The sequence below is a fragment of the Pinus tabuliformis genome, chromosome 5_2 (genome assembly GCF_031772625.1).
Source record: "Pinus tabuliformis cultivar Carrire ecotype Pingquan chromosome 5_2, CPIR1, whole genome shotgun sequence".
NCBI lineage: Eukaryota > Viridiplantae > Streptophyta > Pinopsida > Pinales > Pinaceae > Pinus > Pinus tabuliformis.
The window spans coordinates 270,764,611-270,908,789 of NC_142306.1; the positions used below are offsets into that span (position 1 = coordinate 270,764,611).

The 144,179-nt window shown below is 38.8% G+C and overlaps 1 protein-coding gene across 2 annotated transcripts; it reads right to left on the reverse strand.

The window, feature by feature from the left end:
• Positions 1-5,584: 5,584 nt before the first annotated feature.
• LOC149158568 (uncharacterized) lies at positions 5,585-99,548 on the reverse strand. Of its 2 annotated transcripts, none has more exons than XM_089437769.1 (4): positions 99,298-99,548; positions 55,979-56,051; positions 6,373-6,530; positions 5,585-6,057 (listed from the first exon to the last, which is right to left on the reverse strand). In XM_089437769.1, exons 2-4 carry the CDS (start codon positions 56,018-56,020, stop codon positions 5,937-5,939), a joined length of 321 nt encoding a protein of 106 aa, XP_089293895.1. In that variant the 5' UTR covers positions 56,021-56,051; positions 99,298-99,548; the 3' UTR covers positions 5,585-5,936. The 2 variants fall into 2 exon arrangements, with proteins under 2 accessions (XP_089293895.1, XP_089293894.1); XM_089437768.1 differs by having other exon boundaries at positions 6,373-6,534; positions 99,298-99,538.
• Positions 99,549-144,179: the final 44,631 nt, after the last annotated feature.

Genomic DNA, 144,179 nt, shown 5'->3' on the forward strand with positions numbered 1-144,179 from the left:
TAGATATCAAGCCATGGAGTATATTGAGCATAGTGATAGTGATCCAGTGAGGAAGTAAGTCACAAAATGTGAGCCATAGATTCGAGGCTCCACATAAAATATGATCCATGATTATGTGAACCGCGGGGATAAGGAGCGGACCATAAAAAGAATGTGATCACAGAAGAGCGAGTCATAAAAGATACAATGCGGGCCTCAGAGATGTGAATGCTATACATGCCATTTCATAATAAGATCCACAGAAATATGTCCACGAATCATTATAGCAAGCGGTCCATAGGGAAGGGAATACAATGCATGCCTCAGAAAATATACGAACCACTGTATATAGATCGAGCCACAGAAGGGTAAATACGACCCACAGTCATGTATGCGGGCCATTCTGTAGAAATGCCATCCATTGAGCATTATCACACCAATCCAAGGAAACGCAGGCTCAAATCTGGTACTGCGTTTAAAATAAAATTTCCACTTGAGTGAGGACAGTGTTAGCATTAATTTGCGCCTTTAGAATATTTAGACATATATAGTTCGGATCACAAGATCGGATCTTAGGGTCACCCACAACACGTTTTTCACGGTTTTTGTCCTTCTATTCATACTAGACCAAGTGCATATAAGAGTGCACGAAACAATCTTTTCCTTGAGATGGGATCCTCAACAAAGGGTATAGGTTTCAGACCCTTTGGATGTTGCAGACTACAGATGTAATGATCTTCTTTGAGTGGAGTGGTGTCAGCTACAACGGTGATGAGTCTTCTTCAAGAATGCCAACAGAAATGTGATCTTTAGATTACCAACCTTAGTTTTTACCATGTTGAGAAATCAGGTTGACTGTATATTAGGATAGATCTCTCTTTTTCGATAATTACTTGTGAATGTTGTTGGATTCTTATTAATGTTTATTATGTTCTCTTCATCAAACAATTACCAAATGTATAAAACATGAAGATCACAAGAAACAAAGAACACAAGATATAGGATCCAAGCTAGGGCGAAAACCCCATAAAGGGGAAAATCCAGAAAACATATCTTCTTATAGAAGCAAATCAAAATGAGATATCTAAGACACATGACAATAAAAAGACTCCAACCCTCACCCTTAGTATGCCAAGTCAAACCCTCCTTCCTTTAGCAAATCCATCAACAGCAAAAGACCAGCAACATGTACAGCATCAAGAGCAATCTTTTCAACAAGAGGTGTCATGACAGAACTATCACATATCCAAGCTCAAGAAAAAAAAACCTTCCTTTACACATGCAAACTTCTGACTTTGGCCTCCCTTGACTTCACTCTTCTTCTTGATTTATTTAAGATCAGATCATGCAAATTTCTTATCCTCAAATGAGCTCAATTCAGCCTCTATTTATATTGTCGAGAGGAGTTTGAATAGATGTTTCTTTTGGGGTAGGGCTGACTTGACAAGCAGGGTCGACATGACATCTTGAGGTGACTTTGACTCAAATTACAACTTAAAAAAAAATATCCAAGCTATAAATAAGTCTTTGAGTTTAACCAATACAAATAATAATAAGCATGAAGAACATGCTAGAATTAAATAATATTTTGCCTTGAGCATGAACCCTGTGCTTTGAAAAATAAGTATTTATTTTTCTTTTGTTTTTACATGAAATATACAATGACAAACGTACAAATGATAATTATGGAGACCGAACCTAGCTACCTTTTTCAACAAAAACCCCACTTGTGCTAGAGGAAAGCCTATCTAAAGTGAAGGGAAATCCTATTGAGGTGACATTGAGTAGGATTTCTCAAAGATTACCCTATGTTTGCATTGTTGCTTGGGACTTGAACATCTCATGTACAAATTTAGAAGGTAACACTTAGGCTGAGCACATACTTCTTGAAGTCATGGTTTTCAATTTTGTTGAGTTAAAAAAATAAACAACCTAGAAAATCAAAGTAGCTACCTACTTTGGTTTGTGAAAGTTCTTGTTTTTTATGTAAAATGATTAATGTGCTTTAATTTAAGAAATAAGTTCATCTCATTAAGTTCCTGCAATTTGAAACCTCTTTGCCCTCTGCTATCTAGCCTATTAAGCACATTCTTTTCTTGAAATTCAAATACTTAATGTACTTTTTTTTAAAAGACTCCTTATATCATTAGGGTCTTGTAATCAAGAATGTCATTTTTTCCCTTTGTCATTTGTCCTCTTGGGCAAATGTTTCCCGAGGTCATTACATCGACACCAACCTACTCATTTGAAATTGAAATTCAAAAACTAAAGCATTTACATCTTTTTGGATAGAAGTCAAGTACCAAAGTGTGATTTTGAAGCAATAAAAAAAAAAAAACAAAACAAAAACACACAACTTTTTCTTGTTCATTTCTTACGCTCAATAATATATTTTTCATTTTCCCCTAAGCCTCTTGAGCATATATTTCTCATAATCATGGCTCGTAGGTTGTTTTATCTATTTGAAAATTGGCCACTTCAACCATGTACTTTGATTTTATAAGTGCTTGTTTCTGAATTCAATTATTCAATCTTTTTTTTAAATCCTCCCATTATTGGTTCTTATAATTAGGAATATATTTTCCCTTTGCCCTCAGGCCTCCTAAGTACATACTTTTTAATTTCATGGATTTCAGGGACTTTTAACTATTTGTAAATGGGCCGCTTATAAATAGTATCAGTGAGATCTTGGGCTTATGAATGTTTGTTTTCATAGCCAATTACTTGGTGTAATTTTTATATTATTATTTAAATTCATGTTGTCGTTGTTTCTAAATTCAATTATTTAGTGTTGGTTTTCTTAACTTTTCTTGTCATTAGGTTCTTGCAATCAAGAATATTTTCTCTCTCTAACTCACAAGCATGTGCTTCTTGAAGTCATGATTTTTAAGTTGTTCTAAATGTTAAAAAAATGAATCACTTCAAAATTCAAAATGGTTGTGTTTTTTTTATTCTCAAAGCTAAAACATCTATAAATAGTTTGGTATCTATTGTATTTCATAACAGCTCTAAAGCTGAAAATTCATGGAGTTAAGATCGAGGAAATATTTAGTCAAAGAGGTGAGTTTTTTTGTTTTGAATTAAAACTCAATTCACGGAAATTTCAACGGTAATTGGGCCCACAAGCAACCACCAACGCCCTCCAAGAAATATTCCCTCAATCCAAGCATAACAAGATTCTATCATGTTTCCTCTATCTCAAGATAGAGCATTCTACATCGTATTGCAGCGCTTTGTAATTTTATATCAAATAAATTCTAGTGATTGAATTTAGTATTCTCCCTAGTACGAAAAATGAACTTTGGTTATGACCTTAAAATAGATCATCATGAAAGTGTATCGAGTTTGTATCCATTCTAATATTGATTTAGTGTTGTATGCACTATGGTAAATATCTTGTAATGATCTCAATAGAAAGATATGTACCACATGTTTCCTTTGTTGTCAATCCACTTATCAGAGACATGGATGTGAGGGCCCAACATGTCCAACACCTAGGAAACATTCCTTGTGTTGAATGCATGTCCCACATATGTCAAATCAATATTCCACGGGGACGCGTCCCCTAGGGTCGAGTGCATGCACCCCTCACACCCCACGCACCCAGGACGGGGAGTCTACTAGGGGTGTGTTTCCCCACACACTTTTTGGGGAGTCTTGGGGAGACGCAAGGGGGTGCGTTTCCCCAGTATGGGGGACGAGACTCCCCAAAAGGGGTGCGTTTGGGCATCTCCCCTCAAAGCTTCAGTATCAAGTATATAGTATATAGTAATATACTAGTATGTTTTGCTTTCAATTTAGATTCTAGAACGATGAATGATAATTTAATTTTAAAATCAATGTAGATTGTAGAATGATGAACGATGAATGATATGGATCAATGTATTTGAATATTTCATTATTGAATCTCATGGTATAGATGAATAATGAGTATGTCATATGAATGATGAGGATGGATCAATGTATGTCATTATTTAATTCAATTATGAATTTAATTTTATGTGTGGATCAAATTTCAATGTATTGGTATCCATATTACTATTAGTCTATTTAATATTTACGCTTTCATTATTGAACAATGAATATGAACTTGAATTTTATATATATATATATATATATATATATAAAATTAAAAATTATATACCCCGACATCCCCCCGCATCCCCGAAATTTCTCTAAAATTTGAGGGTACTCCCACACATCCCCCCTATGCGTCTCCCCGCACCCGCGTCTTGGTGGAACATTGTGTCAAACACATAAGGCCCACATGTGCAACACGTAAGGTACTAAAAGCACAAATTAAAACAATTCTAGGGCTTTTAAAACATATAAACATGAGTTTGAGCAAGGAGTTCATTCATCATTTGATGAAGGAAGCAAATATTGTGCAAAGTTAAATTATCTCTCAAAATTTTTAATGTTTGGTGCAAGGTAACTTCGAGTTTTTTTTTAAGTTTGTTATTTCTTAGTTTTGCTCCAATTGAGTGTTCCTCCACCAAAACCATCGATTAATGAAGGGTTGTTGCCCATTGGCATTCCATTGATAGTATAATAGCTATTACTACCTTGTTTCATTTTCAAATTTTCATCTGACAATGAATCAGAAAATGTGTTTTTCATTTATGAGTTTATGGTTTAATTATCTATATTAGTTTCTAATTTTATCCTTCTACCTTTGATCTTATGATGTAGTTCTACTTTCTCAATGTTCATTATGTCACTTTATATATTTCATTTTTATAATTTCTTCAATTAATATGCATCCTACATACCATGTTTTAGGGAGTCTACATACCCATCTTGCACACTCACTCCAATCCTCGTGTCCCTATATTGCCAAGTCATGTGACTTACGTTACCACTTTTGGGCTTCAACATTATTTGATTAATTGTTTTGTGTTGAAGTAAAATACCTTTCAATGGTGTTAGCACTTTTCGATATCAACATCATCATTTAGAATATATTGGTTGCACTTGGGTATAATATATTTTAATGCGTTACCACCTTCAAGAGTAAACATCATTGATTAGTATTCACTTTTATTTATAATTATGTGTTATGATGGACACCTTGAGTGTGTAGAGATATGGATTACTGACCAAATGCATATGCAATTTGAAAGCGTGGAAAGCGACAAAGATGAGTAGCACCACCAGTGCGTACTTCAATTGCATAGGAGATTTCTTGATAAGTATGGTTCATCCCCTCAATCAAGGCTTCCAATATGACGGATGATCACCCACTACCCAATCTGTGAGGAGGTTGTATTCCATGCTAACAGATTTGTTTTCCGATAAATGTAAATGTTTATGAAGTTATGGTTGCAACATGTGAGGGAGGCACTTCGTAAGCATTTGTACGAACTTTTGACATCTCAAACAACTCACTAATTTAATGGATGATTCAATATCCCAAAAAACAAGCAAGCCAGCACACAAATGTCATCAATACTTCAAAACTTTCAAAAATGTGTGCCCCGCAAAACATTCCAACCCAAAAGTTTAGTAGTACAGGGTGCCTTCTAATTGCACTAACTCTTGGAAAGGAAACTAGAAATGGCCACATGTTACTGTCAATGGTTAATGCTCGCTAAGCTCAATGATAGAAAAAGAAGGAAACGAAAGCAAACAAAAATGTAATCACGCTTCAACTTATTAGAAGCGTCAAAAATATGTATTACAAGAACTGAGAACAAGATATTTATATGATAACATCTCACCACATGGGGGTGTTGTTTCTACAAAAGAATTATCTCGGTCATGGGAAAAAATATATATTTCATTAAATCAACCATCCTAGAAACAAACTTCTACAACAATACAGCCCTTTCCCTTGCCTGCTAGCTCTGGCGCCAAACTTTAACTTGAAGAAAATTATTTCACCAACACCTTCTACCTCTGTTTGCGACAAGAAACCATATCTTTCCAGTGTGCCCAATTATTGTTTGGAGTCAGACTTATTCGTCCAACTCCACATGAGGCACAAGGGTAGGAGATACTTCCAATACCTTGAGCTGGCATGGAACATCATTGAACTTGGCCACAAATGCTGCTGCAGCCCAAATGAGTTGTTCATCACTGTAGGCAGAAAAAAGACTTCTAAATAAACTACAGGTTAACTCAAAGAAAGGGCAATTGGGAATCCTTTTTAAACAACTGTAACTGGTCAGATGCATATGCTTATTCTATACAATAGCAACATCGATGACTACCCATATCCAAAGAAACAAATGTAATAGCTTGTCCTCCAAAACTACAGCTTATAAACTAGTGCACATTTGGCCACATAATCGTCATCATCTTTTGATCAGTGTGCCTAGCTAGCATTCACTTTCATAGCACATACCTAACATGCTCAATATTTAAATTTAAAAATAGACTGACAGTACGGACCTCTTTCTACAGCGCAAAGTTGCAATCCCAGTCTCCACTTTGAAATCAATTAGATCTATCAACAATGCTCCTCCAATTAGCCCATATAAGTTCGTCAATGCGTCTTCCAGGACTTTTAGAAGTGCATCCTTTGACCCTCTCAAGACCGGAGAATTAAACTGCCTAACAGAAGGCAGAAAATTCAAAATCAGCATAAAGAAATGACTTGACCAAAATACGGGTTGTTGAGCAAGACAAAGGCAACAGATACATTTATCTTCAAGAAGAATTCTACTGAAAAGTTGAAAACCTATCTAAAGAAATGCTACCTGCCATACCTGCAACAACAATAACGTCTATATATCATATGTTCAATGCAGGGAAAGAATCACCGTGACAAAAAACCTGGCTAGGAGGTTTAACGTCTAAGCAATTATTATGAAAGATTGTAAGGTTTGATGACAAAGAAAATGGAGGCAAAACAGGATCGCTTTTAAATTTCTAACACGGTAGATCAACAACTCTATGAAAAGCCATGGAACAATCAAGATCGATAAAGATAAATCACCATAAGATATATGGATTGCAAATAATCAGATAGTAATACAAGCAGAATGCCCTTTTGTCATTAAAATGCTTAGCAATTAATACAGATCAATGCGTCTCAAAATATAAAAATTTAATAATGATAATAGTAAATAATAATCTAATTTTAAGATCACAGACTCACAGCCAAGCCAGACACCAAATTGGTGTATGAAACCCTTGTTTGAGGGACAATGGTTCCAACTCTGCGCAGTGATTTTACTGCTAAAATCTACACAGGTGTGCATACTGCATACTCTACCCCTCTGAATTTGAAGCTATGACCTCTTAGGCATTCCATAAATGTTTAAAGACAATAAATTGTCAATGGATATTTGACCAAGTCTATGTTTTAAAACTAGGCCGGTTTGACTCAGAATCGGTCTGGTTGACCGAGCCACACCCCTGCCCAGACCGACTAGGTCAATTATCCAATTCGGCAGCTGGACCGTTACCAAACCGGCCAAGTTGGTCACCAATTCAGTAACAGACCAGCCGGACAGACCGAGCCCAACTTAAACTGGTCAGTCTCGGTGACAGGAAAAAAACGCAGGCTGAGTGGACTTGAAATCACATTTTTTTTTTGTTTAAACTACTTTGTAACCCCTCTACCCCTCCCCATACCTATAAAGGTGACCCAACCCCCTCATATTTCCTCATATCTATCTCATTGCATTTGTGTCAGCAATTGTGAGGAGTTTGTAAGCAGTTGGAGTTGGTCTTTGGAGCAGCGTTGAGGAGGTTCTTGGGCAATCTTTGGAGCAGCATTGGAAGTTGTTTTTTGGAGCAACATTTGTCATTAAAGTGTTGGTTTTTGGAGCAGCGTTGGTTATGTGTTTTTGTTTTGATCTCTATATATTACATATATTGGATAGTGCATTGGGTGCCATTTTGATATAATAGATATATTCATGAGCACACTTTGATCATATGTGGTCTTCTCTCTATTATTCTAATGCTTCGAGTTTGGAAACATGAATGAAAATCTTTAAAAATATAATTTTTCATAGATATATATATATATATATATATTGTTATTTTTACAAAGACCGAGTCATTGAAATCAATTAGGCCGAGTTGATACAGAGTTCAAGTCCAAGTCCAAGTCAACCCTCAGCCTGTTTTGAGCCCGAGTCCAAGTCAACCCTCGGCCTATTCTGAGTCCGAGACCGAGTTTTAAAACTATGGACCAAGTTAAATGCATGTCTTACAATCCTGCTATGACAATTAACCAATGTTCCACAGGGACGCGTCCCCCCACCTGGAAAACGCGTCCCTGCGCTTCCTTGGGCTCTGAGGACATGGGAACATCTAGGGGACGTTTCCCCACTTCCCCAAAAAATAAGAACATGAGGAAGGAGGGACTTTCCTCCCAATGGAGGAAACGTTTCCTGTGTTTCCTAAAAAAATCGAGGTCAAATCATAAAAAAAAAAGTCAAATCCCTAAACTTTTTTTATAAAATGTTATAAATATACTATGAATCGATTGGGTGGGGAGGAACCAGTTTACCTCTAGAAGAGAGGAGAAGTTAGTTGTTGTGCATAGTGCCCTACGTCTTGACCATAGGAAGACACCTGAGTATTTGAAGGGAGCAACAACTCAATGGGATGTTGATCTAGAGGATCTTGCACAGGTAGATATGGAGGGACTTGATGAGACACATATGGGGTTGGTCGGTGTGCCACTTAGCATGTTTGAGAATACAAGCGATTCTTATTCATATGGTGACATGGTTGAACTTGATTTATTCATGTAGCAGATGGATGCAGAGACTAGCAGGGCATTACCTTGAGCAATTATGCTCATTTGCCATTTGATATGTTCTTATGTTATCTGCTTTTTTGTTTCAGACTTCAGTAGTAGACTTTAGTTTATTTTGAACCTTGATATATGATATATTAGACTTGACACTATAAAATTTTGAATCTTGACGTATCAGACTTGACATTTATTTCAATATTCAGTCAGTTTGAACTTCAATATGGTTTAAACTTTTATTTTCATTGTACAATGTTATAGTTACATGTATGATTGTATGATGCTTTTCGTTTTAAATTTGTTTCAGTGATATGATTCATCGATTTATCCTCCAAGATGTAAGTGCTATATAATGATAAAGACAGTTAAATTATAAAATTTCAAAGATATATTTATAATTTTTTAGTTTTTTACTATTTTTGTCGAGGTCCCTTGTGTTAAAGACCCCGACGTCCCCCACGTTTCCTAAAAATTGGTGGGGAGATTTTGCATAGGACGCTCCTGCGTTTCCCCGCTCCCCCGTCCCCATGTCTCGGAAACTTGGTGGAACTATGTAATTAATTAGGTTGGAATCATGTAACTGACAACTACGCAACACCAAATCAATAAGCACACAGTGAATTGTCATCAAACTTGGACAACAATTACTTTCTAGTGTTAGATCAAGTCTACCATCTATAGATGATCAAATAGCAATATGCCATAAGGAATCTCTATTTAGCCATTTTGGTGTCAAGCTAACTGGTGTAGGTTTTTGATAAGTGGCAATTCAACCACTACCACTAAAGCAAGGCATACTATCTCCCAAGGTTTCACAGGAATATGGTGATCCAAATTCGAACATCAAGTGTGAATAGCACAACTACAGAAACAACTGCAACATACACAATCAACTAGTTATTGAAAGATAACGTTTAAGCACACAAACATAAGTGGGGCTACATATGCAACATACAAAACGGGTACTTGAATATGAGCCAAAAATCAACTCTGAATCTCATTAAATAAAGATGTTATGAATATTATTTATTTTTTTAAATAATATTAATAAATAATAATCATAATAATCAATGTTGCAAAAATCGCGATTGGGATTAAATCGGCGAGGGGAAAAAATCAGCAAAAAAAAAAAAAAAATCGGGAAAAAACTGTGAAAATCAGGAAAAAAATCAGCAAATACAAAAATATTCATTTTTTTCAATTTTTTACTATCAATAGCATCTACAACATAAAATAAATGCATTGACACATAAATATGATAAAGGAACTAATATATAAGATGTGTAATATCATTTATAGTGCTACATCACACATAATAGTGAATCATGTCCTGAATAGTAAGTCCTGAGTCCCAACTCAGCCTCAAAATATCAACAAAAAATATAATAATGTATCTCATATCATGAGTCATAATGTCATATACAATGAAATGAACCAAATAACTAATACTATTGATTTCCTCTGCCTCTCTTGCAAGAAAATGCAATAGCTTTCCCTCTAGATGTAGATGGCGGTGGAGTTGGCAGTGGACTCTATTGTGCTCTAGAAGCTGAAGAACTAGGAGCTACAGGAGGTAGACCACGTCCTCTATTGGTGACAGGGGTAGCCTAGGTAGGTGGTGTCACCTCCTCCTCCTGTTGCTCCTCTTCTCCTCCTCCTCCTCCTCTACCCCCTCCACTACCTCCTGCTCTAACCAATCAGCGGCAGACTCCATGAGAGGCCTCTCGGCCTCAACCCTCCATGCAGCAATGGTGTCAATCTCATCCAATGAGATGGCCTCCATATCAGGTGTCCTCTCAAGTTGCCTCACCCACAATCGAAGATTGTAGTAGACGTAGACCATGTCATTAAGTCGCTGGGACTCCAACTTGTATAAGGGTCATAAAATAATAATTATAAAAAAATAATATTTAGTGACATCAAAAAATTAATAGGAAATTTGGAATATTTTAAGTTTTAACCTGTTGCGCTTCTTGTTGTATATTTTTTCAAATACACTCCAGTTGCACTCGCATCCTGAGGAGCTACATGTTTAGCTGAGCCCTCAAATGGCAAGCCTTCGCAGATTGGGTACTCTGCCACCATAGCTTCTCCACCATACATCTACAACAAAATTACAAATAAGATAAACATAAAAAAAAAATGAGATTTGAAAGTTGTAGCAAAGTATCAAGTTATGAACTTGAAGAGAATGAAATTTGAAACAAACTAAAAAATACCTGGCATTTTAATCTTCCTATCAACCACAGTCATGTCAATGCTAAATGTGCCACCTGCCATCCTGTATATCTCCATTTCTTTGGAGATTTCTGCACGTTCTACTGGAGATGGCACCATCCTCTTAACACAGGTGAAGAATCCATCCATGACCTCCGCATCAAATAAGAACCCACAGGGGTAAGCAAATGCGGGGTTCAGGTAGATCCCTGCAGCATGAATGGGATGACGAAGTGTGTTGTTCCATCGTTCATCGATCACTTCCCATATGAGGAGTTGTTTCTGAAACCCCTCATCTCCCTTATCATTATAGTAAGTCCGAATGGATTCTTTGGCCTTGTCCATGGCCTCATACAAGTAGCCCATTGCGGGCTTGTCACCATCAACTAATCAAAAAACCTTTACCAAAGGTTCAGTAATGTTGCACACCTCTTGCAGTCCCGCCCAGAAGCTTTCCTGGTATGAAACTAACCTGCATATGGCCTCTCCCTCTGGGTTGCAGCTAAATGTCAAAGCATGCCACTGATCTGAAAGAAACATTCTCTTGACATCCCACAAACCGTGTAATGGCGGGGCACACCAACTCCTTGTTGTTGGTGAATGTTCTCATTAAATGAAGCACAAATGCATGATTATATACAAATTTTGTAATGTTTTTTTATGAGTCAACAATATCTTTGACAAAAGGGTTTTTCCTATGTCCTCGAACATCAAATCAATGCATTGTAGCACAAGGTGTCTAAAATAAAGTAGGATGCCTCTCCATAAGCATCTTGCCAGCAGCAACATAATTTACAGCATTGTCCATTATGACTTGGACAACATGTTATGGACCCACCTCCAAAATAAACACATCCAACAAATCACATAATAATCATGCATCTTTGATATTGCAGATGCATCAACAGATTTCATAAACATTGTCCTCTTGGGAAAATTAATCAAGAACTTTATAAGGCTTCTACCCTTTTGATCGGTCCAACCATCTGCCACCATAGTGCATTATGTGTGCCCATGATGCCCTAAACTCCTCCAATCTCTTGGTGCAGTCAACCTTTTCATTTTGAAGAATGTGGCCTCTAAAGTCATCATAAGAAGGGACTTTGTACCCTGGGCCAACAATTGCAATAGTATCAACAACAACATTGAAAGGAATATCACTCCAAAAAAGAAACTTTCCCAACAACTTGTCAGCGTTTTCTTTTTCCTTTTTTTTAATAATTGAAGAGATAGATGGTTGTGAACCAGACATGGTTCTAAGAATAAAATATGATGAGACAACTACAGGTTTGGTTTCAAATATTGATGCTGAAGTAGAACCAGTGCCACTCTCGTATTCACCTCCTAACACTCTATTCCCTGTTAGTTGACTCTTCAAAGCTGACTTGGACAGTTTGGTTTACTCTATTTCTTCCTGTTGACCACTCGAGTGGCACCTGATGATTATATGAAGACTCCACGCCCAAGGATGATCCAAAAGACAGTTGTACCATCACATATCATCAGTCAACAGAGTTTTTTAACTCTACTTCTATCTTCTTATCATCTTTCTTGTACCCAATTCCACATGCTACGGGGAATTGTAATAAGTGATACTAGTAATGATGAGTTTCTTGAGTCTGTAAAAGGCCTAAGATGTTGGGACTCAATTAGCAAACGAGTACACTTTGGAGTGTTTTTTTTATCTGGTTAATTATCCCTTCTTTTTCACAGTAATTTTCTGGGTTTTTTCACTCACTTCTTACCCCAAAGTCAGGGTGACAGTTTGAAGGTTGAGCCCCTAACACATCTTAGTGTCTAGAGTCGATGTATATTATCATACTAGATCACACAAAATAAATCGTGGAATTTGGTTAGGTCTAGGTAGTCATTTTTTTATTTTTTAGATTTTTCGCAAGTCAAAATTTGCAAATAAAATTGTATTTAAATTGTAATAAGTGTAGTGTAGAGAAGTTATATGGGGTATGAGTAATCAAAATTACACCTCCCACCCTCAACTTTCTACTATAACACACTTTGAGGAGTTAATAATGTGTCTTGGACCCTCAAAACCCACTTTTCCTATGTTTAGTGGGAAATTAAGCAATTAATTAAACCATAAATTAAATAAATGGAGAAAAATAAATATCCACACATGCTAAATGTTGTGGAAATGAGGTGAAAAATTATGGGGGAGTTAAAGTGAAGTCCCAAGGTGATGTGGACTCCTAAAATCAAGGAAAGGACGTGCTCAAATAAAATCGAATTTCTAACATTAAATGAGAAAGTTGCTTACTTGGAAATTCGAATTTGTGAAGTTAATGCACATCTGAGAGGATTTGGGAGAATATTTGGTGGAGATTTTTGTGGAAAATTGTTCCCACATGTGTTACCACCCATATACACTTGTCATTCCATCATAAAATTCAAATTTGGCACATAAGGGAAGAAAAAAATGATGTCCACTTGCTAGAATTCGATTTTTACACTTGGCATTGGAGCTCCATTCAACAAATTCGAATTTCTCTTTGGGATTGTCACCTCATGCCACTTGTTTAATCACTTCTACATTGTGATTGACTCTCATAGTTCTATATAATAGAGCCTTGAGCTCTCATTTGTACCATGTAATACGAGCTATTGTGCTTGAGGAGACTCTACGGGATTGTATTCACTACTTGCAATATAATATAATAGTCTTTAGAGTAAAGCGTGATGGTGTTCTTCTCCTTACATGTGTGGTAAATTCTTAACTTGTCGTTATGCTTCTATTTATTTCCTCATGTCATTATTTATTTCATGCTTGTTTCAATATATGTTAATATGCAGCTATCTCATATTAGCATAAGAATTAATTATTTTCTTAAGGAAAATAAAGCTTCTAGTGGATAATAGATGTATCTCTAGGAATTCTTTCCACTGCACTTATTTAATTTCACGTCAATTTAATGATTTGTGGTGAAGTTTTGTAGATGAATCATTATTTGCTCAAGTTTTTCAAGCATGAGGGGAAATTCTCAGAGGAATCAACCCATTCTTGAAAAATATTCAAGGAGAACTCGTATGTTTTGAATTCCATAGTCTCATCTATATTTTTTTTTTCTCAGTAAATCTATTCTATTATTTACATTAACAGAGAACAATTACAACATTACTTGACAAAAAGAACCAGCTGCCTGGAGGTGATGGCAGCATGGAACAGCGGAGTTCACAGTCTGAGAGGACGAACCAGACCAAAAGGCTATCCCACGCAGGGATGCCAGAGGAGCCAGTAATCTAATCCCACGCAGGGGAGCCAAAATAATTTCCCAACCACAAAGAAAAAAGTCCCAGAACCTGAACACAGACAATTTCTCAACAGCATTGACACAGACAATTACACCACAGCTTTGACAATAGTACATAGCCAAAAACATCAGAAGTGACCAAAAGCCCTCACTATCGGGCCGCAGAAACCTGAGAAGAAGCCGCAGTTAGCCTTCAGGAGCCTCCTCCACAACCCTGCACCACCCGAATTCCGCCAAGTCCTGAGCCTCCTCCGTAGCTGTCGGGACGGGCTCCATCTTGACGTCCTCGTTCTGGCTGATCAGCGTCTCCCTAGCGCTCGTGGAACCAGCAATTGGCCTTTCCGATACATTCACGGGATCTGCAGAGGGTGTCTCCATGGCTCTCGCGGAGCCAGCAGTTGGCATCGTCTCCCGTTGAGCACTGGAATCGCCCTCATCTTGGGCCTCCTCAATGAAGAGCACCGAAACATGGGCGTTGATCCGGGGACGGTTCAGAGAACTGTTGAATGTGAATATTGTTGAGCCAAAGGAGGGCGAGGAAGAGGACCCAGGAGCGCTGGCATCCAGAAATTGGCTGGACCGAAGGAAGCTTGCTCCTTCAGTGCGAGGGCAATGGCAATGGCAGTGATGGGAAGAGTCTTCGTCGACTGAAGGGCGCGAGGACCCACCTCGGGAGGTGCCTCGACGGCTGAGCATTCGCTGTCGAGGCCGGACCATGACTGCAGGGCCAAACAGAGTCTCTTTGCCTAAAGCCGAAATGGAGCTCAAAGCAGAATTGGATCCCAAAATAGCCAAGGAAAGACCAGACACAGGCGGGGGAGTAGACCAAACAGACGGGCAAGGATCCTGCAAGAAGGCAGAAAGACAAATGCTTGGAGCGACCAGCAGCGCCAGAGGCGGCAGAAAAAAACGGAACAGAGCCTGAATCCGCGTTGTGAATCCCATGCTGCAACCATATATAATGCACCCACCTTTGCCTCGAGGCGCTCCCGCCATTACTGTGGCATTCATGGGAGCCGAGGAGCCTAGCCCAGCTTCACGTGCGAAGGTGAACGGAGCATTAATGCTCCTCTGTTGTATGCTTTTATTTCCGATCCCGTGCCGCTGAGAATGTCCCTTCCCCCATGTGAATACAGCACTTCTGTGCATGGCGGGCAGGTGGCCTTTGGTGATCGCCCGTCCCATCTCCTCAAGCACCCGCATTCGGGGTAGTCTCATCTATATATTATTTGTCTTGCAAGAGATATTTTCAAGTTTCTTAAAGCTTTTATTTCTTGCATCAAAATATCAAACTTGAAAAAATTTAATTTTTACGTATTGTACTTCATTTATCAATATCTAGCTATTTCAAAAAACTAAGTAATTGCTAGTCAACAAGGAGAGCTTGCTCATACTCTTTGGCCTAGCCTCTTGTAGATTATTTTTGTAACATACTTTGTTGTCATTTTGGTCTAACATTTGAGTTATTTTCGTCCTTTTGAACAAGATATTTTCCATGCTTTGATTTGTAGACTTATTCATCTTGACAGCATTTATAATATCTTGTGCTAACAATTTAGTGTTTCACTTTTTAGGGTTATTTTGGTTTTCCATTTGAAAGCATTTCACTTCATTTTAAGCAAAATATAATTTCATTTCTTAAAGAGCAAATATTTGGAAGGCACTGGTTGTTTATGTATTCCATGCTCATCTTATGATGGTTATTGCTCATATCAATTTTTTGCTTATAAATCTTAAAAAGATAATCTATTTAACTCTAACAATTCTCCTAGAAACTCACATCCTTTTTAAATTAACTTTTCATTAGAGACCACCCCCCTTAGCTAACCTAGGAAATAGCTCAAATGGAGAGAGTCAGGATTAGTGTGACAGCCCCTTCTCTGAGTTCCCTGCCACCAACCACACCTTGTGGGGTTTAAGGCTTTTCTCACTAAATTGTAGGTAGGTGTAGGCGGCAGGGTCCAATGATCTGAGGCCTCTTCAAATGATTTCCGGATTTGTATTGGTGCAAAGCCCTACCTCATGTCCAGGGATTTGTGCAAGGTGATACTTCAATCTGTATACCCCCCTGCCATATGATGCCTACACAACTTGCAAGTCAAGTTTGATCTGTCAAACCCTCCATCAGATTCAACAGATTCCCACGAAGGGTCCAATTTCCTTGGCATGTTTGTAATTTTGTTGAACTCTTGAGTTTTAATGTAAGATGAAGTTTGAAGTTGAGCCTAGGGCACAAGAAGAATTGCAAGTTAAAAAAAAATATACACACAACACATTGAATTTTTGACAAAAAAGAAGAACCTAGTCTCAATGCAACAAATAATGGGAAAAATGCACATTCAAACTCAAGCAAAAATGATGCAAAAAAATAGAGCACAAGAAGAAATTAAACTTATAAATCTAACAATCAAGTTTTTGCATTTTTGACCAAAATGAACCCTCTCCACTCTATGCAACAAAAGTGAAAAAGAATAAAAAAAACACAATCAAATCCACTCAAAAATCATTGAAAATCAATGGGTTATAGAAACCCAGCAAAAACAAGAAAAAACCAAAAAAAATGGCCAAATTTGGTGCCCATACTTGGAAACCACGCTTTGATGAAGAAATTTGGTCTAAACTCGAATTTTTCTTGCTTGAGATGCTAAAAGCTTTCGCTTTTCTTCTCTCCTGCCCTTGTAGATGACTTCCTCTCCTCCTCAGCGCTCAAACGTGCCCACTATCTGAAAAAAATGACAAAAAAAAACAAAAATCGACTCTTAAAACCTGTTGTTTCCGCCACTCACGATTTTTATTAGTTGGATCGCGATTTTTTCGTAAAAATAGCGATTTTTTAAAATAAAAAAAATCGTCGAAAAAATCACGATGTTCACAACAATGATAATAATAGTTAATTAAATAATAATTAGTTAATAAAGAGACATGTCTCTAAGGACATGACCATTCATGAAGGGGCACATGCCTAGTTATATAAGCAGGCTTTCATTTGTAACAATCACATCCTTTGTAACAATCACATCCCATATCTTCTGTACATTTTTATATAATATATGTGTGCTATAATGGATATTTACATATTTCCAATCTTCTGAGTATCATGCTACGTTGATGAACTTTGTTCATAACATTAAAATAAAATAAAATAAGAAGTAAATGCATATATTATAGAAAAAAATTAAAATAGGAAAAAAAAAAGTAATAAATAATTCAAAAAACAAAAAACAAAAAAAAGAGTGAGAAAAGAAAAACTAAAACCAAAAGTTAAAAAATATAAATTAAAAAGGTTATATATATTTTTAAAAAGTTAAAAAAAATTGTATATAATTAAAAAAATAAAACAAAAGCCCACGTCCTGTGTTCACGACCACCGCGACGACTGCCAACAACAAATCATCGTCGCCTTCTGCAAATCGGCCCCAACCCGTCCACCGCGGATCACCCCTGCTCATCCCCGTTTGTCCTTGTTCACTGTCAGCGATAGCAGAGCAGTCGTTATCCATATTGTCGTTTGCCTTCGTACATACGTCGATGTACCAACCCTCGTCACTATTCCAATAATAGCTACCAATTGAATTCGTCAACAACATAAAACATATGAATTAGCAACCCTCATACAAGACTCAATCTCGTCGGGAAGCTGCTGAAATTATTATTCCCAAAAGTTTTTTGTTGTGGACAGGCATGACCGTTTAAATAGCCACTGTTCATCTATCATTAATTTTATATATGGCTAACCAAGAATTATAAGCTTAACAATATGAAGGTTATAATAGTTAATATAAAACATAATTATAATAGTTAATATAAATCATAACATTGGTATCAGAGTTGTTCGATCCTTTGGTTGCTCAACCGTTGCACAAAGCCAGTCTAATCTGGTCTTTGGCCATCAACCTATAGTCAAATTTGTTATATTCGTGATTCAAGTGTTTCACTACACAGTTTTGGAGATTCTCCATCTTGTCGTCAGGCCCTTGGCCATTAGAAAAAAAAAAGGAAAAACAAAGTTTATAAAAAGAAAAAAGCAAAAAATTATATAAAAAAAATAGTTATATAAAAGATAACATATGAAAAAAATTACAAATAAAAAAGATTATATAAAAAAAGGAACAACCATTTCCACACACAATGTGTGATCCATAATCGTAAATCCCTGATTACCTATTGTACAATTCATATTACTATTGTATAATACAATTACAGTCACTAGCAAACATACATTTGGTAATTGTCAAATTATTGTGGTTTGTATATCCATATATCATAAATAAAAACATAATAAATTTTTATTTTACAAATTCAATCATTTGCTTCATCGTGTACCCAGTTGTTATCTCAATCACATCGATATCGTTTGATTCAGTCAACCACTTCCATTGACATTGTCAAAACGGCATTGTTTGTACAACTTCAAGGCCATACGATTAATAAATTGCTTGCACACAGTGCGAATGCGATCAAATGAATTTAAAAAGAAAAAAGAAAAAAGTCCATATAGTCATCATTGCTACAATGTATATTAATTATCAGTGCCATACATAGTTGAACCATACGGCTAACCCTTCGCATTTTAGAGTCCGTACAAATTCCGCACAATTTCGAAATTAAATTTGGAGAGTCCAAACGGGGCATTAATTTTGCATGTGACCCATCGTATAGTCACATTTAGCAAATTCTTTAAATTTAATTAAAGTGGAGGTTATATTAAGAGAAAAAGAAAGAGTATATTCCAATTGATATTAAAGGTGGTTCTTCTAAAGTATATCAAAATAATAATAATAATAATAATAATAGTTGTAGAAGTAAATTAAACATTTCTATTTTTTTGTACAAGTTGTAGAAGAGAAAAAAAAAGAAAAGAAGGGTCATATCTTTAGAAAATAAAACAACAGGGAGATTATTTAAGTTGAGAAAAAAGAAGAGGTTGAAGTGAGAAGAACTAAAGGAAAATTCCAATTCAAATTATAAAAGGAGTTATAATTAAAAGAGATTGAAGAATGAATAAAATTTTGAAAACTCTAAACTCATACTCAAAAAAAAAGTAAAATGGAGATTAGTAGTGGAAGATTTTTTGAAACCTCACCCAGCTATGCTCGAGTGCTATCTAGAATTAAGGGGACTCTTGCAAGAAAATATATTATTATTTCTATCTCTCTCGCCCAAGAAAAAAATTATATAAACCCTAACCTTGCTAACCAATTGGTGATTCTTGACCCAATTGTAATTGAAAAATTAGACCACTAGGATAAAAAAACAATGTGACATAACTGATTTACAATTAAACATTAGGGATTATACATTTATATTACAATTCTCAGTTTGAACCCTATGGAGCAATCAAGGTGACATTATTTTGGGTTCACCCTGGATGGAAACTCTAGGGTCCTTCATCCTAAATACGAAGAAGTTTTCAACATTTTCCTACAAAAAGAAAAACATAACACTACAGGACATTATATTGAAATCAGATTTAGTAGCACCATAAGACATACAAGAAATCTCAAAAGTAATTTTTCAAGAAGGTAAAAAAGCGATACAAAATATGCAAAGGGAAGTTTACAAAACATCCGCTGACAAAAATGAAGAAGTTTCTTGGCTTAAGGATCATAGTGAAAAATTTATGACGCAAATTAAGAAGTTTAAGAAGGACAAGAAGTTGTTGGAAAACAAGGTACAACAGCTTATCAGGAAGGAAGCATTGAAATCTTCAAATGTAGAAATTCAAGTTGAAGAAAAAGGAACGAAAACTGATCCAGTGAATACAACAACTCAAAAAGATGACTAGCCAATTGAAGTAAAAACATATTTCAATGTTGCAGTTCAGACGATGAAAAATCCAAATGAAGATTTTGTAACAAACTCAACAACATTGTTATTTGAAGTAAATCAAGAAATTGCCACACGCACAAGAAGGGAAGACCAAACCACAATAACTCCTTATCGACATCTGAATCACAAGAGCAATCAACTCAACCAGTCTGAATATCTGTATCGCTCAGAACAAAAACAGTGAACTTATGTTCCGAAGACTACTAATGTCAGTGCAATTCACTCTTGTGATAAAAAATTCACACGAAGTATCCAATGACCGCAAGATTCCACAGAAGATTAATTTAGGATGGTATGATCCCTCTTCAGTTCGATAATTTTACTTATCACTCCAAGAATCCTATCATCTTGTATCAACGAAGATGACAACTCCAAGAATTCGTAAAGATGTGAACATATTACAAAACAAGAAACAGATGACACGCCTTGTCAACAATAAGCTTTGAGGTCAAAGTGTTTTGAAGAGGAAGGCAATGTTATGAATATAATTTATATAAAAACTAATATAAAGATAAATAAATAATAGTCATAATAATAGACAAGGAAGATGCTCCATAGGTCCCTAGAGATGTTCAGAGATTGCTCGAGATCCACCTATTAGACGAGGAAGATGCACCTAGTTCACCAGCCCCACAGATGTACCATGCACTTGGCAGATGACACAGGACTTGTATGTTGATGTGACATCACTTACATCATCATCTGAGCCCTTACAGATGGTCTGCAGGCATCTTCGACTTACTTGGAGACCCATGAGGTCACTTGTGTGCCCTCACTGCCATTGGGAGCACCAAAGTTTTATTATGTAGAGAACAAGGGGCCAACCCTTCGTCCATTACTTTTGGAAGTCCAACTCATCATTCTAGCACTTATCGGATTCATGAGGCCTCTTAGAGAGTACAACGACATGCATTATTGATTATTCGACCCCTTGGGAGGCTTATTATTTTATTTATGAGTTAGTTTGGTGGGCTTGTCACCAATAGATAGTTATTTGCACATTATTTTAGTTGATGGGCTAATGTAGGCTCAAATTAGGTAATTCAAACTCCTAATGAGTGTATAAACAGGAGAAACATGAATTCGTTTGTATCATCACTTTGGATTGGATCATTCTCTCTCTTGAAAATTTCACATTTCTTTCTTGGAGGACAAATTGGCGCATGGATGAATTTTGATGTTTGGATTGGATTTTCTTATCTTGGAGCTTCCTTATTGGCAAATGCATTGATGGTTGGATATATTCTCTTACATGTAAGTACAACTTTGATGCTATTTTCTTTTACTTTGTCACATACATTGATCATGGGATTTTCGCTATTTTAGGGCTAATTGTTGCATGAATTTACTGCTTCATTGTGAAATTATGTTTCTATATAGCATATCCCTATGTATGGACCATGTTTGTTGAACGAATTATCCAAGAGATCGAAGTTATCTTGATAAGCCATCTTCATCTGCAAGTGAAGTATAAACGCTTTAAGGTCACTTTCTTTTTCTACCCTAACATTGAACAAAGCTGCCCTTAGAGACTCCTTGAGCCAAAAACGAGATCCTTCTTCATAATTCTTCCTGGCTCCATATACCCAAGAGGAATTAGGCACTAGTCCACCATAAAGTGATCGCCTTAAACCTTTTTCTTTACCTTTTTCCCCCTTTCTTCTAGGTCTAGCCACGCTAGGCCACCTAGGGCATCACTTTCCCAACAAAGTAGCCACAGAAAAAGTTCGATCTCCTAGTCTTTACTACATTGGTTTGTCCTCAAGGTCTCCTCCAAATTTGAAGAAATTCAAACGGTGTGATTGTGAAATATCCCAAGCCCTAGCTCTGAGATCAAACTTTGCCTTAGTGTTCCCTAGGCTAGTACCTCATATGATCAATTTGACACCTTTAAGTGGAAATTCTTGTTTTGATCCTTTCCCTTTCCATGTCTAGGTTAAGATCATCATCGATTGCTAAACTCCCTCCCCTTAACCTAGGTTGGGTCCACTTGGTCCCGTATGGTCCCATACCTTTGAAAAGTTAATTCTTCAAAAACCACTTGGGAAACCAAGTTTAATAAGGATTTTAGGGATTGGGAAACTCCTTTACGAGACATATTCCTTAAACCTAGCCCTTAAATCCTCACCTCCTTCTCCTGGAAAGCTTTGTACCTTGCTTGAAGAGCAAGCAAGCTCCATGCTTAACCTCCGTCTAGGAAAAGGAACATCAAGGTCACTTTTCATCCATTTGTTGATTCATCCTTCACGAGTGACTTTCCATATACCGGGTCTCCTCCCATCAGTGAAAGTCCGTAAAGAGTAGGGAGTCTTAGTTGAGGTGACAGTGGGCTAAGTCTCCATTGTTGCCCTTAGTCTAGCAGTTGTCCCTTTAAGAGTCCCTTTTAGGCCCCCTACTAGTTTAAGTGGTAACAGGTTGTAAGCTCAACCATTGATCTTCTCTCTTCATGGGAATACTTACACCGAACAACCTTCTCATAATTTGAGATAGTTGCGGAGAGATCATCTGGATCAAGAGGAACAACATCCTTACAAGGTCTGGAGAATTTCCATGCACATTATTCCCAAATACGACCAATCCACCTACTAAGAAGTTGGAACCCTTCAACGACGATATCATACATACTGCCCTTTACTTCCTTGCTCCACTTGGCATCAATGATTGGTTCAAACTTTAAAAGCAAATTTTGGTTCATTGTTAATGAGAAAAGCAATGCAAAATCATCATACTCTGAACATATAACCCCAATGTAATTGAGAATGGAGTAATGTCGTTGATAATCTAAAGCTTCACGCTGACCAATTTCATGTGGTATTGGGAGAGAAACTAACTGGCTATGGCTTGAAAATCTTTGGAAGTATAATGACAGTTCTTTGAGCATTGTTGCAAGCGTAAGATGAAGATCTAGAAATGTCGGTATCACCGGATCCTTCTTGAATATCTTGATGAGGCGATTTATTTTAACTTCTTTAAATATTGCGTCCCCCTCCTTTTCCGATGATGTTGCTGAAGCATGTCTTCAATGTTGTTCACTCGAAAAAGCTCCACCTATATATTGAGCAGAATGGCCCATCTTGTACTTGAAAATATCTACAGGTCATCCAAGTCCTCCCTCATTGAATCAATATCTTGCCATTGGGTACTAACTTGAGTGAAAGTCCTTTTGTACCAAGAGAAATCATTGTGTATACTATTAATAATCAAAACAACAAATGAGCTAGCAAATCCATAGCAAAAATCATTGAATAGCCAATGGAGCCTAAGTTCAACCAATATTAAACCATTTACCAAGGTTCCATTTCACTATACTTGACATTTTCTCCCTTAGGATGAACGTTAATCCCACATGCATGAAGTAATGTGCCTTCTTCGTGTTAATATGCATCAACACTCATGTCATATTTCAACACGTTGAGCACATATTATATACTCCTGCTTCCTTAACCGTGGACGCCTCCCTTAGTTTAGCACCTTGTTTGTGCGTTATTGTTGGTGGACTTGATATAAAAGATGAGACTTGGGGTTGTTTCTAACGCCCAACAGACATTTTTTTTAATAAAAAGACCCCGGTATTTCACTAAAAGAGCCTTATTGGCATAAAAAACCAAATGCGCTTATATAAACGCAATTTTTGCCAAAAAAAAATTAAAACAAAACTATATATAATTTTGATATAGAATATCATAGGTTAAAATAACAGTGCTATCTTTCAGCGCCCCTTTTTTATGCATTCCATGTATTTCACCTAAAAGACCTCCATTATTCTTGCCTAGCAAGAATTGGAAACAACAGTTCCTTTTCTTCAAGATGATGGAGTGCACTAGAGTGCCTTTAACAAGAGCTTATACTTCCTTCAATGAGAGCTTGATCATTCTTAAGATGATGAGGTCTTCTTCTTCTTTCCTTGTGTCCTTTTGCAAATGATTCCCCTTAACAAGCAATCCCTTCTTATGTCAACAAGATGATCTTCAAGCTCTCTTTTCCTTCTTCACCTTAGCTCCGATACCATGTTGGAAAATCTAGTAGGACACAAGTTTATGATCTTATATTATCTTCTTTATATTCTTAGTTAAGTTCTCTTCATTAGACAGTTGTCAAGAGCATAAACAATAAAAACAATGGACACAAATATAGGCTCCAAGCCAGGGCAAAACCCCTCCAAGGGGATAACCCAAAAGAACTTCTTCTCTTCTTATAGAATTTGATGAAATGAGAAAATCAAGACCCCAAACCAAAGTCAAGATTTCCTCCAAGCACCGAGTCAGCCCTCCAACAAAGCCCTTGCAATAAGTCAGAGTCTTCCAAAGTCAACAAGAGTCAATGTCCTTCAAATCATCCCTAGTCGAGCACTTGGCCCTGCAATTCGTATCTGCAACTCTCTGAATCTACAGCAACACAAAAACCCTAATTCACTTCACATGTGTGAGAAGAAAAGTCCAAATTTTAGCCTCTTTCCTTCGCTAGGGTTTTCTCCTTGTCTTCTTGCTTCTTTGCTCTAGATTTCTTCTTGTTCTTTTGCAAATCGAACTTGTTTGTGATCGCAGACCAAATGTATTCCAAATGAAGTCGAAACTGCTTCTATATATACACATTTGTGGAGGTCGAATAGCCTCTTCTAGGCCGACTTGTCACTAGCAGGGTTGACATGTGCTTGGAGGTCTTTTTTGACTTTCTTGACACAAAAATAAATTATTTTTCATCTTACTACTTGCCCAAATGGGTCTTATACAAATGATATTGACTCTTTTGACTCATGAAAAACCCTAGAAGCATGAAGAACATGCTTAACCTAGATGACCAATCAAAAGAAGCATGAAACCCATGCTTGAAAATAATATTTTTCTTTCTTCTTTTACTTGTTACATAAGATATACATAAAGACATGAGTACAATGACAATTATGAAAGCCGAAACTAGTTACATTTTCCAACAGGTTGAGAGAGGCTATCAAAGTGTCCAAGAGAGAGCTTCACTAACTATACAGCACAAACCATCTTCAACAATATCCCACATTGCCTAAAAGAAATTGAAAGGAAGACCATCAATGCCTAGGGTTTCTTCATAGAATTAACGGAAGTGAATAGTTCATCCTAAGAAAAGTCGCCCTCCAACTATTCCCTATTAAACAAGATAACCTTGATGTAGATGAAAACTTTTGGTAAATTGTGTGTTGTCAATGATATGCCCTAGGTAACCTTTTTAGGAATGACCTCCCAAGTCACCCATCTAGCCTCACTAACTTCATTAGAAAGAAGACAATGAGAGAAAATATTTTTGTAATATAGCCCACACACATCCCTTATCCTTGCTAAGTCCTCTTGCAAGGAGTCATCTTCTCTCCACAACGCAAAAACCTACTTAGAGAAAGATTTGCACTTCAAAAAATCAAAATAAAACTTTGAGCCCATATCCATTTCATCAATCCATTGAAGGTGGGCACAAACTCTAGCCCCCTAGAAATATACTCTTTGTGGACTACCAACTCTTAATGAGAAACCTCGTCAAGAAGTGCAGTGTTATGGAGTCTTCCTCCAGGAATATGCGAACTTCATCCAACTACCATTAAAGCTCCTTGAACTCCCTCCATTTCCTTGCAATCAAATCTTCCTGATACCATCCTACAGACAGTAGTGTCCCACCAAATAAGCCAACGTCTTTGCCACAAGACCAACAAGAAAGGTTCCAAATTCTATGAACTAGCACTTTAAAGTCAACAAAATCAAGATGCAAGGTGTTCAGTTTAAATAGAGATGGAGGGGAATCATATTTCTAAGCTATAAAGAAATGGTAGTTTGAATGTGTCAATGATTTGAACTTGTAGTATCCATCACAACATCCATCAACAAAGTTTCCCAAAGAAAACAAGCCCATCCCGACATCCATCAAATTGATACAATTTGCATGTAAGTTGTCCTTACACTACCTAAAGTTGCCCCAAGTGCACCCAACACATTATGTTGTGCTCTGCTTCTTCCGATTAGGGTCAAACATATGTAAAGCACCCTTACATCAGGTCCAAGCATGTTTTTCTACCCCGAAGATGACAATGCAACAACATTCCTATCCCCTATCCACTCCACCATGTTAAAGTCACCAATGATGATCCATTTCGCATTAGGAACTAATAAAGCCATCCAATCACAAAGAACACATCTATCATCGCTAGAGTTAGGAGCTTAGACTGAATAAAGTCCTAGAACCTATCCTACAGCAAAATCGTAGGAACCTATCCACACACATCAAGTTAATAAGTACTCAATATAAGAATCGCTCTAAGGCATCCATTAGGGAGTGATGAAGCCATCCAATAGCCTTCATTTCCTAAAATACTATACATCCCATTTAGCACAATATCACTTACCATGCCACAATTATATGGGGTCGTATATAGGCAAGGAAGCTCGAATGGGCAAGACTTCATCAAATGAACATTGAATGGGTCAGAGTTGTTCCCAATAACAAAACCTTGCATAACAGGGGATGACTAGAACTACACCACTACTCTCTTAATTGTGAGTCGAACCCCAATATGGGACCTTCCAAAAATTACTCATCCAACATCTTAACCACATCAAACTTGATCCAACTCTCATGAACTATCAGTTAGCGTAATTGCTGAGATGGATGAAGAGTTGGTCGATTATTCCTTCGGCCCGTTAGAATTTGTGCCTATTTGGAAGGAATCTCCACATAAGCAACCCGAAATGGAGCAGCCGCTGCCAAATGGACCGTCGGAGTAGGATATTTTCTCCCCGATATCAAATAGGTGTGAAGATTTTTGTGAACCCCCATCCAGGGATTAGTATCGATGGACTTTATATCGTTAGATGAGGAAACCTCTCTAGGGTTTCAAGGATATGGAGTGACAGAAAGTCAGATATGGGAATTTTCTCAAGCGTTCTTGGACAATGTATCAATGGCCTCCCCTACGGCTCATCATTTTGTTGAGCAATGTATAAACCCCAATTCATCTCCCAGGCAAGATCTTGACGCACCCTCTGGGGCTGTAGTGGATGGGTTTGCTAGTCAACACTATGGACATGGGACATCAGCAGGACAAATCGTAGTAGGCGAAGGAGGTCAATCATCAGGAGAAGGTTCTGGTCAGGTCACTGGGGTTTTAGATAGCTTGGGCAAAAGGAATAGCGGTAAGGGCATGCCTCCATCCTCTAGTTTTTTAAGGGATTGTGGTGGGAGATTATCCGTCAAGTTAGGAGGACAATAGGCACAGTAGTGAGAAAAACCTAGAACCATCCTCCCCTGCTCATGTGGAAGGAGGAACTCAAAAGAAACAGGTGAAGAAGACGAAGAGTACCAAGGTTAAAGAGGGGACGTCTGCTTGTGCTAGGTGAGGGCATAAAATTTGATGAGATTATGGATATGGCAGACAGGGTGCTTGGGGGTAGATTCTGCGGGCGGAATTATTCATCTACTCGCCTTAAGAAGTGGATTCAAGAGGTTTGGGGACAGGTTTTAGATGTCCTTCCTTCTGCATACACGATGACCAGAGGTTGGTTTGCCTTTCCTTTTCATAAGGTCAAGAATGTGACATGGGTTCTCTCCAAATATTGGCACATAGAAATGGCTCCTATAATAGTGAAGAGATGGTCGCCCCTTTTCGATCCAAAGCAGGAACAGTTAGGGGCAGCACCAATTTGGGTTCGATTGCCTAGATTACCCCTTCAATTCTGGTCGAAGGATATCCTCAGGAAGATTGGGGACGATTTAGGGAACTTCCTGGATTACAACAAGACTTACCACAGTCTGGTAGAATGGCATATGCGTGAATATTGGTGCATCTTGATACCAGGGAAGCGCTGGTTGAAAGTTTGATGCTTCAATGGTGAGGTTTTTCCAGGATGTAGAAGTTGGATTATGAAGGAGTGCCATTCCGATGTCAGCGATGTCATGAGGTGGGCCACAATTTTAAGGACTGTCCCATGCTCTCCAAGGGCAAATCTGGAGAAGGTGTGCCAGAAGGGGGTTCTCATGAACATGATGAAAATGTGATAGTGGGAGCCTCGACGCCCATCCCTTAGCAAAAAATGGATCTACAAATAGGAGCAAGGGAAGTGGGCAAATATGGAGGGAAGCGCTCATCGCTGCAAAACCGGTCTGCCCCCCTAGATATTTGCTCAAGTGCATCTGCATCAATGCCCCCCCCCCTCGGGTACCTCTCTTTCCCTTCATGCATTACTCCTACTTGTATTGCAATACCCTCTATGTACTCTCATGTGTCAATGCCTTCTATTTGTGATGGGGTTATGGTATCTTTATACGAATCAAGTGCTATATCTTGTCCTACTGTCTCGGTGCATGTATGTTGTCCGACACCCTCCCCATTTATTCGTTCCGCCTCTCTATCCCAAGTTGCCTCATCTGAGGATGAATCGCATGGATCATATAAGGGTCATATGTACAACCTGCATTCATTAGGAAAATTACGTGCAAAGTCGGGTGGGGGTTTGGGTCATATCTCGCCCTCTAAATGCCCCTAAGAATTCTCGGGGCAGACAATCTCATGTCTCTAAAGCTATTCAGAAAGCCAATTTGGATATCGTTGAAGGTAGACACTTATCTTTATAAGGGGTTCTTAGAGCAAGGAATGTCTCTGTCAACACCCCTCGATGAAGTGGATGTCGTCCAATTGTCGCGAGATGGCTAGCTCTGCTAAAAAGTTAGCCCTCAAGCGACTTTTTGAATCAGAGAAGTTGGATGTGGTCTTGCTCAAGAAAACATTGGGTAATAGTAAGGAGGTGGTATCCATGCTAGAAGTTATAATCAAGGATTGGTCATTTTTTGCCGTAGAATCGAGAGGCAAATCTGGGGTACTAGCTTTAGGTATCAACCGCAGGACGATAAACCTCCTAAACATTTGGGGAAGAGGAGGTCTGATTGTTGTTGATATAGTTTCTGAAGATCTAGGATTGGAGTTTAGGATGGAAAACATTTATGGACCATACCAGAATCGTGTAGCCTTTTGGGAAGAAATCATGGCGCTATCTTTCATGCAGGCGAACAACATAATCATGGGGGGTGACCTTAATTTTTCCATTGGTATTTCCGAGATATGGGGCGAACATGCTCATGTGGTTTCGCTCTCAGATATTTTTGAACATTTGTTGGAGTCTCATGGGCTCATTGATATTAAAGTAGCGTGTTACAAACCAACTTGGAGGAATCGAAGGGTTGGCGAAGCTATGATAGCTAGGAGACTAGAAAGATTTTTTATTCGTGAAAGTATGGACAATATATCCTCTATCAGACAGTGGGTAGGCACGAGCGGTATATCTGATCACTTTCCGATATTCCTGGAGGTAGCTGGTATTTTCCTAAAGCCACATGCTCCCTCTAAATTTAATGCTACTTGACTGAAAGTTGAGGAATATCAAGCAATTGTTAAGGAAATCTGGCAGTCTTGTACTCACAATGGGAATCGATCTGTTGTTGAAGTTATGCTGATAACCTTATAATACTAAAGAAAAGACTATAGAATGGGTAAAATATAAAAGGAGGATGGATGAGGAGACACTTAGAAGAATTGAGGAGGGATTGGAAAGCTTAGAGGAGTCCGGCAGCGGTGGATATGATACTTTGGAATCAAAACTTCACATTATTCAGCTAGAGGCAGAGAAGCATAGGTTGTTAGAAGAAAAGGAGGAACCCTAGCGCTTACGGAGTCGGGCTATATGGCTTCAGGTTGGGGATGAAAATTCAAAAAAATCAGCAATTTGCTAGGGGTCGAAGAGTAATAAACACTATTTGGTCCCTAGAAAGTGCGTCTGGAGATAAAGCACAAACTTTCAAGGAATTGGGCTGCATGGGCACTCAGCACTTTCAGTCTTTGTTCCAGGCTCCGAGAGAAGCATCTTTGGCTGAGATAATTAGGGTTGCTAGACTATTTCCTCGATTTGTCGATGAAGAAGCAAACAATGAATTGTATAAGCCAGCCACTATGGGAGATCTTGAAGAAGTTCTAAAGTGGTTTAAAAGGGACAATAGTGCCAGTCCGGATGGGTGGCCAATCGAGTTTATTCTTGCATTTTATGATCATATTCGTCAAGATCTCTTGAAAGTAGTCGAGGAATGCAGAACGATAGGTAGAATGTATGAGGCATTCAATGCCACTTTCATTGCACTCATTCCAAAATCAGATAATCCTAGGAGTTTTAATGACTTCAAACCTATCTCGTTGTGTAACTGCATATATAAAATCATTGGAAAAATTATTGCCAATTGTATTAAGCCTATTCTATCGCAGCACATCTCCAAGTAACAGTTTGCTTTTCTTGAGAATCAACAAATCCACGAAGCCATGAGTGTTGCCCAGGAGGCACTCCACTCCTTAAAGGTGAAGAAGCTGAAAGGTATGATTCTAAAAATCGATTTATCAAAGGCTTATGATAGGACTCATTTGGGATTTCAAAATGCTTTTATAAACTGGATCATGTGTTGTATAACATTTGATCCTTTCAGTGTGCTCATAAATGCTTCTGCTACCAATTTTTTCCATGCTGAGCGAGGCCTTCGCCAGGGATGCCCCCTATCACCAATTTTATTTTATTAGTTATGGAAGGCCTTAGCAGACTTATATCAGAAGAAAGAATTCAAGGTCGGTTGAAGAGTGTGCAGATTGCTGAAAACATTAAATTGACTCATCTATTATTCGTTGTTGATGTTCTCATATTCCTGAATGGGGCCATTAGTGACACAACTGCATTTGATAAAATACTGAAATTATTTAGTAAAGCTACGGGCATGGAAACAAATCAAGACAAATCTACACTAACATCTACAGGATGCTACCAAAATGAAGTGGTATATGCATAGGTTCATTTCCCTTATTGTCGTTCGGAAATTGAGGAGGGTTTAAAATACTTGGGATTCAGACTCAAGCCAAATGATTACAAAGCAGCAGACTAGATGTCGCTATTGGCAAAAATTGAGAGTCAGATAAATATATGGTGTCATCGATGGTTATCACGAGCGGGAAGACTGCTCCTTATGATGGATTCCAAAGGGTATCCTTCACAAAATCCACCGAATTTGTTGTGGTTTTTATGGCGAGGCAAGAAGGAAGGAAGAACTTTTGCCTAGGTAAAATGAGATCAAATTGCTCTCCCTAAGAAATGGGGAGGATGGGGGATGAAAAAATTATATTATTTTTCACAAGCCCTGGCCACTAAATTAGGATGGCACTTGATATCCTCGGAAAGTCTATGGACTGAAGTTGTCAGAAGGAAGTACATTGATCCACTCTCTTTAGAGGATTGGATCCGGCTACTGAAGAGGAACAAATCAAACATCTCAACGATATGGAGGGCAGTACAAAATTCCTTTGGTTTCATCAGTTTTGGTTTAGCTTGGCATGTGGGATCAGGTTGAAGGTTCAGATTGGAATTGATCCATAGTCCGCAAGTGAAAATGTGCACCTCCTTCCACCAGAGCTTATTGTAACTCTGTCAGAATTGGGAAAACAGACATTAGACCAAGTTGTTGATAGGAACAATTCTACTATATTTGGGTAAAAATGGCTATCGGCACAAGAGATTCATCTACCAGCACAATGGCATCAGGTTTGGCTCCACTACACAAATGCCCTATCTGCATCACATATTAGAATTCTTGATCATGAGGATGAACTCATTTGTATTCACTCCCTGTGTGGAAGATATTCTCCAAAAGAAGGTTATCAATTTATATATGTAGATCATGAACCTGAAGCTTTTTCCTGACGGTGGAGACAGTTATGGAAATTGAAAAGCTCGGCCAAATCTAGAGTATTTATGTGGCATTTATTAGAAAATAAGTTTCCTACTGGGGAAATTTGAAGCAAAGATCCTTTTCAGGGCACATCTTGGTATGCGATGTGCCCAAGCAATGAGGAGACAGTAAACCATTTTTTTACACTGTCCGTACTCTCCTCAAATCTGGAATCTATTATATCAGGCATTGGCAATTCATATAAGATGGTCGGAGGACACTATCAGTGAAGCTTGGATGACATAGTGGGACGTGGCTCAGCCTCCTAAACCCAGAAATCTTCCTCTATTGGTTTGGAGCATTTGGTTGGGTAGGAATCAGAAAATTTTCCAAGATATCTTCAAGCATTAGGATCTTATCGGCGCCCAAATAATTGCAATTTATAATTTGATTCCCAATGATGATCAGCATCAAAACCCACGAAATATAATTGTTGAGACTATTGAATGTACATTTTCATGGGTATATTTCAACGGATCATCTCAGCAAGCTAGATGTGGCGGTGCGATGTGGCGGTGCTGAAGTACTTTACCTAAATGAAAACCATTTTTTCAAACTGAAAATGGGATTAGGCAGGGGTACAAATAATTATGCAGAGCTAAACAGTCTAAGAATCCTCCTCTTTGCCATTGAAAAAGGGTGTCTGCAGTTACAGATTTTCAGTGACTAAAATTATCACAAATTGGTTCAATCAACAGTCAGCATGTCATGTGCACACACTCAGAAATTTGTTGGATGAAGTTATTCTATTAAAAACTCATTTTGATTATGTTTCCTGTCATCACATTTACAGGGAAAGGAATCAACTTTCAGATGGTTTATCCAAGGAAGCAGCGTAGCAGGTATTTGGTACTTGGATAATCACAGAACGGGATGGTCTGGACCACTATCAGTATTATGATAGGCCTTTTTCTGATCACCAAACACAGGATGCAGCATCTACATGACCTCTCATATGCATTTTTTAGACAGTTACATATCTTTTTTGTAATCATATGTTGATGAAATGATAGGCAGATAACTTATGAATCATTCTGATGATATACTTATGGACTGGTTACTTTATGTCAAATTTGGCAACAACGGCCAAATTCCACTTTGTACAGCTCAGTTGATGGAGACAATCATTCCATTGTATTCCTCTTTTCAAGAGAACCAAAATCGACCTAAAGATCGTCAAATTTGGATAAGGAGAAGTGGGTTTTTGAATTTATGTTTCCTCACATAAATTATCAGGGCCGGCCTCACCTCTATGTCGGCTCATCAAGCTCAATAGTCACATCTCTTCACTTCCATCGACTTATATATATAGAGGTGTACTCCAACCTCTTTTGGCACATTAATAAGGCTTGATTATGTCTGAGACAGCTGAGCTTTTGGAGGAAGATAAAGGGCTAATTGGTTTTGGGTCTCTCTTCCACAACAGGGCTGAGATTCTTTTGTTGGGCAGGCCTCAGATCGTAAAGGAAAGTGTTGGCTGCAGGTCAGTGAGACAGCAGGAGTCATTTGGGGTTTGTTTAGGGCTGTTTTACCACTGCAATGCAGGCCGAGTTTACTTAGTAGAAGGCCGAGTTAGTTGGGAGAAGATATGGTCAGTGTGGGTGCTTTTTGGAGCTGCATATTGTTACAGGTATGGGCCGCAGACTTTCCTGGAGTGACAGTAGGTGTTGAACCCTTATTTGAGGAGACCGAGAAGGGTACCACATTAGTTTGGCTAAGACGCAGTCAAGGGGACATACTACGAAGTTTTGGGGGCCAGTCTTGGAGCACATCGCAGGAGTCTACAGTAGTGTTTGGGGCTGTTGTAAAGCCCTAACCAGGACTGTCATCTCAGACAAAATCTCTTTTGGGCTGTCTCTACAGGTTGACCTCAGGGACGAGAGGCCTGATTTATATCTTGATCATCTCCCAGGATCAGCAAAGGGCTGCGTATTGATTCTCTGTTGAACTGCAGCTGAAATTATGTGTATTGAAGCTATTAGGTGAGACAGGAGAACAGAAAGAAACCCTAATCAGATCATGATACCTCAGCACTATGTCATCACCCCAAGAAGGCTCAAATTGGCAAGTCATTGTACTCTCTTTCTCTGCTGAACATTTTATATTAATAATAAGAAGATTTGAATCAAGGGTTTTCCCCATCTTGGGGTTTTTCCCTGGTTTGAGCCATATCTTTGTGTTCACTTGTCTTGGCTTGTCTTCTCTTGTTCAACTTAATGTTCTTTCATTAGTTACTCTCATATGATGATGGTTAATGTAATGATTGTTAATGGGTTAACGATATCATGAAGTAACTAACCTACGCAAAGAACATGTTAAGATAAAATTAACATGGTATCAGAGCTCAGGTGAGGGCAAGCCAAAGCTGAAGTAAAAGAGAGAGTAGCAAGGATCTAATTTGCAATATCACTCTTGAGAACCTTGAATAGAAGACGTTTTCTGAGAGTATTTCTTCAGGCTATGAGACAACAACAAAAAATGTTGACCTAAGTGCACGTTCTGCGTCCTTGTAGAGTGGATTCATAGGCAGAGTTTTGAGACAACTCTGGGCATCCACACATTGATGATTAGGTTTGGATTTTCCATCGCATTTCAGACTCCTTTTCCGAGCACATCTGAGATTGATAAGCTGGTGATTTAAGGCACAAATCTGTGCACATCGAGCTCCAACATACAAACAAAACTTGGGTAAAGATGGTTGACTGATCTGTGGCTGAAGCAAGCTTTTGAAGCTTATTTCTTGAGGCAAATCCAGGAATTTAAGGCTAAACTGTGATGCCCTAACCAGTCACCCACCAATTAGGGCACTAACAATGGTATCATTTTGAATCTTCTTAAGGACATCCGAAGGCAGATCCGTGAGACTTCTTGGCATGATTTTGAGATTAAATTCCTGGCATAATTCTGAGGATAACTCCCTTGTTGAGCTCTTGTCAAAAGCTTGGTGTATTGGAAGACTGTTGCAAACAAATACCACAGATCCGAGCTCTTCTTTTGAATTACAAATCTGAGGCAATTTCTGTGATAAAACTTGGCACTGTCTAAGCCTTCAACTATCTAAAGTTCTAAGTCATATCTGAAGTAAGGCCCTTCTGTGCAAGCTGGAGTTTCGGCCTCTTATTTCTTGATGATTAAGCTTTACAACCCGGCATCTATCTGCATCCATTCTTGAGGCTGCCTGTGGAAAATTGGTCCTGCAAATCTACATGTTCTAGAGGTATGCTATCTGATATTAATACTGTATTTGAAGGACTGATAAAGGTCATGAATATAATGATGAATTTATGGGGCACCTTGAAAGCAATATTAAGACTGTGACTGTGTGAACAATCGTCCTTCTTTTGGCATGTCTGTGCAAAGTTGAAGTTGACAGTGGATTAATAATTACAGTCCATTTGTGATAAACCATTTCTGAGAAAGAGATCTTCAATAGGTTGATCTCACTGATATATGTCAAGAATCAACAAGGGTCTCTATGTTAGAGAAGTCAGAAGCAAAGTTGATGTAGTATAAGACCAGCAGCAAGCAGATACAGACAGTGGCATCAAACAGCAGCAAATAAAGGCAGAAGCAGTCCTGAACCTCACTGTTGGGCTTTGATCATTGTTGTAGCTGTAAATTGTTTCCAAAGAGCGGAGACTGCATAATAAATACTGATTTGTGTATGCTGTAAACACCAGGTCTGTGATTGGGTATTGTATAGTTCTTGTTGCCATATGGTTAGGAAAGGGTGTCTTACCATTACTTTTAGTGCCATGTGAAACAGAGAATGTAAGTGTTTATGTTGTCTTGTTATGAGAATTGCTACGGTGATGTATGCCTGATGTTGTGACTATGGTTGACATTTTAGTAGAGGAAGAGTTGTTAAAACAGAAAATTTGTATTCTTCTCCGAAGATTAACAATCTTGAAGATCGAGGCTCAGCTTGCAAAGTTTTGAAGCTTTCTAAAATCTAAAGCTCGAAAACATTAGTGTTGTAAGATCTGTGGACTGTCCTAGGGCTTGCGTACTCCAAAGTCAAGAAGTACTTCCAACACTTTGTAGTAACTTGATAACAAAAAGGCTTTCTTCGTCCTGCATAAGTCTCATAATCTTTCAGCCTCAATTTACAACAGTTGAGAAATATGTCTTTGAAGGAAAGTATGTTATGAACAATAAAGAACTTGTGTGTGTATACCTGAAATACACTATGCATTGTTGTATGTAGGAGTGGTAGTAGCTTATGTAGCTCCTTCAGACACTCATATAGAAGTCCATCCAAGCTTCTTAATTGATTAACCAAGATTAAATCACTGTGATGATATACAAGAGAATCAATGATTTCTAGAGCTTGCTCTCTCCTTGAAAGGAGCACTGAACCCTTGGCTGCTAATTGTTGTGCTATACGACCAAGTGGTTGGTCAATCTATGTGAAGAAAGAAGGTATGATTGAAGATCTGTGCACCTGAGCGTTAATGACCTGTGATTGGGTTTGTTGCATAAATCTGCAACTGCTATTGAGCTGTCATTATTATGTCTGATCGAGCTTATATATATTGTCAAGATGGTATTTTGACTAAGCTGGGATTTTATCATTGATGTGCTACCATCTAGATGCAGAGAAGTTTATGGTGACAAAATTACAACAGTAAATTTGAATGCACTAAATGACCCAAGCATTAGGTAGTCCATCTAGAGTATAACAGAAGATATTCAGATCAGTGACAATAAGGGCTATGAATCAAAATTGCTTAAAACATCTTGGCTCATTCAGATTTGCAGCAGTCAGTTCAAAAGCATCAGAGCGGACCTCTCCAAAGCAAGATTCAGAACAAGTCTCTTGATGTCTTCACATAATTGGAAGTACATGTATAAATCTGCTAAATCCATTGATTGTTCTGAATTTCTGTTGAATGGTTATAGCATGTGTAGGGCAAGTTTGCTGATATAGTTGCAACAAGACGACAAGCAGACTGATGAAGGACCAACTGAAGTAAGACTTTAGAGGGAGCTCTACAATCTCTGACAGAATAACTTGATGATTCTTCTCGCCTAATAGAGGCAAGTCATGTTCACTAATTAAGATGACTCAGATGATGCCTTGATGATTGTGGCTCGTGATCAAGAGTCTATAGTAGAAAAGGGACAGGTTACAAGTGGCTCAATGACTATATTTGGCAAGGTCACTGTCTCTATATTTAGAGGGAATTATGACCCTCTCGTTTGTTAATATATGAGGGAGCAAGATCAGTCATGTATATATGCTGCTGAATGGAGCTATGAGGCTCCCATTGATCCAGTTTTGACTTTTTGAAAGCAGCTTGGCACTATTCCCTATATGAAGGGATCCTTGGTTAAAGATTGAACATTGAGCTCTAGGAGCTCCTGGGGGCTTGGGGTACTTATTGAGCTATGAGTGACCATAGGGTGAGTGATTCACCTTCCCCTAGAGGTGCGTTGTGTACCAGGTGAGTGGTTCACCTTCCCCTGTGATACCATATGATGGTTGACATGTGTGTAGGGTGAGTGATTCACTTTCCCCTAGATTGCGGACACGTGTGTAGGGTGAGTGATTCACCTTCCCCTACCACTGATGACATATGCATAGGATAAGTGGTTCACCTTCTCCTATGGCATATAACCAGGATGAGTGGCTCACCTTCTCTTGCAGATACCCTAGTGGGAGATGCATTCAGGCATCTATTTGTGAACATGTCGGTGGGACGTGGTTCATCCTTTCCCCACATGTAGGATGCTTATTCCCTACGATCTGTGGTTGACATGTCGATGGGATGTCGTTCATCCTTCCCCAATGTGTAGGATCCATTCTACTATTGTTGGTTTGCATGCGTGTAGGACGTGGTCCATCCTTTCCCTACTCTGGATGTTTTGCATGCGTGTAGGATGTGTTCTATCCTTTCCCTACGATGATTGTGATATGTGACTGTAGGAGGTGATTCATCCTTTCCCTACGTGTGATTATGACATGTGTTTGTAGGAGGTGGTTCGTCCTTTCCCTACGTGTGATTATGACATGTGTTTGCAAGATGTGGTTCATCCCTTCCCTACGTGTGATGTGTTTGTAGGATGTGGTTTCCCCTTTCCCTACGAGTGGTTGTGAGCAGGATGTGATATATTATTTCCCTGTTGATGTTCTTGCATCATCCTACCCATGTAGTCTGGGACACATGGGAAGTACCTCTCATCTGGCCAATGAGTTGGGAAAAGTGGTTTGGGACCATAGCACTACCGATGGACACATCATGTACTATTGAACTCCCTATGTCTAGGATGAAGGATTTTTCTTCAACTTGATCACTTGGGATCAAGTCCAATTGGAGTTCCCCCTTTTGATTATGTTGACTAATTTTTGTTAGTGGAGAGTGGAAAGATCTTGTGACTCACTCTCGATCGATTCTTCTTTATTATTCATATCAGTGTTTAGCAAAGCAGAGAAAAAATGAGATTCAGAGATGATGGATGGATTGACAGGTGGAATTCTCCCTAGTTCAGAGGGAGTGTTAGATTTGGCAACTAGGGCCAAATTCCACTTTTGACAGCTCAGTTGATGGAGATAATCATTCCATTGAATTCTTCTTTTCGAGAGGACCAAAATCAACCTAAAGATGATCAAATTTGTATAAGGAGAAGTGGGTTTTTGAATTTATGTTTCCTCACATAAATTATCAAGGTCGGCCGCACCTCTATGTTGGCTCATCAAGCTCAATAGTCATGTCTCTTCACTTCCATCGACTTATATATAGAGAGGTGTCCTCCAACCTCTTTTGGCACATTAATAAGGCTTGATTATGTTTGAGACAATTGAGCTTTTCGAGGAGGATAAAGGGCTAATTGGTTTTGGGTCTCTCTTCCACAACAGGGTCGAGATTCTTTGGTTGGGCAGGTCGCAGATCTTAAAGGAAATTCTGGGCTATATTCATCATCCAAGTGCTAGCAATCTTCTTTCTTTTAGGCCGCAGATCAGTGAGACAAAATCAATTGTTTGGTGTTTGTTTAGGGTTGTTTTACCATTGCAATGCAAGCCGAGTTTACTTAGGAAAAGGCCGAGTTAGTTAGGAGAAGATATGGTCAGTGTGGGTGCTTTTTTGAGTTGCATATTGTTACAGGTATGGGCCGCAGAATTTCTGTGATAAAACTTGGCACTGTTTATATAGGCAAACTGCCACGAGGGTATTGTACACACTCAGATTTTTATGAATATATATTATAAATAAATACTTACTGACACAGAATTTACACATTAATGTATCTTCAATTAGTAAACACCAATGAGCAAGAATTCTTTGCTTCACAAACCTTCCATTGACGAACTCCATCAATGGAAAACACAAAAATGAATTGGAGAAGCTCACGCTTTAAAATCATTTGAAATAATATGAGTTGCAACGACTATTTGAAATAAACACTTTAACAAAGCACTAAGAAACAAATTTACAAATGGTTACATATCAATGTGAAGCCCCAAAAACTCAATCCAAAGTGGGTAATGTGCTTACAATCAATCATATAGGTTAAATTCGGCCCAAGACTACAAATATGTCAGTGAACCAACAATGGTGCATGTGCCTTGTTGGAATACATTTGTTGCAACCACATCCAAATTAAACAAAAGGCACATATATTTTGACTAAAAGCCCCAATATAAGTTCATGGAAATCCCCTTATTCTCCCAATTCAAATGACCCATGTGTTAAAAGTCTCCTAATCAAGCATTTTTTCAAGAAAATAGAGAATAGCCCTCCTATGCTCAAGCTTTTAGCAACCCAATTCATAGTATTTTTTGCGACTCTTTAAAATATTAGAATCTCTATCAATATTAGTTGAGTTCACATGAGATGCATCTTTATTATGGATTGAAGGGTTGATTACATTCTCAAAGCTATTATGAAGGTGGCTACGAGTGTGCTAATTTCAACAATGATAGTTGATCTACAACTATTATACGCCTTCATATGTCTTTAGAGACTAGCTCTGAACATTTTGTGACCCCATACTTCCAAAAATTGGTTGTGTTTGAGAGGATCCACCCAAAGGTTGGGTAAAGACAAGCTTGGCATCGTTGAGAGGCATTCTATAGTGATTTTGATTGCATCCACCATGGTTGATGTAGGACAACGATCTAGAAAGAACCCTTTAGTAAATCCCAATCAAGCAATTCTCCACAGCCATAGGTATGTCATCATCTTCAACCAACACTGCTCCAAATATAGGTTATGACGATATAATGAAACACCTTTATAATAGGAAATCATCAAATTATTGTCATTAACCATTAAATAGACACTTGACGTGAGCCATAGTCCCATTAGGCAATTTAGCTATAGTTTTCTTCAACTCATCAACAACCAATGGAATGAAATCATGAATTGTATTCTTGCCATGGGAATTAATCAATTGAAACGCATATGATGGATTTGACATAGACCTACTTGGATCAAATATGATCTGACCAACTTGTGGGCATTTAGGAGATAGGTCTTCGCGGACACAGCATTCACTCTTACTCACCCACAGAGGCTCCATCTTTTACTAGCTTGGTGTCTCCATCAATATCTTTCTCCAACACTAGCACATCATCATCATAGCATCACTCAACAACTCAGGGCATGACCTTCAATTCAGCGTCCACTCCCTCCCAAAAAAACCATCAAACACCACTCAAATTCAAAATTCACTCTAGTTTCTCATCTTTCAACCTATATCATTTCGAATGTTGGCTAGTATGTGAATAGTGAATCATCAAGACGTGAAATCTGACAAGAAGAATTTCAACAAATTTTGCGAACATGTCAACATGGAAGTGGAATTGGGTAATGATGCCACACATCCGATGATTGGAATGGGCTCTATAACTTTCTTGATGCCTTGAGGTGATGTTCTTGAATTGATTGAAGTTTTATTTGTAATTGGTTTGACAAAGAAGGTGACAAAAAACCTTCTTTCTATTTTAGCTATCACATAGTTGTAGTGTATAGTTAAGTTCATTGATCAATAGTGCAACATTAGAGATTGCAGTCAGGATTGCCGTAAGAGTTTATTTAGAGATGTAAAGGAAGGTAGCCTTTACAAGTTACTTGATACATCGAGGATTGAAGCTCTAGTGCATCATTGCGGGAAGCTCAGTAAGCCTTCCAGTTTTGAGAAGGCATGTAAAGAGAAAGTATGGCAGGATTCCATGACCAAGGAGTATATGGCTGGGAGACAATTTGAACCCTATTGTGGAACCAATGATTGATTCCAAACATGCAATTAATAGGAGTATTGAATAGTAGGGTAAGTTTGTTGTTGGATGATTCTCTCATAAAGCGGGAGTTTACCTTGATGAGACTCTTGCTCCAACTCCCAAAGGATTTTCTCCGAAAGAGGTACTCAAACTTGTTAAGATTTTTGCTTTAGTTGTCGAACACTTTGAAGTACATTAGCAAGATACACATGTTTGCAAGTAGATGAAGGCCCTCCATACTTTGATTAATGCACCATGAGCTTGGTATTTTTGGATCAATAAGTTGCTACTCATGTTGGGTTATTCCAAGATTTGTGTATATCCTTATCTTTGGTTTCTTGATAGATCTCATGCACTTGTCCAAATAGCTCATGATGTGGTATAAGAAGAATATGACCCTTGAAGTTGACATGAAAGATGTTGGAGGTTGGCAAACAATGGAAGTACACCTCAAAGATCCTAAAAATTTTGGATTATAGAAGGGAAAAGTGGCCCATGATTAAGCTCCTTAGATTCACGGGTGGTCAACATTATGATGTAGCCCCTAGAAACAAGGAAGCTCGAGATGTTGAGAGAGTATCTTGGTTTGATGGAGAACATACTCCTCACAAATACAAAGTGTTGGTTTGCCTGGTTGCTCCAACAATGTTCTCCATTCATCTTCAAAAATTTGAGTCATTGATTGTTTGACCATTGCTAGAGGAGACACATGAGTGAGAGAGTCTCATGAGAGTGTTTTGCCTCATAGACCAATCATTAGGGGAATTTTGAGGTCAAAAATGGACCTCTAAACAAGAAATGTTCTATCAAAATCAACTTTAAAAGAATCAATAGGATTCAAGATGATGATGTCAACCATAAGAGTAACCATTTTTGGAGGGAAAGGAGGAAACTATTTTTTTAATCGTCACTACAACTAGGTATGATGACTCTTTGTCTGTACTAGTAGGTAGTCGATTTTTCTCATCTAACTCCTTTCACCTATTTCTCAAGAGCCCTATCTATCACTAAGGTTGGGATATTTATAGCGTTGTTGGGCTACTTAAACATTCTTACAAAGGTGGGCATTCGATATCATGGAGAGAGGCGGCTTTGTAGGGTCAGCATAATAGGCTTCATGGCACTGCCCCTCAATGTCCCTCTTGACCTAACTTTTGTCATCTCACTTACAGATGCCCTTGTTTTATATTAATTTTATTTACTTTTCCCTAATTTTCTAACTTTTAACCTAGTGCTAACAGAATTACCCAATCTTTATCCATGATAATCTTTTAATATTAGCGACCCTGCCTTGGCCTTGAAAGTTAAAACAGGTTTGACCTAAATACCTGCATCGTTAACCCTTAGGCCCAATTAAATTTGACCTAACTTTACTAATCAGCACAATTTAGCTTTTACTAACCCAAGACTGAGCTCAATACATTTTACCCAAATTTAGTCATCATCTTGACCTTGCAACAAATTACCATGCTTCCCTATGAATATGCTTCCATTATAAAATTCAATTTTATAATAAAACAAGAAGGGGTGAAGGGTAAGTTTGGTTTTAAAAAAACTTATAAAACTGTTTTTTCAGGGATCCACTGTGATCCTGCTTTGGACTTTCTCTGTGGGTTTGGTGTCCTGTTGATTTGGGGTAGCATCGAATGTGCTCTAACCACGAAAATTGGTGGAGAGGCTAAGGCACATGAGATCTCCAATACCCAGAAAGGGTTTCAGCAGATTCTAAATAGTTTGGGGGATATTAAAATAATTAATATTTTTAATGGAGTCCCTAAGTCTAAACTTAGGGAAAATAAAATATTAATGTGCATTAATATAAAACTGTGTTAGAATGGTCCAAAAGACGTGGATCAAGCCATATCTAATCTTAGTCATTGATTAGGCACTTAATCTCGACCGTTGATTTGTCAACGAAAAAGTATAAGAGGAGGCTTAAGGGTCACTTGGAGAACACACCGATTGATCAAGATTTCAACTTTCTGGGGTAGGATTTGCTGAGGAAGTCGAGAGAGTGATCAGAGTTGAAACTAAGGGGCAGTGAATACAGAAGCAGAGAGGCAGAGATATTGCCGGGAGGATCAGCACAACAGCCAGTTAAGCTAATGTAGAGGGCAGAAGCCGGAACAGTCAGGAACAACTGGAATAGCTAGGAAAGCTGACGCAAAGGGCAGAAGTCGGAACTGCCAGAACAGCCGGGAAAGCTGATGCAAATGGCAGAAGTCGGAACCACTGGGAACAGCCAGAACTGCCGGGAACTATCGGAACAGCTGGGAAAGTTGACAGAGAGGGCAGAGGTTGGAACTGCCGGGAATTGTCGGAACAGCGGGGAAAGTTGACGCAGAGGGGCAAGCCGGAACTGCCGGGAACAACTGGTAATTGTCGGAACTACCAGGAAAGCTGACGCAGAGGGCAGAAGAGGCTGATGCTAGGGTTTTTTCTGGGGCAGATTGGAGCTAAGGAGCTGCCGGAGTGTTTATCCGGGGTTTCAGTCAGAGCATCTGTCTCTGAAGGAGAGGTACTACTTCTGAGATTATTCTCTGTTGGGCGAGCCGGTTTTGGCACCCAGATTGTATTCAGAAACTGCATAATAATAAAACCCTCAGGTACCTACATCGGTTTTCCCGCATTGGGTTTTTCCAAAGACATTGGTCCAAAAACAATGGTGTCACTTGTGAACTTGTTTTGTTTCCTTCAGTTGATGATCTGTAATGTGTTGCGCATGTACTTGTATTTATTTCCAGTATTTACATGGTAAATAACCTGTTAATTAACAGAACAAGTAGGTAGGAATAAATCAGAAAGCACATGAAAGGTTTCTAACGGGTTAGACTTAGAAATTCCAACATGGTATTAGAGCATGGTTGCAGATCACAGGAGAACTGAGGACATCAACCGAGCAAAGCAGCAGCAGCAGAAAACAGTTGTCCCAAGTGACAGAAGTTGTTCCTAGCAGAGTAACAGCAAGGAAGGGGTGACGCAATGCCTGCATCATCCAGATTGAGCCAGGAAGAGGCAGTGCAGAGGCTGAGGGAGGCAAAGATGGGCTCACGCAAAGCCACGCAGGGGCCAGGAGGGCTAACGCAGTTGACTGAGGAAGTTGCTAATGCCGGGATTGCGCAGAGCCTGGGAGCTCTAACCGTCAGTTTGCTGGGATTTAGGAGGCTATGGGTAAGTTTCAGAGTGGAGTTGGTGGGGTACTGTAGTCAGAACAGTACCTAACAGGGCAAGGCCAAGGAGGAGGGAGTTGCTGCCGAGGCGATTTCTAGCCAAGGAATCTAGATCAGTGTTGTTGCACAGACGATTGGAGAGGGGAAACTTGACGTTGGCAGAAGGATTTCCAGGTGGGAAATCGGGACTCAAAGGGAGTCCAGAAGAGAACTTCCAAATGGGAAGTAGAGAGACTCAGCAGGAGTCAAACCGAGAACTTCCAAACGGGAAGTAGAGAGACTCAGCAAGAGTCGAACCGAGAACTTCCAGACGGGAAGTGGAGAGACTCAGCAGGAGTCGAACAGAGAACTTCTAGGCGGGAAGTAGAGAGACTCGGAGGAGTCAACAAGAAGAGCAGAGAGATGGCCATGAATGGGCTGAGGGATCAGGACAAGTTGGATGAGGCATCCAACTTTGTCATCTGGAAGGCCAGGATCCTTTCTGTTCTGTGTGCCATGAGTGCTCATGTGCCACTTTTCAGAAGAAGTGGGGAGACATCGGGCTGAGCTATAGTCAAGAGGACCACAGGCGATGAGGGGCAGGATCCTCGAGGTACCCAACCTCTTGGATTAGACCTTGCTACGAGAGCCCCGAAGAGGAGTAGCAGTCAATGTTTTAAGATTCGACCGACTCGAAACCGATTCGGCCGAGTTGGTCCGAGTCAAAGCCTCACTAGGTCGTCTCGGCCAATGAACCAGTTCAGTCGGTCAGGTTATTACTAAGTCGAACGAGTCCGAGCCTACTCGACCGGGTTGGATGACAGCGGCCCATGAACTAAAAAAGAACGATTTTTTTTTCTTTGCTTTTGGGGGACTCCAAAGTTTTCACTATGATACTTTAATGGTTTTTGTCCCTAAATAAGTTTATCTCGTTTGATCTTGAGAGGTTTGTTTAGGTGGTATCACATATGTAGTAGAGATTCCTTAATGGATAGCTTCATTCTTCTTCAAAACCTTTCAATAGGTTCTTTGCACCTTTCTTAAAGCAAACCTAACTTTGTGGCCCCAACCTTGACCCTCCAAAGATGAGCATCGAGCCTTGAGTTGATTCCACGTGATGCTACGCCCCTTGATGAGCCTCCAAATGCTAAAACTCTAAACTTAAAAGCTTGGACGTTGGACTATTTGATGATATGCCCAAATGGACTGAAGATGCCCCCTGGTTGGCTTTGACCCTATGTTGGTGGATGGTGCCTTCTTCCAAAGCACAAATGAGGATGGTTATCATTGAGATGACTTAGGAGGGCTAGCACATCCCTCTTTGATGTCAATGCTTACCCTTAGGGGTGCCCTGTCACTCACATGCTTGAAAAGGGTGACATAGGGTCTCTCCTAGATGACATCATGGTGGAGGATGCACCTTTTGAAGATGTACACATGCACTTTGGGACTTTCTTGGAGTGAGGAACACTCTTGGACCCTTGTATTAGTTCCTTGATTACTTACTGTTAAGTTATGGTATGTTCTATGCTTATAACAGTTTACTTCTTTTTCTTATTATATTCCACCGATTAGCAATCACATGTACATAAAGTAAAGTGCAGATAGAACATTAAACGATCGACAAAAAACAAGCCAAGACAAGAGACACAAGATGTGGCGACTAGCCAGGGACAAACCCCACAATGTGTGGGGAAACCCTTTGATCAAATCTTCTTTTATCTTCAATAATTCAGCAGAGAGAAATAGTACAATAAATCTGATTCATATCCGCAGTAGCAAACCCTAGATCAGTAGCATCAGCATTAGCGGCTTCATTATCAAACTAGGGCAGACCATATCTCACAAACCGACAGTCGGATTGACTTCATTCCACCACCAAAAGTTTCGGCTTCCAGAGGAGGTTCAGATGAACCTACAGCGCAGTTCAGATGAGGAGATCTTCTAGGCCACGCAAGTCAATCTTTACTTCTGCAGTTGCAGCTTCAGTTTCAGTAGTTTCCAGCTTCAAACTAGGGCAGTCGATATCTTGCAAACCGTTCGTCGGATTGACTTCATTCCACAACCAAAAGTTGCGGCTTTCAAAGGAGGTTCAGATGAACCTACAGCGCAGTTCCAAAGAGGAGATCTTCTAGACCACGCAAGTCAATCTTTACTTCTGCAGTTGCAGCTTCAAATTCAACAGCTTCCGGCTTCACATGTGTGAGAGAGAGAGAGACCCATTTAACCGCAGTAGAGAAGAGACTCATATCTGCGCAGTAGAGAGAGAGAGATGTGATGAGATGAGTGAGTCCAAATGAGGAAAAGTCCTCTTATATTTATACACAACGTTGGTGGGTGAATAGATGCGACTGTTGGGCTTCTGAGCCTACATGAGTTGTAGGTCGGCTTGATAATAATTCCATAATCAAAATGAATTCATATCTCCATGAATACTTATCGGAATTGGATGATCTTTATATCAATCCTACACCTCTCGACGAGAGGAATCTAATAAAAATATTATTAGCCATGAATAAGATGACCCACATGAAGTTTTGCCTTGGTTGCCAATTTTAACACTCCCTCTCAACCATGGAGAACTTCATCTGCAATCTGTCTATCGGTCGTTACTATTCATCCATCAAATGCACTGCCTTGTACAGCCTGACCCTTGCCCTTCTCTGCTCTATTTTGCCTGTTTTGCTTTGTCTTGTTCTGCCCTGCGCTGATCTATACTGTTTTGTTCTGTTCTGCTCTGCTCTTGCATTGTTCTGTTCTACTCTGCTTTTGTCCGAATTATGAAGAAGAAGAAATGATCGAGGATGTATCATATTGACTCAAAGTCAGTCTCAGAGTATGTACCACTGGTCCCAGACCAGTCTCAACCAACCCAAAGTCAGCGTCATAGTGAGTACAACTCCAATGGTCCCAGACCAATATCATCCTCCACTGACTCAAAGTCAGTCTCAGAGTATGTACCACTGATCCCAGACCAGTCTCAACCGACCCGAAGTCAGCGTCATAGTATGGTACAACTCCTACCACTGGTCCCAGACCAGTATCATTAATCCCAGATCAATGGAGGTCATCCTAGCGTAGGGAGTACGGTAGTTACAACGATGCGTCCATCAGTACTACTATGGTCCCTAACTTCATTTCCCTGCTCATTGATCAGATGAGAGGTACTTCCCATGAGTCCCAGACTGCATGGGTAGGATGCCTCGACAGAAGAACTAATCAATCCTGTCCTCACAGGAGAACACATCAATCCTGCTACAATTGCCATGGAGAACACATCAATCTAGGCCTCACAGGAGAACACATCAATCCTGCTACAATTTCCATGGAGAACACATCAATCCAGGCCTCACAGGAGAACACATCAATCTTGCTACAATGTCGCCACGGGGTGTACATGTATACCACTAGGGGATAGTGAATACTCATGTGGTCATATGCTGCTCCAAGAACCACCCCGCACCCCCCTGGAGCTCTCAGAGCTCAATGCATCATACATGACCCTCATTGGAGGGTCTTTGAACAACTCTAAGTTGTTCACGGAAAGTCAGAAATTTTACTTTCCCAAGGGGTTTTGTCAGAATGTCGACGACCTGTTCATCTGTACCGATATGATGGAGCCTTATAGCTCCCCGTTGCACCATATCTCGAATATAATGGTATCTGATATCAATATGCTTGGAGCGATCATGGAATACGGATTCTCTGACAAACGAATCCCACTTTGGTTGTCACAAAGGATCACAGTGGTATCCAATGTGAATCCAAACAACTCACTGAAGAGCTTTCGCAACCAAACTGCTTCACAAGAAGCCATATATACTCTGCTTCGGCGGTGCTCAAAGCCACCGACTTTTGTTTCCTGCTCATCCAGGATATCGAAGCAGATCCCAAGGAGAAACAACACCCGGAAGTGCTCTTACGGTCCTCCACATTGCCTGCCCAGTCAGCATCTGTGTATCCAAATAGTCTCACATCTCTGGCAATGTATCTTAACCCATAAGTGATAGTGCCACGAAGATATCTCAGCAGATTCTTGGCACCAATCCAGTGTATGTGGTGGGGTTCAACCATATGCTGGGTCAACGTGTTGACTGCAAAGCATATATCTGGACGGGAGTTCACTAAGAACATTAATGCTCCGACGAGTTGCCGATACTCGGTAGCATTTCGTAAAACAGGTCCAGCAGCACTACCGCTTAACTTCTTGAAGTCAAGCTCCATCGGAGTAGTTACAGGCTTGCAGTCCACCATTCTGAATCTTTCCAATATCTTCAACACATATTTTCCTTGAGATAGGAAAATTTCTCCTGGCTTTTGCCACACTTCAAGTCCTAGGAAGTAGTGCATCAGTCCTAGGTCTTTCATTTCAAATTCAGAGGCCAGCTCCCTCTTACATTTGTGAATGAGAGGGTGTGCACCTGTTAGAAAGAGGTCATCCACATACAACACCAGTATGAGAGGCTTGTCATCTTCAACCTTAAAGTAAAGGTTAGGATCGGCTTCACTCCTAGTGAATCCCAGCTTCATCAAGTAGCTATCGATCCTCTCATACCATGCTCGGGGAGCTTGCTTCAGCCCATAGAGAGCTTTCTTCAACCTGCATACATGAGATTTTCGATCATAAATCTCAAATCCTTCGGGTTGCTCCACGTAGACCTCTTCTTTGATCGAGCCATGCAAGAACGCAGTCTTGACATCCATCTGATGTAGGTTCCATCCTTGTGAAGCGGCAAGGGCTATGATCGAGCGGATGGTCGTATATCTGGCAACAGGTGCAAATATCTCATCATAGTCTATACCTTCCTTTTGGGAGAAACCTCGAGCAGCAAAACGAGCCTTATACTTTTCCGTGCTTCCATCTGCTGCATGCTTTATCTTGTAAAGCCATTTGGAAGTAACAACAGTCTTGTCCTGGGGTCTGGGAACTACTTCCCAAACATCATTCTTTATGATAGACTCATATTCTTCGGTCATAGCATCCTTCCATACTTGATGCTTGACGGCATCTGAGAATGACGAAGGCTCATTTTGTATGATCGTGCTCATGATGGTCAGGTATCCTTGATACCTATTAGGTTTCTTACTTTCACGAAAGGTTCCTCGGGGTGCAGCATGTCCTTCAGCATCATCAAGTAACCCCTTAAGCCATGAAGGCCTCTTCCTAGAAGAGGAAGGCTCATATGGAGGAGGATCAATCGGATCCATGGGTTCTTCTACATCAGGCATTGATTCATCATCCTTTTCTTTCGGTTCCCTGGTGTCGGCTTCTTGAGAACTCCTCAAAGTCGGAAGATTGATCACCTTGCTGAGAGCCATATCTTCGTCAAAGGTGACATCATGACTAATTATGACTTCCCTTTGACCGACTACATAGATTCTATAGCCTTTAGTATTTTCAGCATAGCCCACGAAAATTCCCTTCTTTCCAGATGCTCCCAATTTATTTCTTTTCTCTTTCGGCACATGAAAGTATACAGGGCTTCCAAAAATTTTAAAATGAGAAACATCAGGTTTCTTACCGGTGAATTTTTCTTCAGGAGTCTTGGAACCCAATGCTTGATGAGGGCATCGATTTTGTACATATACGGCAGTGTTTGCAGCTTCAGCCCATAGAAACTTAGGAAGACTTTGATCATGTAGCATGGCCCAGACAGCTTCCATAATTGTGCGGTTCTTCCTTTCTACCACACCATTTTGTTCAGGAGTATATGGTGTAGTAGTCTCCCTCTTGATGCCAGCCTCTTTACAAAAATCATGGAACTCATTAGATTCATATTCAGTCCCATTGTCAGTTCTTAAGATCTTGATCTTCTTTTCGGTTTGATTCTAGATTAGGGCTTTGAAGTGTCGGAACCAAGGGAACACTTCATCCTTCTTTTTCAAGAAGTATATCCAGGTGTTTCGAGAATGGTCATCTGTAAAAGTGAGATAATATAAGTATCCTCCCAAGGAGTTCACAGGCATCATACCTGATATGTCTGAGTGAACTAGTTGTAATATATCAGAGGTCTTGCTTTGACTTGAAGGGAATGGTCCCCTTTTGAGCTTTCCTTCGGCACATCCCGGACATACACCTTCTTTCTCTACTTGGAATTCAGGCATCGTTGTTACCATCTGTCTTACATCGGGTAGAGCTTTGTAATGAAGGTGGGCAAACCTCCGATGCCAAAGTTCAGACTGAAGTGTTGTGTCACAAGACATGACACCTAGCGGACTTCCACCGACTTGATATAAAGAATCAACTCGAAACCCAAGAGTGAAAGCATCTTTAACATTATTTTTCCATATGCGTACCTTACCATCGCTGAAGGTTACCTTATAGCCTTTGTCTTCCATTGCCGAGATGGATACCAGGTTCTTTTTGAGATCAGGTACATATAATACATCTTGTAAGTGAATCGTATTACCTTGATTCAGTTTAAGAGAAACATTGCCTACACCTTTCACTGGGTATTTCATGTCATCTCCAAGGACAATTTCCAGGTTAGTTTCTTTCTCTACCAGATTATAGAGTACTTCTTTGTAACCAGTGAAGTGTCTTGAGGCACCACTATCAATGAGCCAAATTCCCATTGAGTCCGAAGGAGCGGAGGTAGATAGAGCAGCTGGTAGATAATATTCAGCCTGCTTATCGTCAACAGTGTTAGATTCATACCTGGAATTTCTAGCCTTCTTGAATGGTTGCCCTCTTCCTTGATTTCCCGCATTCCTTTTTCCTTTGTTGTTGAATTTTCCATTCCTTCGATTACCATGAGAGGGATTTTGATCATCGTCATGGTGAGAGTCCTTTCTATCAGGGCATTCCCTTGCATAGTGACCTGCTTTATTGCAAATGAAACATCGTCCTTTTCTTCCATCCTTAAATCCAGCCTTTCTTTTCGATTTAGACCCAGAATTATTTATTTTCTTAGCATGAGAAGAAAAAGCAGCAGGAGGACCTTTAGGCAAGGGCATTTCCTGCTCTTCTACCCTTGTTTGTTCTTGAATGCATCTAGCCATTAATTCCTCGAAACTAGGAATTACATTATTGTTCAGAAGAGTAGTCCTGAACACATACCATTCAGATGGTAATCCTCCGAGAGTTGTGAGTGCCATTTCTCTGTCAGTAATGGTTTCCCCAATAGATAGGAGATAGTTCTTGATCTCGGTGATTCTTAAGAAGTATGCTTGCATACTTTCATCTTTACCCTTCTTGATTTCCCTCAACTTATTTCTAAGAAACAAAACTTGATTTGCATCATTAACTTTAAATAAACTCACCAATCTGTCGTAGATTTCCTTGGAGGTGTCTAGATCAGAGATGTAGGCCACCAAGCGCTTGTCGATAGAGTCCCGGATGATCTTCTTTGTTTTGACTTCTCCATTTTTCCATTTGTTCCAGGCAGCAGCAGATGCATTTGATGAAGGCTCAACAATATTGCCTCTTACATGGTCCAGCACTCCTTGATCTTCAAGGGTTAGATCGATAGACATCTTCCATCCGTGATAGTCAGCTTTCTCACGGAGCTTGTCTTCGGCAGGAAAGAGTGTTGAGGACCCCATAGTTCTTTTAGGATAGCCTTGCCAATCTTCTCTTCAATGATTGCTCTTGCTCTTACTCGAGCTTTGTCTTCACCTCAGCTCTGATACCATGTTAAGTTATGGTATGTTCTATGCTTATAACAGTTTACTTCTTTTTCTTATTATATTCCACCGATTAGCAATCACATGTACATAAAGTAAAGTGCAGATAGAACATTAAACGATCGACAGAAAACAAGCCAAGACAAGAGACACAAGATGTGGCGGCTAGCCAAGGACAAACCCCACAATGTGTGGGGAAACCCTTTGATCAAATCTTCTTTTATCTTCAATAATTCTACAGAGAGAAATAGTACAATAAATATGATTCATATCCGCAGTAGCAAACCCTAGATCAGTAGCATCAGCATTAGCGGCTTCATTATCAAACTAGGGCATACCATATCTCACAAACCGACAGTCGGATTGACTTCATTCCACCACCAAAAGTTTCGGCTTCCAGAGGAGGTTCAGATGAACCTACAGCGCAGTTCAGATGAGGAGATCTTCTAGGCCACGCAAGTCAATCTTTACTTCTGTAGTTGCAGCTTCAGTTTCAGTAGTTTCCGGCTTCAAACTAGGGCAGTCGATATCTTGCAAACCGTTCATCGGATTGACTTCATTCCACCACCAAAAGTTGCGGCTTTCAAAGGAGGTTTAGATGAACCTACAGCGCAGTTCCAAAGAGGAGATCTTCTAGGCCACGCAAGTCAATCTTTACTTCTGCAGTTGCAGCTTCAAATTCAACAGCTTCCGGCTTCACATGTGTGAGAGAGAGAGACCCATTTCAGCGCAGTAGAGAAGAGACTCATATTTGCGCAGTAGAGAGAGAGAGATGTGATGAGATGAGTGAGTCCAAATGAGGAAAAGTCCTCTTATATTTATACACAACGTTGGTGGGTGAATAGATGCCACTGTTGGGCTTCTGAGCCTACATGAGTTGTAGGTCGGCTTGATAATAATTCCATAATCAAAATAAATTCATATCTCCATGAATACTTATCGGAATTGGATGATCTTTATATCAATCCTACACCTCTCGACGAGAGGAATCTAATAAAAATATTATTAGCCATGAATAAGATGACCCACATGAAGTTTTGCCCTGGTTGCCAATTTTAACACTTACAATCTATTTTGGAGGATAATGCCAATTCTAGCCTCCTTGGTTATGTGTTTTTGTTTTGATCTCTATATCATCATCATGTATGTATTGGACAGTGCACTGGGTGCCATTTTGATATAATGGATATATTCATGAGCCTACTTTGATCATATGTTGTCTTCTATCTATATTCTAATGGTGTGTGTTTGGAAACATGAATGAAAATCTTTAAAATTATGTTTTTTATTAAATATATATATATATATATTTAATGTATTTTTTACAACGACCAATTCATTGAAATCGAGTCGACTGAGTTGATACCGAGTTGGAGTCGAAGTCAAAGTCGACCCTCGGCCGAGTCGAAGTCGGAGTCGAAGTTTTAAAACATTGGTAGCAGTAATGGCGATGTCAGTAGAGACAGATGTGGATGAAGCAACAAAGGGAGCTACAATGCAAGATTCCCAAGACAGCGCGAGGCTAGTAGGTTGCAACAGTGCGAGAGGCACGGGAGTGTTGCACCAGTGCAGGATGGCACAAAGAGGTGTGCAACGGTGCAAGATGCATGGAGTTGTTGCAGCAACGCGGAGGTCAGAGAGGGAGCACTTGTCAGTGATAGAGGGAGCTTCAGCATCAGGGGTGTTTCTAGACTGACGAAGATGTCAGAGTTGGGAGATCAGTTACTTACTTCTCAGTAACTGAGTTGCAGTGCAGCAGTTAGCAGTGGTAGTGCTATGGGAAGCACGATGCAGCATGATGAGAGGGGTTGTTGTGCAGATGCAGCAGTGGCAGTGGAAAAGCTATGGGCAGTAACACGGATGCAGAAGAAGTTGCAGTACGGATGCAACAGTGGCAGTGGCAAGGCCATGGGTAGCAGTACAGGATGCAGCAGTGCAAAGGATGTTGGGCAGTAGACCTAGCATCAGCACAGGCACTGATGCCGGATGATCAGAGTGATGCTCAGTGAGGAGTATTACTAGAGCACAATCCTCGCTAAGAGGAAGTGTTGATTTGGGGTAGCATCAGATGTGCTCTAGCCACAAAAATTGGTGGAGAGGCTAAGGCACATGAGATCTCCAATACCTAGAAAGGGTTTAGACAGATTCTAAAAAGTTTGGGAGATACTAAAATAATTAATATTTTTAATGGAGTCCCTAAGTCTAAACTTGGGGAAAATAAAATATTAATGTGAATCAATATAAAACTGTTAGAATGGTCCAAAAAGGCATGGATCAAGCCAAATCTAATCTTAGTTGTTGATTAGGGACTTAATCTCGGTCGTTGATTTGTCAACGAGAAAAGTATAAGAGGAGGCTTGAGGGTCACTTGGAGAACACACCAAGTTGATCAAGATTTCGACTTTCTGGGGCAGCGTTTGCTGAGGAAGTCGAGAGAGTGATCAGAGTTGCAACCGAGGGGCAATGAATATAGAAGCAGAGAGGCAGAGGTAGTGTTGGGAGGATCAGCGCAATAGCTGGAAAAGCTGACACAGAGGGCAGAAGCTGGAACTGCTGGGAACAGTCGGAACAACTGGGAAAACTGACGCAGAGAGCAGAAGTCAAAACTGCTGGGAACAACCGGAACTGTTGGGAACTGCCGGAACAGCTGAGAAAGTTGACACGGAGGGCAAAAGTCGAAACTACCGGGAACAGTCGAAACTGCGGAGAACTGCCGAAACCACTAGGAAAGCTGACGCAGAGGGCAGAAATCGGAACTACCGGGAACAGCTGGAACTGCCAGGAACGCTGACGCAGAGGGCAAAAGAGGTTGACGCAGTCCCTAGAGGCTGACGCTGGGGTTTTTCGTGGGGCAGATTGGAGCTAAGGAGCTGCCGAAGTGTTTATCTGGGGTTTCAATCGGAGCATCTGTCTCCGAAAGAGAGGTACTACCACCGAGATTATTCTTTGTTGGGTGAGCCGGTTTTGGCACCCAGATTGTATTCAGAAACTGCATAATAATAAAACCCTCAAATACCTGCACTGGTTTTCCTACATTGGGTTTTTCCGGGGACATTGGTCCAAAAACAACGGTGTCACTTGTGTGCTTGTTTTGTTTCCTTCAGTTGATGATCTATAATATGTTGAGCATGTACTTGTACTTATTTCTAGTATTTAAATGGTAAATAACTTGTTAATTAACAGAACAAATAGGTAGGAATAAATAAGAAAGTACATGAAGGGTTTCTAACGAGTTAGACTTAGAAATTCCAACACCTGACATCTTAACACCCTTAAGGATCATACTACACTTGGGGCCTCTAGTAGCCTTGGACAAGAACACTTAAATGTGCCTACAGATTCACAGAAGGCATCAAGACGTCCTTGCCACCATATAATACATTCATAGTCACATCAATAGAGTAATTGAATTACCCCTTTGCATTTGGCAACTCCAAGATCAACATGTGGAAATGTATGTCAGTAATTACATATAATCCCCAAGAAAGATACCAATGTATATATTTCATTTATGCAACCATAAGTTATCTCAGCATTATACTTTAATGAAATGAAAAGGTACGATTTTTTCCCTCAGAAAGAAATTAAAAAAAAAAAGAGTATCTCAGCATTTATATGATAAAGTTGTACATATAGTGCAATCGCTAGAATGACATGGATACTTGCTGTCAGACACTGGTTTAAAACTTGCTAACAAGTATGTTAAATATAACAAAAATATGATGTATATAAAAATTGATTACAAGTAAGAACCTAAATCACTAGTGATGTTCAAGCATAAACTAATTCCTTCCAGGGAAATTTCTTCTTCTACTAGGGAATAATTCTCCCTATTACTATGAAAATTTCTTCTTCTACTAAGGAATAATTCTCCCTATTAATTGCAGGAGAGACTGCAAATTCATGTCAAATGGCTATCTGGTCACTAAAGTAATTGTTTGCCTCTTAATAGAGTAAATAATTTATTAAAGGGAGAACATACAAAGCCGCTATGATTACGGTCCCTAAAAAGTTATATGGTAATGCAAGACAAGCCTATGTAACTAGCATCACAAGGAATAAAACAAAGAGAAGAATAAGCTAACTATGATGTCTTATTACAATATCCTAACCTTCAGCATCTGTGCATGAATGTCAATACGAAACAATAGATAACAGTGATTTTTCATTTTGTTAAAAACAGCTTAAGCATTGAAACAAAATAACTTACAAACATAGGCGCATGAATGTATGTTTCACTGGGCGCTGACATCGAGATTTCCAGTCCTGCATCTTACTGACCTCTGAATATAATGAAAAGATAAGTATCACCAATAAGTGACCATGGAAACAATCACAGAGCTAATTGCAACGAAAGAATTCAAAGCAGCCAATCCAGATTCTCTTGCATATGTGATGAACATCATATAACTAGCAATAAAGCAGCTAATCTTCTAATCTAACCTCCCCTTGTAATTGGACCTGCTATAAATGCACACATTGATTTCAGAAGCAACCACAATACATTAGATAGCTCCAAAATGAGACTGCAAACCAGTAAAGCCACAAGACAACGGGTATGATCCTACTGACAACTATGTATGCAATGGTGCATATAAAGCATATACATTTAATTATTTTCATAGACGTCCGTATTCTGTGTGCTATCATGCACATTTAATCTGTGATTCTTGGCTTTAGGCAACCATTCCATAGCAGTCCTTTCCTATGATCTCATATCCACTGAAGAACAATGAATAGTTTTTTATATATGGTGTTAAAGTCTTAAGAATTCCTACAAAGAGGGCATGAGGTGTTGATCAGTTAAAATCATCTATTGCCATCTGATCACTACAAGTGCAAATCTCACATTTGAGTGACTGGCTTCAGCCAGTCAGGTCTGACTTTGACAGCACAACTTTTAGCAGGGATATGATTCCCTCAAGTAACAAATTATTCTTTCTATGTATTACATATGGAGCTTAATATAGTTTCTTTAAGAGATGTCGGACCAGCATGTTACACAAGTTCATCACACCTCTGGATCTTCTAGAACAGTCGATCAACAATCAATTAGGAGTGTTGACTAAGTGGTTAACTAAATTGTCAACTAGGCATTCAATCGTTAGGGAAGTAAGACCAAAGAGGTTGACTGATGTGCAAAATACGGCAGAATTCAAGATCATCATGCGTCCTCACCAATCTAAGTTGACCTTGTCTTCCTCACTTCAAGGGACTTGGTTACATCTTGGTTCTACATAAGATGTCTTTGTGGGTCAATCCAACTGTTGTGATAAGTGAACATATGAACATGTGTGATATATGATTGCATGGAAATCTTTTGGTTTCTTATGCTACTATGCATGTCGAGCTATGCTCACACATGTTAAGTGTTGTAACAGTGTCAATAGACGTCGCCTCTTCTTATAATACCTAGCTCTCTGATCTACCTAATTCCCTCGTTTGCCAACATGGTATCAAAGCTACGGGTTTGAAATCTAGCCTGTTGTCTACATATCTTTTGGAATTTCTCTTGACAAGTCAGTTATATTTTGTAAATTGACTGAGGATTTCAACTTGCAAACTGAATCTCAGATTAATCTGTAGATCTGTACAAAGCAAAAAACTGTTATTCTAAATGGATACAAATATGAAATATGGGCACAATATATGGAAACACTTTTGAAAAGGTAGAGTGATATAGCAGTTTACAAAGACTACATTTCCAGGTCTGAAGAATGAGCAACAGAAATTTGTCATCAACAGGAAAAAGGATGAGGTTGTAGGGGTCCTCATGACCTAAACCTCTAAGGAGATTCACTTTCGTACAAGCAGGATCTACTGTTCAAATGTTGTCTAAAACAAGATGAAAACTCTGTTGGATCAAACAGATGAAAGGCAAGTTATGCAAATTAAGAAAGAGTTAATCTCTTTGGATCCTCTCTCCTTAGAAAGACTTGAAATTTGACTGGCCCTTGTGAAGCAACTTCAATTGAAATTTGGCAAATGCACAAAAGATGTTACAAAGAGAGATGGTCAACTCATAGAACTTATCCTGATGAATCGGAAGACACTCTATGGTGCGTTATGCTCGACACTCCATGTCAACGGGACTTCTAGAAAAGATAATGGGAAGGATTACTCCTTTGATACTTTCTGTAGCTTGCTGATTAGCATAAAGGAAAAATTACTTGATGAAGGGAAACTCGAGATCAAGCAACAGGCCCATTTTTGAAAGGCAAAGGTCAGCAAAATTATAGAGAAAGAGGACAACAATGTAGTCAGGAGAAAGAACATGATTGCATAGACTAGAATGTTAAAGAAGCACGGTGATTGGACTTCAGGTAAGAAATGGTAGAAAGAAGAAAAACTGTCATTATTGTGGGAAATTGGGGCATTTAGAGAATGTTTGGTGGCAAAAAAACAATGACCTAGATCCTCTCTCCTTAGAAAGACTTGAAATTTGACTGGCCCTTGTGAAGCAACTTCAATTGAAATTTGGCAAATGCACAAAAGATGTTACAAAGAAAGATGGTCAACTCATAGAACTTATCCTGATGAATCCGAAGACACTCAATGATGTGTTATGCTCGACACTCCATGTCAACGGGAATTCTAGAAAAGATAATGGGAAGGATTACTCCTTGATACTTTCTGTAGCTTGCTGATTAGCATAAAGGAAAAATTACTTGATGAAGGGAAACTCGAGATCAAGCAACAGGCCCATTTTTGAAAGGCAAAGGTCAACAAAATCATAGAGAAAGAGGACAACAATGTAGTCAGGAGAAAGAACATGTATAGACTAGAATGTTAAAGAAGCACAGTGATTGGACTTCAGGTAAGAAATGGTAGAAAGAAGAAAAACTGTCATTATTGTGGGAAACTGGGGCATTTAGAGAATGTTTGGTGGCAAAACAACAATGACCTAGAGGAGGAAGTGAAGAAGTTAGAAAGAGACCTGTTGACTAGAAGATCAACCCACCTACAGCATCAAACTATAAATTTTCTATAAATAACTATAAATTTTTTGTTACTGCTTCTCAAGCTTTGCATGCTCACACTTACAAGTGATGCATAGTCAACTTTGGTTGCACCCATCATATGGCTAAATATGCTTCTCGCTTTTCTTCATTAGGTGAAGCTATATTAAAAAAGAAATCTTCATATGTTCAGGGTTAGCCCTCAATCCATAGGTTAGCCCATCAATCCATAGGTGTGTGTGAGAATGGTGGTTGCAGAGTGGAAAGACTTAAGGGCAAGGTGCCACAACCATGTGACCAACTAATGGAGATCCAACATCTCGAGTATATAGATGTAAGGAGGGAGCGATTGTGGAGGCATGAGTTACCCCTTCGGCTTGCTTTTTCCACCCCTTTGGTGCGCCTTATACTTCTTTATGTTTTGCTTAGATTTGGGTGCATAACTTAGGAGCCTAAGCTTGCTTTTGAAATTTTCCATTACCCCTTTACGATGAGTCAATTTATCACTCACCAAGGTTGGGCCAATATAAGAGTTCCTTTTATGGATGACGCATCAAGTGCTTGAGCAATTGGGTGATGGCTAATGAGGGGGTAGAGCTAATGGTATGCTTTTGCCCACGCGCTAATCAAATGTCCCAACCATCTTTTGCATTCTACCCTTTTCTTTCATTATGGGGGCTGGAAATATCTAATAGGATTGTCCACCTAACCATCCCTGCATAAAGAGGTAAGATGTTTATGAGACTTGATCTAGTTAGACATTTGAAGTGAGCTATGTGTTTAGTATTTTTCTGACCCTAACATTAGGTATGGTCTACTATGATGCATTTATGGTTATTGTCCCTAAAGATTGGTGATTTCACTTGATCTTGAGTAAGGTTTTGTTAGGTGGTGTCATCACAACAACAAAGGCCTTTGGAGAGATGATTATCACTCCATTCAACAGTATGCCATAGGCCGTTTTACCCATTCCAAAGAGAAGATATGACCTTGTTGATGCAACGTTGATCACCCAAAGTAGAGTGTTGGGTTATATGATTGTTCCACATGGTACTTGACCCTCCAAGGTACCCCCAAATGCTGAAACGTTGAGCCAAGAAGGCTTGGTGTTGATTTCATAGATGATGGGCCCGGGATACCCCCAAGCTGGCCTTGAAACTATTTGATGGGCGTTGCTTGTTCTAGAGCCCGAATGATGATGGTTATCCTTGATGATGGGAGGGCCTGGACATCACTCTTTTACCCCAATGCTTGAGCATATTGGTGCCACATCACCCTCTTTCCTTTTAGAGGGTTATGTAGGGCACATTGGTGATGACATCATGGTTTGGAGGCACTTTGGAGACATTACCCGCGGGCATGGAGCCATTTTTGGAGTATGGAGCACTCATTGACCTATTTTTCACTTGTGGCATTTTGAGCTCCTTTGGAAGATGACATCATAGTGGAGGAGGACTTTCTCCCACACAAGTCAGCTATTTTGGCATTATTTGTTATGCTTTTGAGCTATTTAGGTTGGCTTATAACCTCACACTTGTTGAACGTTCAAAGTAAACTTGTAATGGGGATTTTACTTGTATTTTTTTGTAAAAATAAGGCTAGCAAGACTCATATAAATAGACGCTCCCCTTATTTATTTCATCAACACACATTTGATCACTCCTATACAAAAGAGCATGAATTAATCCTATTTCGCTACTTGAGCAAGATGTGACTTTTCTATGGTGCAAATTTTCTGTGGAGATGATATTTTGCATGGAGATGTTTGTTTGGGTGCTTCTTTGGAGAATTTTTCAAGTTTCATGCTTTATCTTTTATATTTCCCATATTGTATGTGTGAAGAAGGGTTTCTATTTATGCCATGACTAAATTTTAAATCTATGTTGAAATTTTGCTCCATTATTGCATACAAAAATGTTCCCTTTGAAGCCTATAAGGAAACTTTGATTGTGCATTCCTTATATTTAATTTCCCCCCTCACAAAGAAAATAGTTAGAGTCTTAAAAGTGGATGCCCTAGTCATTCCCCCTTACTCCATCAAAACCTCTTCATGGAATTTAGCCCTAGAAGACCGCATTGAGCCCATTTAGGATAAGGCACTAATCATTATTGTGTTGATCATTCATAAAATTTATAAATTTTCCTAATATTTTCCTTGTTCCTAGATGTCTAGGGTTAGTCGTTGCTGGAAAATCAAAGCAGTTATATTAGGGTTTGATTCTCCTTTCTTGATAATTACTTGTGAGTGTGTTGGCTTCTTTTACTTCTTTATTATCTTATCTTTAATCAAGAAATTACCATATTATGTGTGTATGGAGATCACAAAACAAGAGACACAAGATGTAGGCACTATGCCAAGGCAAAACCCCCCTTGAGGGGGAAACCCAGTCAAGAAAAATTCTTCCTTTCAATAGTATTGTTTGAGACTCTTCTCCCTAGACAAACACCAAACCTTCCCTCCACACCAAGTCAGCCTCCCAGATCTTCGACCTCTTTCCAGCGACTTTGACTAGGCAACAGCTTCTAGCATCAGGCAGCTTCCGGCATCAGTGAAACTTGGAAGACTTCTATCTCCCAAACTAGGGCACGAAACAAAGAGAGAGGGAGGCACCAAAAATTTGATTTTCTTCTTCTCCTTAGACTTCCCTAAACTCGCACTTCTTTCAACGTCCCGGCTTCAGACTTCGCACTTCACAGCTGCTCTTGAGATATCGAACTAGCTTGTGATATGATGCTCCAAATGACTTCGATTTGCTTGTATTTATAGGCTCCATGTGAGGTCGAATAAGTGTCCTTAGGCCGACTAGATCTCTTCTAGGCCGACTTGGTGTGGAGGATACATAAATTATATTTGACTCAATACTTAACCTTTTTACACGATTCAAAAGCCCAAGAAGGGACTCTTTAAAAGTACAATGACTTTATTGACTCAAAATAAATCCTAGAAGTCCTCAATGGGGACTTTGACCTAAAACATGGTGACCCAAGCATGAAACCCGTGCTTTAATAAATCACAATAATAATAATAATAATAAATATTTTCTTTATTCCTTTGATAAGTGCATTACATGATGACTCAAATACATTAAATGAAGACCCACCCTTGTTACATTTTCCAACACTCCCTCTTAACTAGGGAGGTATTCATCATATACAAGTACAATGGAAGATCTCAAACTATATGAAATATGAAGAACTTTAGGCACCGCAATGCCATGGACTAGATTCCTGACCAGGGAAATCTATCCAAGTGGGAATAAGGAGGACTCAAGCTTTCAGCCCCTCTAGGTACCATCAGGCTTACTTGCTAATCACCAACCCAAATATCTAGGTGTGTATCCAAAAACAGACCTCTATAATAAACACCACCTTTCCAACTTCGGAACCTAGACATCAACACCAAGTGTCGGTGAGATATCCTCCCAGGCAATGCTTCACTCACAAAGCCTCAACACTCCTTGATCCATTAGATCAAGGATAATCAATCTCTCCCAATCAAACTGATTGGTAACCAGCATGCTTTCAAAAACTTCGAGACGTTTACCTGTACAGAGACAACCCCAACCAATAATACTTTTATATGTAAATAATCAAATACAAGCCTCTGGAGTCTTCCAGACAACAAATGTTGTTTCTCAACTTTCCATAGTAGGACTATCAACCGAATCTTTGACAGAAGATTCCTCAATCATAAATTTTTCATTCCTACTTCATATCCAACAACATATTCTTCAATTGGATCTTGCTTTCCTTCTTTCAGCAACACATCAAAATGCATTCTCCAATTTCATTCTCTCATTCATGGCCTTCACTAAAACTTACATTGTTTGTCTTGGTCTAGTGCATGACACATGAACTAGAGAACCATATTTGTCACTCCCTCTTAATCAGAGAGGATCTAATCATTCATGTACAAAGAATATTCTTCAACCATCCTCTTTTCTAGGGAGATTTCATCTAGGCTCCCTCTTAACCTAGGGAGTTCTACTTTTTCTTTATGACATCAGAGAATCTTTCGTGGCTTCCAACCATTTCATCAGAGTTATCATCATTCCCATCATGCTTATCACATCAACGAACATCTTCATCATATTGAATATTGTGTACCTGCACAACTTAGATAGCAAGTACAACCAAATCTATAGAAGCATGAAGTTAGCCATATCAGAATTACGGAAGCATATATTAGATACCCAAAATTAACTACAAACAAGAGACACATACTCTTCAACGACTTGCTAGGGACTTTATCATAAACCCTAGACTACTTCATCAAGTCTTATTTCATAACAATTTTCATTACATCTTCGGTTTCAATGTTTCTTTGCAAAGGTATGACATAACTTATAGCAAGCCCTAGAAACAATTCAAACAAGTATAGATCTGCAATGTATATAACTTTTAGAATTTATATGTTAGACTTTCTACTAGGAATTTATACAAACCCTAGATTTCATACAAGAGATTCAATAATTAAAACCAATCACAGCTTAGTCATCAACATGACCAGCTTCCATTAGGGTTAGTTTCAAACCCTAGATTTTCAATCAAACATCAATCCCAACTAAAAACTCAGATTTCAACAATCTTACACAAATCTCAAATCATCATACATCAGAGATTTTTACTTCTACTAAGGTTCAACTCCAAAACCCTAGAATTTCATTTTCACAACAATCATTATATAAATAGATCTTAGATTGCCACATCACTCATACTAGAGAATTTAACTACTACTAGGGTTTGGCTACAACACCCTAGATTTCCAAATATCATCATCCTAGAATCTCAGACAAGGACTTATATTAAATCCTAAGACCTATGACCATCAATAACTAGGTCAACACACATATCTAGGAATGCATAAGCATATCATTAATACATATACGAGCCTAGACCAAGTTAGGGTTTCAACCAAATGTACACACACATATATATACCCAGGGTTTCATTCCTAGGATCTTGCTTTCATAACAAAGGTTTTTCTTATATGCCCAACCAAACACTAAAGATCTAGGGTTTCATAACTTAGCAAAGCAAACCCTACTATTCCAAAAATTTCAAAGGTTTGAGATCTCAAACAAACATCATTCAACCCTAGTAAGTTAAGATTTCATGATCATACCAAAATCCCAAACATGAAATCATCAACAAGAACTTCAAATAACATTTCTCAGTAACCCTAAGCAGTTTAGGGTTTCAGACATTCAAATTAGCATACCCTTAGGTTAGGTTTTCCAGAGAACCTGTCTAGTGTTCTATAAGAACAATTAAGGGTGTTAGGAGGGTAGATTTATCAAGTGATGAATCACCTAATAACAATAATCTTTATGATTCAAGACAGCTAGACATAACGATGTTAGTAACACAAATTTCAAAATAAGATGAAGAGAATTTTACAAGATGTTTGTTCTAAGACATACCTGGAGATGTTTCTTGACAAACCTTGTACAAATTCCTTTAAGTGTAAACCATGGTCTTCTATACCTATAATTCATACTTTCAAGCAAAACATTTGATACCATGAACATGATTTAATTTCTTAAGTTCGATTTCCTACATAGCCATGAAGGATGGAATTCTATGAAAAGTTATTCTTTCTTTCGGTTAGGGTTTCCACTTTGGACCTAAATTCCTTGAACTTATCAAATACTTCATCTTTTGTTTTTGAGAAGGTATAGCCATGTCTTTCTAGAAAGGTCATCAATGAATATCACATAGTAGAGATGACCTCCAAGTGATTTGTCAGACATGAGCCCACACACATCGGAATGAATGAGGTCTAATATTTCTTTAGACCTAGTTTCACTATTATGAAATGGCTTCCTTGTATGTTTTCCCAAAGATCATCCCTTGTACACACCTTCATGATCTAACTTCATATTAGGAATACCATGAACCAGTTGATGAAGAGTAGGGATGACCTTACAATGAAGATGATCATACCTTCTATGCCATAGCTCAATGGGACTTATTTCCATATGAACCAATGCTTGAGGAGGTAGTGTAATGACTCTATAAAGACTTCACGAACTCCAGTAACCCTAGCTTTATCAATGCTAGAGTCTTTTCCCCAAAGCAATACTTTTCCATCAACAAAAGCAATTCTTTCCCCTTTATCTTCTAAACAAGACATAGAAAGAAAATTCTTTTTCAAACCTAGAACATATATAATGTTGTTGAGGTGCAGCTTCGATCCATTATCCAACTTCAACGATGTTGATCCCAGGCCTCTAACAGCATAGCTTTTATTGTCACCCAATTTCACTGCATGAGAAGATGGCTCCTTTGATAGTGTATGAAGTTGTTTACTTTGTCCTCTCATGTGTCTCGATGCTCCACTATCAATGATCCATGCATTGTCAACATTAAGAGAAGTTGTAAGAGCAGCCAAGAATCCTTGACTTTTGACCTTGTTGAATAAGTAGTAGATGACCTTCTTGATATAGCTTCCAGCAGTGTTGATACCCATTCTTATGTAGTTCATCAAAGAGGGAGAATCCATGCCAACAAAGTGATCTGCGACTCTTCCTGACCTTAGCTCTGATACCATGTTGGAAAATCAAAGCAGTTATATTAGGGTTTGCTTTTTCTTTCTTGACAATTACTTGTGAGTGCGTTGGTTTCTTTTACTTCTTTATTATCTTATCTTTCATCAAGCAATTACCATATGATGTGTGTATGAAGATCACAAAACAAGAGACACAAGATGTAGGCACTATTCCAGGGCAAACCCCCCCCCGAGGGGAAAACCCAGTCAAGAAAAATTCTTCCTTTCAATAGTATTTTTTGAGACTCTTCACCCTAGACAAAGACCAAACCTTCCCTCCACACCAAGTCAGCCTCCCAGATCTTCAACCTCTTTCCAGCAACTTCGACTAGGCAACAGCTTCAGGCATCAGTGAAACTTGGAAGACTTCAATCTCCTACACTAGGGCACAAAACAAAGAGAGAGGCACCAAAAATTCGATTTTCTTCTTCTCCTTAGACTTCCCTAAACTCGCACTTCTTCCAGCTTCCCGGCTTCAGACTTCGCACTTCCCAGCTACTCTTGAGATATCGAACTAGCTTGTGATATGATGCTCCATATGACTTCGACTTGCTTATATTTATAGGCTCCATGGAGTTAGATGACTGTCTACTACTTTTCACACCACTGTCATGCTTATGATCAGACCTTATGATGCATATATCATGTTGGGAAATCAAAAAGAAAATAAAAATTTTCTTGCTCTTGATAATTACTTGTGATGTTTCTTATTATTATGATTCTTTACATCTTCTTTCTTTAGGTCATCAAGCAATTACCAAAAGCAGCAGCACATAAAACAATGAACACAAGATGTAGGCACATGCCAAGGCAAAACCCCCCTCGAGAGGAACACCCCCAGTCAAAATAATTCTTCCTTTCAATAGTATTCTTTGAGACTCTTCACCCTAGACCTTGACCATACCTTTCCTCCACACCACGTTAGCCTCCAAAAGATTGACCTCTTCCCAGCAACTTTGACTATGCAGCAACTTGCAGCAGCTAACAGCTTCCGACAACAGTCCAACTTGGAAGACTTTGATCTCCCAATCCAATCCAGAACATGAAACAAAGAGATACCACCACCAAAATTTCAATTTTCCTTGACTCCTTAAACTCACCCAAACTCGCATTCACTTTGGCTTCCCGACAACAGACTTTCCCAGCTACCCACTTCACACATTTGCCCAGCAACAAGATTTTCGCACTTCTGCCCAGTAGAGAGGATTCAAACTTGATGAGAAGTGATGCTCCAAATGAATTCAATGTCCTTTTTATAGGCTTCTTGTGGGGTTGAATAGGGTCTTAGGCCGACTTGATCTTCCCTTAGGTCGACATGGTGTGGAAGTTCCATAGTTCATATTTGACTCAAAACTAAACCTTTTTACATGATTCAAAAGCCCAAGAAGGGTCTCTTTAAATGTACAATAATTCTATAAACTCAAAATAAATCCTAGAAGTCCTCAATGGGGACTTTGACCTAAAACATGGTGACCCAAGCATGAAACCCATGCTTTAATAAGTCACCATAATAATAATAATAAACTTTTTTCTTTATTTTTTTGACAAGTACATTACATGATGACTCAAATCCATTAAATGAAGACTGAACCTAGTTACATTTTCCAACAGTCGCTAGGGTTTTAGGATAAAATTTTGCACAAAAGTGAATTTGTGTGTGAGGATTTTGGCTCGTAAACTAGGAATTGCATCAATAAATGACATAAAAGCAAAATCTAACATTGTACATGGTTAAATCCTTCCTAATTAGGGTTGACATCATCCTAATTTGTTGTTTATGCTTACTTTTCAGCCAAAATACTCCATTAGTAACACTAACCCTAGGTGTTTATTGGAAGCCCTTTATTCCCTTTTGTTGCTTATCCTTGAAAGGCCCCTTTTCTTTGGTTGTTATATGACATCGTGTGCCCTGTCATTGCAACTCAGCAAAACCCTAACTTACAACAACCATATTTTTGTTTCTTGGAGTAAAGTACTTGAATATTTGCATAGAATATCTATGCCTTTCTAGACACTACCAACATTTATTCCATCTATTAGACCTAATATCTACCACCTTGAGCCACAGTAATTGAATATCCTTTTGGTGATTTAGGGAAGCCTTTGTTGTGGTAAAATACCACTAAGGGTAGGAGAAAGGTTGTTGAGGTGACAGTGAAAAACCTTTCTCTTGTTGCCATAAGGTTTGGTTCTGCCTAGTGGGGCTTTGCACTAGGCCTACTAGATTTTGCAGTTATAGTTGCCATGCATATAACTTGGAAGAGAATCTTATGAGCTTGTACCTAGTGAGAACCAGTGGCAAGCTAGGGAAAACCGATTTTGTTACGAGAGCATCGGGTTGGTTTTGAAGAAAGAACCATAGAAACAACATCATAAAGGTCGGGGACATGCACCCTGTGTTTGTGCCATGACTTCCCTTAATTGAGCCCATGACCTACCACTCCACGACTCCTAGACTGAATCAAGAAGATTTGAGATGGCTGGAGCAGTTTTCCTGCTTGAATTGATGGTAGATCTCTGACTAATCTGAATTCTTGGGCATTGTGGGTTGGGCTGAGAAAGAGAGATACAGCCCAATAGGAGATTCCTTCACCCTAGTGGTATCATCCTGGCTTTGGAGCTGATCACTAATTCCTATGGTTGGGCAATGAATCACTCCTTAATAATCAATTTGGTGAATTTGTATTTATTTACAAGTAAGTGTTCATATCTATTTCTTTGTGGAATACTTTATTTGTATAATGTTATGTGCTTCTCTGAATTCAATTGTGAAATGAATGAATTATTTTAATAGAATGGTTATGTAAATGAGATTGATATAAAGCCCCAAGGGTTAGCTCAATTGGTCGTGTTCTCGTCGCTAAAGCACCTCGCTGATGGGAGGTCACGGGGTCAATTCTCCTTGACGCTCTCGAGGTTAGGCTCTACTAATGCGCCAGCGGGCAGTGATCCCTTCAAGTGGATCTGCCCAGATATTTCCTTGGAAAAAATATGAGATTGATATAATCTCATATTAGTTATGCATGTGGTTAAATCCTTTTTGAGCAGTTACTAAGAATTGGTGTCCTTTAATGTTTAATTCAAGCTACAAGTGTATGTGATGTTAATTATGCAACTGCTTTTGCCTGTAAATTGTGTACGAGATTGCAAGAATTGAATTGAATTCATCACAGGAAAATCTCAAATGGAAATGAAGAAGATATTTTGAATGCAGTGCCCTGACAACCCAGTATTGTACAGAATCACAAATTGGAAGTGCCAAGTATAATGCATCAGCTTCCTGATAATATCTTGCACTATTCGACAATATTTCCCCAGCTATATTCTATTCCATTATAAAAAAATTGGAACTTTGGATTACAAACTTATAAATAGGTCAAATTGATTTGTAAAGGACCCCTTTTAAAAACCCCGCCAATGGTACACATGGACACCAAGTCACCAACAATGGTCCAAGAGGAAATTTAGATCCATACGGAAAAAAGGGCAGGTTGTCAAGGAAAAAAGACAAATCAAGAGTTTAAAGATGCATTCAGGGAGTGTATTTTGGGGGGCAGAGAAGAGTGTCTGTAGGTTTTGAAGAACCAAGAAAGAGATTAGGTAGAGTACGAAGATCACACTTCACAAGAGGATGCAAATCAGAACACAGTGTGCAGATCTCCTTGTCAATACTAAGACACAAGTAAGGCAAAACATTTGTATCTCTCATTTGTGCCACAAGGCTCTGTATTAAGCATTCTCTCGTAAATATATTTAGTATTTACACCTAGATTTTTTTTAAACCGGAATGAGTGTTTCTCCGATTTATAATTTCTAAGTAGTTGATGTGGGGATATGTTTATGACTGTTGATATGTTGTTCTTCTATGATTTTTTTATTCATGTTCAATATTTTGGCATCTATAGCAGAGTTTTCAATATTAGTTTTGTTTTGGTCAATTTGTTATTTGTTGTGGCAGAATTTTAATGTAAAATGGGCATAATAGTAGGTTAAATCTGCCAAGCCCACTCAGAAAAAACTCAGATTGGATGACTAATATTGACTTATCTAAACAAGATCATAGATCATCTCTAAGTAGATGATACATGAGGTAGTTGAACTCAGTTGAAGACAATTTGCTTCAACTGATTCTCCCAGGTGACTCCATCACCACGCTGCACCTATCATTGTGTCGCTTCTCATCATCATGTTGCACCTCACCGTGCTGCACCATGTTGCACCCATGTGCCATTGTTGCACCATGTTACCACACTGTTGTCCCATGTGGCATGTTGAACCATGTTGCCATACTGCATGTACCATGTGCTTGCAGCACCATGCTTGCTATGTTGTCCCATTGTGACATTGTTGTACCATGTCATAACTTGTTGTCCTATTGTGTTTGCAGCACCGTGCTTGTTGTTGTCCCATGTGGCATGATGTACCTTGTTGTTGTCCTAATGAGTTTGTAGCACCATGCTATTGTTGTTGTCCCATTGTAGCCTTGTTGTACCTTGATGCTGTCCCAATGCACCATGCCATTGTTGTTGTTGAGATATAGACTGGTTAGGGCACTTCAGGTTAGTGCCACAGCCCTCAAACAGTCACCTAGGCAACCCTTAGTCTCCACGCTATCCCTTGTTGTGATGGTATGGCCTGCGGCCTACCACACAACCTTGTTGTAGCTTTATGGCCCACACATCACACTCAAACCAGCCCTTAATTTCTGCGGCCTAGGCAAGTAAGGCTTCTCTCCACTCGTGTTGTTGTTACGGGCACTGTACAACCCCAAACACTTCCACAGTGTCCCGTTTTCGAGTGGCCTACCATAGACCTCTACTGCACACTACCAGCCTTCCGAAACAATCTTACCTTACCTCGGCCCTCTAGAAAAGATTCACAGCCCTCCTTCCAATAATTCAGTCACCTGAAATGACCTTAAGATAGCCCTTCAAACCCTCGCTAGAATGCTGCCTTAGCTGCAGACTAGTCACAACAAGAGGGTCCCTTTACTCGGCCTGTTACAAGAGAGAACAGTCCTCAAAACATCCACTGCTCGGCCTCCTTAATCTCCTCCACATCACATTGTCCAGAATCTCCTCAGCCTTCTTAATCTGATTGTGGCTAGGCTTTAGACAACTAGGTTAGGGCTGGGTCGAACTGCAGTTAGGGCAGATTAGATTTGCGTATAAGGGCAGTGAGTAGGGCCTCCTCCATTGTGTTATTTCTCCATCCTAGGACTACAGCTAGGCTCCTTTAGGTAGCGTATAGAAGTAGGTTCTCCTCCTTTGAATTGTTGCTAGATTATCCTCCTCAGGACTACGTTAAGGCTTGTAGAGACCAGCGTATGGGGCAGTGTGTAGCCTTCCTTCTTGACTGCGTCTAGGGCTTCATACTAGGGCTACTTACCTTCTACGTTTAGGGTTTTCTCTCTTAGATTTCTCTTCTACTAAAACCCAGAACAAGTGGAGAGAAATCAAGAGTGAAGTGAGTGTGAAATGACTCTCAAGTCATCTCCTTTTATACTAAAAAGTTGAGCATATGTGGGTGTTATTTAGTTGTTGGTCGACCTTGACGAATTGTCTTATAACACAAATAAATTCATAACTCCATGAATACTTATCAGAATCAAATGATCTTTAGATCAATCCTACACCTGTCGATGAGAGGAATCCAAAAAAAATATCAACTGCCATAAATAAGATGACCCACATGGAGTTTGGCCCTAGTTGCCAATTTTAACATCAAGTCCACGCCATAGAGGGAGTAGCGCTGCCCTCAAAGAAAACTCGGCCTTACCAAAATTGAGTCTCAAAAAGCCCACGACCTCCTTAAATGCTAGCCTCAAATTGTGTGCCCAAAGGTTCTGCAAAACAACTTGTTAAATGTTTTACACAATGATTCCCGCATGCTGCCACAAAAACAAGTTAGAGAGGATTACAAAATAAACCAAGTGTTAGCTATGAAACTAATCAAGAGAATTGCAAATGTATATATATAATATTATCTACAAAGGCTAAGCTAAAGAATATGAGTAAACTCTCCTCTTTGCTTAGCCATAATTCAGCTCTAAAATAGCAAAATTATATCAATGAAGCACAATGATTTGAAGTAAGGAATTATTTTGAAAGAAATATGATTGAAGTATGAGCCAAGGCCACAAGTCTCTGCAAGATAAATCAAATGATGAGGCCTTGAGAATTAACAAATGTGGGTTCTCCTTTGAGTATTTCAAGAATGGGTTGGTTCTACACAACTGCACATAGACAAATTAGATCCATATGGGTTTAATCGCATGCAATGATGAGAAAATTTTAGAGATATATTGGACATCAACTAAAGCATTCTCTATCTAGAGCAAGTAAATAAACCTTATGCTAATGTAAGATAGTTATACATCAACACAACTTGAAAAGCATAATGGAAATAATAGCATAATGAAATGAGTAGAAAGATGAGAGCGAGAATATCACGACATTACTATACACAAGGAGCGTAACACCTCAAATGTAACCCCAGAGTCTTTTGTATTATTTGTTAACAAGTATACAACCCAGCAGAGTCTCTTTAAGCCCAATAGCTCATATCAATCATACAAAGTGAGAGCCCAAAGATCACTTAAATAGAGAAATGGGAGCAAATCCCAATGAGAAAACAATGTGACATGTGGACTTGGAGAAGATCCCAAGAAGAGCAATTCGAATTCCAAGTGTGGAGTGGCTATGACACATGTGGAGTCAATCCAAGTCGAAATCCCTAAGTTGGCCAACGTATTCTCCATCCAAGAAATGTGAGTTCCAAGTGTGAGGCAAAGGAGTGCCAAATGTGAAACAAGAGAGAGTTAACACTCATGTGATCTCAACCACTAAACCATATGATGACACGTCTCCTCCTTGCCATGCATTGAGCCTTCAACAAGAAATGTGTGGGCCTCTTTGGGTGCTTCGTCGATCCCAACTTGAAGTGTGGTTGCCATGTGTGGGAGTTAGGTGTAGTTGGAAGTGGAGACAAGAGTCCACCAATTTCTCAATCAAATATTCACCCATATTCCAAGATCCTCCAAGAATTCGATTTTGCCAAGTCATCAAATCGAACTCCTCAATTGTAGCTAGGAATTCGATTTCCCCATGTGTTTAATGTCTTAATGATGGCATGTGCCAAATCATCTCTTAATTGCCTCTTGACTTGCTCTTTGAATTGGGATAACTTCCAAGTCATTTCCATGTCAATTTGTCACATGGAGTTCCCTTAATTTTCTCCATTTAATTTATTTTTGGGCTAATTTATTGCCACATTTTTCACAAAGCTTAGGAAAAGTGGGTTTTGAGAGTCAAGAACTTTTTTTTTACCCCTCAAAGTATGTCTCGGTAGCAGCAAGTTGATGAGGAGAGGTGTAATTTTGAGCACACATACCCCATACAACTTCTCTAGACTATACTTATTACAATTCATAAAGATTTTATTAAAAAACTCATCTTGAGAGAAATTTTAAAAATTAAAAACTGGCCCCTAGACCTATTCAAATTCCACGAAATTTTATGAGTGATCTAATATGGTAATATACAATGACTCTAAACACTAAGACTCACCCAATGCCTTGCCATCAAGCCGCACTCTGGCTTTGGGGTTACGCTTGGAGGAAAAAACTCAATTAATTATTAAGTGCTAGAAAGTACCTAATAATTAACCAAGTAAAAAGAACTCCCAAAGCAAACTCAGTTGATGACAATGTCCGAAGTTACCTAGGCCTGTTACATGACTCAATTCATCACACTAGCATCACTTTACAACATCCTCGTAAGGCTTGTGGAATCTGAGTACAATGTAGAAGAAGATAAAGTTAAAAAACTCTGATAAGATATGAACCCTAATGGTACATGAAGCCTCTGACATATCCTCGGGCATGGAGTCTTCAAGTAATCTTCAATGATCAACAGGATCTCCCCTGAGGCTTTAGGGTTTAGGAAGGGCATTAATGGGGAGGCACTAATTGATATAGCGTGTCCAAGGTAATCCATACTTACCACTTTTCATCCCTCATGATAATCCATCTCCATTCTTTGGATCCGTGGTCATTGGTCATCGGGATTGGCACCCTTCATCCACATCCTTCAGTCAGGGCCCAAAAACTTTGCCCTTGAGGTTGATGCAGGGAAAAGAAAGTTAAAGGCATATAGAGCCACAACGAAAGAAAATGTAAAATGCAAAAGATAGTTGGAACAGTATTTAGCGCATGGGCAAAAGCCTAGCATGAGCTCTACCCCCCTCAGTAGCCATCACCTAGTTCCTCATACCATTCAATGCTTCATCTAAAATAAAGGAACTCTTGAACATCCCAACCCCGATGAGTGAGAGATTACTAAATCATAAGGGGGTATTGGAAAATTATAAAAGCAAGGTTGGGCTCCTATGGACAACATCATGGTTGAGGAGGCACTTTTTTGGGGATGTACTAGTGCATTCTGAGGATTTCTTGGAGTGGGGAGCACTCATGGACCTATTCATCACATGTTTGATGGATCTTGATCATTTATAGGGGATAACATCATGTTGAAGTCATTTATTTCCCACATGTGTCGGTTATTTTGGCATTTTGTTATGTTTTAGTCTTTAGAGCTATTTTAAGGTTGGCTCATGACCTTTTGAGCTTATTGAACACTCAAGTGAACTTTTTAGGGGCTTTGGTCATAAAATTCTGAAAATGAAACTTGGTTGCCTTTGTGAATAGAGAGAGGTCTCATTTTATTCAGATCATCATTCATTTATCATTACACTTCTCTCTCTTCTAGAAATGCATTAGCTTTTGTATCTTTTTTACTTGGACAAAATGTAGTTAGATTGTGCAAAACTGCTATTGAAGGTGGATTTTTGCTTGAAGTTGGTTTCTTAGGATTGACCGAAGAGATTCTTGTGGAAATTTTGTAAGTTTATTGCTTATCTTCTATATTTTGCCTCTTATATTGTGTAAATTAGGGTTTCTACATGTTCCATGGTTAAAATTGTTAAATTTATCTAGAAATATTGATCTATGCCATGCAAAATTGTTTTCCTTGAATCCTTTAGGAGAACTCCGAGTTGTGCATCTCTTAAATTTCAAATCTCCCTATTAAGGAAGCCACTAGGATTTATAAGAATAGGCCTTAGCCCTCTCACCCTCTTCAATAAGGCCATCTTCATTGAATTTGCCCTTGGTGATCCATTGGCCATTTAGATCAAGGCAATAGTCTAGGTGGTGATGATCAAACAGTCTACTTTTACTAAACTCTCCCTCTCCTCTCCTAAATTATAGATATCTATGGCTAAGGTTAGGGTTTCCATGAAATATTGCTAAAAAGATAATTTTATGTGTCATAGCATTTTAAGTAGGAATTGCATTACATGATTGTGAAAAATCAAAATCTAGCATTTATTACATGCTTAAAGCCTATTTCTAGGGCTTATGCCATCATTATATAGATGTTTTATGCACGTTTCAGCTATAAAAACTCATTTGCAAACCCTGAACTTTACATATCTAATTGATAGTCTCAGTCCTTTGTTGATTAATCATTGTAAGACTATTTTTTTTGGTTGTTATATGACATTGCATGCCCTGTTGAAAATCAATCAAACCCTAACTTATAACAACCCTATAATTCGTTTAAGTGATCTACAAGCAAAGTGCTTGTATTTTGGTACACATTATCTAAGCCCTCTAGGCTCTGTCAGTGCCCTATCCCAATAATTAGACCTCATCAATCACCTTGAATTCTTCTTATTGAATTTAGGTGATCATTATAGGGAAGCCTCCCATGTGGTTCAAATACCACTAAATAGTTGGAAAAAGGTTGTTGTGGTGACAGTGGTAGCCAAACTCTTGTTTCCACAAGGTCTAGACTTGCCTGGTGAGGCTTTGCACTAGACTTGTTAGATTTTGCGGTAACAAGTCGTTCCTATAATGACTTGAGAGGGCCTCTCCTTCAAGGGGAAAAGGCTAATTGCACAAAGAGATTGGGTGAGATTAGGGAATCATGGGAGATTGCAGGATGCACCATTATGTCAAATGGTGAGATAGATGGGAAGGGGCAGGTCCATTATCGATTTCTTAGTTAATTGTCCCAAAGTAACAATGGTTATCAAATCTATTGATGCATCTACATATGTTAAAGATGCACATTTACTATGTGAGTTGTTAGATGGTTTCACCTAAGAGATAGGTCTACATTATGTTGTCCAAGTCATTACAGACAATGTTGCTAATTGTGTTGCTACTAGCAGGTTGCTCATGGAAAGGTATCCAACCTTATGGTGTACTCCTTATGCCACTCATTGCATTGATTTGATGCTACAAGACATGGGAAAATTTCCTTGGATCAAGGAAATTGTTGAGTCAACCAGGAGTGTCACAAGATATATATATGTGTGTGTGTGTATGTGTGTTATTACATTCATGAGATTGTTCACAAGGAACAAGGATTTGGTTTGTTCGATAATCACATGTTTCTCCATTACCTTCATTTCTCTTCAATCTCTCCACAATTCTAGGTTGAAATTTTGTTAATTTTAGGTATGCTCTGTGCTTAGAGCAATTTATTTTAATTTTCACAGTTAGCTCAATATCTTTTCCAGATTAGCAATCACATCAGCATTAAAGTAAATTGCAGATAGAACATAAATATAGATCGCAGAAGACAAGCCAAGACAACAGGACACAAGATGTGGTGCTAGCCAGGGATAAACCCCAATGTGGGGAAACCCTTGATCAATTCTTCTTATATGTTCTTCAATAGTTCAGCAGAGAGAGAGAGATAGTACAATTACAACAGAAGTCGACACTTTGACTTATCTAAATAAGAGCATAGATCATCTCTAAGAAGTTGATACATGAGATAGCTAAACTCAGTTGAAGACATGTTGCTTCAACTGATTCTCCAAGGTGTCTCCTTCACCTATCATTATGTTGCACCTCGTTATTATGCTGCACCATGCCGCACCCATCATCACTATGCTTGACCTCATAACCATGCTGCACACATCATACTGTTGTACCTTATGTTGCCACTGCTGTCCCATGTGCCATTGTTGCACCATGCTGACACAGTTGTCCCATGTGCCATTGTTGCACCATGCTGCCACAGTTGTCCCATGTGCCATAGTTGCACCATGAAAGCCACTGTTGTCCCATGTGGCATACTACTGTCCCATTGTTAGTGACATTGACATTCCATGTTTGCTTGTTGTCCCATTGTTTTGTTGTTGTCCCATCATAGCTTGTTATCTCAATTGTGTCATCATTGCACTATGCCATTGTTGTTATCACTGTTGTCCCATCACATTGCATTGTTGCTCTCTGGTTAGGGCATCACCTACAGCCCTATTCCTTCACACAACTCAGCAATCAACCCTCCAAAAGACTGTGGTTTACCAAGGGAATATGCCTCCACTCCTATGCTGCCTTTGTCTGCTTGTTTTACCTCAAACGCAGCACATAGATGGCCTCTAGCTGCTGGCTATGGCCTACGACCTAGCCCAGCAGCTAGCTATAGTTGCAGCTCCCTTATACACCACCCAAACAGCCCTTAAACAACACTGTTTTCTCCTCCAGATTTGCGCCCTTCCTTGCCCAACAATCTGCACCCAAGACGGATCTCAAACAAGCCTCAAAGCAACCCGCTATAACCTACAACAACTCGGCCTCTCCACAGAAAAACCACGTTGCTCTTTAAGCTCCCCCATGTTGTCCCTTTGACTCGTCAAACTGCGGCTAAGACTCCTGCAATCCCTGCTCTCAATCTACACTTGAAACAACCACAAACAGATTTGTCTAACCCTTAAACTTACCTCAGAAATATGTTGTCCATACAGCCCTTCCACGCTATCTAGGGCAGCCTCCTAACCATAGTTCCAAACCTCCTTCTCCACACAAATTTCAGAGCTATACTTAGAGATATATATCCACACATGGATGCGTAGAGTTGTCATAGGTTAGGGCTTGCTAGGACTGCGGCTAGGGCTACTAAGACCTCCTCCATAGTTGCGTAGATCCTCCTTCTTAGGACTGCGTTAGGGCATCCTCCTTAGGACTGTGTTAGGGCTTGTAGAGACTGCGTTTAGGGCTTCATACTAGGGCTCCTTTACCTTCTGTGTTTTAGGGCTTCCTCTCTTAGATTTCTCTTCCACTAAAACCCAGAACAAGTGGAGAGAAATCAAGAGTAAAGTGTGTGTAAAATGACTCTCAAGTCATCTCCTTTTATACTAAAACGTTGAGCACATGTGGGTGTTATTTAGTTGTTGGCCGACCTTGACGAATTGTCTTATAACACAAATAAATTCATAATTCCATGAATACTTATTGGAATCGGATGATCTTTAGATCAATCCTACACCTCTCGTTGAGAGGGATCCAAGAAAAATATCTGCTGCCATAAATAAAATGACCCACATGGAGTTTGGCCCTAGTTTCCAGTTTTAACAAATTTCAAAGGATGTTTCTTTTAGGTGAGAGGAATGCTTATGTCAACAACAATAAAATAAATGGACAAGCCATAGCCGATCTTGTGAGACACAATCAAAGTTTTGGATGGGAGTACAAGAGTTGTGTGCTATGGTGAACCTTTGGCGAATGTTCTTCGCTTTATTGAGACAAACTCCCAATGGTCTACTTGTATGAGGCCATGGATATGACCAAGAAAGCTATCCATCGTTACTATGAGGGCAAGGGAGAGAGAGGATCCATTAGACGAGCTAAGATATGGAGTGTGATTGATGAAAGATGGAACAACACTCTCCATTTCCTAATTCATGTAGCAAAGCTCTACCTCAACCCCGCATACTCTAATACATGTGGAGTTAGATCTAATATGGATGGATTTTTCTAATGTGTTCAAAGGATGGTGTTGACTCCCACTCTATGCTAGGATATTTCCAAACAAAAGGAGATATATAAGTTGAGTGTTGGGATATTTGGTTATGATATAGCTATCCAAGACATCACTGCTAGGATGCCAAGTAAAGCTTCAAGTAAAATTACTTTCGGACTTTCAATTTCAATGTCTTTCCTTCCTATCTATTTATTACTCGAAGGAAATATAATTCATTGTCTTTCCTTTCCACTTCTTTGCTGTGAATGTTTTGTGGGCAAACTATGGAAAGAGTCCTAGAGTTGCAAAATCCGGCCATTTGGGTGCTTAGTCAAACTTTCAACTCTTCTAGATGTGAGCACAACTAGAGTGTATATGAAAAAATACACTCCAAGTAGCATAACAAGTTAGAAATGTTCAAATTAAAATTTTAATTTTTATAATTTCATTAAATTTTAGTTTATGTTCATGGGGCATCAACCACTAATTAAAAAATGGCCCTCATATAGGTTAGATGTCAACAACCTCAATGACATGGTCTATGTATATGCAATCTCAAGTTGTGGATGAGACAAATAGACTAAGTACCCAACACATATGCCATTTCATTAGATCTGATTAACACCACAAGTCGTGCAGGGTGAACACTGACAAGCCTGTCATAGAGGAGGCACCTGTGTGGTTGGAGCATGATGCTGATGAGTTGGAGGAGAAGATATCATAGGATGTTCCACTTCTAGGAGAGATGGATTTGGAGCAAGACGGGGAGGTTGAGTGTGTGACGTAGAAAGTGCCACCACCTCCACAGAGACATGTTACTAGGGGGAAGACTTGGGAGACAACCCACTTCAACTTCCACCTTATCCATGCAACACTTCAAACTCAGCCTCCACTTGCTATTTGGGTGCTTAGTCAAACTTGCAGCTCTTTGGGTGTGAGCGCTACTGTAGTATCTTTGAAAAAATACAGTCCCAAAAATGTTCAAATTATTTTCATTTTTTATAATTTCATTAATTTTAATTTATGCCCATGGGACATCATCCTTTGATTACAAAATCACTCTCATACAGGTTAGATGTCCATCACCTACATGACATGGTCTATGTCTACTACAATGTCAGGTTGTAAATGAGGCAAATAAACAACATACCCAACACAGATGCCATTTCATTTGATGCGATTGACACCATAATTCCCTGGAGGGCAGAGATTGACAGACCTATCATGGAGGAGGCACTTGAGAATTTGGAGCATGATGTTGATGAGGTGGAGGAAGAAGATGTGCCAGAAGATGTTCCACTTCAAGAAATAAAGACTTTGAGTAGGAGATGGACATTGACAGTATGTCGCAGACTTGCACCAATGCCACCACCTCCACAAAGACAGGCAACTAAGGGAAGAGTCGGAAGACAACCCACTTCAGTATCCACCTTATCCCTGAGAGTTACACCTTCCACCTCAAGCCCAACCTCAACTTGCCATTTGGATACTTAGTCAAACTTGCAACTCTTCAAGGTGAGAGCGCAATTGGAGTAACTTTGAAAAAATATGCTCCAGGAAGTGCGACAATTTAGAAATGTTCAAATTAAAGTTTTACAATTTTATAAATCCATTATTTTAATGTATACCCATGGGAAATCATTCTCTAATTACAAAATGGCCTTCATACATGTTAGATGTTCACCACCTCAATGTCGCAGTCTATGTCTACTACAATCTTAAACTGTGGGTGAGGCAGATAGACAAAGTACCCAACATAAATGGCATTTCATTAGATGTGATTGGCACAACGAATCCATGGAGGGTGGAGAACTAGAGGCTTATCATGGAAGAGGCACCTGAGTGGCTGGAGCATGATGTTGATGAGTTGGTGGAGGAGGTACCAGAGGATGTTCCATTTCTAGGAGAGAGAGATTTAGAACATGAAGAGAACATTGAGAGTGTGCTGCAGTTAATGCCACCATCTTCACAACGATAGACAACTAGGGGAGGATTTGGAACACAACCCACTTCAACTTCCACCTTATCCTCACGAGTCACACTTTCCACCTCAAGCTCAACCTCAACATGTCCACCTATTGCTTCTATAAGAAAAGCACCAGTAACAACCTTTGCCCGTAAAAGAGGTAGAGGGAATAGCTGATATCTTAAGGCATTATGATTATCCTTGTAGTATCTAGATTCTAAACTCCTCACGATGATCATCTCATGAGATTTTGACATTTTGTATTATCCTGTCTGGACTTATGACTCAAAACAGATATCATATTTTATTATTGATGTGTGACATACCACTTGACACCTTATACATCTTGTATTGCAGTTTTATGTTCATATTCATATGACAATGTGTTTGTATGATGTTGATGTTGTTTTAGAAGTTTAAATAATTGGTAAAAAAATCCTGATAGTTTCCAATATTTTCCCTGATATTGCCAAGAACTTATATTCCGGACCCCTGACAACAAATTCCCGATAACAATAAATGTAACATTGTTATGAACAGCACTTAGCAACAGCAAGAGGGTGCAAGCTGATGGCTGTTACTAGTATGCAAAAACAAACATCAAAGATTGCCTCGAACACATTCTTCAGTGCTTGGGAATGAATGTTGAGACAAAATGGAGAAAGAATCAGTGGAGAAATTCATATGCAGCAGATGTATCAAGAGTTACAGCCATAACTAATACACCTTGACAAAGACAATGGTAAATGAGATGGTGATGATGGAGTGTTTCAGGTTGTAGGTACTGCTGTTTGCATGCTTCCTTTGTAATTATTTTGGGATTGATTTTGTTTACTAGTCAGTTCTGTCCTATTAATCAGATGCAGGAGCACTGCAGATATCTAGCAAGTGGCACGCATACACCAGCCTGTCCACAGTGCGTGCATCTAATCCAGCAGCGAAGTAAGAAAGCATGCATAACGAATTTTGGCAAGTTGATGAGTGAACCATGCATGGAAGGCTGACCTTCAGTTCAAATCATGCACCTGTTCCTTGGGAATCATGCATCCACTCTTGATTTTGATCGTGCACGGAAATTACAGCAGTTGTCGGGTGAGTTAGTTAAGGAGACAGGTAACTATTTTCAGCACTTGAGGAAGGGGAGTTCCAGCCTATGGCCTAAACTCATCCACAAATTTTGTTGACAGCAGTCATTTCCCTGTCTCTTAGCAGAGATGAGGATGCAGCCAAGGAAGAATAATGTTCCTTTGTTTGACAAAGGAATCGAACCTTCAGATTTGGAGTCTTCTTTCAATGATTCATTACCATGGCCTTCTCATCACCATAGCCTTCTTATCGCCATAGCTCTGATACCATGTTAATATTCACCAACTGTCCTCAAACACATAATTTTATTAATCAGGAAAAGTAAATTACATAATAGGTGAGAGGCATAGGTTATATATATCCTTTGTAGCCTCATTACAAAGTGCCATGTGTCCATGATTAATAATGCAAGGATAAGCGCTATGACTAGGATATTGCTAAAATAATCTATCTTCTAGAATTATTACTTTAGGAAATACCTAACTTGTAGAATTACTTTCTTCTAAGAAAATAGGTTTAGGATTACAAGGCCAACAATAGTTCAGAACTACACTTAATGAATGAAACCTGCAGGTCCCAAAATTCAAAGCTTAGATTAAACTTTACACCTATTAAAGCCTAGATTTGCATATAATAAACTTCTGTAAATCAAGTTTGAGACTGCAGATACGGCAGTCTATCTGTTGATCCAAAACCACAGATAGAAAGAAGCCAATCCACATATGTATGCAATCTAGACATCAAAAACAGTAATGCCTCCAACAGTAACCACATCAGCTCATTATTATTCAGAAAAGAATGGTAGAGCAGCTCATACACAAACTGCTTACACTTGATCCCACTGCAACATTGTAACGCACACTAGATCTCTTTCTCAGAATGCTTACTAATGCACCCCTCAGCATTTGATAGACTAAAGAAGAAAGGTACAAATGCTAAATGGGCATTAAATATCTCTGGAGCGGTGCCCCACTCAAGCTCATAAATATATTCCATTGTGAAGAAACAAAGAACAACCACTAGCCTAGAATAATGCACCCCACTTGAATCAGAGTGAATACCTAAGTAAGTGTGTTCCCTCAAGAAAAGGTAATTGGCTGGATTAGATTTTCCGTGAGGAATAAATCCACCCATCATGGAAGAAGGTAACTCCAACATTAATGTGCCCTACCTAAATGCATTGTAACTCCTATAAACCGAAATAGAGAAGGAGAGAGTTACAAAACCAACTCAATATACTCTGCTATAAATGCTTACTCACCATGGAGGACGAATGAAATCTGTTGCTTCTAACTTTCTCAAGCAAACAAGTTATCTAACTCTCCCTCTTTTCGAGGAAGGTGTTCTCCATTAACCCTGGCTTCTTCCTCGACATTTAAAACTTTCCGTTAGCTAGAAGCTTCATGAAAATATCAGGCTCTTGCAAATCTAGAGGAATGCAGTCCAACACTGCAGACTCCTTCTGCACCCAGTCTCTCAGTAGATGGTACAGGATATCAATATCTTTAGAGCAAACATAAAATATTGGGTTGTCGGAGAGCTTGATAAAACTCTAATTGTCACAACAATCAAACGTGGGCTCCAATAATTGATCAGTCAACTCTGCACTCAACTTGAGAAAGCCATAGGGATTCACAAGAAGCAAATGAAGCTACTATATACTCTGCTTCAAATGAATTGAGAGCAACTGCCACCTACTTCCTGCTGACCTAGGAAATCATACCTAATCCCAATTAAAACAATACCCATTAGAACTCTTCCAAGTACTAGCATCTCCAGCACAAGCTGAATCTACAAATCCATGAAGCAACAATTTACCATCTCCAAAATACTTCATGCCATAATGAATTATGCCCTTCAGAGATCTTAGAACATGCTTGCCAGCTTTCCAATGAGACGAGCAAAGGCTCAACCATAAACTGGCTCAATGTATTCACTGAATAGCAAAATGTCTAGCCTAGTATTCACCAAGTACATCATGGACACAATCAACTGCCAGTATAATGTAGGGTCAACCAAATCAGTTTCTTCAGCAGAAATTTACTTAATATTTGTACCATAGGTTTCGCCAAGGGTCTACAGTTAAACATTTGAAGTGTCTTCAAACTATCCATGGTATACTTCCGATGCCCAAGAAAGACTTCACCTACACTACAATCCAAACCTAAAAAATAACACAGCAGACCAATTTCCTTCATATCAAATTTGTTGGCTGGTTTCTAATTGCACCCCACACAATGGACTTCTCAAAACTCTCTGCAAGAATCAAATCATCTATATATAGCACCAAGACAAGCAAATCAATCTCGTCATTCAAATAATAACGATTTAAATCTGCACCAGTCATGGAGAAGCTCAAATTCAACAAGTACTCATCTATCCTAGAGTACCAAGCTCATGGCCTTTATTTCAACCCATAAAGGGCCTTCTTCAATCTATACACATGCATATCTCCCCCACACACCTCAAATCCTTTCAACTAATTTACAGATCTGCTAGGTTACTATACTTCCTCTTCAAACACTCCAATTAGAAGAGTAGTCTTTACATCCATCTAGTAAAGAGGCAAACCAAAACAAGATGCAATAAACGTGATGGTATGAATAGAAGTAAACCTAGCAAGAAGAGTAAAGGTTTCATCATAATCAACTCTTTCTTTCTAAGAGAACCCCTCTCACTACAAATATGGCCTTAAACTTCTTGATACTTCCATCAATCGCATATTTTATCTTGTACAACCATCGAGAATCAATCACTAACTTCCCAATTGGTCTTGGAACAATCTCCAGCACATCATTCTTGATTCTGGATTTGTACTTATCTATCATTGCATCCTACCATACTTGCTCTGCAACTGCATCCTCAAAGGTAGAAAGCATTGTCTCAAGAATGGAAGACATTAGTGCAACATAAGTAGGAAACATTTTAGGGGGGTGACTCACCTGAAAATAGATCTTTGGCACTCCTACTTAATCTTGTGCCACTTGTAATGACTAAGTAAGATATCTTGACTTTATGGTTATACTGGTAGGTTTAGAGGCTTCAATTCCTTCACTAGAACCATGCTTATCTAAATCTGATTTCTCCTATTCTTTTGGATCAGCAAGAGGGACAACTTTCTCTCCTTCTTCAATCTTTCTCGAAGGTTCCTAGGACCTGATGGACCATCCATCCTCCACAAATTTCACATCCATCCCCACCATTGTCTTACATTGTGCCTGAACATATATCCAATAAGCTTTGGAAGTTTTGTTGTCACCAATAAAAACACTCTAGATACTAGAGGGTTTCAGCTTAGTGATCTTCTCCTTGAGAACTTGAATATAGATAGGACCATCCTAGATCCAACTTAACTCTAAATCTACCAAGCGCTGAGAGGGATCAAATCTCTCTCTTGAGGTGCAAACCTTTTCTACAGCAAAATGAGATTTGATCCCTCTCAACACTTGGTAGATCCAGAGTTAAGATGGATTTAGGTCAGTTTAACTATTAGTCTTTAAATAGGCCACATTAGAGAAGAAAACCATGGGAAAAAATCATGGGCTAGAGAATTTTTTTTTTGACCGAGTCAAAATGTTAAACATTACAACATCTCTACCATACTAGGCCGGAGAGTGCCTCTCTGCGCAATTAATTTCAAAAATATCTTATTCCATTCATTCATGACAATCTCATTATTATATTCTTTTAAATAAATAGTGATGTCAATATTACTCCTCTATATTTAATTGTAGAACTTGTTTATTAAAGTAACGAGATTTTTGGTTATAATATAAATAAGGAGTATGCTTTTTATTTTATTTTATTTTTTTTCATTTTGTTTTATTTTGATTGAGTCAAAATGTTAAACATTACAACATCTCTACCATACTAGGCTAGAGAGCGCCTCTCAGTGCAACAACAAAATACACAAAAATGTGCTACCCTAAATTTGTCACCTACAAAAGCTTCATCTAGTGACTTTTCCTTCAAAATATTGTAAGGAAATCAATTCAAAATGTACACTATATACATTTCAACCCAAAGGCACATAATAACAAATCAATCCTTCCTCTCTACAACCTCATTCCATTGCAGGTTGTAAGGCAAAATAAACACCCTCTTGATCCTTGCACTTTACAACAAACATCAAATTCTTCGGAGGTGTACTCTCCTCCATTATCAAATCTCAACACTTGATCTGTTTGCATGATTGATTCTCAACCAAGGCCTTGAACTCTAGAAACTTGATGAACACTTCATACTTAGTCTTCAAAAAATAATCAAGGTTTTGCATGAGGAATCATCAATGAATGAAACATAAGACTACCTATTAACGAGGAAGACAACATAGGTCCACCAACATTTGAATGGATCAAGTCAAGAATATCTCAAATGTTTCCCTAGTGCAAAACCCTTGCACACTCCAACCTTCTCAATCTAGAAGTACCACAATCCCTACACCATATCCTTTGACAGACAAAACACTCCATAGTGCAAGTGCCAAAAGTGCTTACACCATATGTCACTCATCTTCTAGCCATCATTTGGTAGAGCCTATTGCTTCACCGAATCAAGAAGGAGCCTATAAGGGTCTCCTTACACACCTCTCGCTAAAATCTATGGACTACTTTTGTTGCAATCCATAATGCTACAACATTGATCATCAAACTCAAGTACACATTTCCTATTTGTGATACTATAAACATATGAAGGATTTTGTTAAACCAAGAACAAACAAACTTTCAATCAAATCAAGAATATTACCTAAGGGCATACAAAAAGAGATGGTGCCCATTACAGTCACTAGATAGGTAGCATCATTGTCCAACTCCACTCACATGCCTCCTTGATCCTGAAACCTGATAAAAATCCTCTAGTTGAAGGTCACATGTTGGAATGCGCCATTGTCCACATACCAGCCAACACCAAAAGTGGTATTGGTGGACAAACAAGAAACCATGGAGATGGATGTCTCCAACATAGATGCCAACTTAACCACTACAATTTCTACACTCCCTACGACCTGCTTTTGTCGGTTCTTCCCTTTTTCCTCTCTAGACATTGGCTTCTATAATGTCCCTTCTTGTGACAATTGAAACATGTCACATGGTTTAGGTCCTTCTTTCTTACCACTCTCTTCTTTATTACTTTCTTGGGTCCTCCTCATAGTTGCCAAAACACATAGCAGAGTAGAAGCAGAGCGGGAAAGTTGAGAGCGTAATTTTCCAAAAAAAACATCAAGAATATATGAAAACGTGCATATTTGTACCTTAATGAAGGTAGAAATGGCATCCATCCTACATTAATGACTAATAATTCAAGAATCAACATCTAGGATCTAGATTCTAGCAATTACAAACAAACATACAAATTTTCAAGCCATATAATAGAAAGTAGACCATTAGCTTATGGAATGAAATAGGTTATTATCAATTGTCAACAATAACATGAACAAATAGTTATGTTTCCAAAATAGGCCATCTGCACACTAAGAATGAAGACCGAAAGGTCCAAACAATAAAATAAGCCAGTTGTTAAACACCTCTCTACAAAAGAAGTTTTCACCAATTGTGAAAGCACACACGTTGCCAAATGTTGTAGTTGTGGGGTAACACCACCATGCATGTTCCACCATGCCTTAACAAGCAATATTTCACCATCATTTATATCAGGATCCTCATCATTAGTATCATTCTTCAATCTTTGTCACTTGTCTAGCCTTTGCCTCTACCTCGATCTTTTAGGGACATTTGTCAACACCACCCAATTTTGATGAACTATCTACTCCAACGCTTAAAATATGATAGAAAAAGCTCACCATGACTAATCACATTGGGGTTCATATTGGGGTACATATAAGGTTGGTGCTCTTGATTAAATGCCAATACATACCCTCATAATAGATAGAATCCCATCAATCCTAAAATCCTAAATTCTACTTTCTCCGTATGAAGTCCAATGAGGTTGGAACCACCCTCAAGCATCTTGAAACAATTCATGGTAACGTTAAAATATTCATTAAAAATTTATGAATTCAACATTACCATTAGGGAGCATCCACGTAACACCTTGGGAACAAGATTCTAGGTTTCCTCCACTCTAGTTGAAACAATCTCTAGTACGATCTCCTTTTGGACAAAATCATTCCACAATTTCCGAAAAGTGGTCAACTTCTTACAAACACATATACTTTGGAGAAACATAAGCCGAGGTGGTAATAATTTATTCAAAGTTATCCGAAATAACTCATCCTCATCAACCGTGTCCCTTATGGCTACAAGTTGATCTCTCAACTCCATGATCTTCATCAAATAATTCAATACAGTACCAATGTTGCTCATATGGGTATCACTGAGCTTGTCCTTCAAAAGCTGTTAATTTTAGGTATGTCCTATGCTTAGAGCAATTTATTTCAATTTTCACAGTTCGCTCCATATTTTTTCCAGATTAGCAATCACAACAGCATTAAAGTAAACTGCAGATAGAACATAAACATAAAGCGCAGAAGACAAGCCAAGACAAGAGGACACAAGATGTGGCACTAGCCAGGGACAAACCCCAATGTGGGGAAACCCTTGATCAATTCTTCTTATATGTTCTTCAATAGTTTAGCACAAAGAGAGAGAGAGAGAGATAGTACGTTTACAACAGAAGTCAACACTTTGACTTATCTAGATAAGAGCATAGATCATCTCTAAGCAAATGATACATGAGATCAGTTGAAGGCATGTTGCTTCAACTAATTCTCCAAGGTGACTCCTTCACCTATCGTTGTGCTGCATTTTGTCATCATGTTGCACCTCACCGCGCTGCACCATGCTGCACCCATCATCACTATGCTGCATCTCATCACGCTTCATTAATGATGATTGTACCCATCATTGTACTGCATTATGTGCCATTTCTGCACCATGTTGCCATCCTGACCTATGTGTTGGATGCACTTTGCTTGCTTGTTGTCCCTTGCTTGCTTGTTGTCCTTAGCATGCTTGTTGTTGCATGCTAGTTGTCCCTTGCATGCTAGCCGTAACATTGCATGCTTGGTGTATTTGCTGCTAAGTACCATACAACTGTCCCAATGTTAGTTAGCTGTCCCTTGCATGCTGCTCTCCTTCGGAGACAGATGCTCCGGCTGTTTAGACATTTCCCGACAGTTCTCGCAATTTCGACTGTTCCCGGCAGTTCCGACAGTTCCGATTGTTCCCGGCAGTTCCAGCTTTTTCGGTAGTTTCAGCTTTTCTAGCAGTTCCAGCTTTTCCGACAATTCCGGCTTTTCCGGCTTTCTGCCCTCTGAATCAGGGCAATGTTATTCCTTAGGATCTCTCCTCCTACTAAAACCCAAAGACAAGTAGAGAAAGGAAGAGATCCCAAGTGTGTTGAAATGACTTGAAGACCACCTCTATTTATACTAAAACGTTGAGCACATGTGGGGTTTCTTTGGTTGCTGGCCAACCTTGATGAATTGTCTTATAATGCAAATAAATTCATAACTCCATAAATACTTATCGGAATCGGATGATCTTTAGATCAATCCTACACCTCTCGATGAGAGGGATCCAAAAAAAAATATCAGCTACCATAAATAAGATGACCCATATGGAGTTTGGCCCTAGTTGCCAATTTTAACAAAAGCATACTCCAAGATATGTTTACACTCTAATAGCATGTTAAACTTTACAGCATAGTTTAGATATGCGCTCAAAGAATGAAACCTATAGGCCCTATAACTCGAAACTTAGTTTACAAATATCAAAGCCAAAGTCTACATATAATTTTCATAAATTAAGTTCACATACATTTTGTGTGTGAATTCAAAATGGTAGATAGAAGGAAGCTAATCTGCATATATGTCCAATATGGAGTCTGGACATTATATACAATGGTACAAAATCTAACAGCAATCATATCTACTCTATCATTCATAAAAAAAAATATATAATGGATCCAGGATAATATACAGGTTGCTTACAATTGTGCTCACTACAACACACACTAGAAATGTCTCTAAGAATGCTTACACCCCTCCTCATCCTTTTATATACTAAGGAAGAGAGGTACAAAATGGGAAATAAATGACTATGGTAGAGAGCCTCACTCAAGCTGATAAACATTCTATCGTTCAGCAACAAAATGGGAAATAAATGACTATGGTAGAGAGCCTCACTCAAGCTGATAAACATTCTATCGTTCAGCAATAAAGCAACCCCACTAGCCTAGAGGAATTCTCCCCACTTGACTTGGAGTGAATGCCTAGGTAAGAGCACCCTTAAGGAAAGGTAATTGTCTGCATTAAATGTGTCATTATGAATGAATGCACCCATCATGGAAGAGAGTAACTACAACATTAACACAGTCCACACCCAACACTCATGCACCCAACCCAAATGCATTGTAACTCCTATAAACCAAAATAGAGAGGGAGAAGGTTATAAAAACAAATCATGCTCCTCTATTATCACTGTTTACTCCGCATGCATGAAGAGAGAATTCTGTTACTGCTCACCCAAGCTGAAGGTCAGCAACTTTTTGAGCAACAGGTAATCTAACAACAATAAAGCACTAGAGGATGTGTGAAACCGACCATCAAGATTGCCTTTGTGAGGGCTAACAAAGGAAGCAAGGGAACTCCAAAGAAAGAGCAAACCACAAAGGAGGAGAAAGAAGAAGACAACAGTGTATCTTTCTCTCAGCCCTATGCAAACTCTAAGGACACTGAGGAGGTGTTTCAAGAATCTCAAACTACACCAGCAGTTAGAAGGCCAAACAACAAAATCATTAAGCACAAAAGCAACTTCAAAAGGTATGCAAATAAAAAGCTGTGGAAACTTCTGCGAACTTACACTTTAATGCAAAAAAAAGAAATTTCACCTCTTTGACTAGAGGTTTCCTGGATCTTAACCCCGTGAATTTTCAGCCTTATGGCTGTTATGAAATATAGAACAAAACAGCAGTGGAAAGTGAACAATATTTCAATCCTTGACAACCCAATCTTCTAGGTAATCCAAGGAGAAAATATACCAATGTTTCAGCCCTCTAGAGCAACCTTATCATGCAAAAATGAGATCTTAAAACTCTCTTTATCAGAAGTAAAACAGCCCGTAACTTCTTCAATTACGATGTTGAATCACTCAGTGTTTTTAAAACCGGAACCGGCGACCGGACCGGTCCACCTAATGAACCGGTTTACCGACCGGAACCGGTCTAACCGGGACTGGTTTGGTCTAAACAAACCGGTTTTTAAAAAATACATTAAATAATTAATTTTTAATGAAACAAAACTATTTTTAAGATGTAAAACCATGATTCCAAGCCAATAGAGACAAAATATGCAAAGTTTGCTCATTTATATACCATGTAAAGGTGAATATATCAAAACACCTTTACTTCCCCCCCAAAACCCCTAAACCACAGTCAAAATCCGCCTTTTTGCACCGTCATTACTTGTATTGCTATGGTTTAAGAGCTAACCATTATTTTAAATTAGTTTAGGTGACTAAGGTTGCTGTAAGCACTGATGTGGGGTCCCATAACCACCTCATGGATGGAGACTGGAATAAATAGTCCTTGTTTATTACTAAGATTGATAGAGTATATCTGCAATTGTAAATTAAAATACTGGATAATGATTGATTGATAAGAATTTATTAAGAATGATATCAACATTGGGCCTCTTGACTGTGTATAGATATACAGTGATTGGTCACGAGGTGTGTGGCCTTTGACCTTTCATTGGCATAATTAGTACTGTTCCTACTACATTGCCACCCTCTTAAGAATGTTTTGTTCTCAAAGCATAGTAAATGAGATTTTCTCTTGCTGAGCATGCTTTCTTGGTAGCATCATCTTTATTTGGTTGTGGGAGTTTGACTCAGTTCTTGATTTGAGTGATGGTGAGGTTCCTTTGCAGTGTGGTTACACAAGTGATCTGTTGATTTAAAACTTATGACTGATGAAGTCGATTCACACTGATACAATGGTCTGCAATCTGGTACTGGGTAAGGTGAAATCGCTCTAAGGTCCAAAACTTGTATGTCATATCTGCATTTTGAAGCTAAGATCAGTTAAGTCATTGTTCCTGAAGCGGAAACAGAGGTTTGCATTAGGTATACTGTCTGATTATGCTGTTGTATGCTCATAATTGATATTTAGAAGCTACACTATATTTGTTTTTACTATTGCATGATGTTTGGAATGAGATCAGGGCTGTTATAAAAGACTCTCAATGTTACAAAGGTTGCTATAGATCTTCTATAGTCTTTCTTGGCCCTTGCTATTGTATAATGCTTGGTGTGTTGAATGGTGAACCTCTAAGGAAATAATTATAATTTGAAGTCTGCTGCTACCTGTTGACAGAGACATCATATGGATTAACTTGGAGAAGTATTTCCGAGGCTGTAAAGTACTTGCTGGTTGATTTGTTCATTGCTGCAGTATACTATTGTTGACTCATAAATTGTTGATCTGCTGAGTATGATGTTGAATAGGATGCTGATAATATGTTGTTGATACCCAGAGCTCCAAGAATGTTTTGTTAGATTGTGTGCTATTGATCAAAGAAGATTTTTGCTTAGGGTTTGTATAGCAGAGATGTATTGTAAGTTAACACTGTTTCGTTTGAACAACATGCCTAAAACCGGCCGGTTTAGGACAGAACCGGCCGGTTTGATACAAACCGGCCGGTTCCGTCCTAAACCGGCCGGTTTTTCACCGGTTAGGGCAAAAAATGGGCGAAGGGGGCCTTCCAACCGGGTTTTTTGGCCGGTTCGGACCGGCCAGCTAGCTAACCGGCCGGTTTGACCGGTTACCGGTTTTTCAAAACGGTTTTAAAAACTATGGAATCACTAACATAATTGCCCTTTAATTCTGTCAAATCAGAAAAACATATATAGTTGTCAATAACAAATCATGAGAAACATCAATCATCAATGGGTAAAATTCAAATATGCAATTTGCACAAGAGTTGGAAAGCTGAAAACTTCATTAATAAATACAAGATGAAGTTGTTATACATACCATAGCCTTATCACAAGGCTAATACAATCCACTAGCTCTCCAAAACCCTAGCTACAAAAAACAATGAAAACCCCTAGCTCAACCACGAGCTCCAATGTGCATGAATCACTCAAACAAATCCTCCAACGCAAAACATCCTCTTCTCTTCTTCTTCTTCACCAATTACACCTTGGGGTTTTATCACAACATCTTAATCTCAAACCTCTGAGGGATGAAACCCTAACCCTAGACTTAAATATGCTCAAAGATGATCATAAAACCGTGGCAACTCCAAGAGAGAGAGAGAGAGATCATCAAGTGCAAATGAAAATATAAGAATAAGATATCCTCACCAACATCTTCTTCACGTGAGTAGAGTTTAGCCCTAGTATAACACAAGGATCGAACTCCAATCCAAGACATCCTCTTTAGACTTCATTACTCCTAGGCTTTTCGTTGTAAACCCTAAAGACTTCCTCCAAGAAGCTAAGTACAAAGAAAAGAGTGTAATAAGAGATCCTCACCAACATCTTCTTCACATGAGTAGAGTTTAGCCCTAGTATCACACAAGGATTGAACTCCAAACCAAGACATCCTCTTAAGACTTCATAACTCCTAGGCTTTTCGTTGTGAATCCTAAAGACTTCCTCCAAGAAGCTAAGTACAAAGAAAAGAGTGTAACGATGGTGATAATAATGAAAGAACTCTCTTCTTCCTATGTATATATCAAAGGTACAAGAGGCCAACAATACAATGTGGGCCCAAGCTCTTACAAGCAACCTATCCAAGAGTACACATGTCAGGCTCCAAGCCAATTTCATACACAATAGGGGCTTGAAGATGATGTAGCTACACAAGGAGTGTCCACACCCCTTTGTCATAAGCCCACATTGAGGACATCGTTCCTTGTAAGCCATGTGCTCTATTGGGAACACACACCCTGCATGAACACTATCACAACTCAAGCATCCCCAAGCCAACTCCAAGCCTCTCCATCCAAGGTACCCTATGATATCTAGGTCCTAATGCACAATGTTATTCTTCCCAGGTAGGGCGCTCTCCAACCAAGTGAACCTCTTTGGCCATCATAAGGACATCACCCAAGCTATCGAGAGAACTCCAACACCCTAGGGAAGAATCACAAGCCAACACACCATTAAGGTCAAGCAACTACTAAACAAGTTGTCTCCAATGTACAAATCCATGACGAACAGTCTCCCATGTGTCAATCCATCTTGGACCATTCGAGGGTTGAACATACACCATGTACCCCAAATTACATGAAGCAACCCAAACATGGTGTAAACATTTTCAAAGTAACCCAAAAGGTTATAAGACAAAGCAGTGTCAATATTCTTATCCATGTTCTTGGTGTGGATTGAATAATGATTTTGTGTCCAAGTATTGCAAAAGGGAAATCCCTCAGGAAGAAAGAAGGCTACAAGAACTCTTCTTCAAACCAACAAAGGAAACACAAGAAGAACATAAGAAAGCCAAGCTTGTTCAACAAAGCAATGGAAAAAAATTATATATCCATTGCAAGAAGAATGGGCATTAGATGGAGAGTGTTGGAATCTTGGGCTCATCTCAAGAATCAAAAGACCAAACCAAAGAAGAAATGAGTAGTCAAGATCAAAGGGGTAAAAGCATTAAGTGCACCAACAGTAAAATGGACACCAACAAAAGCCATGAAAAGGTGTAGAGAAGTGCCATCTACAAAGGCAAATTCACCACTAGGTCAAGTTCTGACAACAAGATGCCACCTTGGAGAGGTTAGTTATTGTTGTTATGAGAATTGGTAAGGAAGGCCTTTTTGCTGATTGGCAAGTTCAAAATGTGCCTCATGAACCAAACAATTAAGCCTTATTAGAGGATGATGTATATGGGGATGAGCCATTGACTTCCAAAGGATAGATGAACAAAGAAGACAATTACATGTCTCCAAAAGCATGAAAGCACAAGTATAGCAAGCATGAGAAAGCCTTGGAGAGGACAAACTAGCAACAACAACCAGCAAGCCAAATTCAAGGAGGACAAATCAAGTTGCAAAAATTCAGGTGAAAGAAAACTTCTAAATAAGGCAAAATTAGGTAGAGGAAGACTTTGTGAAAAGGTAAACTCACACAAAGGCAAACTTTATGAGAAGCCAAACTCTGGCAAAGGTGGACTTTGTGAGAAGGCAAAGTCAGATAGAGGAAGACTTTCAAAAAAAAGAAAAAGCAAGGAGAGGCAACTTTTGTGAGAAGGCAAACTCAAGCAAAGGAAAATTTCATGTTAAAAGTAAACTCAATAAGAGGCAAACTTCGCGACAGGGCAGACTCGAGTAAAGGAAAACTTTAGCAAAAGGCAAATTGTATCCAACAATCAACAAGAACTTAGCAAAACCATAGAGGTGATCCCACATCCATTCGGATTGCTTTTTTAAAGCAGTTAGGAAGATCAAATTCTTTAAGTTTTGACAATGTTTTTTAGGGACCAAAAAACCCCAAAAAGGGAAGGCTTGGTCCACATATAGAGCATAAAGGAAGAAGTTTTAAGGCAAGATTTCCTAAGGCATGCAGGTAAGGACAAAGGCCAAGGCTCAAGCAGCTAGCTCCCTCCTTTTAGACCATGTGAGTACAAATTTTTAACATAGCAAACCTCCTCCCCCCAACCAACAAATATCCCACTTCTATGATACCTAAGAGTTATACCCACTCCTTACAAAGCACTAAACACTAGAGTCGACCAAGCAATTAAACTACCATCAAGAAATTCTTCCCATTGACCTCAAATGTTAAGGGAGATAGGTCGTTTACGATTTAACCTCAAAGATCCTCCCTTGATGCAACTAGGTGTTGATTTCTGGTAGCATCGAATGTGCTCTAAGCCTCAAAATTTGCAGGAAGGCTAAGACGCATGTATTCCAAAATACCCAAAAATCGTTTTGGGAAATTCCACCCAGAGACAGTTTTATTAAAATAATTAATTATTTTTAATGGATGCCTAAGTCTAAACTTAGGAAATTAAAATAATTAAAGGGTATTAATTAAATTGGGGATGAAACTTCTAGAGGAAGACGAAGATCAAGTCAAAATGATATGAGCCATTGATTAGAATCTAATCTGGGCCATTGATTGATCAACAAGAGGATTATAAGAAGGGGCTTGATGGGCATTTGGAAGACACATTGAGTGAGATAAAAAGATCGATTTCTCAAGAGAGCAGCGCAGCAGTTGCCGAGAAATCATCGAGGGGATTTCTTGCAGTGAGGGGAAGGATAGTTTTCCAGTTGGAGAGTTTCATGATCCGAGGATACATTGCAGAGAAGGCAGAGAGAGATATAGAAGAAGCAGCACAATGCCACGCGGGTGCCACGTAGAAGCAGCACAGAGCTTCAGAGGGAGTGTGAGATTCAGCTGGGAAGTCGAGTTCCAGAGCCAAAAGTCGGGGTGTGAGACTGGAGGGCCAGAGGAACGAAGTTCCAGACAACAAAAGATCCGTGGAAGAGGTGACGCAGACCCCAGAGAGGCTGACGCAAACCCTGCACAGAGCCAACGTGGGGCCAACCATCCAAGGCCTAGATCAGTGTCAGTTCGCCAGTGATAGTGTGAGATATTTCTCACTAATTTCTCTGCCAATCAGAGTCTCCGTATCAAATAGCTAGTAAGGCATCCAAAGATTGTATTCAGAAACTACTGGCAACTACATAATAATACAAACCCTCAGCGGTTGCACCGATTTTTTCCGGGGATATTTGTCCAAAAACAACAGTGTCACTTGTGTGTGTTATTTCTTCTTGCTCAATTCTTGTTTCTACATATTATTTATGTTGTGAAGGCTACAGTTGTATTTATTTCGATGTTTACTGTGTAATATTGTAAATAACTTGTAAGAGAATTAGCAAGTAGGAGAAATAACATCATATCACTGCAATAGGGATTTGGGTCACCAGATTTTCACATGGTATCAAAGCGCAGGTGAAGCAAGAGAGCAGACCGGAAGAGCCCAGTGTTGAAGAGGAGGGAGATCGAAGTGCTACGTAGGCAGCAGATCGAATCTCCAAAGGGATTGCGTAGTCCAAGTCAGGAGGCTAAGATTCTCGAGGAAAATCTCTCTCTAAGTGAATTGACAGAGAGCTAAGATTTCCGCTTCATGATTTCTCAGTGGCAAAGGGAGCAGCGTAGCAGCAGATCTGAGCAGTCACGCTGAGCAGTCTTCAAGTGAGACACAGTTTTCTGCAGTAGTTGTTGGGGCAAAAAACGTCAGAAGAAGGAAGAAGACACCTTTTGAGGGAATTTCTTCCTCAGTGAATTTCGAGCCAAGGAATTCTATTTCTCAGTTGCTGAGCAGCAGTAGCGAGGAGCATATCTACTAACTCCAGCAGGGAGTGTGTAGGCCAACCTAGCAGCTGCGCAGAGGAGAGAGGGAGCAGTTCGAATTTTTTGTTGGCAGAGATGGCAGCTAATGGGCTGAGAGATCAAGATCGATTGGACAGAGCATCCAACTATGTGATCTGGAAGGCTAGGATCTCCTGCCTTCTAGATGAGCATGATCTCAAAGCCTATGTCGACAGTGTGGTAGTTGAACCTACTGATGCAGATCCGCTCAAGAAGTACAAAGCTGAGATGGCGAAGGCCAAGCGGTTGATCCTCGATGGAGTGAGAGATCACGTTGTATGTCACATTGTTGGCACAAGGACGGCCAAAGAGATGTGGGATGCCTTGGCTACGTTGTATCAAGGATCTTCCGAGTAGCAGAAGATGTACTTGGAGGAGAAAATGAGATTTACGAGGATGCAGAAGGGGGAACACATTGATCCGTTCCTATCGAAGCTTCAGGAAGTTTGAGATCAGTTGGCAGTTGTAGGGTCATCACCTCAGCCTACAGAGATGGTGAGGTTGGCCCTGAATTCAGTCTCAGAAGAATGGCAAGTATTTGTCCAAAGTATCTTGGGCAAAGAGAAATTGTCAGATTGGGAAGGGATGTGGGCGCTCTTCAACGGGAAGAGATGAGGCAAGACTTAGTCAAGTGCAAACTTGATGGCAGCAGCAGCAGTGGGACGAAGCCCAAGGAGGAGGAGGAGAATGTAGCCTTTGCATCAAAGGGGTAGTAGGAGCAACGGAGGCGGAAGGACGTATCGAAGATCAAATGTTTCCGGTGTCGTAAATTTGGTCACTACACTACACAGTGTCCCCTCAAGAAGAAGGACAAGGACAAGAAACATGATCTGCAGGCTACAACCGCAAAGATCGAGGAGGAGTTTGCCATGATTTCCCAAATACCGCCAAGGGAGAGGTGGGGTGATCTAGTACTGTAGTTTGAAAGAACCACAGATGGGCAGGGTCCTTGAGGAGTCCACCTCTTGGATCAAGACCTTGCTATGGGAGCCCATAGTCAGCAGTAGCAGGATGGACCAGTGTCAGGTGGTGCAGTCAGGTGCCAGAGTGATAGATGCAGTAGCTAGTAGCAGTTAGATACTAAACAACACAGAACTAGTGTTGGCAGCAGTGCAGTTGGCACAGAGCATAATCAGTAGCAGCATAGAGACTTCAGTGACAGCGCAGAGGCTAGCAGCAGTCAGAACTCGGACGACGGATGCATCATACTGAACATTGTTGGTTCAGTATTTTGGATGTTTTTCCATTGCAATTGTTGCAAAAGGCAGCAGCGGCAGTTGGAGCAGCGTTGTAGTGCAGATGCAGTTGGCAGCAGCATCCAAAGTCAACAGAAGCATGAATGCAGCATACCCACTCAATAATATGCACGTGGGAGTGTTTGTGAAAGAATGGAAGACACCAATCAGTGCCACTGAGATTCCTTGCTTTGCACAATGCTCAGTTCTAGTAATAATAGGAGGCTCTTGGTAAACATCCACATCAATGAAAAGAGACTAGTAACCATACTAATACAGATGGAGATGAAAATAATATAACACATAATGGTATTCAAGGTAGGTGAAGTAATCTGAAAATCCAAATACAGTCTACAAACCGGCTATTATCGAGTCAGTGACATTAAATGGGGCATGAAAGTTTGTGGATAATTAACTTTATGAAAAGCTTATTAATGAGGCAATGATTCAAGAGCAGTAACTTTATTGTCCTTTCTATGTATTGGAGATTTTGGTTAGAATTTGGCGAAACAATTTTTGGTTAGATCATGATTTTTGTTATTTAAAACGTGTTTTTGAATGCATAAATAGATTTTGGCACCCTGAAAAACCTATGAGGCACTCAGAGTGTGAAGAGTTCACAGCTCAAACCTGTGATTCCAAAAAAATCCCTGTCGGGCAAATTTGACTAGGAAATATGCCCAGAAAAGTTTCAAAATGTAGAACAGGTAGACTGCGGCTTTTTTTAGTATCAGTACGTACTTACCAAGAATCCAATCAATTGCAATGACCCTTCCTTATTAAAGATTGATGCAGGGTTCAAATTGTAAACTTATTGGAAGATGGCAATTTTTACCATGTTTTCCAATATTGGTAAGATTGCCAACCGGGCATCGGTTCATTGCTAGGGTTAATGGAGTATTAAGCAATTAAACAGGGTTCTGCTCTCGGCATGGTATGCCCACCTATATGCTATGACTTTGAAAGGGATAGCAAGTCCCAAGTGATTTTGGCAAAACAGCTACCACTCAAATCAGCACCTAATCAAAAGGAAGTCCACTCTTTGCAATGCAGCCAGAAAGAGGTTTCTAATTAGTCTAGCAAACACTGTGTTCAAATTTATGCCAGTTGGAACCCAATAAATGTCTTAAAAAATATTTATAAACTAGAAAATATCATTATTTCCAACCTTTGGAGGCAATGCTATAACCCCGAGGAATAGTACTAAACGACTTTGATGAGGGACTGTAAACAGCGAGTAATAAAAACCCCATTTCATCGCATTATATTATAAAATATTTTATGCAGATATCATCGCCACATGTTCAGCAGTGGGTAAAGCTATATCCCAAAGTTTTTGACAAACACTTCATTAATTATCAAAGCAGTACAACCAGTACGTCTCGAATCAGATACCGCTTAGATACTAAATAGAAACCCTTTAACAATTGCCAGTCTGCATAAACCCCTAAACCTGTATAGACGAAACTAATTCGGAAACAAATATAGCTTTGAAAGTCTTAGAATTATTAACATTTTGCATTGATTATGAATAAGAGCATAAGAGATTTAATTTTTCTTACAAAGAAACGCCCAACAGTAGCACCAGTGCTGTGAAAAACGCCGCTGTCCAATCGAGATGTTACATTACATGGAATCATTAAAACCCAATAAAGGCAATAACGAAAACGTTAGACATTTTTTTAAGATTGTTGTATCACGTCGAACATTCGAGCTTTTTATTCATGGACATGAAACCGCGTATCAAAACGGAGGTGGTTCGCTTTGTTCGGTTTAACCGAAAATATGTTATCCCACGTTGAAAATACAGTGCGAACCCATGTTATCCCTAGGTGAAAATCGAGTGCGATAAAAAGAGTTGTTTTTAGTGCTATTTTTTGGAGTTTCAGTGTATATGAAAAATTTATGTTGAAATCTTGATTTGTGTTATTTAAATTAATTGTTTTGACTTTATATATGGATTCAGGGCACTTTTATTGTGCATGGTTACCTATCAAACAAACGTGTGATTTCAATGAATTGTCACGGGATTTTAGAGGGCACTTTTATTGTGCATGGTTACCTATCAAACAAAGTTGTGATTTCAATGAATTGTCGCGGGATTTTAGAGAAATTAGACCAGAAAAATCTACCAGAAAAACTTCCACAAAATCACACTAAAGACAACTCTGATAAAAACACCCTAGAAATTATATGTTTAAAACTAGAAAGTGGAGTTTGTACAAGTTAATTTATTGCGAGTAAAGGTTATATGTTTAAAACTAAAAGGTAGATTTTATATCTTGGTTGTATAAGGGTGGGAATCAATGCCTTGACTCATAGAGGATTGAACACTTATGTCTTAGCAACAATCAGGGATTTAACTCACAACAAATATACAGACTCCCTAATCGGAGGTATTGTTGCTCCCCTATCAAATGGTCCAGTTTGGTTTGACTGTCATCCTAACTTTTCAGTATATGTCTTTGATGCAAAAACATCCTGCAATTACAAATCAAAACCAGTGGGTTTGACATGAAAAGAAAGAGAACAAATATTGTAGTACATACCAGAGGATGCTTTAGACATACAAATACTCTTTATCCTGCCATCCTGCATACACCCAACCAAGAGTCTAAGTCAAGTACTCTTGTTATAACCAATGCTCATAACCAGAAAATTGAGCATCAGACTATCAAATGGGAAGATCTGAGTTTTCCATAAAATTGGGTAGTTGACCTACCGCAATCTCAGAAGATTCAGAACATCACAACTGCTCAGATCCAAGAAGGACCCTCCACAGCTACTCTATCTTTTCCTAGAATGTCTACTGTTGACAGAAAAAGAATTCAAGAAGCTTGTACAGCTTCAAAATACCATGTTGATCATCCACCTTCATTTGTAAATACTCCACAACTACTTGTAAATTGTTTACATGTTGATTTATTTGAGCTCGCCCAAATGTTACAATTTCCCTGTTTAGAAGTCAAGTGTCCTGCTTGCAAATCACTAGTCCATCTACAATCCCTTGCTGATCTAGTAATGCATCAAAACCATAATCCTAGGACTGGTGAAGCTCCTCCTACCACTTCTGCAAATTCCTGCCCAAATCCTAAATGTGCAGATATACCATTTCCTCGTGATACTATCATGATGATACATGAGTTACATTCTCTTGAAAATGAAGATCCACGTCTTACTGAAATGTTTAGTAAGATTCGTCCTCCTGGAACTCAACGATATGGTTTAGGATATCTTGAACAACTTGACAGAATAATCCCTTCGTCAAGATTTCAAAACTTTGTTCCTTCAGATTGCAAAAAACCATCAAAACCAGAGATGTATAAATTTTTAACTCTTATGGATGGATGCCCAAATAATAGAATTCATCCCAATTGGATGACAAATATGCTAAAGTGGGATTTGTGCACTCACCCTGAGGCCCAAGAATTTGGTCTTAGTACAACTATTCAAGAGAAAAATACACTTTCTTTGCAATGGAAAGACTTCATGGATAGCACCAACTCATGGATCTCCTTTTGTACCTGGAGGAAATTAGGAGACCAAACAGAAGTACAAATGTTAGATGCAAAATCCTCATCTACACAGAAGCATTCTTGGATAGCTTGCGATGGAAGCAAGCTAGAAACCAGTAGTATTTTCCCTCCATTCAAGGCAATTGTGCTAGGAGAAGCAGCAAACCATTCCTTTAGTGTCAAAAGATGACTCAGCCCTAGGAATAGATGGAAGGATACAGAAAGTCAATGAACAAATCAACTGTACAAACTCTGCAATTAAAGGGCTTGAAATGAATATGGCTAAAACCATTGAGCAAAAGGAATGCTTTGATACTATAAAAGTTGTTGTAAATAGCGTAAATTTTTTAGTTTCAATTTTGAAAGGGTCTGTCAAAGAATCTTCATCATAGATAAAAGAAATGGATGAAAGAATGGATTCAAGACTCAAATCCACTCAAGATCTCATAAGAGAACTTTCTGAACATTTTGACAAGCTCACTGTAGCTCCCAAAGACAAAAACATCCCCACTTCCATGTTGTTCAACCATCATGTGCCCATCCAGCACGCAAAGAAATATGTAGAAAAAATCCCTCTTCTCTTCCCCAAAGAAACACTTGAAGAACAAACTGAGTCTCCTAGAAAGTCTATTTCTTCATTCCTAGAAGGCATATCCACAGAAGAAAAACTTGACTCCTCGAGTCACCATCTTTTCCCCATCTATGAACCATTGTCTAGCCAATACACCAAATATCGGCTCCTGATCTCAATGGAAAAGGCAAACTCCCTGAGACACATACTTTTCAGTCTACCTCCTATAAATAATGGAATATATATGGACTAAGTGTTGGTCAAATCAGGCAAATGATTGATCAGATGTATATTGAATACAAATTGATGTGTATGAGGGGAAAGTCTGAAGTTGAATCATGTAAAACCCTCATATAATGTTTCACAAGCACCTTACAGAGATGGTGGGAAGTAGAGTCTTCTCCTGCTCTAATTGATAAAATGGAAGCAGAAGTAGTCAAAGACGAAGGAGGAGATATAATCCATAAGGAGGATGGAGATCCCCAAAATAACATGATAGGAGCTTTAACCTCATTCATCCTTGAACACTGGTGTGGAGCAATTGTTGAAATTGCCAATAAACATGAAATGATTCTAATGAATCTAAAATGCAAAAAAATGTCACGATATGAAGACTTTCACAGAGGCTGGACTCAAAGAATCTATGAGGTCATAGAAGGCCAAAATGCCTTATGGAAACAAGTATACTTAGTAGCACTTCCATCTAAATTTGTAGAATATATCCAAAGGCATGAAGTTTTTCAAACATCTTTTGAGACATACACATGGAGAGAAATATATTGTAATATCACAAAAGCATTGGTAGGCTTATGTACTAGCATGAAAGTAAATAAGTCTCTACATAAATTATCTAGACTACCTGACAGTAAGTCTATTTGCAGCAAATATGGATTGTCAATTGATGATCCTATTGTATAGAAAAGAAAGATCGAATTTTTTTTGAAGAAAAGACAAAAAAAACCAACTAGTAATCGTCGTGAGAAAAACAAGAAAACACCCCAGAAAAGGGTATTACAAGACCATGCCCAATACACATTATTTTGCGCCAAAGGATATTCACCTCAAAACACAGCGACAGCAAATGATCACATGTTGGCTATGCAGAGAAAGTGGGCATACGACAAATAAGTGTCCTAAGGGAAGAGAATCCAGAACAAACAAAGGTAGAAAGTCACAAGAACAATTCCTTGGAAGAATTCAGAGACAGGTAAGAAGACCGCAAGTTCAATTCAAATAAGAAGTACATTTAATGAAACAAAACTGTTGTAGTTCACCATAATCAACTGAGTCTAGCAAATCGGACTTAGATTATAATGATGAACATATAAACATGCATATACAACAGTGTGATTGCACAGATACTGACGAATGTCATTGCAGCCTCTTTGAAACTAAATCAAATTTTGATTCAGAAGAACAAGATGAAAAAGCCACACAAAAAGAAAAGGTATGTATGGCACATACCATAGATGATGATGAATCTAAAGTATTGTCAAGCATCAAAATGCTTGCAGAGGGAGAACTGAAAGAAAAACTCCTAGAGACATTCCTGCAAACCATGCACAGAGGCACTAGTAGTTCTTCAAAAGGTACCATCTCTAAAGCTTTGTTTGTAGATGCCTCTTATGAAAAGAATACAAAGTCTTTTCAAAGAAACCAACAACCTACAAAGCCCAGATCCTTGACCCTAGGGGAAATCAGCCATGAAATTCATCATCTGAAGAAAGAAATTGTTGAGCTCAAAACAAGAATTTCAAAAATGGGAAAAGAAAAAAGAAACATAGCACGAAAACTATCTGATAAATCCCAATGTAGAGATTTATGAAGTGAAACAACAGGAAAATTTGGGATTTGGGAATATGAAAATAATGACCATACAGTGTCAACAATAGCATGTGTTGTTAAAAGTAGATATCCAAGAAGAAATCTTCACGCTAAAAACATTGATAGACTCAAAAGCAGATATTAATGTTTTGAATAAAAAACTCATCCCTGCAAAATTTTGGACAGTTGTACACCGACAAGTTACTGGAGTAAGAACACAAGAATTCAAATATGAAGTTCCTAAAGCCAACAATCTGTTTCTCAAACTATTGTATGGATGTAAAATTTGCAGTCGGTAATATCCCCATAGATTGTATCTTAGGAAATGTTTTCCTAGTTGTTGTTGAGCCACATGGGTCGGCTAGCTTACTAGATGGTATGGTTGGTTATTTCATATCAGTCCCCAACCATAATGAATTTTTGCAAACTACTACTCTGCCATTTATCTCAACGCCAAGGATCTCTACAACGGTCCAAACCATGCAAGAAGTAAGTCTGACAACACAAAAGATAGAAGAAATGGAAGATTTCAAAAAATCCTTGAGGACAAAAGAACAACTCCAATCCCACAAAGTGAAACACAAGATTTTAGATCTAAGAGAATATCTTGAGAGAGAATGTTGTTCAAAAAACCCAAATGCTTTCTGGCAAAGGAAGCAACACACAGTAAAATTGTCCTTCAAAGAAGACTATGCAGGAAAGCCTTACAAAAGTCGGGCAATTCCTATGAACAGGGAATATCAAGTATTGTGTCAACAAGAGATTGTAGATCTCTTAAAAAGAGGGTTGATCAGAGAATCTAGTAGTTCCTGGAAATGTTATGGATTTTATGTCAACAAACACTCAGAGCATATTAGAGGAGTCCCTAGATTGGTTATAAATTATAAACCTCTATATAGTGTCCTAATTGATGACACATATCCAATTCCCCACAAAAGAAGTTTGATAAGCAAGATAGCGTGCGCCAAAATATTCTCCAAATTTGACATGAAATCTGGTTTTTGGCAAGTTGCCATACAAGAGGAAGACAGGTTCAAAATTGCTTTTAGTATCCCTGTTGGACAATATGAGTGGAATGTTATGCATTTTGGTGTAAAGCATGCACCGTCCAAATTCCAAAAGATAATGGATCAGATTTTTAAGCCATATTTTGATTGGCTTATTGTGTATGTAGAAGATGTGCTCATTTTTTCAAAATTTGTTGAAGAACATTTTAAACATGTCAAGAAATTTTCACAGATAATAAAGAATAATGGTCTAGTACTATGCAAGAAGAAAATGGAGTTGTTTCAAACAACCATCAAATTCCTTGGCCATAGTATTGAAGACAGGCAGATCACATTACAGAAACATGCCTTAGATTTTGTTGACAAATTTCATGATAAAATTACAAATAAGACGCAGTTGCAGAGGTTCTTAGGATGCTTAAATTATGTCAGTAATTTCTATAAAGGATGTGCTTTGGACCGAAGCCTATTGAACCAAAGGTTGAAAAAAGAACTAGTACCATGGACTGAAGAACATAATATTGCAGTCAGAAAAATAAAAGCCAAGGTAAAAACTTTACCCATTCTCTATGTTGCAGATGAAAATATTCCCAAAATTGCAGAAAGTGGTGCCAGTAATATTGGATGGGGAGGAATTTCAAAACAAATCAAAGACGAAGAAGAACGAGTTATACAATTTGCCTCGGGAACATGGAATTTGGCCGAACCAAAATTATTCCACAATTGAAAAGGAAGTAAAAGTGGCATGGAACTGCATTGACAAGTTCGATCCCACCTTGTACACAATAAATTTTTACTCGTAACTGATGCCTCTACACTTAAAAAAGTTCTGACAAAAGACCTTAAACAGCCTAGTGAATCCAAGTTTGCTAGATGGCAAGCATTGTTTGCAAATTTTGATTTTGATGTAGAACACATCAAAGGACTAAAAATTATCTGCCAGATTTCCTCAGTAGAGAATATCTGAAGAAATAAGACATTCTAATGTTAATTATCACTAAGCAGAATACTAACAATCAACAAGAGGAATTGAGAAATATTTCAGAAGATGGATTACAAATGTTGGAAGACTTTGAGAACCTTCAATTAGAGATAGACTGCTTGGACATTTACCAAATGCTACACCTTAAAATTAGACGCAATCTAGAGGCTACCTGGCCCTTTGTAGACTCTGCCTTTGAATTCTCTAAAACAATACAGATTCAAACCTAATGAGTTCATCCACTTTAGGTTCTTACCAGGGTTGTTAGGCTCTAATACCAATTTGAAGCAAAGGCTTCCTCTGAAGGAGAAAATGAAGCTTATTGTGCAATTTCTATATCTTTTGTGATGAATACACAAACTCTTACACGAAACTGTACACGAACCTTTGGATCTTCATGCAACAACGCTCTTTAACGGCCTCCTAACAACATGATCAAAACATCCCTCGATCCTCGACGAACCTTGGAAGAACCTCTCTTCTCACAGAATATTTAGAATAGCATAACAAAACAAAAACTCATGCGGAACAATTTAAAAAACTTCTCTCTTTTATTGATTTCAAAAGATGGATTACAATGTTGGAAGACTTTGAGAACCTTCAATCAAAGATATACTACTTGGGAATTTACCAGATGCTACACCTTAAAATAAGATGCAATCCAGAGGCTACCTGGCCCTTTGCAGACTCTGCCTTTGAATTCTTTGAAATAATATAGATTCAAACCTAATGAGTTCAGCCACTTTAGGTTCTTACCAGGGTTGTTAGGCCCTTATACAAAGGCTTTCAAACTCGACTCTAAAAGAGACTTTCTTCGTGATGCAAGTAGATCAAACACATATATTCGCAAATGCAGAGCATGAAGGCTATCTCAGACTCAAAACCAAAAGACTCTAACTCTCAGACTCTCAACTCTGAATGCCCAAATGAGCCTTACTTCTCTCTTTTTATAGGATGAGAAGGGGACAAACACTGGACAATCGGACAGACATACTTTTTTGTACAAAGATTCCGAGATGTGGATCAAATCACACCAGAAGTCGGAGAAGTGCTCCGAGTCTCGAAAAGTGGTGTATAGTAAAAGTAAAAGCTTTTACACAGTGGAGATTTTATAGGGAATCCCATGGAAAACTGTCACTATCAAAGTCAAGTGACAAGACAACACTTATACATTGTGGAGGCTTTTGTCTAGGAGCCCACGGAAACCCTTTATTATGTTCCTAATGGATTTGTACCAAGAAATCTGCCATTTGCATGATGATAGATACCGCTGGTATCCCAAGCTTTAGTATATATTCTTCTCACGATCATTGGTTTACCAAGAATGATTTGGTGTTTTATATTTGTGAGAACAAGCCATTGATGATGCCCTCTCATGAAGCAATCAAGTATATGGTCATCAAAAAAGTTTTTCATATCTGTTATGGTTTTGCATGGTTGATGAAAATAGTCTGCACACTCTTCACAATTCCATTGAAAATCTCTTTCAAAATACTTAGGATCCATGGCAGTTTTGTTAACTCCGAACCAACCCCACCAAATTTTTAACCAATCTGGTTTCATCAAGAGTTGAGTAATGAAAACTGGACCAAACTTTAATAAAGTATAATGAATTTCTGATCGTTGGTCTCTGCATAGAAGATCCCACCAAAGATTTTTATAGCTATTGAAATCATAAATTGTATCTGGAAAAACCAGACTAGGATCTTTCTGAGGCCACATAAGTCGTGCAGGATGTTCTAGATATCTGGTTTTGTTAATGGCGTAATATTTATGGAATACTTTAGTTTGGTTACTCCCTTCATTCCATATTACACTGATATCCTGAAAACTTTCACTGAGTGCTTCTTCTGCAAGATGTGAAGCCATTACTGATCTCTGGTAAACCATATCGTGTATCCATTTGCTTGATTTAGGATACACTCTCCTCTCTGGTACAAGATGTTGTAAGTCCATGTGTGGTTGTAGATTTGCATCTAGGACTTTTGTATTTCTTAGTTGCCATGAAGGTTTCCATTTTCAACATAAACTGGCCAAGGAGTGTCTTCTGAAATATTTCTCTATTTTAAGGTGTAGCATCTGGTAAATGCCCAAGCAGTCTATCTCTGATTGAAGGTTCTCAAAGTCTTCCAGCATTTGTAATCCATCCCTGCTTCCTCTAAAGGAGAAAATGAAGCTTGTTGTGCATTTTCTATATGTTATGTGATGAATACACGAACTCTTACACGAACCTCTGGATCTTCACGTGACAACACTCTTTAACGGCTTCTTACCAAAGTGGTAATAACCTAGTTGATATTTCCTACATGATATGTAGATAAGGGTATACTTGCAACACCAGAGACTTCTAGGACTTGTGTACCTCTAAGGCACATGTCTTATAGTCCTCCACCTTGATGCTCACCTATTTCATTGTTTTGGCCTTTTCTTTCAACAATTTGATTTGTTGCCTCAACTCTATATTTGCATCTTTCTTCTTTGTCTTCTCTAGGAGATCCCACACATTTCTCTTAGTGGCTTGAGAGATTATGTGCATACTGAGACCATAATAAGGGGATCCTTCCTTATGTCAGGAACTATGGGCCTCTCAGTGGTAATATGTATCGACGACAAGTGTGGTGTGACACATGTTTTCTTTATGTACTCCACGATCTTGGTTAATATGTAATCAAACTTGAGCTTGTTCAAGTTGACCACATGTATCCTCTTGGCTAGTGTGATGTATATTTCTATCATGGTTAGGTGGCCTTTGGTGATTTTTCAACTACTAGTGATACTAAATCAATATCCATAGTAAATTAATTTTGTTGAACTTCAAGTTTTAATTCTTCTTGTTGATTTTGGAGAGCTTCTTTTATGGATTTTTCTTCTGCTTCATCTTGCAGCCTTTTTTACACTTCTTCCTACCTTTTTCTTTCCTCTTCATTTTTTCAATCTTCTCAACTCTTCCTCTCTGCTCTCTTTCTCTCCTCATGTCTTCTTCCTCTTACTCTTTATGTTCAAGCTCTCGAGTTGTTGTGGCATCTTCCTATGCTATCTAAGTTGCCTCATGTTCTTGTCTCAACTTTGCCTCTTCCTCTATTTGAGTTGCTTCTTTTCGAGTTAATGCTTATATCTTTTCCTAAACCTTATTTACTTTTGCTTCGGTAGGATTCTAGCTTATTCTTGAAATTACTTCTATGAAATTTAAAGCATTCTTCTTCTATTCTTCCTCTTCCTAGTTATTTGATTGATATTCCCACCTATACCTACATGATATGTAATGATCAATTATTGTAGATCTTTGATTATACCTATGGAAAGTTAATTCCCTAAAATGGAAAAGTGTTATAGCCTCAAAATATTCCATATCCTTATTGATGTTTTCCAATTCATATATTCTTAGGTGGAAAGACATGTGTGGCTAGGGATGCTTCTTAGTCCTCAAGAGAGCACCACATACCCCTATGTAAACCTGATAAGATATTTCTTGAAGTACTACCCTATTAGTCACAAATCAGGGTAGTAGGCGAGTATGTTTTGTTGCTCCAAAGACCTAATGTAAGTTCTATCAAGGACCACAAACCAATCACCAATAGAGGGGACTACTTGTTTGTCTCTTTCTACAATATATGGGGTAACCTCATTGAACAAAGTCGCATACAAGTGCATTAGAAACTCTTAACAAAATTGTCCTTAAGTTGGTATATAGTGATCCTACTAGAGGATTTTGTAGTAAATGTGGATTGGCTCCTCATGAATGGTCCACCTCCAATTCATGGTCTGAAATGGTACTTTGGCATAGACTATGTCTAGAAGGTAAGAGGTCGTGAAAATCTAAGACTGATTGCCTTCCTTGGGGTTCTGAGCTCATTAAATACAATCCCCTAAAGTCTTGATATGATGTTTTCCCAATTGAAAATCTTTCCTTCGACTGCCACAATGTACATGAGTGGAACCCAACCTTCACGGAGGGTTTCAACATTGGTTTGATCATGAAATTGACATAACCTAGAAACCACTAATTAAAAAGGTTTTTTTTGCATATTCACTAGATACTTTTTGTTTTCCCATGTTCTGAAAATAACCCTGCTAGTCCACCATATCTTGAGTGCTTCTTTGGGAAAAATCCTGAAGTTTTTAAGCCAATCTTCATCTAAGCACGTTTCTTCCTGAAGCTGCTTGTAGTACAATTCAATTTTAGAGGAACTCAAATAAACAATGAGTTTGCCATGAATATCCGTGATCATGGCTTCTTTTGGGTCTGCGTGCTTCATTAGCCATTCTATAGCTTAAGCACATGGGAACACATACGGATGAGTAGCCACCTTTGGAAACTAGGATCTCTGAGAAACCTTGTATATTTCTAAATCTAGATCACATACAAGTGGATTTACCCTTTGAAATAACTTGTAAATCTCTAAAGATGTATAAATGGTGAATTTGTATATGAAACATGGAGTGTTCCAGAATTCAAGTCCAAAGGAATTAATTAATTTGGATTGGATCAATATATTAATTTTCATCCATATTGATGCTTTTAGAGTGGAAAAATTGGAGGAAATGACTTTTAAGGTCATTTTTATTAGTATTCCTACGTTGGAAAGTTTCAGATGAAACCTTTCGAATGGCATAACAATTGCCTTAATCGGAGCTCATATGAGAAATTTACGCCTCCCATAAGTTGACCTATCAAAATTGACCACCATAATTCAAGACGATGTGATGTCAACCCCAATAACTCATGGAAAAGGGGTTAGACACGTGGGTAATACAAAGAATACTTTAGAAGGGTCAAGTTGTAACTCATATTGAGGATTGAATGGGGTCAAATTTAACCCCTAGTTGGTTGTTAGGTTGTGTTATAACCAGACCACTAAGAGGAAAAGGGGTTCCATTCTATTTAAGTGCATTTTTGTTCCATAGATGAGCAGAGTAGTCACGAGTGGATGGAGAGAGAGAAAACCAAGAGAGTTTGTGCAGTGTAGTAGCCCATGAGCCATAGGTCTCACTCCTTTGTACTTGCATCCATTTCCATTATGAGAAGGAGAGAGCAAAGTGGCCTCACCTTCCAACTAGGTTTTCTCAGGTAAGGGTTTCCCAGATTTTCCTAAATCATATCTTATGTTCATTTTGGTTTGAAAGTTTTATTTTGTTGTTCTCCATTTTCAATATTTTATATTTTGCATGCATATGCATAAAACAATAGTTAACAAATCCATGAATCTAAGGACAAATTAACCCTCATATTGTAGGTTTTGTATTTCCATATATATTTTAGTACATCTATTATGATGAAATGTCTAGTGGAATATCCACGAAAGTTTATAGATCATGTTGGTATCAAAGTGGTTTCATTATGGTATATTGGGGAAAGTTGTAGGGGATCCATATCAGTGAAGCCGGAAGTCATAAAACCCTAATCGTTGTCAAAGAATCTAATAATAACCTTCAATATCTAGCAAAGGAAAGGTTCGTGTGGCTTGAAACACAAATCAAAGATATAAACTATTGTGTGAGCCTCCTCATAGCGACCTTGAATAATAAACTTGTGTTATTTGAAGAAGATGAATGTTCTAACGCATGGGTCTAATCAGAGGATAGATCAACGAATTGGGAAGAACTTGAGAGGGAGTCTAAGAGAGAATTCGAAAATGGACAACCCAATTTAAGTGCCATTCACCATTCACAGTCCCTATTCAAGATGGAAGTGAAGGTTGACATCAAGCCTTGTCAAGGTGAGATTGATGCTTTGAAGTTAAATCATTGGTCGCAGCAGTTAGAAGTTTATTTTATTATTGAGCATATATAAGAAGAACAATTTTTTTTTTTATTCATATGAAAATAGAGGGCCATGCCCTGACCTAGTGGGAAAGCCACATGGAGACACATAGGTTGGAGGGAGACACTCTAGTGACTAATGGGGAGGATTTCAAAACTCTCATAAAGTCATAATTTTACCCAATTAAGCATGTATAAGACCAATGGATATGGTGGCATTATTGAGTGCACCACAAAATTTAGAATGATAGTCATAATGTTGGGTTTCTCCCAAGAGAACATGTTGATGGTGTTCGATCCCGCCAACATACAAGGTGTCTCCCCAATATGAAGTCCCAATCTGGAAGTGTGTCCCGACTGCCATATACTTAAAGATTTTCCCTGGGTGCAGTCATTAGCATGAGAGAGAAACACACATGTACTTTCCAATGAGCAAGTAAGTATGCCTTGTGGAATGTTCAATTGTAATATGTATCCATATTATTTCACCGAAAGGGAAGAGAAGCGAGCATTTAGAAGAAAAGTATTAGTACTATTCCAATAAATATGCACACACATACATATGAAAGAATTTTTAATTGTCGAGCGAAGTAGTCCACATGGACATAACGATCATTAAAGAAATTACAACACACATTCAACAAGATGAGAACCAAAGTCAATGAAACAGTTCAATTTCCTTAGTACATAAGAAAAAAAAACATACTGCAAACATATAAATAATAGTCTTATTACATTTACGATATATGCATGAAAGTTTGTTGGCTCATTAAGCTTTGAATATTAAGTGAAAGTTCCAAGATACATTGATTTAATGAGACACCACTAGCTCCAATAGTGGAGCAATAAGCCACTATTTTCTCTCTAAAAGAACAACCTTTCTCACTAATGCCTAGGTGGAGGAGCCAAGGTGAAAATTCCTTTGCTTGACTAATGAGGCGTCTTTTATAACAAGAGGAATGACCTTTCATATTCCTCGTGACTCTTGGACTACCCTCATGACTCTTGGACTTCTAATGTGACCTTTTGACTTCCATGAGACTTTTGGACTTTTCCTAATGACTCTTTTTTCCATATGTGACTCTTGGACTTCCACATATTTACGTTTACCGCATTGACCAAAATTAGATCATCATTTTCCACATCATCATGTGACGACAACATGACAAGTCGTAGACATTGATGACTTGGAGCCATAGTGATTTGTAACATGGAGTTCTTTAAGAAGTGAAGACACTACCACTGCGTTTTCAAAACTTGTAACATATATGGCATTGTTGTTGCCTTCTACCCTCCAAAGGGTCTTGAGAAATCATGGATTCTTCTTGAGTCACTTTGATCATCTGCATTCGTTATTCCTTCAACTATCACAATAAGGTTCCTTTGTGCCTTTTGTCTTCAAGGTGCTTCTGTGGGCAGCCTTTCCCGACAAATATTCTCACAGATCTTTGCCTTGCTTTATTGAACAACAACAAGTATATATCACTCACTACAAGCAAACATTAGCTCAAAAATCTCCTACTCTACGATGTTTCACGCAAATTTTCATATTGTGGCTCAACAGTGCATAAAGGAGAGAGGGAAAGGCCCTCTAGGTGTAGATCGCAATTATAGGAGACAGAGGAGGGCTTCACTAATTACTGAGACTGCGCCATTCACAACTTTGGAAGAGGAGGAGCCTAGGTGGGTGTAGGTTGTAGTTACAAGAGGAAAGGGAGCAGGACTGACCACTAAAACGATGCCATATGTTATAAAGGAAGGTTAGGGCCACAAGGTAGAAATCACAAGGCATAGGAGGAAGCACCACTACCCACTAATGTGCCACACTGGAAGACAGAGGCTTGATTGACGTAGTGAGGGAGGACAAGCAACAAGGAGGAGGGTTTGTTGGCTAGAATTACACAATCCACAGGGGAGAGAAGGAAGGCTCAAGTTAGCGCAGGCCACAGTTCTAGCTAACAAGGAGGGTCTTCACTAGGCCTTAGAAGTGAACAACGCACTCTTCCTAGGCTAAAGAGAAAGCTCACAAATTCATAAAAATGACTAAGTACAAAATGTTGAAACATGTGAAAACACACTGAGTTAGGGATAAAATCAAGCATAACACATCTCAACTCATTAGTAAAACTTAGATAGGAACAAAGACTAAGAAATATACATCAAAACTCTAATCCGCAAACACTATCCAAGTGCAACAAACAAAGTATGTGCACTTGCGACCAATAAGTGTCGTTTTGTGACTAGGAAGTGTACTATGACTCCAAAGTGTGCAATCACATCGCTTACTAATCCAATGAAACTTACAAAGGAACATGAGCACTTGAAACGCGTAAAAACATAAAATAACAATTTATGACCAAAAGCGACTCTTCGCATGACAAAAGGTGGGCTCCAAAATTCAAATATAACAAAATTTTGGAGGGTTTTGTAGCAACAAAAACACCTGGCAACACACTGGGTGAACTTCAGCTTCTCTGTTTGCAGTGGTAGCTTTCCATAAAGAGTTAGCCCTTCAAGAAGTATTGATTCATCAAGGGGAGTACTTAGGCTTTCCCACTTAACTCGGTTATAGATGCAGTACCCACCTTCCCTTCCTTGGTTTAACACACAAACAAAACTTTCCATTTCGCAATTGTTTCGATCTAGGAGAAGGGTAATATGTAATTACGAATTAAAGATAATTAGAGTCTTAGTTTTCATCTTTGGTGTTTCTTTCCTATTAGCAGGCTTGTTGGGTACCTCAACAAAGTCACTATAGGAACACAAGAATTTCTTCGCTGCAGGTGAGCCTGTTAAGTAACTCGATGAAGTTTCTTGCTCCACCTCTCCGCGCAGGAAGCCTTTCTCTTCTTTAACGCTTTATTTATTTTATTTATATAATTGTGCTTAAGCACTTATTATTTCATAGGAGCAAAAGAGGGATCTTGACTTATTGAGAATATAAGAGGTTTTTCCTTCAAATAAGGTTATATATACCTCTTGAGTCTTATATTGGTTTGCTCACTATTGATTTTCAGCTTTCCATTCTCTAATTGATTAGATTAACATGTTGAACAACAAGTAAATTCAATACCAAGTTAAGGAATCAAGATGCTAGAATAGATATGAGTATCATGGTTCCACTCTAAGGTATCGTATTTTCCGTCAGGACATTACTTGACTTAAGGCATTTTCACAAACAAAGAGGGAGAACTAACAAATAACCAAGCGTTGGGGTTGTCGCAATCCCTATTCATTTCGACACATAATATTTTCATGCCATATATACACTCTCACACAAGGTCTTATAAAGGGAAAAGAAACAAGACTTGAAAAAAAATAAAAAATAAAATAAATTGTACACAAGAAAGAACGTTGCCCAGGGCAACTACTAAAAGTAGTGTTTAAGATCTTGGTTATTGACAGTAAGAGGGTTAGTCCTCCCATCTAAGGATTTCAATTTGTAAGAATGGTGGCCAATATTTTCGATGATGGTGTATGGTCCAATACACGGAGCTTGAAATTTGGTGTGCTTGCCTTTTTATTCATGGGCTTTGTCCCACTTCAATACTATGTCACCCACACCGAAATTTGTATTTCCTGCAGACTTCTTATGATGCAGGAGCATCAAGGGCATTTTTTATTTTGTAAATATGTTAAAAGGGGGTGTGACAATTTTTAATATTTTATTAATTAATTTGAATAAAATAGGAAAAGGTGAGGATTTTTGTAAATATCCTTTTATTTAATAAAAGGATATAAGAGAATTTTGTTAGTTAAGGATATGAAGGGATAAGATTCTAGATAAGAGGATTTGTTGAGATATTTTAGTGATATGGAGATATTAGGGGGATTAAACATTTAATTAGATCATTTTTAAAAATTGTATAAATAGGAGGGGGTTTTGAGAGAAAAACAGATTGAGTTAGTGAGAGTAAAGAGTGAGGGGTTTTTCCGATTGGATGCCTTCGGTTAGTTTGTAAAGGGCCATCAATGTCGAATATCAGGTCAAAGATAAGTTTGTAAGTAGTCTCCTTTTGTTTGTGTGAAAACAATGTTTCAGATTTATATATGTATCATTGATTGAATGAGTAAGTCGTAGAATTGGAATTCCTTGAGTTCACTGGTTTTTATTGTTATGTCGATTTGAGATTCAGTTGAATCCTGAGTGAATGGTTTATTCCAGAAGCAACGAATAATTACATTACATGTTTGATTCCGGTGTTTATTTATTAATCTACATCAAATAGATTGAAGTGGCAGATGAAAAATCTCTGTGGATCGATTTCAAGGAGAAAAGAACTTCTGTATAAGTAAATGGTCAATTACTGGAGGGCGCTATTACATATATTTGCCGAGAATTCTGTTTTGAATGTTTGTTTTACTGCCTCTACAAATGCAGTACATTGTCATTGAAATGGATGATCTTCACAATTTTGAATGAACGCATGGAGCGTTAATGAAATGCTGGTTATTTTAAATTGAAATAAAACGTAACTAATGGCAAACTGGAGTGGCTTGTACACAGTAGAGCGTGTTAACCCCATACAGATTGCGTATTGGTAAATCGGTGGAGTTTTCAAATAGGCACAGGTTTAATTTACATCATGTTTTGTAATGAAAATGCCAATTACTAGTTGCCAAGAACCGAATTGGCAAGTCGAAGATCAAAATCTGGAGCCCTTTTAAAATTGTGTGTCGTTATTGAATTTTATATAAGATCTGAATTTATGAAATGGGCATAGCAGAAGAACTGAACGAGAATTAGAGGACAGTATTTTAAAAATCTGCTATAATTATCAAATACTGTGCAGCTACAGGAGAACAGCAAGTTCTGGAATTTAGATCGCGTCCATAAGTGGTTAAAGAATGCGGATCAAGGAGGAATTAGCGGTCTAATTAAATGGAGGTAATGAACAGGGTTTGGGTTAAAACTTTATCTATTTTGACAACAGTGAAATGATATGCCATAGGCGCAGTCCAGCAAAATGAAAGTTAAAGGCGAAATGATGGTTACAAACCAGAAGCATGGCATTGAAACAAACCAATTGGAAACCATTGCAGATGTTGAAGCGCCAGACGTGGACAAATTAACGCAGGTAGGCAAGAGTTTCGTATTAGACTGTGAATTAGAACGCTAGAATTGTGTGTGATGAAATGGGGTTTACTTTGTAATGGGTATGTTGAAAAGGCATTTATATAGTTGTGTTGAATGGGCAAATGAATTAATGATAATGCTATGGCATATTTCTATTTGTGTTCACTGAATTGAGAACGTTGACAATCCAATAATCAACCAGTGATATGTGTTGCGCAAAGGATGAATGGCATTATAATTTTGATTGATTAAATAACGTCCATCTTGTTCAAAAAGACAAAGGTGCACAGGAATAATGAATTCAAAGCTGATTTGTTAAATCCTTGGTATTTGGGCTATTGATGAAGTTGAATTATTAGTTGGATCAGAGGAAATGAATTCTGGTTGAATATAGAATGGAACGCTGGTATTCTCACATTAAATCAAACAAATCTCATTGATGTGTGGTGTATAAGATCGATATGTGTGCCTCATTGAGTAAGAGCGCATTCTTTAAAATTGAGTCTAGTCATATATAAGAATGAGAGTCACAGGTTTTATTGTGGGAGCATTCAAATGTTTGGCTGTGTGAGGAATCATGGTGGTAGTGAATTCCATGAGCATGAATTCAAGGTGAATGAATGTCGGATTGTGAAACTGATGAAGATAGCAGCACAGGTATGCAAGTGAAGTTGAGGAAGGAAGCGAGATCAACAAGATCTTGAAAGGTGAGATTGTGTAGTTGATATTTAACTCTGGTTTGAAGACTATTTACAGAATTTGGTTGCAGGCATAGTGGAGAAATCTCAGCAGGAAGAAGCAGATCACAGCTTGAGAGCAGTGATGGAATCCAACAGAGGATTCTAGGTGTGTGGCAGAACCTAAAGATTCAACGGAGGTTGAATGAAAAGGACAAGTGTGTTCTTAAGAGTTGCAGATGAGAAAAGCCTGAAGGAGCAGTGGAGAATGCTCGAGAGGTTCCAGCAGAGGACCGGGTGATTACCAAAAGACCAGATCCAGAGGAAGGGATTGGTGAGGTAAGTGGCAGCAGGAGAGGTTACTGTTGCAGAGGCTTGATGCAACTCATGAGTGAGAAACTCATGGCAAAGGAAATGACTACTGAAAGTCATAAAGGAGGAAGCAGAGGTTCAGAGAAAAGCCACAGTAGGAAGAGGAAGAAAGATGCCAAGGAAAATGGCATAAGACATCAGTTGACTGATGAGGAGTACGAGAAAGAGAAAGCTGAGATCACGATTCATCTTGAGTTATTGATGGAATTGTTGCAGGAGAATATGAAAGGCCAGAGACATGGTTGGCTGATGAGGAAGAGAGTGAAGTGGCAGAGGCTACAGCAGAAAAGGGATCGACAGATAAACATGCAGTTAACAGAAGAGCTGAAGAAGCTCGAGCAGGTGATGGATGTACAGTTGAGACGAGAAGAACTCAGAGCAGCTGAGTTAGAAGAGGAGGTTTCCATTCATGAAACAGAGGAGGAGATCATTGATGATTTCTTGAGTTATTGGGTAGATCCAGACCAACTGGATAATGTGAACTCTTGTATTTTTGTAGCTGATAATTTTGATGTGGTTACAGGTGCTGAGGAGGATGCGCAATCTTGTGAAGCTGTCGCAAGTGTGGAAAGGAGTCTTTCAGGAGATAAGTATTCTGAAGAAGAAAGCAGTGATGCTTTTACTGTTACAGTACAGGAGGAAGTTCATGTGAATGAAAAGGAGATTCAGCTGGAAGAATTGGTATATGAACCGACGGTTAAAGTTTTTGAAACTTGTAGTTTTCAAACTGACAAGTTGTGTATGAATGCAGGGATGATACATGATGATGATCAATTATTTTTATTAAGTAATGGACAGATAACTGAGTTTATTACAGGAGTTGAGAATCAGAATTATGTTCTGATAACAGATGATGAGATGGTGACAACAGAAAGCTTTGCTTGTGAAAGTATTGAAGATTGCACAGAAAGTTTCTCAAAGGAGATGACAGGTTTATGGCATGAGTTAAGTGTTCTGGAGCAGAGACTAGAAGCACAGAGGATAAGTGTTCAGAGTATAAAGACAGAGATGAATGGAAATAAAGAGGTTCCAGAACACAGAGGTATTCTCGAAGAAGATGATGTCGAGGGGAGACTAACTGATAGTCTCAAGAATGATTGGGATCAGCATACTGAAGTGCTGGCAGTGGGAAGTAAGGCACTGAGGCCTTATGATTTTTATTCTAACAAGTGTTTTGTGAATGTAGGTATTGTTGCAGGTACTGGAGAATATTTGACTCAGTCAAGCAGTCAAATGAAGGAAGAAAAAGTTTTCTGTTCCAAAAGACAAGAGGGCATGGATGAACGGGTGGCAGTCAGAACAGAAACAAGCAAAGAAGCAAGAAGTCAGCAAGTGACAGTACAAATAGAGAAAGTAAAAACTGAGCAAGCCGTCTTAGCTCAGCAGACAGCTAGAAATCAGCAGCCGGGAGATTTATTGGATCGAGAGATTGAAAGTATCAGAAGACTAATGACGAAAGAATCCCGGAAGAGACCAGCAGTAGTAAGGCAAAAGAGGAGCAACAAGAGAAAGACAGAGAAAGATTGCAAGAGCACAGCAAGTGGAGCATTACAGCACAAAATATGGAAACCTGGAAGACAACAGCAGATAACAACAGTGGTAAAGCAATTGACAAGCACGAAAAGATTACAAAATAAAATTTGGGATCCAGGAGGAAATATCCAGACTTATGACCAGGTGGTCATGAATTTTCTTACATGGGGAGTCTGATGCAGGAGCATCAAGGGCGTTTTTTATTTTGTAAATATGTTAAAAGGGGGTGTGACAATTTTTAATATTTTATTAATTAATTTGAATAAAATAGGAGAAGGTGAGGATTTTTGTAAATATCCTTTTATTTAATAAAAGGATATAAGAGAATTTTGTTAGTTAAGGATATGAAGGGATAAGATTCTAGATAAGAGGATTTGTTGAGATATTTTAGTGATATGGAGATATTAGGGGGATTAAACATTTAATTAGATCATTTTTAAAAATTGTATAAATAGGAGGGGGTTTTGAGAGAAAAATAGATTGAGTTAGTGAGAGTAAAGAGTGAGGGGTTTTTCTGATTGGATGCCTTCGGTTAGTTTGTAAAGGGCCATCAGTGTCGAATATCAGGTCAAAGATAAGTTTGTAAGTAGTCTCCTTTTGTTTGTGTGAAAACAATGTTTCATATTTATATATGTATCATTGATTGAATGAGTAAGTCGTAGAATTGGAATTCCTTGAGTTCACTGGTTTTTATTGTTATGTCGATTTGAGATTCAGTTGAATCCTGAGTGAATGGTTTATTCCAGAAGCAACGAATAATTACATTACATGTTTGATTCCAGTGTTTATTTATTAATCTACATCAAATAGATTGAAGTGGCAGATGAAAAATCTCTGTGGATCGATTTCAAGGAGAAAAGAACTTCTGTATAAGTAAATGGTCGATTACTGGAGGGCGCTATTGTATATATTTGCCGAGAATTCTGTTTTGAATGTTTGTTTTACTGTCTCTACAAATGCAGTACATTGTCATTGAAATGGATGATCTTCACAATTTTGAATGAACGCATGGAGCGTTAATGAAATGCTGGTTATTTTAAATTGAAATAAAACGTAACTAATGTCAAACTGGAGTGGCTTGTCACAGTAGAGCGTGTTAACCCCATACAGATTGTGTATTGGTAAATCGATGGAGTTTTGAAATAGGCGCAGGTTTAATTTACATCATGTTTTGTAATGAAAATGCCAATTACTAGTTGCCAAGAACCGAATTGGCAAGTCGAAGATCAAAATCTGGAGCCCTTTTGAAATTGTGTGTCGTTATTGACTTTTATATAAGATCTGAATTTATGAAATGGGCATAGCAGAAGAACTGAACGAGAATTAGAGGACAGTATTTTAAAAATCTGCTATAATTGTGAAATAATGTGCAGCTACAGGAGAACAGCAAGTTCTGGAATTTAGATCGCGTCCATAAGTGGTTAAAGAATGCGGATCAAGGAGGAATTAGCGGTCCAATTAAATGGAGGTAATGAACAGGGTTTGGGTTAAACCTTTATCTATTTTGACAACAGTGAAATGATATGCCATAGGTGCAGTCCAACAAAATGAAAGTTAAAGGCGAAATGATGGTTACAAACCAGAAGCATGGGATTGAAACAAACCAATTGGAAACCATTGCAGATGTTGAAGCGCCAGACGTGGACAAATTAATGCAGGTAGGCAAGAGTTTCGTATTAGACTGTGAATTAGAACGTTGGAATTGTGTGTGATGAAATGGGGTTTACTTTGTAATGGGTATGTTGAAAAGGCGTCTATATAGTTGTGTTGAATGGGCAAACGAATTAATGATAATGCTATGGCATATTTCTGTTTGTGTTCACCGAATTGAGAACGTTGACAATCCAATAATCAACCAGTGATGTGTGTTGCGCAAAGGATGAATGGCATTATAATTTTGATTGATTAAATAACGTCCATCTTGTTCAAAAAGACAAAGGTGCACAGAAACAATGAATTCAAAGCTGATTTGTTAAATCCTTGGTATTTGGGCTATTGATGAAGTTGAATTTATTAGTTGGATCAGAGGAAATGAATTCTGGTTGAATATAGAATGGAACGCTGGTATTCTCACATTAAATCAAACAAATCTCATTGATGTGTGGTGTATAAGATCGATATGTGTGCCTCATTGAGTAAGAGCGCATTCTTTTAAATTGAGTCCAGTCATATATAAGAATGAGAGTCACAGGTTTTATTGTGGGAGCATTCAAATGTTTGGCTGTGTGAGGAATCATGGTGGTAGTGAATTCCATGAGCATGAATTCAAGGTATGTGTATGGTGATTATTCTTGGACAGAATTGAAGTTTAAACATTAGGCTGCAAATACCTTTTGTTGAAAGACATATATGTTTGTGGTGATGACTCATGCCATTAGAAAGAAATGATAATGTGAGACTGGATTTTATTTGGGATTGTGGTAAACAAATTGGACATTGTCATGTTTCATTGAGTTAGATTGAAGATTTCAAAAGTTATGAATTTGCCATGATAGAGTAAACTCTCATAATCAGAGATTGTGAAATGGTTTTATAATCAATAATTGAAAGATAACTTCCGGAATTGGGAAATGTATAAAATTGCCCAGATTGGAGACTTAGTATGGCAGTGATTGCAATGTATGCACAACAATGTTTAAATGCATAAGAAGAAAAGTTTCTGGGTTGGCAGCTAGCCCTGCATCATCTTATCAAACCAACGCTTTATTCGGTTATGCTATATGGCAAACTTTCCTTTTTATTTGAGCCTTTCTTCCTCAAGCTTAAGAAGAGTATATATCCCACTCTCAACTAGGAGACATGGTTTGCCTTCAGATTCTTGAGAAAGGTGCAAGGCCAAAAGATATATGTTCGATGGAAGGATAATCTCTTTTTCGTAGACAAGGAAATAGTGAGAGGTCTCTAGAGAGGGATTGGAGTGACGCAATCATCCCATAGTGCATTCACCAAAGCATTATCCTAGTTCTTTTGTTAAGAGAATATGATTTTCTTAATAACGTGTATCATATTTTTATTTGTAGACTCAACCAAACCATTTTCATGTGGGTAGTAGTTTGATGCATTCTGTAAAACAATACCATTTTCTAATGTAAACTCATAAAGCTTTAATGAGGAAAAATCCATTGCATTATCAAAGAGAAGCAATGTAGGAACGTCGAACCTGATTATGATGTTTTGTTTAAGAAATTGGATAACTTCTTGATCATTAACTTGTCTTAGCGGAACTGCTTCGGTCCACCGAGTGAAAAAAAAGTGTTACAATTATAATATATCGGTGTTGCTTTGATTAATGAGGAAATATTTCACTGACGACATCCAATCCCCATTATTGGAATGGTTCTTCGACTGTTATGGGTAGTAATTGGGCAACTAATCTTTGATAACGATCAACACATCGTTGACATACTGGGCACTTTCGAGCAAAGGCATGAGCATCCTTAAATAATGTAGGCCAATAATAACTGACCCTCATTACTTTATGAGTAGAGATATCACCTGTGAAGTGTCCACTTGTTGGTCCATTGTGAAGATATCTTAACACCCTTTTTTGAATCTGGAGGCTCTAAGCATCTAATCAGAACACTATTGTGGTGATTTCGAAAAATCAAACCATGCACAAGTTGGTAAGATAATGTTATAAAACATATCGCCCTCTTCTATTCAACCGATAGATGTGAAGGCAAGGTGTCAAGCTCTAAATATTTCCATACATTTTAATACCAAGACGTGGTTGTACTTGTGGGAGGAACTTGCTTAATATTATACATATCTATTTCATGTTCCCACCGAGAAGGATCTTCTTCTAGTGTTAGTATGAAAATTCTTAGATGGTGTACCAAAAACATCTCACTTAAGTCATTGGTGACAAGTGACCCTAACAACAATTTGTGGTTGCTTACGTTTCATATTTGTAATAATAAAATGAGAAAAACTTGTAAGACAAAGACATATGTGACCCAAAACAGAAAACAACAATATTTATCCAATGTAATAACCCAATATGGAAATACTTTTAAATGAATAAAATATTTTTTAGGCGAAGGAGATCTACAAAAAGGGTCTAGAAATCCCCCTCCGTGGGACGGATCCTTTGATGTCTTTGATGCTTCTGTAATCGATTCTCTCTTTCAATGTGTGAAAAACCCAAAACAATGTGTAGAACTCAAGTGGGAGCTAATGTGAAAAGAGACAATAATGGTGACGATGATAATGATCATGGTGAAAAATGAATGGAAAACCCTCTTATTTATGATAAAGTATTGGATTGATCTTGAAAATGGAAAATAATAAAATAATATTAACCAAATCAAGATCTAAGAGTTAAGAATACTTTATTATATTGTCTCGAGAGGGAAAATATATTCAAAATGGTCAAATATCTTGATTTAGAAATAATTAACAAATAAAATGATTTATCTATTATTTCGTGGGGATTAAGAATGGTGTGAAATTGAAATAATCATTAAATAGTGATTTATTTAATTATTCCTAGGTGATTTAGTCGAATGTGACAAGGAATAATTATCAAACAATGATTTAATAATTATTTATAGAGAAAATTAAATAAATAATGATTTATTCAATTATTCTCATGGGGTTTTTAAATTTTAATGAGAAATAATTTAATAAAAATGGTTTACTAAATTATTTCCCATGGTGAAAGTGATTTTACTATGGTAAAATTAATCCTACATGGTGTATTTCGATCCACCTAGTTAGAAATGGGTAGGTGATTTTTTTTGGTGATAACAGATTGCCCCCCAATGTATGAGTGTTAGGGGCAATTTGTATGATCGAAATACGTTGTAGGTTACACTTCCACGAGACACCAAAGGGGGAGAGAGAGAGAGAGAGAGAGCTTAAGAAATGCAAGGATGGACAAAAATGGAGGGGGCGGGACCTACTAAACTAATAAAAGTCTCCTTTTATGTTGAAGTACATGATCTCAAATGAGGCGGGGGAGGCATACCCATACTCGTCGAGATAACTGAGTACAAAGAATAATGCTGAGCTCAACAATGTGGGACTAAGCTATAAAGTAAATGATACATGATATGTTGGCATCAATGGGCCAAAAAATAATACAATAAATCCCATATACATAATGCGCCTAGTTAAACATAGGTCAGGACTGAATACAATAACATCTGAGTACATGAGACATAATGCCCCTTAAGTTAACATGGTGGGGGGGGGGGATCACAACCAAAGAAGCCTTGCTGAATAGGAAAGGGCTCTGAAGATCGAAATGGATCATTTGAAGGAGACATGCATGTTATGGGCGCTACAAGCAACTGAAGCCAAACCCATCACATTTACGGAACTACATCTGAGGTTGGACCAACATTTGCGAACATCTGGCATGTGGGGGGCTACCTGAAAGGCCACCCCTCATGAGCTTCGGAACATCTCACACATACCCAAGAATCACCAATACAATCGTCTGGATCACTCAACCATCACGTGTACAATTCTCAATCGTTTGATAATGAGCTGGCATCGAGCATGTGAGAAACAACCAAGTCAAAGGGCAATGGCGATTCCCTTTTGCTTGATCTGAGGTGTCGAACAAATATGAATGATGAAATGAAGTTACATCATCCTCTAAACCATACTTCTGGAATAAATGTGTTGAAGTCGACAAAAGAGGGCCCACCAGAGTTAAGGCAATGAGGAATCCTTAACAAAGGCACAAGGTATCATAGTAGAGTGAATGATGGAGTGACATTAGGGATGATGATGGAAGGAAACAAGATGAGTGGTATACTAATAATTTCCCTTGTTAGAGCATGATATGCATGGTTGATCTGGAAGCAACTGAATTTGATTTTAGAGGGGATGGTCAATTACTTAGATGGGGGCTTTTCAAAGACAGGGCAGTACAGTTGGAGGCAAAATATGAACTCAATGGGATGGATGGAGCGCAAAGATTTATGGAACATTGTAACTGGACTCAAGGGGACTCAAAATAGACTCCATAGATACAAAGGTGACTCATCTCAGATGCTCGGAACAAGGTTGACTCGATGATGCGTCCACATGGGGTAGACCCAGAGGGGACGATAAAAACATGAGTAAATAATGGTAAATCGACATGTGAGTCAACTAATGCATGGGTAAAATGGTACCAGAGTATAGGTTGCTCAAAAGAAGAGATTCAATTTTAATAGGAAGCAAAGTGAGACCTCATGGAAAAAATGGTTTCCTAGTGAAGTGTCAAATTACCAAAAACAAAAGGAGACCCATTATAGAACTCGGTAAGTGATTTCCAACGGTTCATCAAATGGAGCTACGATTTGGTTGGAATGGGGGACGAAAAAACTAGGGTTTTTCCTATAAAAGAGATTTTTGCCTCTAATCCAATTCATTTGCAGAGTGAGTTGTTGAAGAATTTGGAGAGGAGGGGAAGGCCCCAAATCTTGTGGAGATTGTAGTGGATAAACCAACTGTCAGAATCAGGATCTACAAGTTCGAGGTAGGTGGCTTAACTTTACTCATCATTTTTGGTGGATTGGATTTTCAGATTAGGGGTTCAGCGCTTTGGGGGCAACCCCTTCTCTTCTTCGCGGTCGGAGCACATTTCTTGGGCCCTGATCTGTGTTCTAGAATGCAAAAACTAGGCCAAGAAGTGTGCCCAACGCAGTTTTGAAGGCAAAAACTACATTTTGGATTGAGAGGAAGAGCAAGATTGGGGGTCTCTGTTGAGTTGAAGCTTTGTACTCATAATGTGTGCCTTTGACTCTAAACTGACAACATAATGGTATGGTGCAGGTATAACAGAGCTAAAGGTGTCATGGCGAGAAAGATATTTGGAGACCCTTCGTGCTGAGATTTAAGGGAATCAAGCAGTAAGAGGGGTTTTAGCACGGTATGGGGTGTTAAAGTTCTTGGAGAACCCTTTGATGAGGGCTAGTGAGCCCTTGTTGTTGAGGATTGTGAGATACTGGGACCCAGATCATGAGGCCTTTGTAGTACAGTAGCATAGGATCAAGATCACGATCCAAGACATATATTTTCTGACAGGATTTCTGTTGGGTCCCTATAATACTAGTGATTACCCATTACTATTGTATTTATGCCACTTATTAATATTGTTGTGCCCCTATTGCCCCCATATTGTTATTACTGTGCCCCATAGAATCCCTCTATTGTTATTTTTGTGGCCTTATATTATTATTGTTAGGCCGGCTAGATTATATTGTGACTCCTTAGACTCCTATATATAGAAAGGAGGTTTTGTCATTTGAATCATCCAAGAATTGTTCATTTATGTAATGTAAAGGAGGTTTCCCCCTCGAAGAGGCTGAATTCTAAGGCGTTGATCTATCTTTTCTATCTTTTCTTGAGCTGGGTTCATAACATTTGGTATCAGAGCTTTGGATTCTAGGGTTTCACTGCTCCAAACAGGTCATCGTGGAATTTTCGCTATAACCTTTTTTTTCTGCGATGTTTCAGAAGTTGAAAAAAAAACCCATTTGAGAAGAAATTGCGCTGAACCTTAGGTCCGAATTTCAAATCTTTTCGTGCTATATTTGAGGAGATATGATCTGAGGAAGTTGGTCTTTTTGCAGACTCCTGAATTACATTCCAAACTGGTGACCTGGGGAAAATCATCATAACTTTCTCTCTGGGGATCGGATTGAAATTTCGTCAGAAGGTACAGAAAGAGGACGGACTGTAGTTTCTTGTATGCATTTTTTAGATCCAAAGGTCGAAACAGTGACTCGTGGCACGTCGTACAAGTTCGCTCTACTGAACTAGTCTATAATCAAGTCACTGTGGGAGATTTCGCGTAACTCTTCCTTGGAGAATCCAATTTGGGTCAGACTAGTGGCATTGGAAAGAGGACACAAAGGGCTACTGCAGGTCACAAATTCAGAACTAGATGATTGGAAAGTACAGAGATACATCAGAGGCAATATCGAGCTCCTACAAAGTGAAAAAACGTGTGTAGATTTTCTTAAATTTTTGCTTAAGCTTGGTTTGAAAATTTATTTTGAAGGAATTCAAAGGGCATAATAGAGCATTATTATCGGTCACTGATGCCCCGAGGAAAGAAAATGCAAACACCTAGTAAGGAACTTGAAAGCTCTAGCATGACTCATGAAGAAGAAGAAGAAATGCTATATGATATATCAAAATTACAAGAACAAGTGTCACTTGCACAAAAAGCAACAGAATCTAAGATGGATGGTTTAAGGAAAGATGTAGAAGCTAAGATGGATGGTTTAAAGAAAGGTGTAGAAGCTAAGATGGATTGTTTAAAGAAAGGCGTAGAAGCTAAAATTGATGGCATGGATGATAAGATGGAAGAATTGAAGATAAATATTAATAAGTTGCTACAAGAAATGGTCACTAAGGGTGAAAGGGTACTAAAGGAAACTCATGATGAGAACAAAAGAAATTTTAATCATGATTCCATAGACTCTAATGTTGGATCGAAGACTCACCATATTCCAAAAATCGATATGAGGAAGTTTGATGGCAAGGATCCCGCCACATGGATATTACAAATGGAGCAATTCTTCGATTTCAATAATGTGCAAAACACACAAAAGGTACGTATGGCAACTTTATATTTGGAACCAAATCAGTTTGTATGGTATCAATGGCTTTGCTCTCGTAAACAATTTATCACTTGGGCAATTTTTACGGAAGAATTGATAGCACATTATGAGGATACAAAAAGCAACAATTTTTTTAGCCAATTGATAAGTCTCAAACAAAAGGGTTCAATAATGGAGCACATTGAGGAGTTCCAAAAATTGAACATAAGGATAAAAGATATTCCAGAGGAGCATAGGATTGATGTGTTCATAGGGTCTTTAAAGGATAATATCCAACATGATGTTCGCCTTTGGAAACCTGATTCATTAGAGAAGGCATTCAGGTTAGCAAGAAAAATGGAAAGCAAAATTATGGCAACCAGGAAGCATACCACTCACAACTATAAAGACGGAAGTGTTGTTGCCCCTAGTCTTCCACAACCTATAAGGTTGACACCACAACAATTGGAAGAAAAAAGAGCAAAGGGCTTTGTTACAGTTGTGATAGCAAATACACTAAAGGTCATAAGTGTGTTGAGAAGAAATTATTCTACATAGATTGTGAAGAGGAAGAAGAAAAGGAGCAAGAAAGGTCAAAAGAAGAGGATATACTCCAAGAACAAAACCTAGATGAAGAACAAATAAATCCAACCATATCTTGTAATTCATTGGCGGGAATTACCACTCCTCAAACCATCAAGATAGAAGGACAAATCAAGAAGAAAAAGGTAATAGTGTTGATTGATTCAAGAAGCACCCACAATTTTATTCATTGTAAGGTAGCAAAAGAATTGAATTGCTTCCTATATCCAGCACCAGAGTGTCAAGTGATGATTGCAAATGGAGGAACAACAAATTGCTCTGGAAAGTGCCATAATATCAAGCTATCCATGGGAGAATATGTATTGACTAGCCCAATGCTTTCCATTCCAATGGGAGGTGCTGATGTTGTACTAGTAGTCCAATGCCTACAATCCTTGGGTACAATAGCTTTTAATTTTCAAGAACTTTTCATCAAATTTTCTACGGAAGGAAAGGAAGTTGAATTAAGGGGTATTGCATGGAAACCAGGAAAGATAATCAGCTCTAATGGTATGACAAAGCTTCTAAAAAAGGAGCAAAGAGGTGTAATTGCACAATTATGTTCGCTAGATGTTTCCACATTGGAATCATCTATTTCTCCAGATCTCCAAAAAGTCCCGGACAATCATTCCAAGGTATTTGAGACTCCCAAAGGTCTCCCACCTATGTGTGATCATGATCATGCTATTCATCTAATTCCAGGAAGTGTTCCTCCAAACATCAGGCCGTACAGATATCCCTATGTCCAAAAGAGTGAAATTGAACGTATGGTTGCAGAAATGCTAGAGGCTGGTATAATTCAACCGAGTCAAAGTTCTTTCTCTGCTCCAGTAGTATTGGTGCACAAGAAGGATGGATAATGGCACATGTGTCCGGATTATAGGGAGCTCAACAAGCTCACTATTAAAGATAAGTTCCCCATTCCTGTCATTGATGAATTACTGGATGAATTGCATGGATCAATTTACTTCACCAAGTTGGATCTTCGCTCAGGATATCATCAAATCAGAATGAAGACTAAATACATTCCAAAAACAACATTTAGAACTCATGAGGGTCATTATGAATTTTTGGTCATGCCTTTTGGCCTTACCAATTCACCTTCAACATTTCAAGGTTTGATGAATTCAATTTTCAAACCATTCCTTAGAAAATTTGTGTTAGTATTTTTTGATGATATACTAATCTACAGCAAGTCTTGGAAGGATCATGTTGAACATGTTGACAGGGTGCTACAACTATTGGAGGAGAAACAATTATATGCAAAAAGATCCAAATGTTTCTTTGGAGTCCAGGAGGTGGAATATCTGGGTCATATTGTATCTCATGAAGGAGTTAAGGTAGACCCTAGCAAAATTAAAGCCATTAAGGAATGGAAAATCCCCACATCCATAAAGCATCTGCGAGGATTTCTCGGGTTGACAGGGTATTATTGCAAGTTTGTTAAGAATTATGGGAGAATAGTAGCACCTCTAACAACATTATTGAAGAAAGATGCATTTTCATGGACCCCGGAAGCAACAAAGGCCTTTGAACATCTTAAAGAGGCAATGTGCCAAGCACCGATCTTAGCTACAGCGGACTTCACAAAAAACTTTATTGTGGAATGTGATGCTTCAGGAAATGGAATTGGTGCTGTTCTAATGCAAGATGAAAGACCCATTGCTTTTTAAAGTCATCCAATCAAGGGAAAGTTTTTAAGCAAAGCTATTTATGAGAAGGAAATGTTGGCAATACTCCATGCACTTAAGAAGTGACGACCCTACCTAATGGGAAGACACTTCAAGGTAAAAACGGATCATGATAGCTTTAAATACTTTTTAGAACAAAGATTATCCTCTGAAGAGCAACAAAAGTGGGTCACAAAGATGTTTGGTTATGAATTTGAAATCATCTACAAAAAAGGGAAGCAAAATGTGGTGGCAGATGCACCCTCAAGAAAGGATGAGGATGTGGAAGCATTGTTGTGCGCCATTTCTATTATCCAACCAGATTGGATAAACGAAGCAAGGGAGGAATGGAAGAATGACGAAGAAGTGTGGGCACTTATTCGAAAGTTACAACAAGATTCCAGTACGTCTGATACATGTAGTTGGCAAAATGATTCGTTATGGTACAAAGATCGCTTATACCTCTGTAAGAATTCCCAGCTAAAACAAAAGATTCTTATGGAATTGCACACTTCTCCCTTAAGAGGGCACTCAGGATTTTTAAAAACTTACCACAGGGTTAAGAAGGAATTTTTTTGGGATGGCCTTAAATCAGATATTCAAAAGTTTTAGGTGGAATGTTTGGTTTGCCAACAAAATAAAGTTGAAACAATTAAGACACCGGGTCTATTACAACCTTTATCCATTCAAGCCAACGTTGGGAGGAGGTTTCAATGGATTTTATCACAGGTTTACCCAAGTCTGAGGGAAAGAGTGTCATCATGGTGGTAGTTGACAGACTTACTAAGTATGCACACTTTTGTGCATTATCACATCCATTTAAAGCCAGTACAGTTTCTACTGCATTTATGGAAACAATTCAAAAGCTACATGGAAACCCAAAGATTATTGTAAGTGACAGAGATCCCATTTTCACTGGAAATTTTTGGACATAATTATTTTATTGTCTTTGGTATTCAGTTAGCTCATAGCTCATCTTATCATCCTCAATCTGATGGGGAAACTGAGATAGTAAACAAATGTTTGGAAGGATATCTTCGTTGCTTTGTATCTGATAAACAGACACAATGGGTCAAATGGTTGCCTCTGGCTGAATGGTGGTATAACACTTCCTTCCATACAACAACAAAAATGACGCCATTTATGGCACTTTATGGGTATCAACCACCATCCATCACATCATATTTAAGAGAAAATTCTAAGGTTCAGGCAGTGGAACATCACATCGAACATCAACAACAAGTCCTCCAACTCTTAAAGGATAACCTCCTGTTGGCACAAAATAGAATGAAACAACAGGCACATCAACATCGCAGTGAAAGAAGTTTTGATGTAGGTGATTGGGTATTCCTACGACTACAACCATATAAGCAAATGTCCCTCAAGCAAGCTAAGAAGGATAATAAATTATCGCCAAAGTATTATGGTCCGTACAAGGTGTTGCAAAAGATTGGTACTATGGCATACAAATTGGAGCTTCCTGCAGCTTCTTGATTTCACCCAGTTTTCCATGTTTCATGTTTAAAGAAGGTTATAGGCGACAAGCTCCCAGTTCAAACAATATTGCCAGAACTTGACGAGGAAGGAAAAATTATATTGGAACCGGAAGCAGTCACAGAAACAAGAACTCGACAGCTACGAAATCGATCAATTTCAGAGTATCTTATCAAGTGGAAGAACTTATCCGCTGAAGATTCCACATGGGAGGATGAGAATTTTATGCAGAAGTATCCAGAACTACTCAAGCGTTGAGGACAACACTTTTTTGAAGGAAAGGGGCATGTTGGGTCCCTATAATACTAGTGATTACCCCATTACTATTGTAGTTATACCCCTTATTAATATTGTTGTGCCCCTATTGCCCCCATATTGTTATTACTGTGCCCCATAGAATCCCTCTATTTTTATTTTTGTGGCCTTATACTATTATTGTTAGGTCGGCTGGATTATATTGTGACTCCTTAGACTCCTATATATAGAAAGGAGGTTTTGTCATTTGAATCATCCAAGAATTGTTCATTTATGTAATGTAAAGGAGGTTGCCCCCTCGAAGAGGGTGAATTCTAAGGCGTTGATCTATCTTTTCTATCTTTTCTTGAGCTGGGTTCATAACAATTTCCCCCCTTGGGGGTGGTGGGGGAGATACATCCAATGTTGCCTCGTGGGAGACATATAGGAGAGTTTGTTGATCATCACTGTGTACTGGGTGTTTGTATAAAGGGAACGACCATTCAGATCAGTGACTTAGAGAGGATCGAGACACGATCTACAACCACAACAATGTTGTAGATCTTGGGTAGTCATGCCTTCCATCACATCACTGGGGGGCAAATTATGTTCGTGGAGAGTGTGCTAACAAGGACCTACTATGGGTGGGTCAAGATGATGTTGTCATCGTTGAAACGATATTTGACACTATGCAGTTGAAGGACCAATGCTAACTATTTTTTTGGGACAATGTTATGCTAATTCTTCTTTGAGAAGATCCCGACCATCTGCCCTCATGTACATATTCGTGATGGGGCCCACAAGAGCCCAGCATGCGCCGATGGGGGCAGCTACTACAACAAGGTGGAAGATAGGGAGTCAGATAGGTGTTCCGACCTAAGTTTTTTTCACATTGGGATTAGATGCCATTGTACATAGATGATTATTCGTATAGTGGAAAGAACTATCAAGGAGATTCCTTACTTACCACTTTCGCCAAGATGAGCATGGGGTCCAAATAGTAAGTGAAAGTTGCTATATATTTATTGCATTTTTAGTTTAAGAAATATTTGTAAGTGGTACTAATTTCTAAACTTTGTGTTATGCAGATATAACACTGATGAGGCGGACATGATATACGATACGAGCCGCAACACATGGAGCTGCAAATCAAGGTGGTTCCACATCACAACATAGATCAGCTAGTGATGCTCTACTAGAGGATCTCCAACATAGTTTTAACGTGCTACTGACCGAGGTGACAGAGTGTGGGTGGCATGAGTTAGAAGATCGATATACAAATGAGTGCACTAGTCTTCCCTCATAGAGGCAAGGAATCACGTTGCTCATTGTTATGGTTGGTCAGGCAGTATGAGACCTATGGGCTAGTGGGATGGAGCCATTGGCTCGAGAGCCTCCAGATGGTAGTGATTAGGCATAGGGATAGGTCCCCATTTATGTTTTGTGATAACATGCATCTGAGCACGTCAGATGTATTTAGAGTAGTGGATTCCAAACACTATTTGTTGGATGTTGTGATACATAATATGGTTATGCATATTTTTGTGATGATTGTGGTTCACCATTTGATTATGCTATGGCTGTCTTCTTGTATATGGATGTGATAAATGTCAATCTAGAATATTATCTGCAATCGTATCTACATAGTGATTTTGGGCTCTAGGAACATGACTAAATGCAATGTATTCAAATTCACGTGCCAAAAGCTTAACTTTTAGATATTTTCTAAATAGGACAGGATTACGCACATGATAAACATCGTTCAATTCCATGACAAGTAGCAAGGAATCAAGACAAACATGAAGGTGAAGAATGCGACGATCAAGGGCATCGACTAACAATCCTATCAAAACATCATATTCGGCCTGGTTATTGGTGGAAAATCCAATCTAGACGTCGTTGGAGTGGACTAATGAATGAAAGTTGGTGAAAATGACACAAGATGCCTAGGCTAGATTCCTAGAGAAGCGACTCGCACCATTGGTATAACCAAAATGAGATGTGGAGGATGGATCCATCTAAAAAACAAAATAAGACTATGAATAATATGGTGGGGGATGCAAGCTACCTAAATGAAAGAAAGAAAAAAAGATACACGTATTTCAATGGGACATGATATGGGTAAAATTTCTTGAGATAGAGTGCATTGTGAGGGTTAGGAAGGATTTCTCCTTCTAGACCCTCTAAAAGGTATGCCCCTTTTCCCAAACACTTACGGATGATGTAAGGTCCTAGCCATAATGTTTAAAACTTCTTATGCCCCAGGACAACATGAGCTTGGTCATAGACAAGAACAAGGTCACTGTTGAAAACAACAACACAAAATGCTAAAAATAGATATGCTATAAATAGCATTGCTATAGATAGCATTCAGGTACCAATGTTGAAAATAGCAACAAGGAATGCTAAAAATAGCATTGCTATATATAGCATTTCGGGATATATTCCAATTTTGATTTGTCCTTGAATCAAAATTGAGAATTAAAATTCGAATTTAGTCTCACTAGCTGTTTGAAGAATAATTAATTAATTCATCTTGAGTTAATTAGTTGGTGAAAATCAAACATGAAGTATTTGTGAAGACATGCAATAGTTATCCCTTTGATTGAGGAAGTTATCCCTTAATTAAGGAGATAAGGATGAGTTGTAATTAGTTAGCTCAGTTAATTGAGTTAAGTCCAGTTAAATTAGTTCCAAACAGTTTGTGGAACTAATTGTGAGTTCAGTTAGTTAATGCATGCATACATGCAACTAGTGTTGTCCAGATAATTGAATATTCTCTCATAAATAACTCATGCATGTCAGTTCAGACAGAGACCCAGTTGAGATTAAAGACATGGACATTGTATTATCAGTTGGAGGAATTTTGCTATAAAGGAAACTCATCCATGCAGAAGGAATTCATTCCTTCAGGATTGCGCAGTTATTTCAGAGGTCAGAGCAGTGTGTGAGGTGGGAATCACATAGGTGGTAGCTGGAGGACCCAGGAGAAAATGTGCAAGGAAATAGGAGGCTTGGAGGACTGAAGGAAGGCATTGGTGTTGTCTATTATGTCTATGAGCAGCAGTGAGGGATTGTACTGAGAGCTAGATAGCTTGAGAGCTAAAGCTTTATGTAATCTTAAGATATTTCCACTTGTATGATAGTACAGATAGTGGGGTTTTTCGCTGAGGCTTTCCTAGAGTATTCTTCTGTGTTTCATGTGTGATTGAATCTTCTTCTCTTTTATATGTGTTCTGTTTGATCTTGCTCAAAATCAATTAAGCTTCCGCAAGTTTGATTGTAGAAGTAGATTAAGTATTTTGCTTTAATACATTGCATATTCAGTTTAATCTACAGTGAGAATTTCTACATGGTATCAGAGCGAGGTTTTGTAGAAAAAGTTCTACATGGTATCGGAGCAAAGGTGATCAAAGCGGAGAACAATATACAAAGAAGGGAGAAGTTTGAAGTTTGAAGTTCTTGATTGTAGGTACAAAATCGATTTCTTATCACATCTCAAAGTTCATCAATGGCATTCAATGGCTTGAGACTCGAGTATGCCCTAGATGGAAACTCGAATTACATAGCCTGGAAGGATTGCATGGAAGCGATATTAGAGAACAACGGTTTGAAGGACTTCATTGATCAAGAAGTTCCCAAGCCAGTAGCAGCTAATGCCCAAGAATGGGCGGAATGGAAGAAATTTGTGGCAAGAGCGAGGAGGATTCTTCTGGAGGGAGTTCGAGACCATATTGTCTTGAGACTCCATGGGAAGGAGACTCTGTTTTCAATGTGGAAGACATTGAAGGATCTATATCAGAACAACAACAACTAGAGGAAGTTGGCACTGAAGGACAAGCTTCAGAAAATCAAGTGTGAAAAGGGAGACACGATCTCTACATATTTGAACAAGCTCACCACCTGTAGAGATGAGCTTGGAAGTGTAGGAATCACGACAACTAATGATGATATGGTGAGTCTTGCTCTCCTCGGTCTTCCTAAGAGCTAGCATAGCTACCAAGACTCAGTGAATGGAAGAGAGGAACTTCCAGATTGGGAACGAATGTGGTCGGATATAATACAGGAGGAGATCAGGAGAAGCATCAGAGATGGTTCTTCATCAAAGCATGATATTGAAGAAAATCTAGCCTTAGCAAGTAAGGTGCAGAAAGGGAAAGGGAAGGCTTCCCATTCCAATCAAGTTTTTCCCATGGAGGGAAGAAGATTGACAAATCTAAAGTGAGATGATTTAATTTTCATGAGGTGGGCCATTATGCAACTAATTGTCCATTGAAGAAATCCAAGAAGGGATCCTTGGAAGGATCTGAAGGTGAGGCATTGGCCTCTCAGTTCGAATTGGATTTTACCCTCATCGCATGCATGGTTTCATCGATGATGGGTCATGGTTGGCATATTGACAGTGGAGCCTCATTCCACATGACCGGGGATAAGAGTTTATTCAGTGCCTTGGAGGAGAAGGACCTCCAGATGCACATAGAGATGGGTAATGATGAAAAGTATAGTGTTTCAGGAGTGGGCACGGTTGCTTTTTAGAGGGAGCATGGAGCTCACATCACCTTGAAAGGTGTGAAGTATGTGCCAGGATTGAAGAAGAACTTGGTATCGATTGCGATGTTGGAGGACAAAGGCTACAATGTTGTCTTCAGTGAAGGAAAGGTTTTCCTTAGACACATCACCACGAAACAGGTGAAGCAGATCAGTTCACGAGTCAAGAACCTGTATTCTCTTGGGGTTCAAGATGCATGCAAAGCCTTGAGGAGAAAGTCAGATGTTGGAGACTTGGTGGTTGAGAGGGAGAGTACATTACCTCTCAACATGCAATGCCAGAAGAAGTCTCAGACAACCGTGGAGGAGCCACAATTGGTGAAGCAGCTTCATGAGGTTGTGGAGCAGCCATAACTAGAGAATCCGATAGGAGATCAAGTGGAGGCATCCACTCATGCAGAGACCTCCAGTAGGGGGAAATTTCGAGCCAAGTGGATAGAGGGATCACATGCAGCCATACCTCCAAGTGGGAGGTGGGGCAATGTGAAGTGATAGTCTCAAGAAGGTTGAAATAGGGGCAGGATCCTTGAGGTACCCAACCTCTTTGATTGGACCTTGCTACGGGAGCCCCGACGAGGAGTAGCAGGACTGGCTGAGTGGGTAGAGATAGATGTGGATGGAGTAGTAGAGAGAGCTACAGTACGGGAGTCCCAAGATAGTGCAAAGCTAGCAGGCTGCAGTAATGCAAGAGGCACAGGAGTGTTGCATCAGTGCAGGATGGCACAGAGAGGTGTGCAACGATGCGAGATGAAGGGAGTTGTTGCAGAAGTGCATAGGTCAGAGAGGGAGCACTTGTTAGCGGCAAAGGGAGCTTCAGCATCAGAGGGTATTTCTAGCCCAATAGGGAGGTCAGTTGGGAGATCAGTTACTTACTTCTCAGTAATTGAGTTATAGTGCAACATTGGGCAGCATGATGCAACATGACGAGAGGAGGTGCAGTGCGGATGCAGTGATGGGTGATAGGACCAGCAGCAGCATGGATGCAGTGGGAGGAATCAGTGGGATTGATGCAGTCAGAGATCAAAGTGACAAGGGCTAGAGCAGTCAGATACTGAAGAGCACAAAGGTGCAAACTTTTTAGTTGAAAGAGGCAATAGCAGTTATAGACTGATGACAGAGGCATCATTCTGATTCAGGTTGGATATTTTTTTGTTGTTTCTAGAGTTGTTGGAGCAACAACACTTGAGAGAAGTGTTGCATGCAAAAAATTCCAAAGGTTCAGGATCGGGTTCGAGTTGAATGCATTTCTTGTTGAGAGGGAGTGTTGAAAATAGCAACAAGAAATGCTATAAATAGCATTGCTATAGATAGAATTTCAGGTACCAGTGTTGAAAATAATAACAAGGAATGCTAAAAAAAATAGAAATTCTAAAAATAACATTGCTATAGATAACATTTTGGGATATATTCCAATTTTGATTTGTCCTTGAATCAAAATTGAGAATTAAAATTTGAATTTAGTCTCACTAGTTGTTTGAAAAATAATTAATTAGTTCATCTTGAGTTAATTAGTTGGTGAAAATCAAACATGAAGTCTTTGTGAAGACATGCAACAGTTATCCCTTTGATTGAGTAAGTTATCCCTTAATTAAAGAGATAAGGATGAGTTGTATTTGAGTTGTAATTAGTTAGCTCTGTTAACTGAGTTAAGTCCAGTTAAATTAGTTACAAATAGTTTGTGGAACTAATTGTGAGTTCAGTCAGTTAATGCATGCATGCATGCAACTAGTGTTCTCCAGATAACTGAATATTCTCTCATAAATAACTCATGCATGTCAGTTCAGACAGAGACCCAGTTGAGATTAAAGACAAGGACATTGTACTATCAGTTGGAGGAATTTTCCTACAAAGGAAACTCATCCACGTAGAAGGAATTCATTCCTTCAGGATTGCGCAATTATTTTAGAGGTTAGAGCAGTGTGTGAGGTGAGAATCACAAAAGTGGTAGCTGGAGGGCCGAGGAGAAACTGCGCAAGGAAATAGGACGCTTGGAGGACTGAAGGAAGGCATATGTGTTGTCTATTTTGTCTATGAGCAGCAGTGAGGGATTGTATTGAGAGCTAAAGCTTTGTGTAATCCTGAGATATTTCCACTTGTATGATAATACAGATAGCGGGGTTTTTAGCTGAGGCTTTCCCCATAGTATTATTCTGTGTTTCGTGTGTGATTGAATCTTCTTCTCTGTTATATGTGTTCTGTTTGATCTCGCTCAAAATCGATTAAGCTTCTGCAAGTTTGATTGTAGAAGTAGATTAAGTATTTTGCTTTAGTACATTGCATAATCGGTTTAATCTGCATTAAGAATTTCTACAGTCACCAGCGTGGAAGGTACGAGGGTGGACTTTTCAGTCATACTGAGCTTTGGTGCAGTTTTTTACCGCTTCAATGGTTTTTAGTGCAACACGACGATCTTCATTGCCGTGCTCAAGCATGATAATTCGTTGTTCTAGGGATTGGGTGTTTGGGAGGAGTTTGATAGCAAGGTGGAGGGAGGGGATTTCACACTCGATTTGTAAGACTGCCTCCTCTCCAAAAATGAGGTGGAAAGGAGTGAACCCAGTGGCAATTTTGACAGAAGTTCTATAGGTCCACAAAACAAGGAAGAGCATAAGATGCTAGTTGGTCTTGTATTTGTTCACTATCCATTGAAGCATAGTTTTCAGGATTTTGTTGACAACTTCAACTTGGCTATTGCCTTAGGGGTAGTAAGACGATGAATATTGGTGTTCGAAACCCAACAAAGATGATATCTCATGCCATATCTCATATTCAAAGTGTCAGCCATGGTTGGAGACCAATTGCTTTTGAACCCCAAATCAAGCAATAACATGGTTAAAGAAAAAGAGGGTTGCAGCAGCCACGATGTTATTGAGCGTTGGGATGGCTTCAACCCATTTTGTGAAATAGTCGACGATCACAATAATATACTTATGATTATTAGCAGATGGGGATCGACACTCAATAAAGTCAATAGCCCATTTACAGAAAGGATTGGTTGTGACGACATGATGGAGGGAAGCAGGTAGAGCTTGAGCCTTAGGGGCATATATTTGGCAATAGGGACAGTGTCTGACTGCCTCAATGCAATCTTTAAAGAGAGAAGGCCAAAAATAATCGACGTGCATGATTTTTTGGGTAGTGTCCATTCCAGAGAGGTGACCACCACAAGCACCACCATGGCAGGCATTAAGCACTTGCTCATCTTCAACATGGGTGAGACAACGACAGAGGACAGTGTTGACACTACGACTGTAAAGATCATCACTGATGAGGAGGTAGCGAGGGGCTTGATGTTGAATACGTCGTCCATCATCACAAGTGGGATGGGGGGAGAATTTCTAGGTTCGCAGATAGGTAAGGATGTCGCCATACCAAGGATCATTCGGGGTAATGACGAACAAGTATTCATCTGGAAGATCATCATTTACTGGCAGATCAGGTGCACAAATGGAAAATTCAGAAATGAATTCAACAAGGGCTAAACCTTACTTACACTTGGGTGTGATAAATTCAAGATCGAATTCTTGAAGGGTAATGATCCAATGGGCGTACTTCCCGTTAATGATCCGTCAACTCAATAAGAAGGTCATGGGGTTGGAATTGGTCACAACTTTGGTGATACGTGTGAGGATATAATGACGAAGATTTTAAACAAAGAACACAACAACCAACGCCAACTTTTCTTCATGTGAATAGGACATATGGGGACCATGAAGGTTCTTACTGACATAATAGATGACATGCTCATTTCCGGAAAAATCTTCTTAGATTAGGACCCAAACAACTGAATAGGCAGACACAAATATATACAAGATGAAATCTCTTTCAAATTTAGGTGGATTGATCAAGGGAGCGGAGGTGAGAGCATGTTTGAGGGCATTGAAAGACTGTTGAGTTTGGTCATCCCAAACAAATGGAATGTTAGATCGAAGGAGTCTAAGGAACCCATGCGTAGTGGTGGCATAGTGAGGGACAAACCTACAAAATTTGTTAGTTTGAAATTTCTTGGAAGGTGTACCAAAAAAATCTCACTTAAGTCATTGGTGACAAGTGACCCTAAAAAAAAATTGTGGTTGCTTGTGCTTCAAATCTACAATAATAAAACGAGAAGAACCTGCAACCAAAAGACATATGCGATCCAAAACAACAACCAACAATATATATCCAATGTAATAACCCAATATGGAAATATTTTTGTAATGAATAATAATCTTTATTGATAACACTGGTGAAGGAGATCTACAAAAAGTGTTTGCAAATCCCCCTTCGTGGGACAGGTCCTTTGATTTCCTTGATGCTTCAGTAATCGATTCTCTCTCTTAATGTGTGAAAAACCCAAAACAATGTGTAGAACCCAAGTGGGAGCTCAAGTGAAAAGAGACGATAATGGTGATAATGATAGTGATCATGGTGAAGAATGAATGGAAAACCTTCTTATTTATAACAAAGTATTGGGTTGATCTTGAAAATGGAAAATAATAAAATAATATTTACAAAATAGAGATCTAATCGTTATTGATACTTTATTATATATTTTGGAGAGGGAAAAGATATTTAAAATGTTCAAATATCTTTATTTATAAATAATTAACAAATAAAATGATTTATTAATTATTTTGCAAGGATTAAGAATGACGTGAAATTGAAACAATTATTAAATAGTGATTTAACAATTATTCTAATAATAGAATTAAGGAATAATAAATAAATAATGATTTATTTAATTATTCCTTGGTGATTTAGTCAAATGTGACAAGTAATAATTATCAAACAATTATTTAATAATTATTACTAGAGAAAATTAAATAAATAACGATTTATTCAATTATTCTCATGGTTTTTTTTTGTTTTTTTTTTTTTTTAATTCGAAATAATTTAATAAAAATGGTTTACTAAATTATTTCCCATGGTGAAAGTGATTTTACTAGGGTAGAATTAATCCTACATGGTGTATTTCGATCCACCTAGTTAGAAATGGCTAGGTGATCATTTTTGGTGATAACATCTAGCAAATCCACAACTTCAGTAGCGAGTCGACAAAGACAATGGCCTTTGGTAGTATGAAATAACTTGAATACAAGATCATATTATTGTAATCACGTCATCCAATTCGCTCTCCTCTCACCTAATTCTTGTTGTACATGTCCTACAATTGGATGAGGCACATAGATAATTGTGCGAACTTTCTGGAGGTAAGTCCTAAAGTGTTTAACCACCTTGCACACTGTGTATGCTTGCTTATCAATGGAAGGATAGTTCAGTTATGATCCTTGTAAGCCAACACTCATGAAAGATATAAGCCGCTCATTTTCTTGTTTGTCTTTTTGTGTTAATATGGACACAATAGATGAGTGAGAAGCAAAAGTATACAACATGAAATCTTTGCCAAAATCCAGACTATATTAGGTTGGAGAATCAACTATGAATTTCTTTATCTGGGAAAAATATTCTTTCTCACTCTTATCCCATTTGTATGTAACATCTTTCTTTATCATTTCTTATAATGGTTTGACAATTTGTGTGTAATTAGAGATGAATTTGCGCAGTAAATTAATCTTTCCCGAGAAGGATTGCATTGCTTTTTTGTTCACGGGAAAAGATATTTCTGAAATAGATTTGACGCTTTCTGAGCCAACCTTGATTCCACTCTTAGCAATGGTATGTCCTAAGATATTAGCTTTGGACACACCAAAGATGCCCTTTTTCAAATTCAAAGAAATTCCATGCTTACGACATCACTCAAAAATTTGCTTTAGATGACGAATATGATCTAATCTCTTCTTAGAAAACTTTGTTATGTCATCCAAGTAGACAACCATTCTTTGTCCAATCAATCCACATCATGCGATGTCCATGGCATGTTGAAATGTAGCACCAACATTTATAAGCCCAGATGGCATGCGCTTGAAAGAAAAATTCTCCACTTCATCCTAAAAGTGGTCTTTAGTCGATCTAGTTCTGCGAATAGCACATTATTATATCCAGAAAACCCATCTAGTAGTGAGAACATCTCGGACCCATATGCCATCTAAAGTATCTGCTCAAAATAGGGCATGAGGTAATTGTAGAATATTGAACTTTGAAGATGATCTGAATATCCAACAACTTTCTTAATTCTTTTTGAATTAGGGGTTCAAGCGTCGGATGAACTTTCCTTAACTTTTGTTGAAATGGTTTCACCCCTTCTTTGATAGGAATGACACACAACATGATACATGTATCATATGTCTTAAAATCATCATACGTCCATGTGAATACATCTCAATAGTATTTGAAAAGGTGAATAAAATATTGTCGTTCTTGAGAAGAACATCATGTGTTGAGGTTCACATATTTTAGATCTTCTTTGGTTCCCATATTGACTTGTTCATGTGATAACATTGATCTTTGAGTCTGTGTTCATTGGTCCTCTGAAATAGTTTTACAATTCATTTAATTTCTCAAGGGACACCACACCTTTCGACATTGGATTCCTTTTAGATGCTTGTGTTGCTTCCTGCAAAGCCTTCTCGTGCTCATCTTCTTTAGTAGTTGCACCTTTGAACATATTTGCATAGGCCATGAAGTGCAATATTTGTTGGCCATCATTAAATATGTGAAAGTTAGTGACATTATCAGGCACATATAGCTTATAAATAATTTCAATAGAAAAACCATCTTTTAATGGTGATATTCTAGAACGTGCATTGTCTAATGTATCTGCAACATCATTATGAACTCTAGGAACAAAACTAATATTAAATGCTTTAAAGAATGAAATAAGTCGCCATACCTCTTGTTGGTACTTTTTCAAATTATGTGAAACATAGTGAATGGTATTTCGTACCTCATGGGTATAAATTTTTGAATCACCAATTACCTTAAGTACCTCTACCTTAAGGTTTATTGTTGGCATTATGATTCAGGTTTGGCGCTATGGCACAAGTGTTGTACTTGATGGCAACTCACTCAAGTGGCAGATCTCTGTTCAGACTCTCAAAATCATAGAAAATGATATACCCGCAGGTGATCCTAAGAGAAGTTGCGGACCCGCAGGTATGCCGACCAAGAAGTGCGGACATATCCGCAGGTGCTCCGTTCAGAAGGTGCGGACCCCAGTTCACTCACTCCAATGCAGAGAAGCACACACACGTGGGGTTACTTATGTTTGGCCCTTGGTATTTAGCCGTCGATCATGATCCTATGGTTTTGGTCCGTGGTATAGGATCTAAAGTATTGAACCCCGGTTTAGATCCCTTGTATTGGTTTTCGATGGTTTTGTCCCATGGTGTGAATAAGGGCTTGCCTATAAAAAGGAAAGGAGATCACTTGGCTATACACTTGTGAAAATTGAATATCTTAAGATCTGAAATTTTGGGTGATCGGTTTTAAAAGCTAGATCTAAATCAAGGTGAATTTTAAGGCAAATCTATTTATAGGTCGTGATCTCTCGGGCGCATGATCAGATCTGTGGATCTGACTGTCTGTGGCACATTGGAGGACTGTTAATTTGGCTCTATTCAGAGGTCCGCAGGCGATCCACGGCGCAGGTGAGGGGATCCGCAATGCAGCAGAAGGCGCAGGTGTGAGGTACGCAGTGCAGAAGAAGGCACAGTGCGGAGGTACGCAGGGGAACAGAGGGACCAGGTGCGGAGGTACGCTGTCAGGCAGACAGTGTAGGTGCGTATCTGAGCAGAGGTATGCAGGGCAGTAGAAGGAGTAGGTGCGGAGGTACGCAGAGCAGAAGAAGGACTAGGTGCGGATCTGCACAGTTTAGACACAGAAGTGCTACGGATATTCGCAAGCTTCTATTGGTGAAGTTGGGGACCTTTCTTGAAACATTTGTTGGCTGTCTTTTATCTATTGATGAAGAGTTCTGGGTTTAGATTACTGGTATTGCTGATCTGGTTACTGCATTCTGAGAAGTTATTGGTTGATTCATTGGTTGATTAAAAAAGTTGATTGGGTGATTCACATGTACTTGATGATTATTTGATATTCATGGATCCAGTTTGAAGATTTATGAAAAGTGGTCCTTGGAAGAAAAGAAGTAGGGGGTTGTAGCTCCCTTCC

Bases quoted from the DNA above. Each gene is read 5' to 3' on its own strand.
- LOC149158568 (XM_089437768.1), bottom strand. From the start codon at position 56,040: ATGCAGGACTGGAAATCTCGATGTCAGCGCCCAGTGAAACATACATTC. The intron at 6,535-55,978 runs GTAAGTTATTTT...GCCTTCTGTTAG, and splicing joins ACATTCATGCGCCTATGTTT to GCAGTTTAATTCTCCGGTCT. The intron at 6,058-6,372 runs GTCCGTACTGTC...TTCTGCCTACAG, and splicing joins ACTTTGCGCTGTAGAAAGAG to TGATGAACAACTCATTTGGG.